Genomic DNA, 103695 nt, shown 5'->3' on the forward strand with positions numbered 1-103695 from the left:
AGGGAGAAAAATCGAGTCTTGCCTAGGACTTTCTATGTGGAACCTTGGTCTAAGAGCGGTCTGCTTTTTTGTGAAAGTCTTTTTCTTCTCCTGTGGTTTATTCTGCCAGTGTGGGTAGGATTCACATCTTTTCTCATCTCACTACGGCTCTGTGGGACATGCTGGTCCAGTGAAACAAAACAAAACCAAAACCCTAACCCTACCCTGGCATTCATGTTACACACATCTGAAATTGAATAACCAAAAATACCTTATCCTGAAAATAATTTGCTCTGCAAACTGTATTCCTGCTGGGGTTTGCAGTCCTCTGGGAAGGCCTGTCTTTCTGAGGGTGAGGGGGAAAATCAGGGTTCCTTCCTTCAAGCCAACAGCCTTGCTCACAACAGACCTAGTCCAACACTGTTTCTTTGCACTTGAAGCTGCTTGTTACTAAAACCCTGGGCAGATGACTGTGCATAAAACTGGCATCTAAGGTTCAGGGACATCATCTGGACTCTTTTATAATTTATCGCAAATGTATTTATCAGGAAAATTCGATTTTGATAACAATCTCCAATCTGCTCTCAAGGACTTTCTTGTCTCTAACTCAGTTCTGATTAGAGATTTGGCTTCTCCTTTTCTCTGGAAGGAGGAGGCCTTCACAGCCACAGGCAGCGCAGGTCCCAGAGAACACGCCCTCCCCGCTGTGTCGGAGCTGTGCGTGAGGGTGCAGGGTGGAAGGCTGGACAGCGGTGTCCTGTTAGGGAGAGAAAAGAAAGAAGGAAGGAAGGAAAAAGTACTCAGTCTTGCCTTTTTTTGCCCCTAACTGACTCAGTGACCCTGGGCAGGTATCCAGGCCACCTCTGCCCGTCTGTGCAGAGAAGGGTCGGTGGCACTTGAGATGGTGCCTGCAGTCTGGCCCGCTTCCCTTCCGAGTCCGGGTTCTTCGCCTTCTGGCTCATTATGTCTGCGGTAGAGCCAGTTCCGGCTAAAGAGGAAATCCCTCAAAACGCCCTAAGTCAGCAGGCACAGAGCGCTGGTGAGGAAGAGTGCTTGGCCCCCTACCAGAAGTTTTAAGACTGTTACATCAGGTTGGAAGTCAACTTCCCACCCCGTTTCCTCCTTTAAATGCAGTTTGAAGAATTCTTTTTCAAGATTCTCTGGTGGACCTTTTGGTATCATGTGCTGTTTAGAAATAATCCCACAAAGTTGCTTTTGAGACCTGCATCCTAAAACCAAAATAGCTCGTGATACAGCCTCTAAGTCATCATTTATTGATTTACAGAGCACCCACCACATGGCGCAGGGGCTTTACAATACAGCAAACATCACAACAGAACTCACATAGTTAAATACAATCAACGAGTTACAGAACTAAAAACAGCTGGAATGAAGCAACATTGTGTCAAATTTCAAAGATGCTGAGCGGTGGCAGGTACAAAGAAGGTAGTTCCACCAACTGGAGACCAGACAGGCAAAGATAGATACACAGGCACCACAGCCCAAAATGTGCAGATCTGTAGGGGTGAGTGAGCACACAGAATAAAATTTCACACCCGAGAATGAAGGCCATTGAAGATACCAGGACACCCAAGTGATGAGAGAACTCGTGGCATCACCTCACAAAGAGACTGCCTTGTGATGACAAGGAAACCAATCTCGCGTGGATTTTAAACTCACAGAAGAGAGGCCAGAAAGCCACTGAGATCATCCGTCCCATTATGAGCACAGACTGAGATCTATAAGCCTTTACAAGAACTTGGAATCAATTTAGGAAACAGCCAACAGTTCTAAAACCCATAAGACTGTGTGGATGTTGTTGATAGTTGGCACAGAGTTGGGGAGAAAAATCCTTTCCTAAAGCAGAGAGGACTCACCTCACACTAGTGATGAGACACTGGTGGGACAAAAGCCACCCAGATCAGTGCCACCTGAGAGTGGTTGAGTATCAAACACGGAGGTGTCAAGTTCACTGTCAGATGAACACGGGGAAAGGCACAGGAGACGCCCCTGGCAGAGAACAGGCCACACCACCTCCTGAGGCCCGTGTGTCCACATGCAGCACGCCAGGGCGCCAGGTGGAAAGGAGCGCGAAGGGGGGGGGGACACTGGTTCCTGGCTCGCCCTTCCACTCCCCTAGATCTAGCCCCAAAACACACACGGTCACACTGATGTACCTGCGTGAAAGTGGCACTTAGGGTTCAGTGAGAGTTGTCCCTGAGTGAGTAGGTCACTGGCTGCTCCCTGAGGAGTCAAACCCCAGGTTCGAACCCAACAGACCACGACGAGCAGGATCACAGCCAAGAGGAGAGCAAAATTCAGACTCCGTTCTACCACCTGCAACCATGTGAAGTTTCTGATTTGAGAGTAGAAGGGACTGCATTCCAATCCCAGGAGGCTGTGCCGCACCAGCACTTTGGGGCAACAAGTTTTACAGCCTCTGAATAAGAAAAGTCACAAAATGAAGTTCTTGAAGAAAATCAGCTCCAAGGGATCACACACGTTCCACATCCAGTCATTACACATTGATGGGTCTCTATGCTGCTTCAGAGTGCAGGACAGACGGGACTCAGAAAATCACTCTCTGCTGTGTCTACAACCTCAACCATTTTACTTCCGCTGAAAGGACATGCAGAGTCCGCAGGGATGGGCGACTCGTAGGGACCCTTCACGCTCTGCCATAGCGTCTCTCCGAGCCCCACAGGCCAGAGATGCACCGGTCCTCACAGAACCGTGTCCCATCGGGCACTGCTTTCGTTTCTGTCCCTCGCCCGCCAACTACTACACTTCCCAGCCCCAACCTCACACCCGACAGGGGAACCTGGGCCTGCCATTCACACCACACACGGTCACTTCATCACTTCCTGAAGCTGCTTTAGAAGACATGATATGAAGTACACTTATGCCCAAACGTTAATAAAACCCAAGTGCACGGTGTCAGTGACAGAATCAATGTATCAGGGAGCAAAGCACTCACACCCTGCAATGCTCTGAGACCCACATAAGAACCTAGATAGAGCCCAGCACGTACACTGCCATGGCCATGGGATTTTCAAGTATTAAGTCTGTTTGCATAAGGAATCAACCTGAGATTTTTCTAAACTGCACTTCTCTGGCATTCAGTATTATAACCTTCATTCAATACAATAAAAGTCAACGACTTGACGATTATTGGGAAAAAATTATATTTTGGAAGAACTCACTACATAAGGTGACAGAATTCCAAAATCAAATTACATGAAAATATACATCGCCATTTCTTTGTACAATAAGTGAGAAAAATCTGCAATATAGAAGAATAGAGGCAAAGAAATGCGGAGGACCGTGGAGAAGGGGGCGGGAGGTCCACAGCATCTGTAAGAGCAAACTCACGAGTGAAGCAGAAAGCCTGCAGCCGTGCACACTAATCCATCCGACCTGAACGCCCAGGGACCAACGGGAAGGCAAAAGCCAAACCAAAGCAGAATTTGTTCTGTCTGGGGCAAATTTCAGTTAAGTTGAATTCTGAACCAACTCTCTGTAGTTCTCAGGGATGACGGAGTTCAAGAGCTCTCAACAGCCAAAATGTGGTATTGTTACACCCGATCCAAGAGACGGTGCAACCAGAGCACAAAACGACAAGCACCTAGTGATGACCACTGCTCTGAAGTCATCATTAAAATCAAGTAGTTGCTTAGTAAGTATTTCAGTATTGGAACTAAATGACTTGAAAACTTTCCGGCAGAGAGAAGAGAGAAAAGCAAAGGGGAGTGTGTCAAAACAAAGAAGATACAAAAGTTTAGTAAGTGAAAAGAGTTTAATGAAGCCTCAATGGTTTAAAGGAAATTAAATGGAAACTTTTAATCCTAATTGTTTTTCATCTGACATGCTTTAAGGAGTCTTTTAAAACTGATAAGAAACAATGAATAGGGAAAGAAAACCTGCTAAAATCTTTGAGAATTTACACGATTCGTGTCCTACTACAAGAGAGCATTACTTGGTACAAGGTGTACTGGTGGATGTACATGAATGGTGTATATATTATCCGGATCATGTTGTGCTATGTACAGGTCTTTACAAGTCTTCCTGAAGGCTAAAACAGTTCATGAGAATTCAAACTGCGCAATCCCCTGTAAGTTGGCACTTGTTAGGCTCTCGTCAGCACGGGTACTGGCTTGTTCTACTGCAGCCCAGCTCCAGCCAGTGTCCGCCAACTTGTTACAACAGAAGTCCAGCAATAGGTGGGTAGAGTGCAGGAAAACAGTGCCATGTTTCTCAATTGGAGACCTGCAACGAAACAACAGCATTACATCATGAATTTACAAATCACAAAAGAATCAACCGGTCAGCCATTTTTATTTCTGTTCTAGTTCTTCGGAAACAAGCTCTTAATTTCATGTTAAGCTCATTTTTGTGTTCATCCAACATGGCAGCCATATAGGGCCATTTTATTTCAGTTTTAAATTATATAAATGAAATTTACAATTTAGTTCAAGTGCTCAATATGGCTGGTGACTACCACGCTGGACGGTACAGAGGTACAGTATTTCTACCTATCAGCGTAGATAGCTCTATTGCACTTCCCTACTTTACATTGTTTTCAATATCCCAAATGTCTTTCAACTTATATTGGATCTAGGGTCAAACACAGAACTACTTACAAGTCGTGTGATTGGGAAATTTATTAAGTATTTAAGGATATTCAGAGACACAATGTAAGATTGCCACATTTCGGGGCACCTGGGTGGCTCAGTAGGTTAAAGCCTCTGCCTTCAGCTGAGGTCATGATCCCAGCGTCCTCATATTGAGCCCCGCATCAGGTCTCTGCTTGGCAGGGAACCTGCTTCCTCCTCTCTCTCTGCCTACCTACTTGTGATCTCTGTCAAATAAATAAATATTAAATACTAAAAATACTAAAAAAACAAACAAACAAACAAAAAAAACTGCCATATTTCCCAACTTCTTGAATTTTATCCAACCCCATAGGTTCAGTCCAAACCCATTTTCTATGTGATGCCGCCCGCGACGGACCATCTACTCCAAGTACAGGTACTCCCACTACACTGTGTCTGGCCAGTCTTATGCCCTCAGCCAGCCCAGACGTCAAGAACCCCATCTACCTAAAAACAAACTTCTCTGGTGCAGTGTTCAGAGGCACCACATGAAGGAACTTCCCCTATTTCACAGGGAAACGAGACGAGGTGACGCTGCTAATAAGGGCAGGGTTTCCTGCTCAAAAACTGAGAAAAACTAGGTCCAAGTTAAGACAAAAAGTCTAAGTTAATGATTGGACTTCCATTCAGAGCTGCTCCTGTACTACTGTGTGCTCTGAGCACACAGGGCAGCAAGGGAGGGGAGCAGGGAGGAGAGTGTCAGTCTTCTTCTCTCGGGTCCAGGTGTTCCAGAAACTCACACACCTGTTGTCTGCCAAGCACGCTGCTGGGCACCAAGAACCTGAAGAGAAGGTGGCTGCAGACTCCAAGGACATAATAAGTTCCTAACAAAGAAGTGAGGTGTACTCAGAGTTAGGACAAAAATTTAAGTCACACCAGAGTGTGTCTTCCAATGTCCTGAACTAATTTATCAACACCCAAGTTCAACCATATCACAGCTCTGTTGTGGGCAGAAACCAAGCAGTGGGCCTGTCCATGCATGGCCCTGCATATGCCCATTTCCCTGACTTGGGCACAAAAATAGCGCCTGCAAGGCAGAACGACTGCTCAATTTCCTTCCAAAGGGGCTGTGCCAGCTGACATGTTCAGCCCTGGCAAAGCTGGCAGCGCACGAGAAACGCGCGTATCACCGTCCCCAGAAGCGGGATCTTCCAGTGGCACAAAGACACACAAAGTGTGCACAGATGTTCTGTTGGAAGATGGAAAGACGTTACTGAAATGAAGAAACACCATCACAGAACAGGCGTCATGTAGTTTTCAGGTGATGTTACTTGACTGTTTTCCCAAGGACTCGATCAACCACACCCGAACTACTCCCTGGCCGTGTAACCTCTCAGGGCTGAAGGAGAGCTGGGGACAGAGACTCTAATCATTCCCCGAGGACACGAACACAAAATTTCAGGGCTCTGAAACAGTCATTTAAAACTGTGTCTGTGTAAGTTTTTAAAAAGAAAATACTCCAGAGGGGACTGACTGCTCAAAGTCATTAAACACCTAAAATCAAGCAACCCAGCTTTAAATAGCATTAACTTTTTCAGCAGGAACAGAAAAATCCATTTTCCCCTCATGCAAAGAAGGCTCAGCACAGAAAAAGCAAGTCTGTTGGCTTTTCTCTAAAAAGATAAATGTGAGACTCGCTCTCCTGGCCACAGCCTGTCTGTTTAAACAGATGCTGCTGACCTCCGACGTCACTGACGTTGTGCGTTGTCCTATCTCCAACCGCATCGGCCTGTTACTAAAATCACACACATTTTATATTAATTTAAATTACATCAACTGTATGTCTTTATGAAATAACTTTATTTTTTTTTTTATCTCAAAACTTCATATTAGTCCCTGTTTTTAACCTGCAAATCTGAAGATGGTTCACCTCTATAGGACATCAGTACCTTGGTCTATTTATTTTTAAAACTAGAATCAAATAAATTTCCTATGCAGCTACACAACTTAATTTTTAAGTCTAAAAAAATACAAATCAGGCGAGCATGCTTCCAAATAAAAAACACTTTTGATGTTAAGGATAATAATACAAGGAATTCCACGCTCAGGAATAAATGTCCCAGTAATCTCAACCATTCTTCACCGAGAGCAGTCCCTGTGTGGGGGGAGCTTCCCACTACCTTCCACACAGAGGACCCCGGCGCCCCTCTGCTTCCTGCTGGGGCCCTCGTGACCACCCAAAGCCACTTCCTTTCTGAGGCCCAAAGTACCTCACACAGTCGGGCTCCCCTCCTGTGACCAGCCAGGCCACGGGTTTCTTTTTCTTCCTTCTGCCCCGACACGTGGCCCTTCTACATGAACATTTTGTCTGCTCTAGGGCCCTCCCATCTCAGCAGGACCGTCCCGTGGCAGCCGTGCGCCATATATGCCCTGCTCTCCCAAGACAACAACACCTGTGCAAATGGAAGGAACCAATATTTGTTCACAAGAACGGACGTGTGCTCAGGGCCGGCTGTTCTTGGTGTGAGCTCCCATTTCAAAATACAAACCTTCATCCTTAACGATACGACATTGTTAAAAAGCAGACCTATGTTCTCACACTGATACACATAAATCATACCGAACTAGCGAATATCAGAAAACCATGTTACATTTTTAAAACGTACTCTACGTCTCTGCCCATGTTATTATACACCCGACATGGACGAGTCGTTATCACATGCCTGACGCGGACGTGACGTTATCACACACCCGACGCGGACCAGTCGTTATCACACGCCCGACACAGACGAGACGTTATTACACGCCCTACGCGGACAAGTCGTTATCACACGCCCGACGCAGAGGTGATGTTATCACACGCCAGAAGCGGACGAGATGTTATCACACACCCAACGCTGACGAGACGTTATCACACGCCCGACATGGACGAGACGTTATCACACGCCCGACACCGACGTGACGTTATCACATGCCCGACACGGACGTGACGTTATTACACGCCCGACACCGATGAGACGTTATTACATGCCCGACACTGACGAGACGTTATTACACGCCCGACGCATACGTGAGTGTCGGGAGGAGTCACATCTCTGAAGATGAAGCTACCGTGTGTCACGGGTCCCATCTGGGAACAGAACTGGGGCCATGACGGGACTTACTTTTCCTCACACGGACAAGCTTCCATCTCCAGAGTGTTGTCGTCCGGCTTTGTCCCTGCAGCTGGGGACAGGAGTGAGGACAAAAGAGGGGCAGGATGAAGAGGCAGGCAGGGAGCAGTCGAGAAGGCCGAGAAGGCACCGGGGCAGAGCCCTAGCTTGCATGCGTGAGGACGGAAGACACTTCCAGAGGGACTATCAACAGTGTCAAGTCAAACAGATTAAGAACCAACACTACGTGAAGCCACTGGGGCCAACACGCTGTCCCCAATGTCCCGGTCAGTTTAGTCTCCTGAGGGGAGGACAGAAGACGAGTCAAATGTTAAGGGGACAAGGCAAAGCCCCCTGATCCCAGTGCATTCCTCCTCCCAAAATTAAGTGCCACTGCGAACTTTGCGACTTTTGTGTTTCCTCAAGTCCCTGCTTTAAGAGAGCTCTTTATCAGAGCAAGTACGTCGTACTTTTAACTTACACGAACAGCACCTTACTCAACGCCGTTTTTTTCTTTTTTGCAAATTATTTTCCTACTCAAGACTGTTTCCTGAGATGGAACCACCCAGTGACCTATAGCTAAGTGTGTACCACGCACACGGCCAGCTGCTGGTAGTGCTCCGCTGCATCAGTCCCAGCTGCACACGCTGATGACCGGCCTCGTGACGACGACACACAGCACGGCCCGCAGTGCACGTGTATGTCCGCACACATGGGCCAGCCCGTCTCCGACCACACCCGACCTCGCGGGGTGGGTGCACAGTTCACACAGACCACGCATCGCCGACCTGCTCTCCAACACTGATGCGCCTATGCTCTCGCCCGACCTCAAGGACACCGCTTCCCCAGATCCTCACCAGCCCTTGGGTTTCTCAGACATTCTGATTTCTGACAATCTGGTCCACATGATGTTACCTCCCTGCACCCTCCGAGTTCTGATGACAAATGCAGTTATTTTTCACGTGCGTAACAATTAGCTTTCTTTAGTACCAAGGCAGGTGGTTTTCCTTTGTACCGCTTGTTTCTCACTGATTTGCCCGAGCTGGTGTAGATTCCAGGTACAAATCCAGAACATCAGATGGACGGTGATCTTTTCCCAGTCTATTGTTTTTAAAAAAGTTTATTGTCGTCATAATATTTAAGTTTTCAGTTTTGCCACAGATCTGTTTTTTCTCTTTTTCAGGTGTTTTCTGTGCCTAACAAGTCCTTCTCTACCTTGCTATTCTCCCTTATTTTGTTCTACAATAGCTATGTTTTTCATACTTGATCTGCTGCCTCACCGGAGACGACTAACAAGGTAAGGCTACCTGCTGGTAAGGGGGGCCGTGCTCCAAAAGCCCTGCAGCAGACTAGGCCAAGTGTTTCCTCCACAGTCTTTTGGCCATACAGGAAGTCAGAAAGACGCAACACGGCAGGAGCCGTGATGGCTGGAAGCCTGGGTGAGACGCCGTGTGAAACCCACCAAGGACGCAGTCGGCTTGGGACCATCTCTTACTCCACACGTGGTCTCGACTAACCAGTGGAGAGAATATACACCCCCCTGACTTGTGCTTTTCACTTTCTCTCAAATAAAATCTTTTTTAGAAGATACTGTTTTAAGCCAGAGGATTTTAGGTAATTTGGAACACAGCACTAGAGACTACAACAATCCCTCTGGCCTTAAGGCAGAGCAGTGGACAGAGTCTTGCCATCTGGTGGCCCAGATGTGGTCCTGCTGCTCGTCCGAGGGATGGGAGGGTTCCCTCCTCCCCCGTGTCCGCTCTTCCTCCCATCCTGTACCTGAGGCCGTTGAGGTCTTTACGGAGGACAAGGTACAAATACCAAGAAAAAGCGCAATAAGGAGACACATACGACAGGACCCCAGTTCTAGGAGACATCCAAGGAACCAAACTCCTAGACGGGGCCTGATGGAGGGACTGGAGAGCGAGAAAAGCGCTTCTGTCAGGAGGAGGGTCTGTTGTGCACCAGGGCCAGTAAGAAGTGGGAAGAGGGCAAACCCACGTTTTTTAAAAAGTGGAATAACATCCGTATCAAGTTCTTGAATGGCGATACTTCTATCTGTAGAAAGCACACGTAGCGGGTCTGGACGTAGATTTTTTAGAACAATTTTAAATCTATGTTTGATTCACCGCCGGAGTTATATTTCACATCTACAGTCTATGGCGGGACGGAAGCTGCCAAGGACACGCAGAAACTGCACGGTGACGAGCCACCAAGAGAACCAGGACTTTATGAAGAGCCTGAGGGGCAAGCCCACCCGCCATGCCTGCGGCCAGGCCTCAGGTTCCTGAGACGTAGCCTCCCACAGGACCGTGACATGAGGACAAGGGCACATGAGGGTCACGCAGGCACCTGAGTCCGACAGCAGCATACCACGCTCCATGCATTGGGGGCAGGGGTAGGGAGCACCACACAGACCTGCTTTTAGAAGGCCTGAGTTGGGGCACCTGGGAGGTTCAGTGGATTAAGTCTCTGCCTTCGGCTCAGGTCATGATCTCAGGGTCCTGGGATCGAGCCCCACATCAGGCTCTCTGCTCAGCAGGGAGTCTGCCCCTCCACCGCCACCTGCCTCTCTGCCTATTTGTGATTTGGTTTGTCAAATAAATAAATAATCTTTAGACTGCCTGAGTTAAGTCATGGATTTTGATGCAAATTTTTTAAAGTCCAACTTTCAAATGGTTTCACTCTCAGTTAATCCAGAGATGACTGGGCTCAGGTGCTTACTGTAGGAACGTGGTAACAAGAGGAGTGAGAAAACACTCGTCTGTGACTGCGAGTTAGGGCCCTGAGCGCTGTCAGGCTTGGGGTGGGGGGAGCATCTGTTGGAAGAGCAACTGCTTCATGAGAGGAGGGGGCCGAGACGGGCCTTGTCCCAGCACATGGCAGAACGAGGAGACGTGTGCCAGGGCCCGGGTGTGGAAACTAGCTCTCTCCCAGCCGCCACTCAAACACTCCCCAAGTGACAGGGAGATGCATCCCAGCGAGAGGAGAGCTACAGGAACAAAAGGGGAACAACTAGGAATGTCTGACACACAACAGGGTTGGGGACTTGCATGCTCGTCGGGCAGGTCTGCATTAATATGTGTTGATCAGTGTTTCCCAAGGAATGTCTGTAGCTGCCCAGGGGTGAGCCAAACGGTCCTCCCGGTGAGCTCTGAACTGACAAGATATTAACTCCTTCATTCAGTTCTTACCAACGTAAGACACACATACTTCAAGCATGATCCTTTTTACACAAAAGCCTGAGCTTAAATAGTAACTACAGTGATCATTCACACAACTGGTGTATTAACTTTCTTTGAAATTCTGCTCTATTGAGGACTCCGGCTGCCAGGCCCTCTGCGGTGACACAGAGCCGTCACAATGCACCTGGCAGACAGGCAACACCCGGGGGGTGTTCTGCTACTGGCCCACGTCGGTCACTGCTTCCTTCTTCTCTCACGGAGGCTCTCGGTCCAGTGCCCTCATCCCCAGTGTATCATATTTTCACTTAACCTGTTCTAGACCATCAGGTATTTTGAATCAACATTATTGCCTGCCTCCATCTTTCTGATGAGTGGGCTTCACTCTTGATAATTATGAACACGTGTGTGGTTTTTTTTTTTTTTTTAAAGGTTTATTTATTTGACAGAGAGATCACAAGTAGGCAGAGAAGCAGGCAGAGAGAGAGGCCGAAGCAGGCTTCCTGCTGAGCAGAGAGCCCGATGCGGGGCTCAGTCCCAGGATCCTGGGATCATGACCTGAGCCAAAGGCAGAGGCTTAACCCACTGAGCCACCCAGGCACCCAAACACATGTGTGTTATGAGTGGATATAAACTAACGGTAATCCCGCTAGCAAAGTATAAAATTCCTTACAAAATTTGTCTGTGGCCCCTCATTAGTATGTATGTATGTATTTAATTTGAAATATACTATCAAGGTAAATATAGTAAAGTTCTTGGTTATTTCTTAAATCTACTAAGTAGTTTATGAGATGGAATCGCATGTGTACTTGGGCTTCAGTATCTACAGTTCTGTCACCGTCCAGCCGGTCTCTGACTGGGAGACCGTGTGGGAAGAGACCCCTAGGATGCGGCCACACGCACGCAAGCACCAACGCAAGGAGCAGGGAGGACGACTGGCATGGTGGGGCGTCCAGGACAAGCACTTGGACAAAGGACCGGCAGGAACTCCCACAGTCCCTGCAGACTGGGATGCAGTCCAGGAAGGACGGCAGGAAGCAGCGACCACGGAGTAGATGGGAGGGAAGGGTAGATAAGGACACGAGGACAGGATTACTAACAAAGCGTAAGCAGCCTGGACAAGGACAAGCTGCTGGAAAGCCACGGGTCACTGCTATCCTCAGTCACAACAGAAAGGAGGGCTGACGGTCAGTGTTTCCGGTTATTATGAGGAGACCAGAAACCAGGGATCTCAAACACGGAAACAGGACAAGTGGTAGGCAGACTCGGTCTTTCTTCTGATGTGCACCTTTGCATTTGATACAGTCATCATAGAAATAATAAAAATTAAAACAACGTGAAGCTAGTTTAGGGATGACAGGCCAACTCACAGAACACATTCAGCTCAGAAACAGATGAACACACACCTGGACATGGAATTTCCTAGGACAACTGACCCTGAGGTCAGGGGATACAGAACCTGCCAACAATAGACGTGGCCCGCGGTTTCCGCGGGGTGGCCCGCGGGGTGCGGACACAGCCGCACACTGCATGCCCAGCAATTCCAGAGCTTAAACACAGATACCAACGGGAAAACCATAGAACCTTCACCAGACAAGATGCAACGCGAGTCTTCTGGTGTCAGAGAAGCTAGAACACAAAACCTAGCTCCATGCAGGAGAGGTCTAATGCTGCTGCATTAAGATTAAGAATCTCTGTTCATCGGGGCGTCTGGGTGGCTCAGTTGAGCGCGCTTCTAGACATCGGCTCAGGTCATGAGCTCGGGGTCATGATGAGCCTTGAATTGGGCTCCGTGCCCAGTGCCGTCTGCTTGAGACTCTGTCCCCCTCTCCCTCTGCCCCTCCGCTGGCTTCCATGCACACACACACTCTCTCTCAAAAAATCTGTTCATCCAGAGAGTCCACAAAGGGAACTGACCAGGGGACAAGTCCAGAGCTAACAGAACAGCCCAAAGAACAGGAATTTCACAAACAGCCAAACACATGAAATGACCGTCAGCAGCGCTGGCCACACCCATCAGAGCAAGGGCTCGCCCACCCGCTTCCAGATGGAAAACTTCAGAGAATGCAGGGGCGGCTCCCGAGTAAATGGAAACCTTATCCTTGTGAAGAGGAGTGAAAATAGATGCAGAACTCTGGTGACAACTTGGCGTTATCCACTCGAAGTGACGTGCACAGACCCCAACTCAGTAACTCCACTCCCATGCACACAGCCGGAGAGCTCTCCTCACGAATGTGCACCAAGAAACAAGCTGGCCACGCCCGCTCTGGCAGGGACACAAAGCGGACACACGGCTGAGACCTCTCCCCACACCAGAAGACAACTGCAGTCAGCAGCGAGGGCAAGACGGTGACTCAGCGACTGAGGTCTCATGTGGCAGTGACAACAGATGGTACAACCAGACTCAACACAGGCCAGTGACAGGACGAGTCCCGGAGCAGCGCGCACGGCAGCTCCACGCACGGCGTTCAGAGGCCAAGGGCGCGCTCTTTAGGACGGACCAACCTGATGAAGGGATAGCAGAAAACCATGGTAAGCCCAGAACTGGGCGTGGGAGAGGAGGCTGGGGCAGAGGGGAGTGCGGGGTAAAACAGGCGGCAAGTCCAGGATGACTCCTGATCCTTTACAAGTCCTAAATAATTTTATCACCCCAACATTTAAAAAAAAAAGAAAAAAAGGAAGAAAAGAAACCAAATAACTAAAATGTCACACATTTGGTCAGCGGTCCCCACCGCGTCCCCATCTATCCTGGACTCCCTACTAGGCGCAATAAAAGCCTCCGGACACAGTGTACAACCCGAGAGAGTGTAAGACACAAGAGAGAACTGTCCTACTGGCCCTAGTAGTAATTAACAGGGAGATAAAGACCAACGAAAACACGGAAAGTAGCAGCGTCTGGGTGGCTCAGTCAGTTAAGCATCTGCCTTTGGCTTAGGTCATGATCCCACTGTCCTGGGATCGAGTCCCCCATCGGGCTCCCTGCTCAACAGGGAGTCTGCTTCTCCCTCTGCCTCTGTGCTCGCTTGCTCTCTCTCTCTCTCTCTGCCTGTCTCTCAAATAAATGAATAAAAGCTTAAAAAGAAATTAAGAAAACATGGAAGATAGATGTTTAATGGTCTTGCCAGTTCAATACAAAATACGATCTTCCTTTAAAAAAAAATTAGGAAATGAAAATTCATATCATCCTTAAAAACAACAGACCACTGGACACTCCCACTAAAAAATGAAGCTAGTGAAATCAGGCAATTCAAATATCCAAATCACATAATTCCCAAAAAATGCATATGCCATTTATCACAAGGCAAAGAGTAGGACTTTAAAATGAACTCACCCTGAAATAATGAAGTTATAGCTGTTGAACAAATGTCACTCGAAAGCAGTCTCTTGGCTTTTTCTTACACAGCGGGCAACTTTCCTTTTGAATTCTCCATTTCTGTCTTCCCTCCACTCTTTCTGTAGATACAAAAATAACATGAAGTGACTTTATCCAAGCTCTTCTTAAAATCTCAAATACTAGTTTTAATTTTGAATGTATCACTTTGGCAACATGCACATTTTTAAAACGCTGAAAAGCTGGTAAGTCAGAAAAAGCAGTCAAATACTTTTGCCAGACTCTCCTGCGATGTAAGAGCAGAAATCACTCACGCAAGTCACCTGTGCAGGCGCAATTCTCCTAAAGAAAGAACTCCATGAAGAACACAGACCGTTCTCACGACTGGAAAAGGCGGTCGCGCCTTACACGTTAGCTCTTCAGGCCCCGGGAAGGGCTACGGGCTCCCTCCGGAGGCTCCAGAAATTAGAGCCGACACGAAAGGCGAAATTTCTTCCGGAAGACCAAAAGCAGACGGCAGAGGCATGAAGCATGCAGCAGAGGACAGAGGTCTCTGTGGAACCAGAGCAAGGAGAGGCAGGGCCGACCGAGCAGCAGGCAGAGTTTAGACCATCACTGAGATGCAGGACTGGACACAGGACCCAGCTCAACAGTTTGGCGTTCTCCTCCCGCCTACATCCAAAAGCCTAACGCTCTCCTGAAACCGTGACGACCGTTACGATGCACAGACGCACACATATATGAAGAGCTCTCGGCACAGGGCCACTAGTGGGGAGCAGAGGACGGAACTCCCTCTCAGCCTGGGACTCAGGCGGGATCGGGCCCTCACACCTGAGCCGAGCAGGCGCTCTGCGTGTGCACACGCTCTCCTGGACCTGTGTGTCCGGTCGTCTGGGGTCACGCGCACGGCACTGTGCGGAAAGCCCGCGAGTTCTGGTGCAGTCTTCAAAATACAAAAGAAACACAAAAGAAAACACTGGCCTCAGAGAATGACCAGAATTTAACTTTGAAAATTTTAATCAGAACTCTCACGAGATAGACCTATTAACTTTGTCAAATAGCGACAAGATTCAATGAAAAAGATACTCAATGCAGAAAAGAACAAGCTACTTCAAATGAAGAGTAACAGCGCCAAAATGAGCATCCACCAGGGACTAGAGTCACCAGCCACGGAGGTGAACCCGAACACAAGGGTCCGTGCAGGCAGCAGCTGCACACCAGAGAAGCAGCGAGAACTTACTCCAGTAAGAACTTGATGAAAAACAAGAGGAGAGAACGCTGCACGCAAGCTGAAGCCCTGCAAGTACACGCTGACCCCAGGAGGCCCCCCACCACCCAGCCGCAGCTATGCCCCCTGTGGGCTCAGCTGTCTCCTGGCCAACCCCAGGCTGTCCAGGAGCAGAGAGTCCCCCATCGGATGTAACAGCAGGTCAACAGCAGCCTCAGACCGCATTGCCGCCTGAGTCGCTCGCCCCGCGGGCACGTGACCCCGTCACACCCTCACAGGTAGAGCGCACGCAGGACACCAAGGTACTGAGAGCCCCACGGTCCCACGACTTTCATCACAGTGCACCATCCTAACTGCCCTATTTCATTATCAGTTACGGCTGTAAACCTCTCACTGAGCCCAACTCATAAACTAGACTTCATCATGTGTATGTACCTATAGGAGAAATCCTAATGCAGATAGGGTTTGGTACCCATCACTGCTTTCAGGCATCCGCCAAGGGTCTCGGAACACAACCCTCACAGAGAAGGGGGGATACCGTACAGGAATGAAAAAATCTTAAACTCTACACAACAACACAAAATTCCGAAGACCAAGAATCAGAAAAGAATCTGAAGGGAATAGGGAAAACAGAGGAAGAAAGGAAAGGTCACCCATAAATGCAGAAGAGTCAGCACGCATCCACTTCCTCGTCAGCAACAATAAATGTGAAAAGATGAATTCTGTAGAAATCTGCGTTCCTCCTCCAGAATTCTACAAACTGTCACTTAAGGGTAAGGGCAGGATAAACCCTTCCAGACAGGTAAGGACTCAGGTCTTCATTCCCACCCAGCCTTCCTGAAGCACGACTCTCAGAGGAGGTACAAAAACAGGAAGAAGTCAACCCAGAAAAAGGAACTGGGATCCAGGAAACAGAAGAGCAGGAAGGGCAAGTCCAAGGAAGGCAGCTGCGCAGCAGCTGAGCCAACCTAACTCGGAGCCCACGGATGGAGGGGGTCCAGGAGAGGGAGCGCCAAGAAAAATGCAGGTTTCCTGGAGTAGCTTTCGCTGACTGAGAGGTCAGAAAAGCAAACAGAAAACCTATGAAAATATGGCAAGGTGTACAATGCAAGCATGAAAGGTAAATGAAACCGTGGCTTAATTAGGAGACGACTGACTGGTTATGCCAGCAAGGGCGGCGATGGCTTTCTAGCAACAACCGGCCCGGTGCTGCACGGCCCATGGGGTGCAGATCTGAGTCCTGTCTGCACGGCTCAGTTTCACACTGCATCAGGCCAGGACGGCCCTTCCAGGACCCAAATGCTTGGTAGACGGAGTGACTTCTCCAGTAATTCCTCAGATACTTGCTCTGAATTTATCCTTAACTTTAACCTTCATGAAGATTAAGATACAGTTTGTCAGTTCTGATCTTACTGCAAAGAGTTATAGCTGAGCACGAATCAAAGTGAACAAAAATCAGTTCTCACTCAAAATGATTCCCCAGGATTCCTCCTTCCTCACACGTCTCTGACAGTGATCAGACGGACATTCCACTAAATAAGAGGCTAGGATGGCTTTCTGTCAATTTTTCACTTCAATTTGATCACTAAATTAAAAAATCAAAGGCATACATTTAAAAAGAGTTTATCAAACTAGTGTTTTCCCACATAGACTAAATACGACCTCACCCCAGGGTTAGTCACCCACATAACAGTTAGGCAAGCAGCAAAATGAATTTCATCTCCTGGCTTTGATACATACTAACAAAAGTTCTAAGAATGAGAATTAGAATGAAAGGCTTTTCAAAGAAGAGAAGGCTGAGGCACTGGACTATTCAGAGTAAAGAAGACTAATAAAACATGAACACAAGGGGCGCCTGGGTGGCTCAGTGGGTTAAACCTCTGCCTTCGGGTCAGGTCGGGATCTCAGGGTCCTGAGATCCAGCCCCGAGTCGGGCTCTCTGCTCAGTGGGGAGCCTGCTTCCTCCTCTCTCTCTGCCTGCCTCTCTGCCCACTTGTGATCTCTCTGTCAAATAAATAAAATCTTTAAAAAAAAAAAAACCTACATGAACACAAACTAAAATGAAATGTGGGTTTCCCAGATTCTGGATTTAAAAAAAAAAAAGAAAAAAAACCAGGTATGAGGAACAATACTGGAGCACACACCCATGCATGGGACAGTATTATTGAAGGCAGACTTGTGCTGAGGTTACAAGGAAGGATGCCCGTGCTCTCAGGAGAGGCCACGGAAGTACGTACACGTGGAGAGCTAGGGCATCGACAGACTCGTCAAACAGGTTAGGGGAAAACAACATCTCCACAACTGGTGAATCTCAGGGGAAGAGTGTTTATAGCTATGAAAGACAGGTTCCTCACTCCTAGAAGATGAGGTTCAAGTATTTAGCGGTAAAGCTCAGTTACATCTATAACTATTTTTGTGCAGATTGAGGAGAAACTTAACTGTATATAAATCGACCTGCAGATAGACACACACACACACACACACACACACACACACACACACACACACACAGAGTCATCATCAAGTGTAGGGGAAGGGGAGGGGAGATTCGGGCATGACCACCTTACCGCAGCATCAACGTTAGCAGGTGAGTCTCCGTTAGGGTCTGCCAGCATTGAAATGACACTAATCATGATGGTTTCCACAGTGTGAATAGGGAGCCAGCGTTCCTCTGGCTTTTCATAACCGTATTTATCTTCCCCGGGCTCATGAAGAATGGAAATGCATACATCACCATTTTTATCAACTGCAAAATTAGAGAGTAAGAGTCCTGTTTAAAGTATTTAAAATAACAAAACAAAAAAAAGTATTTAAAATAACATGGTTACACATAAAGTACCTATTACAAACATGGCCCTGGCTCCCCCCGTCCTTTATAAAACACTGAATATATACAGAAGACGATTTCTGAAATGGAACCTGTTCACCTTTCAGGAAGACCGCAGGTTTTACCAAACAGGACGCACGGGTCGGAGCCAACAGACACAGACGTGGTCTTCCCCACTTGTGCAGGACTCCGAGATAGCCGGCCCAACGACGGAATCTAGCATTTACATGCAGTGAAGACAACGAACCTGCTCTTTGTACATAAAGTGCACCAACCAAACACCAGAACCAAGTCTCTGTGTAACGACGGCCTAGACTCCCCACTAACTCACGGACCTAAATGGGTGAGAGTCAAACATCCAGAGACTCTCCTAAGAAAACAATGACAAGTAACCTCATAATGTACTTTTCAAATCACAGGAAGGCAACCTTACAATTTCAGGGAAAGAAGTGCACTCAAATTTATAAAAGGAACATATCATATTGCCAGTGAAAATACATCAACATAAATGAAATTCATGAGGAATTTTTTCCATAAAACTAGGATTTAAAATCCAAGTCACAAATTAATTGTTGGTCAAAACAAAGGTGAGCTTCAACTCCATCAGCTCACTTTCACCACACAAACACTCCTTATTGCTCAAACTACCAGAATCAGCACAAATCTCTTATGGTGAAGTTTGCTCCACTGCAAAATACAAAATAATAGTAAAATAAAGTATGCTTACTTAGAAAATGTAAGAGAAGACAAAAAAGTAAAACTTTGGTGTAAAAAGTCAATCAAATGTCCAAATCCCATAAATAATCAATGGCAATATGTATGTCGTTTTTATTCCTAACTTCCTACCTAAAGGCTAACAGATTTTTTAAAAACATTTTATGTAATTATTTGGCAGAGAGAGAGCAAATGAGAGAGCGCACACAAGCAGGGGGAGAGGCAGGCAGAGGGAGAGGGAGAAGCAGGCTCCCTGCGGAGCTCCATCCCAGGATGCTGGGAGCATGACCGGAGCTGAAAGCAGACCCCAGCCGGCTGAGCCCCCAGGTGCCCCAGATCTGTGATCGGTATCATTCTCAAGGTTATTTTTCATCTCCTGACTTGGGCACTTTCCTGGCTGTTAAAAAATCTGGGGAAGCCGAGCCGGGGTCTGCACACACTGCTGCTCCCCGTCAAAACCCTTCCGGAGTGTGTACTGGGCACTCGGGCATGCAAGCATAGACGGTGACAGCCCCATGTACTGCGGGCTCCTCTGGGCTCGTCTGGGCTCCTCTTCCCAGCACGGCCCCCCCCCCCAGTAAAATCTGCTGCGTGCAGTCACTAGATCGAGAGGCAAGAAAACTGTGAGCACACTGCGAAGTCCAACACGAAATGCTGTTATCATCTTCTTTAGATAACCTCCTCATGCTTTACGTAAAGAGGATTTTTTCCAAGTCATTTTCTTTGAAAACACGGTATTAAATGTTTCTATGAAACTATCAGAGAGAGAGAGAATCAATGTAAGATCTACTTTCTTTCACTGGAAATTACTGTCATAATCTAGCATCTTTAAATGTTTAACCTTGAGTCCTTTCATTTGAAAGGTAACTTTTTTTAAATGAAAGGGTTCCTAGGCTTCAGACCTATTACCAAATTACAGTTTAAAATGTGAAGGATGGGAGGGGCATCTGGGTGGCTCAGTGGATTAAGCATCCGACTCTTGGTTTCAGCTCAGGTTATGAGCTGAGTAGTGAGATGGAGCCTCATGTTGGGCTTTGGGCTCAGTGGGCATTCTGCTGGAGATTCTCTCCCTCTCCAACTAAAATAAATAAATGAGTCTTTAAATAAAAAGGTGAAAAATAATCTGGTTTTTCTAAATGCTTTTGGGGGTGAAATTTCTCTAAGTATGGAAAATACACTTATTTCCTCTGGTGCAATGTCGGTTCTTATTCTTCACTCATTTATAGACTCAAATGTCTCGCTATTTTTCTTAGCAAACTGCTTCCTTAATTTTCCGCACGGAACTTCCGCCGCTACTTTAAGGCCCCAACAGCGGTCTTCTCCCCGCCCTCGGTGGCACGAGGCTCACTTGCCAGCCCTACTCTGCATTCAGTTGCAACATTTATCTTTACTCTTCAGGCCGGGGTGCCTGTGAAATTTTCTAATTTTCTCATTCTTGCCCCTAACACCCAGCAAATAGCTAATACTGTTTTTTTTAAGCCGCTCACAAGTGTCGACTCCACTCACGGAGTCGGGAGTTTCCATCCCGTCTTCTAAACCCCGCCCCCGCACGCAGCTGGCCACTAGCCTCGCCTCCACCAGCAAACCTCGTGTACCTCCCAGGGACACCCCGAAGCTGTGCGTTGGAAATGACAGAAACCAGCGGACCCCAGCGCCTCCAGACACCCATCGCACGGTGTCCTCTCTCCCTCTCTCTCGTGGCCTCGCCGGAAACTGGCTTCCCCCCTACCAGGAGCCACCACTGCTCAGGAAACTGTCTGCACAACCCTCTCCGCGGTGCTCGCCGCGTCTCCCTTCCTGGGTCACAACGACGGACCCCAGCAGGGACGGCACCCTCAGTGGCCTCCACGACCACTTCTTGGCGGGCTGCGGCCGACCTCACGCGCCGTCCTTATTCCGGCCTCCGGGACGCTCCCGCTGGGCAGCACTCTCCGGCTCTCTTGTGGGAGAGAACTCGTTCTCCCGTCACAGTGCTCCCCCGCCCCTCTGCTGGGCTGTCCTGACGGGACCACGCGGTGGTGAGGGTGCCCCGCACGGTGACCTAAGACACGCCCCCGTCACCCTGACGCAGGTCACTGCCAAGGCCCTACCCTCACGTTCACCCAAAGAAGCATACAGGCCAGGACGCCTCGAGGGAACTCCGGCGGTGCCGGGGGCTCCGTGAGTGAAGCCTCCGCCTTCCGCTCAGGTCATGATCTCACGGTCCTGGGATCGAGCCCCGCATCGGGCCCTCTGCTCCGCGGGGAGCCTGCTTCCTCCTCTCTCTCTGCCTGCCTCTCTGCCTGCTTGTGATCTCTCTGCCAAATAAATAAATAAAATCTTAAAAAAAAAAAAAAGAAAGAAAAGAAAACCGAGCACACGGAAGCCACACACGGCTAGTCGCACCTCAGAACCCAGTTCCCAGAGGCGCACGACCCGGCGTCTCACGCGCTCACAGAGCAGCGAACCGTCGCCGCGATCCGCCCCAACGGCGTCAGCGGGAGAGAAGGCGCGTTCGCGTTAGCGCTCTCTACCCGGACCCCGCGCCCTTCCTCGAGCCGCGGCTGCACGACCTGACCTCCTCGCTCCAGGCCTGCCCGGGCATCGCGCCCCGCTGGGCTCCTGGGACCGGCTCCGCGAGCGACGGCTTCGCCCTCACGAACTTGCGGCTGAGGGGAGTGGGTTCCCCTCGTGCGACGACACGCCCCGCTGTCCGCGCCGTGGGCTGTCGGGAATGCGGCTGCCGGGACCGCTCCAGGCAGGTGCTCTGCGGGCGCGTGTCCAACGCTGTGGCTTCTCCGCTCGACCCCAGCAGCTGCGCTCCACGCCAGGGGCACAGGAGCCCGCCGGCGAGCGTCCCCGCCAACACCCGCGCGTCCCGCCCACACCTGCTTCCGGGCGCGTGTCTGCAGCACTGCGCGGGCCGCGTCACCTGGTAGGTCGCGCTCGGTTGTGCAGGGCCGCAGCGGGAGGGCTGTCGGCGCCACGCTCCGCCCTCATGGCCAACCCACGCCTGCCGGCGCCGAGCCGGAGAACTAGCCTCCCTTCCCGCCACGCCTCTGCGCTCGGGCATCCACGGCCACTCACCGCAGCGCGCAGAAACCCGCTGCAGGCCTGCCACCGCCCAGCCCGGCCTTCCCGCCCGGCGCTCCCCGGCAGCGGGTCCCCGCAGGAGACCGTGGCAGAGCCTTCACGCCCGCCCTCTTTGGACGCAGACAGGAGCTCCTCTCCTGGCGATGGGGTTCGGCCGCGACATGCAGACCGCAGCACCGCGCCAAGTCAGAGGCCACAGCTCTCCTCACCGAACACTGACCGCCAGCACACTCGGCGAGGAAATGCGCAGGCTCCAGCACACAAAACAAGGCTGAAGTCTGGGGAGAATGCGCATCAACACATTGACCCAGCCTAACCTCTGGCTCGTAAAGTGGGTTTTAAATGGGGACACGTCGTCTTTGGGCAAAAATATTCAGCGCCACCACATCTCAGGCACGGCAGGACTGGGCGCTTTCCAGAGCTTCCAACACACAGTGCGCATCTCATCTGACCCTGCCGGTCACTGACGAGGTGGGCAGGACGTTCCCTGCTTAGTAGCTGGACTAGGAAAAAAGGAGCTGCCCTTGGTCTAAGAGTGAAGATGAGAATTATAAATTTTAAAACCAGGTGTGGTTACTCCTGTGCTAATACCAATGAGTCACCTAAGACCTCGGAAATTATCTCAGTTACAAGAGCTGTACTCGCGTCAAGTATCACCCAGTAACTTGCCTCTAGTTTGGAATATCAGGATTCTCAAAAGGAGTTGAAAATGAAGTAATAAGTATTTTTATATGATCTCTATTCCTCCTGCTGTTCTAAACAAACTAATACAAGGCCATGTGCGTCATGAACACAGTGAACGTCACCGAGAATTACATCTTTCTTACTGACCTTGGAAACCTCAGTGACAGGCCACCACATTAGCAAACGTAAAAGTAAAACTTGATAAACTTACCGTTTGGGTGCCAGATCTCTGTAATGAATTTCATTTTAGGAGGCCGGAGGGGATAATCTTTTGGGAAAGTGAGATGAGCCTTAAAAACACCACCTTCACTGGAAGAAAAACAAAAACAAGTTCTTGCCTGTAAGTTCCTGCGTATCAAAGGACAATTATCAGACAAACATGAAGCCAGGTGCAAGTGCTGACACTAGAGATGAACTGAATTAATAATCTGGATTTCAAACAGATCGCCAACTCACACACTCACACCTGCTACCTTACCCGACTCCCACCCAGCCAGGAAAGTGAAAGAAACAGTTGGCTGGAAACCGTCGTCCGTATCAGGTCACATGACTGCTGTGCTAACAACCTTTATCACGTCCCATGGCACTTACATCAAAGTCCAGACGCTTAACGTTGCCCATCAGCTCTCCCTGCTGACCTCCAACCACCACTATTCCCCCCATTCCAGCCCGTCATCTCTGTTCTTCAAGCACAATAAGCTCTTTTTCACTCAGAACTTACACACATTTTGTTTGTTCCCTGTGTGGAAAGAGATGCTGACCTTCCACTCATCCATTCATCTATTCATCTCATCATTTAACAAATATTTCTTCAGCCTCTACACGTCAGACACTAGCAGTGATCGAGGTATAAAGTCTCTCAAGGAGTTTGTATTCCAGTGAACCTCTCAAAGCAGTGCCGTGAAACGCAGCTTTCTGCGTACTGAAGACGTCCCGAGTCATACTGTCCAAGGTGGTAGCCACAAGGCCCTTGAAACAGGGCTGGTGCAACTGAGGAACTCAATTTTTAATTTTTTAGAAAGATGTATTTATTTATTTGAGACCAAGAGAGAGAGACAATGCTTATATAGGGAAGGGGAAGAGGGAGAGACAGAATCTCAAGCAGACTCCCCACTGAGCACAGAACCCAGAGTGGGGCTTGATCTCATGACTCTGAGATCATGACCTGAGCCAAAAGCAAGAGACAGTCACTCAACCAAATGTACCACCCAGGTGCCCTTGAATGTTTAATTTTATGTAATGTAACAGCACATATGGCCAGTAACTGCTATATTCGTGCAGTCTTAGGTGAGTGCCACTTAGGAACTATACTTGAAGAACTGTCAAAGCAGTCCAAGTCATACTGTGTCAACAACAAACACCAATGAAATCAAGTCAGCCTCATGGGGCATATGACTGAGTTCCTGCGTTATGTCAGTACTAACCATTTCCTAAGCCTGAAATACCCTTCTCCCCTTGTCCTCATTTACAACTCGGCTTTGGGGCACCTGAATGGCTCCCCAGAGTTGGTTAAGCACCGGCCTTTGGCTCAGATCATGATTCCGGGGTCCTGGGATCAAGCCCCACGTCAGGCTCCCTGCTTGGCAGGGAGTCTGCTTCTCCCTCTCCCGCTGCTCCTCCCCTGCTCTGTTCGCTCACTGGCTCATAGGAGTAAGATCTTAGAGAGACTCAGCTTCAACGTTACCTTTTGAGACTTCACTGGATTACCCAGTCTGAACTCTCTGTGGTGCCCCCGCCACAATGACCCCCTCCATTTCTTTACTCCAGCACCTATTTACACTCCCGGTTCCCGTACTGTTCCGTGTGCACTCCTTCAGAGCGGGGCCATGCAAGGGTGTTTATTTCCGATCAGTGAGAAAGACAATTCTGGCTCCTCGAATGGCTTTCATTCACTGAACAAAGAACACTGATTATCTACCTGTGTGAGGAACTCTTTTATGTAAAATAATAAAGCAGAGAAGACATTAGACAACCCTGGTTTCGAGCACTTACAATTTTGGTAGCAGAAGAAAGTATCAAGCAAAATACCACTGACAGCCACTGGAATGGTCTGGGTGATCTAGTACTAAAATAAATGTTTAAACAGCCACGTGTCTATAGGGTAAGCCCATTTGTCCTTACGAAGGGAAAATGGGGGAGTGCGCCTACACAACACAGAGAGAAAAACCGCCTGCAGACACAACCCCAGCACACAGCAGTGGTTTTCTTCTGGCACGCAGGATTATGGGCATCTTTTCCTTTCTGCTTTGTACATTTCCACACAGAATTCTAACCACAAGCAAGTATTAAATTTTATTGCCTTTTTCTGAGCATAAAGGATTTGGGGGGAGGAGGACTTAAAAACAGAGAGGCTGATCATTAATACCAAATACCTCTCAATACCTAGGGAAAGCCAATGGGCTCCCAGCACGCAGGGTAATCGTGGTAACACAATCGTGGTAAAAGCAACAGGAGGCCGCAGAGGGACAAGCATGACGAGCAAGACAATCTGAAAAGTCTGACAGTTTAAGGAACAGGGTAACTAGATGGGGAAAGAGCACAAGTGGAAGGCTTTAAAAAGGAGGGGAAAAACCCTAATCTGTTTACAAGGAGATGGGAAGGTGCTGGCAGAAAGACTAGAGACATTAGAAAAAGCAGAACTAAGCCATCAGAAGAGGAAAGAAAGTAAAGGGAGCAAGGGGCCTCACCAAGAAAAAGAACATCTTTTCCTTTTGCACTGGAAAAAGGAAAGACCGAATGTGGTACAGATATCCAGGGGTAAAACGGAAGAAAAAGGACAAACTTTATGCCTGCCATATGGCCTTCATTTCGTAACTTACACAGTGACTTACTGGAGAGGCTCTGAGAGGCACACACCACACCACCCGTCACCCCTGCTACCCCAACTACGCAGGTTAATGCCTGACAGGCCCGGGGACTGTTAACTGTGTGGACTCCATTTTCAAACTGGGGGTGAATCACTAACCAGTCTTTTTTACAAATAAAAATCCCATAGAGGGGCGCCTGGGGGCTCAGTGGGTTAAAGCCTCTGCCTTTGGCTCAGGTCATGATCTCAGGTCCTGAGATAGAGCCTCGCATCAGGCTCTCTGCTCAGTGGGGAGCCTGCTTCCCCCTCTCTCTCTCTGCCTGCCTCTCTGCCTACTTGTGATCTTTGTCAAATTTGAAATTTAAAAAAAAAAAATCCAGCAGAAAACAAGGCGCTATCACAGGTAGTCAGTCTGGCTTACGACATCTGCATGCATGTTTCTACTCACTACGACATACACCCGTGGTCTCCATCAAGTCACGATGTGGAATGCTTATGATTACGGGCTGTGGCGGAAAAAAGCCACGAACACAGAAAACAGCCAAGAATCTGTGTCAAAGGACCTCAAGAGAGCCGCCCACAGGCCCTCGCACTTCATCCGCTGAGAAGGCTACTCCTCGCAGGAAATCGCCTTCCTTGGTCCCCTCGTCTTGGCCCGCCAGACCCACTTTGTAGTAGCCGAATGGAATGTCATGAAAAACCGCCTCCGTCTCTTAAATTATCTTCAATCTTTAAAGCATCAAATTTTCTTAACAGATGCATCTCAAAAGGTGTAAAAGCACATGGTTTTCCCTCTGTCCGCAGTACCCTCCCCACTCTGGACCTAGCACATTATTCCTTACAGTTTTTCTCCTACGGGTGGGCTCCTTCTCTCTCAGCTGGGCCATCCTGCCTGTTCTGGGGTCCCGGCCTGCGGGAGCAAACTGCCCGTGAAGAGCCAAATCAGCAAAGAGGGGAGCGAACCCCCAGGACGGGGACTCCGTCACCCAAACGTTAACATGTCACACAGTCGCTACGTTTCAAACATGCAAAGACGGCACTGCGATGAGTCAAATGACAACCTATGACAAAGCATCTGGGAACTGAAAATACGCCCGTTACACACATTGTCTCCTCATCACACGTATGAATCGCACACCTACAGGCAGGATGGTAAAAAGCAATGAAACCAAAAATGGGTCACATTTGAAGAGACCGGGAAAGCTAAGCCTGGTTCAACTTTCTTCCACGAGCCTCGCTATTTTTATATTAAACTGCGAAAATCTAACCCAGACCAGATCCTGTCATTCCATTCTGCCAGAGCCCATCCTTCCGCCGCATTTACTCGACTTCAATGCCACGCCGTATGCTGCCGTCTGAACTTCTGCTCCATACTGTTCTCGTGGAAACGTTCCTGGTGATCCCTGTCTCTTGTCCGCTTCATCTGGCGCGTTTCTCCATGTACCACCACACTCGTGAGGCGTCTGATGGCTTCCAGTCGTTCTGCTACTACTTGCAGGACACCGAACACCCCTAACCCTTCCTGGCACAGGGTTTCTGCCCTAAACGCAAAACTGCTAAGACCCAGCCAAAGCCATCGTTCAAAGTCCCACAGCTAAGACAGGTGGTGGGGTCGGGGAGCTGCGCAGAGCCCCCAGCCCGCGTTCTGAAGCCCGAACGGGAAGGGCCGTGGTGTCAACGCCGTGGCCTGTGTGCGCAGCAGCGCCCGCCAGACAGCAAGGGGCCGTGCGCCCACGTCGGAAGCACGACTGTAAAGGGACTCTGGACTGTAATAGCATTCCCACAGTCTGGGGAAGCGACTCTACATTTTCTACATGCAATCAAGGAAGGGCAATACAACGAAATGCACACAATCTTCATATTCTCCGGTTTCCCACACCCTGGCTAGCGGTGAGGGATGAAGGAAACCACACTTCCCGAAGAGACTGGCCGTTGAGATGAGAGAAGAAAAAGCAATAGAAGACGGCGCGCATTCACCATTCACGAAGATTTTATGAAATTTATATTGAGGTGGTGGTATCCAAGTGTCCTGAACTTCCTTGGAAAACGTGCTGCTGCTCTTGCCCGAAATGTCTGGTCCGTGGAAACTGCCCGGTCATCGCAGGCTGGACGCAGCGGGCACGCACACCAGTTTTGGCTTCCGCAGGCAGACAGCCGAGGGAGTCCGTTCTCCGCGGATGGCTGGGCAGAGCAGTCACGAACCTCAACGCCATGTAGCAACAGACGGACCGGCTGCACTCACACTCGTGGCCAGGCTCTGTGTCCCAGGAATGCTGGAATACCCAGGTTCTTGATCACCTGAACGGAAGAGGGCACAGTGCCCTCTAGTGACTACATGAAGGCTAACAACACCCCAGAAAGGACACAACAGCTTTCCAAGAAGGTTTGCACATGAGTAATTCTTGCTACCACTACAGAAATGGCCTACTAAGTGGTGACTTCATCAGCTGGGTCTGGGTTCCATCTAAGCCCACACTTGCTTTAACTGATTTACACCTGGGGTCTACACCTGGGGTTACACCTGCCCATGCCCAGAAGACCCCCCCCAACAACTGCAACACGGCCTCGCCCTCTCCGCGCCGCTAGAGTACCAGAACACCAGTAACTTCCTCCCTGTTAAACCAATGCACACCATGGATTACTGGATTCCTGGCACCTTCAGGGAGCTTACTTCCAAACACACTTTCCTCTCCTTATCCACCCCCCTCGGGAGTCCCCCTCTTAGCACACACTCTCCTCCTCTCCCCACAGGCACCCCCAGCTCCCAGCCCATCTTTCTCACTAGAGACAAACTTTGAGGATAACAGTGTTAAGAGCAGATTTTTGTTGCAGAAATAAAATGCAAGTAAGGTGAAGGAAAATGAAATCCATAATCCCAAAGTTAGGGTACTTGGGTTGTATGCTAGAACCCTAACTGGTGACTCCTGTTCTCAACGGTTGTGCTCTGTCCTTAGGACCAAAGACTGACCCAAACTCTTCAGCAGTGTTTATGAACTTCGAGTAGCCCTCCACTCCTTGCCCAAACTCATTTCCTGACGTTCTGTGTGCTCGTCTCACTCCTTGGCCACACCACGACCCAGAACTCCCCCTGGGAAATGCTGCAGCTCAGTCACTGCCCCCACGTCTCCCCACCTCTGCCAGAACACCTGTCCGGTTCACTCTGACCTCGCTGCTACCAGTTCCAAATCCTTTCCACTGCAGAACTCGTCTCTCCCAACTGCGGCCATTTCATTCATCTCACCAGTTACTGGGTGGCAGTGAGCAAGACTGCCACACAGGAGGCAAGATCCAGTCAGCCGCAGAGCTTCCGCTGCACACGATACACACCACACTAGGAAGAAGTGTTGCTTGCAGCCAAAAGCCTCCTAACTCTTTAGTTCCCACTTCAGATGGACCCTCCTCTGGCACAGGGCTGATTCATCCCAAACCTGCCACACCTCCAGTTAGCGCCCCTCTCCACCATGGCCATCAGCAGTCAAGTGACCGCGCAGTGACGAAAGTGTCTGCTCTCTGCAGGCAGGGACAACAACACCAAGCTGATCCCAGGTCGCGCTCCCAGCGTCCAACGAAAGATCGCTAGAAAACGTCCGAGCAAGATGAATGAGCAGTGTAAGTGCCAGTGTGATGCTCTATTTTTCAACCATTCTAAGTAGAAAATTGCCCAAGGGATGGCCTAGACTCAGTAATATTAAACAATAAATCTTAAACCTCTTGTTTTGAGAGCTTTAAAAAAACAATCCCAGGGCGCCTGGGTGGCTCAGTGGGTTAAGCCTCTGCCTTCAGCTCAGGTCATGATCTCATGATCTCAGGGTCCTGGGATGGAGCCCTGCATCCGGCTCTCTCCTTAGCAGGGAGCCTGCTTCCTCCTCTCTCTCTACCTGCCTCTCTGTCTACTTGCGATCTCTGTCCAATAAATAAAATCTTTAAAAAACAACAATAACAAAAAAAACCAATCCCGTAACTTCCATCACACTTGGATTTCATAGATCTTAACAAGAAGGAATCATGTCTAGGTTATTCCGGACGACGGTTACAACGTCTGTCAATTGCCATAAGGCCTCATTACTCACAGGGCATTCACCGTGTATGTGGCACGGAGTTCAGCTCCCGCCCAGCAGTCCCATCGGAAGGACTGTGCAAGTGGCTGCCCATCTCCTTGGGAAGCCCACACTCCAGAGGGCCCGCCACAAAGGCTTCTGCCACCCACATCTCACACCGGCAGCTGGCACTTTGTAAAGATAAACTGAAGGCCAGAAATAAGTTTTTAGTTGGCAGAAAGAATGGACTATCCGTCAGTACAGTGAGTGCTGAAATGTCGTTCTCTTTGGTGACGGTGAAGGTACACATTAAACACAGGGGAGATGTGCCACCACGGCACAAGAAAGTGTGAGAATTCTGGGAGGCCCTTAGAGACGGAGCGCGGCCTGGAAGCCCAACTAACCCTCCAGACAGTCACCAGTTCAGAAGAATTCCTCCCGTTATCCCGTCAACAGCAGCGGTAACAAGATTCTGTCACTGGACTGTCACTGTGTCTCCCAAATAAACCTTCACGCAATGTGTTTAGCTTGAACACCTGAACTTCACCAGGCTTATAAACCAGGTTATTTGTACAGTTTTATGTGCAAAATTTGGTGAGAAATTTGCTTTCAAATAATTACATTAAGGCTGTGGGGGGATACCTCAAAGACGGTTCTCAATGGCTACGGTTATGTACCCAAACTAACACCACGGAATGACCAAATTGAGTTATTTTAGTTTTCAACAATCAGCAATACAAAACATGGCACTGAGAAATACATCAGAAAAAAATTCTGATTGGAAACAATCATGACAAAACATGAATCACCTTCCAGATGACAGAAAACCCAAAGTCCACACCACAGCTCGCCCTGTATGTCCCGTGGCAGCCTGCCCTGGTACCAAGTAGCCGGAATTTTCTTTTCCATCAGGTAAGTTTGATTGGGAGCAGGGGGGTGGCGGGCAGGGTTCCCCATCTCGGAACACCTAAGATGAAACTACCGTAACCGAATCCTTGCCTGCTTAGCGCCAAGGAGGACCAGAGCGGAGTGAGCAAGTATAGTCCCCGAGAAACTCCGCTACACATCGGCCCCTCCACTGTGGGCCCAGTGGCGAGTGAGAAGGTCACTGCATTCTGTGCCATGCCGCCACTTCCAGAAACAATATGGAGTTTACACTAGTCACTAACACAGGTGGGCACAACCCATCTTCTAGAACACTGACTATTCCTAACTTTCAGTCAGTCTGCAAAACTCCAGAGCAGGAAGTAAGGCTGTGGCCTTTGAATCTAAACCATGGGACAGGACGCTGAAGACACTGCGCCTCTCCCTCTGGTTCTTGGACTCCACTGCACCCTGCTGGCTCACTTTGCATCGGTAATGAGGGGGAATTCAAAGAGATTAGCTGTGACCATCACGCTTACGCTTGAACTGGGAGAAGGTAAACATCAGTTCTCATCAGTGCTCTGTGGGGACCTGATTCAAGCAGCACCCCCAAGTGATGACCTTGAGAGTCTCGGCCTGCAGACATGCCGCCCAGACATGCCGCCGTGCAAAACCATTCGAGTCTCCCAGGTGTAACACTGTGCTTTAATTAGACTGACAACGAGCTGGCGGTGGTAAAGACGCCTCTTTGAAATGACAACGTTCCCTTTGCAGGGGAGAAACATTTCATTAAAGACTTTCCTTCTAACCCCATCCTGCCAAAATTCACCCAATACCCAAGAAACAAGCAAAAAATACATTATTTATATATACGTTCACCTTAAAAAATAGCTTTTCTCTAATAAATTTATTCTAGGTATTAGGAATATCTGAATTTTTGAAACTGTCATGTATTTAAGAAAGCAACAGGTTTTAGACACTAGAATTTCAAGCAGAACACAAAACCCTAGACATGATCATTTACCACAAACGATTTCACCTAAACACAGCCATTTTGCCTGCTTTAAAAAATAATTTCACTTCAGTTTGCCAAAGCAGTTTCCATCAATTAAGAGAGCTACTTTAGTGTCTGTTCCGTGGTACTTACTAAAGTGTGTCAGGGGGACCAATGATAAGGACTTCCCACCGGTAAAGATCATTGTCATCTATTAAACCTGCTGAAAAGCCTTCCACTGGATTTTTGTTGAGTTCTGTGGAAAAAAAAAATTTTTTGATCAAAACTTTTAGGCATATAATTTTCACTCAACAGATAAATTACAGAACCTAAATATACATGTTATAAAGTGCCAACCGTTCAGCAAATATACCTGGGTCTAGAAGCAAAATGCTACCTGATGCCAGAACATTCCCATTTCTGCACCAGAGGGCCCCAGCGGGGCAGCAAACCATGCAGATCACGTTGGGACCCCTCTCCCCTGCACGGCGTTTCCAGCTGGGCCCTTGGCACCCCAGGGAGCCCTGCGGTGGCGACGGAGCTTGTTCAGACCCCGATACTCAGGCACACCCCTTGCAGACTGTGCCTGTGACTAACCCCAACCAGCACCCCAGTCATTCTTCCACTGTGGTCTTCAGGGCACACTCTCAGAAGCACCAGCCGAGGCCCTAATACCCTTCTGTGGGAATTCACCAAGCTTAGCCAACCTTCCTTTATGCCAGCGCGCATCCGTGAGACAAGCCCTCTGTCACCTCTGGGACACACAGCTACAGCTGGTGTTCAGGTGGGGCTCAACAGACTCCACACGGAGAGCAGAATCCCCAGGACTCGCCCGTGTGTGCTGACCCCGATGCCAGCCAAGTTCCCAGCACACAGGACCGGCTTAACAGTAACAACCAGAGATGCGCCCAGCTGGCTCCATCTTGATCTCAGGGGCCTGGGTTCGAGCCCCACATGGGGTGTACAGAATACTTAATAAATAAATGGGTTTTGAAGAAGAAGATGGAGGAGTAGGAAGAGGAGGGGGAGGCGGGGAGGGGGAGAAGGAAGAGGAAGATAACAACAGCTAGAGCCTATAGGAATGGCAGTGGTATCATGACTGTTTTCTCTTCCAGAGAGAGGGTGCTCTGGTGCAGATGGAAAATGATGGAAGCAGAGGGCCAGTGAGGTGGTGGCAGCATGGGGGGAGGGACGGTAAGCAGAGGGCGGGGACCCAGGCCAACAAGGGAGCTTAATGGATCAGGTCAGGAGTGCCATCTGACGGTTCCTAAACAGACAGCGCTTAATAACGACCTAATGATGGTGGGTATTATGAACAGATTTTTTTCTAAGCAGCTGTTTAATGAGGCATAATTGACACTCAGTGAATTGTACATATTTAAATTAGAAAATCTGATACATATTAATCCACATACACTCCTACGAAGTAGTAACACTAACACCGCAGTAACCAAGCACACACACTGTACACAGAATCAGCAACAGGGAGGTCAGAGGGGAGCAGCGGGGACCAAACACTGGAGAGAGTGGCCAGGGAGGAGTGTGCCGGAGGCCTCGGTGGTGTGTGATTCTCACGCCCACCCTGCCATCAGCCTCAAACGTCTGATGATGACCGTAAGCGTGATGCAGCCCAGAGTGCTTTGACAGAGGAGTGAACGGAGAAGATCTTAATTCTCTGAGGGATAAGGAGGTGTTGTGATTTCAACAACTAGGAGTTAACATCCCAACATGCCAGTGAAACACAGAGCTTAAAGGCACTTTGCCTTTAAATTTGCCTTTAAATACAAATGGCTTTTCTCAAAAGTTGAAAGATTTTTTAGAAGTCTGAATTTTTGCCTAAAAGGCAACACAGACCTAACGTTTTAAATCAGTACACTATTTCAAAATGCAAGAAATGTATTTTTACTTTTACCTTTAAATAGCTTAGTCTAAGACATTTTTAAAAAGATACTGAAAATGGAAAGACATGAAGATAGGAACTGCATTTCGTTTCTGCGTGTAAACACTCCCTGAGCAGCGGTGGCCGCTGTGGGCTCGCATGTAGGGAGGTGCCCCGAGCCCAGTCCCCAGGGCAGGATGCAGCACACACCACTGCAGGGATGGGCAGCCATATTCTTTTTCTAGAGGAAAAATCATATTTCATTTTATCACATTTCTCAGACCGTTTTCTTCAACACTGTATTCAAGTCTTGTGGAAGATTCTAGAACTTATCCAGAAAATCAGTCTTGCTGCATTTTCTATCAGAATTCCAGTGGGGTTCTATAAATGAAGGTGGGTAAGTTCTGAAATTAGCATATATGGTCAAAATTACCATTGAGAATTCCCTTATATGTCCCATAAAGTACATCACTGCTTCTCCCCTTTGTCAATACATCATAATTTATAAAACTCTCCCACACATGCCCTCCTTGCTCTTCTACAGGAGCATCACACCCACGCTGAAGATGTCTGCTACCTCGCCTCTGGTGCGGCTTCTGCCCCTAGCAGGGGTCCCCCAGAGCCTGCACCCTGTCAGGTATCTGACATCCTGATGCCACACCTGCACAAATGCTTCCCTTTCCCATGGGGTCATCCCTAAATAATTGACCAAATAATGGTCTTTTGCCTTCTGTTAAGTTCCCAGTAATTTACACTTCTAGCCCACACTCCACCCCTGACACTCAAATCCTGCGGAGTCTCACCCCGATTCCCAGGGAAGTAAACAGGCGAGCACCATGAGCGGTAAATGGGTCAAAGGCAGCACAGAAATCTACAGGGGAACGAAGAAGGGCACCTCATAACCAGGAAGAGACAGAAAAGGGCTTCCAGAAAGACAGAAGACATCGGAAATAAGAGGATCTGGGTGGCCGCTGCGAGGGTCACACAGAGGGTTAGTACATAAGAACTTGAAGCGCAGACATCAGGAACTGCCTCGAACAAAGGCAACATGCAGCCGAGAGCGGCAGGAGGTCAGAAGCCGGGCAGCAAAGGGCCTTTATAAGCCCTGTATCCAGAGGGCAATGACAAGCCTTTGAAGGGTTTGTGTCTTGTCTTGTCTTTAAAACAACGAGGTGACCATGAGATTCACATTTTCAAAAACAAACCTTGCAGAGCATAGAAGATGACAAAGAATTAGGTAGGCCCTAGTGACAACCAAGAAACCAAAAAGGAAGCCATCAAGGTAACTCTGGAAAGCGTACCTTTAGTAGGATGCCCCTGGGAATCATGACGGAAAACAGGGACATTTAGGAGAAAGAATCAATCAACCAAACTTGGTGATGTGAGGGTTAAAATGACACAGATGTCCTCAAAAAGTTAAACATAAAGTTACCACCTACCCCAGTAACTCACTCCTGGGTGTATCCCCCGGAGAAATGGAGACATGTCCACATAAAAGCTCCACGAAAATGTGTCTGTACCAGCATTACCTGCAACGGCAACGGTCCGAGATGCAAACGACCCAAACGTCCATGCCAACAAACGACAGGGCGTGTGCACCAGCGACCGCAACTCAGCCACAAAGAGCAACGAGCAGCCGCTGCACAGTACGACCCAGATGGCCCCCAATGCCAGGCGAAGTGAAAGCAGCAGACCTCTAAGGTCACGCACCGTAGGGCCCCATCGACAGGACACCCCCAGCGACGGTGAGTGCAGAGACAGAAAGAAGAACAGCTGCCAGGAGGGGGGAAGACGGGACATGGCCGTGGTGGGTGTCTCTGCGGTGATGAAAAAGGTCTAGAAACTGAAGAGACAGCAGTTCACCCAACACTGTGAAAACACTCCGTCCACTGTACACTTTAAAACACCTGCTTCTCTGTCATTTCAATTTCATACTAAGTTTTAACTCACGGGCTTCTCTGCAGAGCAGCTGGGTAGACGGCTGCTCCTTCTCCGAAACGGGACACACAGGAGGAGGACAGGGAAACCGAGCAGCCCCGGCCACCTGCTTGTGGCTCCCCACTCCGGCCTCTATTCTTGCCTGGACCTGCCCCCCACCGCACACAGGCCTCAGAGCGCAGACAGCGTGTGTCCTCCTTGTAAGGGACAGGAGCTAGGGATTTCTCTAGGACACATAACACCTAAGAGACGACCAGGTGAAAATGAGCGGAGGAAGCATCATACGCGTACTCCAGACCACTGGCACTAAGCAGCTGGACACCAGGGCCCCTGGCTCCAAGGAGTAACACCCTTGTCTTTTTTCTAACCTGTTCCTGGACTCACAATCCTCAATAAAAACCCTAGGCCCAAAGACAGGGCTCTCCTTTCCTGTCTGAGTCTCCGGGACACTCGCTCCGGGTGCACCGGCACACCTCTCCATATCCCTTCGACACACCCTTCCCCATGCCGCCGGCTCACGCTGGATTTCCGACACAGCAGCCTGCCAGCATCAGGAAGCTGTGCCGATGTGAGTGGTGAGGGAAAGGAAGGATAGGGTTAGTGTTCAGGAGAGAAAGAGCATGAGCTGAGAGTAGGGTGGGGCAGGGTGACGGGACGACAGAGGCAGAGAGAAGCTAAAGCAAGTCCCACACTCAACGTGGAGCCCAACGTGGGGCTCAGTCTTACGACCCTGAGATCATGACCTGAGCTGAAACCAAGAGTCAGATATTTAACCGACTGAGCCACCCAGATGCCCCTGATGACAGGTTTAGTTTTAAAAACCTATGGGCATAAATACACTGTTCTTTGTTTTTAACTCTCAGCTAAAGAGAGGGACTTGGAGGGTTATCAGAACACTGCTGATAACTCCAGTCGTAAGACTGAAGGCGTCACCCAAGGACAAGCACTGAGTGTGAAGCCTTTACAGAAGATCCAGCTGAAGTCTAGAGAATACCGGTATTGGGGGTATTAAAAAAAAAAGCCACAGAAGTGACAAAGAACAAAGACAGTCAAGTAGGAAGTAACCCAAAGAAAAAAATCATATTGAAGAAGCCAAAGGAGAAAGTGGCCGACAGTAATAAACAGACAGTCCTCGGGAAAAGGAGGTCTGAACCCAGTCCGCGGGGTGCGGCAGGAAGCAGCCCAGGGATGCCCCAGGCACGACGAGTCTCAGGGTGATGGGAAGTCATGGGCCACCCAGGCAACACTGAGCTGACAAAAAGGTGAGGGGAAAAAACATAAGGCGAACCCTTTTCTACAAGTCTGTGGACAGAGAAGTGTAGCAGCCATACGAAGACGAAATGCCAGGCTTTTTCATGGAAAAGGCCAAAGAAAAATGTTCAAGCATCCTACTGACACCTAAATGTTGACAAGGGTACTTCACGCTACGTTCAAACCTGGATGCACTGCAAGACGTAATTAACCAATAAAACTTAATGAAAAGAAAATAGAGAATTTTTTTTCATAACGGGTTGGAGGTGGCCTTCCTACGCCACCTCCAACAGCCAAAATGCAACACTCAGATGATATTGCACAAAACATTTTAAATCCAGAATAAAGCTTTAACACAAAGCAGAGACCAGGAGAGACTATCTGCAACGTAGCGGGTGAAAGCTCGCGGCCCGAATACAGAAGAGAGGGGAGGCGCACACGGCCCAAGTGCAAGGTGGAGTGGACGCCGCGAACAGAGTCTGGGCCTACTGAAGACACGTGCGCACAGCCGTGCCCCGGCCTCCGCCTATACTCCATAAGGACCACAAAGATGCTTTCCGTGGGACAAACACGGACATTCAGCTTCCGAACATACCTGGATACAACTTCAGGTGGAAAGAGCTCTCTTTTCCACAAATCATGACTGCTAAAGCAAAATTTTAAAGTTCTAAAACAGGCAAAACTAATAATGACTAGTATTTTTTTTTTAAGATTTACTTATTTGACAGAGATCAGAAGAAGGCAGAGAGACAGGCAGAGGGAGAGGGGGAAGCAGGTTCCCCGCTAAGCAGAGAGCCCGATGTGGTACTTGATCCCAGAACCCTGGGATCATGACCTGAGCAGAAGGCAGAGGCTTTAACCCACTGAGCCACCGAGGCGCCCTAATAATGACTAGTATTTGAAATCAGGACAAGACTGTCTTTTTTCTTTTTCTTTCAGAAAGGGAATGAGTAGTATCTGGAAGGAGGCATAAAAAGGGGCTTCAGGAGTACTCGTAATGGCAGCTGCACAAAATATTTACGCACTTTTGTTTATGTTCTACTTCGATTTTTTTAATATGAAACCTTTGTCTTTTTCTTTTTTTAAAAAAAGAGATTTTATTTATTTATTTGACAGAGAGAGAGATCACAAGTAGGCAGAGAGGCAGGCAGATAGAGAGGGGGAAGCAGGCTCCCCGCTGAGCAGAGAGCCCAATGTGGGGCTCGATCCCAGGACCCTGAGTCCATGACTGGAGCCGAAGGCAGAGGCTTTACCCACTGAGCCACCCAGGCGCCCCACTACTTCATTTTTTTTAAAAAAGATGTTATTTATTTGCGAGACAGAGTGAGTAAGAGAAAGCATGAGAGGGTAGAAGGTCAGAGGGAGCAGCAGATTGCCACAGAGCTGGGAACCCAGTGCAGGACTTGATCCCGGGACTCTGGGACCATGACCCGAGCTGAAAGCAGACACTCAGCCAACTGAGCCAGTCAGGCACCCACTACTTCAATTTTTAAAATTCAGTAAATCCTGGAGTGTCAAATCATTGTTAGATGAGCATTATGCACATCTGCAGTCCATCTGGAAATTGCTGCGGGCCAAAGTGGTCTACAGAAGATGTCCTTGAGAAGAATCATCTGCAGAGGGGTAAGGAGTGGACAATAATGTATGAACGCACTCCTGCGAGAGTTGTTACTCGGGGTGAGATCAGAAGAGAATGGGAATGGGGAGAGCATATGAAAACTAAGAACTCTATAGTTTTGAACGTGAATCACAAGTTTCAGTAAGAATCCATGATATAGCTTTAAAAAATTCTGAGCTCTGTCCACTGAAAAGGTGGAGGAAAAAGGACCAGCCCTGTAGAATGAGCATCCCTAGTGCCCAGAATATGACTCCCGACAGGATTTCCTACGTACAGGGCCCAGGATCTTCAGAGGAGCCGCTGAGCGCAGGTCTGGGGCAGGACGGGTTCTAGGCTCATCTCATACAGACCAATTAAAAAGGCAGCTGTCAAATAAGACCACGGTCTTCTTAAAAGGACTCATCCAACTTAGGCCACTGGCCACATATGGGACAATGGGTATCAGTGAAGCCAGTTAATGATGAACAGTCTAGAATAAACAGTGGTATCAAAAGCAACCCACCGACTGGTTCCACCATTTCCGGATGCTAATTATCTGTTTTTGTTTGTTGTAAAACCCATTTTTTAAAAGATTTTATTTATTTATTTGTCAGAAACAGAGCACAAGCAGGAGGAGCAGCAGGTAGAGGGGGAAGCAGACTCCCCACCAAGCAGAGTGCTGATGCGGGACTCGGCCCCAGAACCCGAGATCATGACCTGAGCCGAAGGCAGACACTTGACTGAGCCAGCCAGTCCTGTAAAACCAATTTAAAACAGCAAAAGATTCAAGATTTATTCTTCCTTTTCTATACAAAATTGTACTACCAAGTAATCAAACAGTAATTAAAATTTGATCAAATAAGGTATCTCTCTATAGAAACAGCCCAGTTAAAACATGAAAAATGGATGCATTGCCATGCTGTCACTTCAGTGCAGGCACTTTAAGAAGGAAGACAAGCAGGTGCTATGAATGTCCTGAGGACCAAACCCCCATTCGGGAAGTGACCTTGCCTCACTACGCTGAGCCTGTCCACGCCCCGGACACAATGACCAATTTCAGGAACACACAGAGAAATGTGGTTACAGACGGCCCGGGCAATCCTAAAGGGCATGGCCTGGAGCCCTCAATTAAGGACATCACATGGGAACAAGAGGGGACTGAGCTCAGACTTCAGAAAGAATGTGCGACGTAAGTGAGAATGAGAAGGCTGACCAGGTATTAGCAGTAAGATGTTAGTGCAACCTTAATAACATGAAACAATCGTTGATTCTTTAGAATGCGGTAAGGCCGCCTACTGGTGTTCCCACCCCAGTTGTTAGAGATGCAGACAAATGGTCAGTGACATATGATACTTGTGATGAGCCTCAAAACCCTACAGGACGGGGGAAACGGCTGCTCCTGACAGACAGCTGGGGTTAGGGGAGCCCACGGAGACTCCTTACGCCCATCAGGCTACTCTGCTGTTACTGTATGTCTGACATTTGTCGAAGCCAGAAGAATACTAAAAAGGTCTGATTAACGGGCTCTACTGTTTTTTATCGATCACACGGAAACAAACCATCACTGAGTCTCAGCAGATATGGCAGGCCTGGGACAAACAAGTTCAAAGACCCAACTACGTACCACTTTACACTTGACTCTTAGGGAAATAAGCTGCTTTAACTGTAAGCGTGCCCTGCCGAGAGGACGGCACCTGCTACAAAACCAACACACACTGGTATTCCTAGCCCAGCACGGATTTGCATGGCATCTAGGCAGCCGTGGTCTCCTGCCCCAGGCCATGGGCGTCCCTGCGGAGCTTATTTATGTAGCTCACAGCCAGGCTGTGGGTGCACATCTGTAAAGTGACTATTCTTACACTGGCTTCTTTTTGAACTTCTGAAATTACAAAAAGAACCTTTTATCCAGACACTAATTATTCCTCCTAAGTATCGAGATGGTTTATTAAAATGATGTTGACCTTATTATAAGAAATTACCATTATAATCTAAAACATTAAAATCGCCACAAATCAACTCAGCAAAATTAACAGAGAAAACATTCGTTTCCTCCAAGCTTCTCATTAGTTCATCAATATCATGCAGTGTTTATGTCAGTCGGACCTGCATGGGAATGTCAGCGGTCTCCCTAGCCTTGTCATGACGCACCGTTCCTCGCCCGCCCCCCTCACTCACTCACTCTTCCGGAGTGGAGCTCGCCCTCCCATCAGTGAAGCGGGGTGCAACCCGGACAGCCCCGCCAGCCGGAGGAGCTCCTGGGTCAGCCACAGACTGCCCGCCTTAGAGCACAGGCTTAGTTGCCTGCTCACTAGGCTGCAGGCCACCCCAAGAGTAACCCGTGTCTGCCAGAGTGCTTAAGTCCAAGGAGACACTATGCACCCGCAATGAACCACCACAGCCCACCAGGCGTCTCTAGCAGGAGCCGTCCCGCATGGCCTCCACACCCAGGGCCCTGATACCAGGGAACGAACGCAGACGCAAGCCAGGAGAATAAGATCTTCTGGGAGATTTTTCAGACTGCAATTAAAGAAAGGGAGTCCCAATCCGGACAGCTGTAAAAACCCACAGTTCCAATCTCAAGGAGAAAGGCGGTATGAGAAAGCAAAGCCAAAATGGAGATAAGCAAGCAGAAGTAAGCAACAGGAAGAGGTCCTACCAGCACTCCCATTCAAGACACCTGGTGTCACTCCCGCCCTCCCACCAATTTGAGATTTGAGGCAAATCTCCTTCTTTATCTATACTTCATTCTAGTCCAACTCCTGTCCCTTCCAACTAAGGGCACCTATTTCTCCTCTGAAAGAGTGGTACTTTTTGAGCTTACATCCCCGGTGGACTCTGTCCCTTTCCGCCCTCCCGTCCCAAATACGGCATGGCAATGGTCTGCGTGGTCTTCCACCCTCAAGCACCCCACTCAAGGACGGGGGGCAGGGCGGGGGATACAGGCTGTTCCCAGCAGGGATGGCAGCGCCGGACCTCCACCCACCTGGCTCAGGGCAGGTGAGTGGGGAGAGTCTGCTCCTACTGCCGCCAACACGGGTGAGTCCTTAATCGCTTTACATCAGCTTGATTTTCTTAAGGATTGCTCAGACTAAATTCTGGGTATAAAATTTTCAAAACCAGGTTCAGTTTTATTTAATATCTAACAGGTCTTATCTCCTTATCTACTTGTTTTTGCACAATGAAACGAAGTTAAGTTACTCTATTTCTCATTATCAATACATCTGTTTTCTTTTGTATTCGCCTGCCCCTGGTCTCGGCAACCTCAAAGTGAAGTCCACCTCTCCTCACCATGCCTTATTACCACCAACTGCATCAAGAGACTCACAATAAAAAAAAAGAAAAATCTCCCAGCACAAGAATGAGGGGTTCAAATCGCTATCCCAAGTTCACTTTGACCACCTAATAACACATATAAAAATTCAGGAAAACGGGGCGCCTGGGTAGCTCAGTGGGTTAAGCCTTCACCTTCGGCTCAGGTCATGATCCCAGGGTCGTGGGATGGAGCCCCGCATCTGGATCTCTGCTCAGCAGGGAGCCTGCTTCCCCTGAACCCCGCCCCCGCCTGCCTCTCTGCCTACTTGTCATCTCTGTCAAATAAATAAATAAAATCTTTAAAAAAAAAATTCAGAAAAAGAATCTCAAAGAAATTACTATGAAATGATCTCTTTTTTAAAAACGACCTGAAAGAAGACATTAATTATAAAGCAACAGAGACATCCAAGGCAAGCAGGAATAATGTAAAGAAATAAAAGGAGAAAAAACAAAGACACGGATTACTGTCACATTGGAAAGGACAAAAATTTCTTAGAAATTGGGGTGCCTGGGTTGGCTCAGTCGGTAAAGCGGCTGCCTTCGGCTCCGGTCATGGTCTCAGGGTCCTGGGATCGAGCCCTGCACCAGGCTCCCTGCTTAGCGGGGAGCCTGCTTCTCCCTCTCTCTCTGCCTACTTGTGATCTCTATCTCTGTCAAATAAATAAAATCTTAAAAAAAAAAAAAAAACTTCTTAGAAACTATAATAAAACAAATCATGGCCCTAACTTTAAGAAGGTGAACGACTGATTACACGCTTGAATGGACTGAAGACAATAAAGGGAGATTTGGTATTCCTGAAGGGATTAGAATTCAAAAATGTCACCAACATGCACATAAAAACTCTCCTGTAACGAGGAACGAAACGCACAGACGGACCACACACTGCACAGGCAAGCACGAGCCCGGCCTGGGGTGCGCAGCACGGAGCGCAGGGAGACGAACCGAGCAGCGGGCAGCAGTGTCATGGGCGCCGGGCCGGGGGCAGATGGTAGGTCGCGCCCAGCACAGGATGAGCGGCAAGTGTGAGGGCAAGTGGGCCACGAAAAGCACGAAACTGGAGGCGGCCAGGGTCTGATGGCAGGTGAGTGTCCCCAAGCCCTGTGAACGCAGGACTTGCAAGGGAAGGGGCCTTCCTCACGTAACTGCTGGAAAACGAACGGAAACAGAGAAGGCTGCAGGGGGAAAGCCGACTGAACGGCCAGCACACTCCCTGACCTCGTGCCAACGCAGAAGTAAAACGGAGCCACTGTGACTGGCGACAAGCTGTAAGAAGTACATTCTAACTGCTGCTCATGTAAAAACAGGGCTAACCTAAAAAACGAGATGAAACAGAAGGCAGGAGACGGGGGAGAGGAGGAAGACGCGACCGAGCCTGCTCCGGCGCGCAGGCCACCATCAAGGGTTCTCGCATGACTCCAAGAGTGATCACCGTCCCTCCGCCTGCAGGCTCGCAGGAGCCACCCCGCAGTGAAGTGAAGCCTCCCGCTTCAGAGCTGCCTCCAGTAAGACCTTCCAGCTGCTTCTGTTTCGTTCAGGCAAACGCAACCGACGAGACGACTTTTAACTGGCACCTACTCCAGCTCCGCACGCCCCCCCCACACGCACTGTGTTGGTCTGGAGCGGACCCCGCCGAACGCGGACGATGCTTACTGTACAGTGGTGGGTTCTCTCAACTTCCTTTATACTTCGATTCTCTTAATTATATTAAAAAAGCCATTTATTCTAAAATAGCACAGGGAAATAAAATAAGCAATCCTCACTCTCCCTGCTCATCCTTCCAACAAACACCGCTAACAATTTGCTAGACACACTCTTTCCAGTTTTGAATATACCCTTATGCTCAGAAAACGGACTCACTTTACACCTTGTGGGTCACCCAGGTACAGCACAAATGTCAGTTACTTGGTTCCCCCCATTTTTGTCAAGTATAAAAAACTGCCCTAAAACATCTTTGTACTGTCCTTGTGCGTCTGAGGAGTAAAACCAGAATCTGGACTCCCGTAAGTTGAATTGTGGGTCAAAGGAACATGCACGTTATCCATGAAGTCTGCCGTAGCTCGTATCTGTGAGAACGCGGTGGGCACCCGCTTCCCTGCAGCACTGCTAACACTGACCACGGACCACTGACAATCTGTATCTCTTAATGTAGTGCCTACTTGTGTTTTTTGCCTTTTTAAGAACATTAAGCCATCCGCTTCTCACTGATTTGGGTGAGCCTTTTAAACACTATGACCCTGGATAACTGCCATTTTATTTTAAAATATTCTTGATTTGTTTTAGCTTTGTAAATTTTCATTTTTTTGCTAAGCAGAAGTTCAAGGAATGCACATATTAAAAAAAAAAAAAAACAAACAAGCTTCATGATTCCGTAGTTTGTCAGGCATAGAAAACCCCCCTCTGTCCACCTGGACTAAAATATTCTGGACTGCTTTCTTCTAACAGTCTTATCTTTTGTTTTATTTCAACTACTGGCTAATGGTCTGGGCACAGTCAGGTTCCAAATCTGCCAAACGAGGACAGCAGTGTCCACTTCATGTCTGAGGAATCAACTCACACACGTCCAGCTTCTAAGCTCATATTCAGCCCGTGAGAAACACTCGGTAACTATCATGATCCTTTTAGAGTTCAGGCAAACATAAAGCTATGGACCTGGCTCCCATCTACCAATCGCAAACGGGACCAGTCAGTTGTTCCAGCGTTTCATTAAGTAAACGGGAGCAGTCAACTGTTCCGGCAGTTTATGAAGTCAGCCATCCTTTCCCCGGGATCTGGGCCCACCTACTGCTGGACCCGGACAGAAGGTGGCTGGCCCTCACTCACCACTCAGCTTCGCACCCGTCTGAAACAGCACTTCCCTCCCCTTGCGCATCTACCAAGAAACTGGAAAACCCCACCTCAAAGTCCCATTCCATCATTTGTTGTGTTGTACACACACACACACACACACACACACACACACACACACACACCTAAGTTGGCTACAGGGCACCTAGAAAGGGTTCCAAATAAACTACTAAAAATTAAACCCCTACATTTTCTGTAATACTTGCTTTTATGACTGGAAAAAGTATATTTCAGGCAAAGGGGAGGAAGGAAGAACTTGATGGTAGGGAATCTTTTTAAATATAGTCGAGAGTGGGCGGCGGCTCAGTGGGTTAAGCCTCTGCCTTCGGCTCAGGTCATGACCTCAGGGTCCTGGGATCAAGCCCCGCATCATGCCCCGCATCGGGCTCTCTGCTCCACAGGGAGCCTGCTTCTCCCCCTCTCTCTGCCTGCCTCTCTGCCTACTTGTGATCTCTGTCTGTCAAATAAATAAATAAAATCTTAAAAAAAAAAAAAAAGTCAGGAGATAAAAACTGATGGGGTGAGTGCACACTCGTGCTTTAAGTCTCCACTGGCTTTTCAGTGTGTCTGTAATGACCTAACACACGTGTTCTGCAAAGCCCAGATACAATGTGTGACAGACAGACATGTGGACTATTTCCAGCTAGGGGGAACAGCAGATCCCTAAGAGAAGAAATGGAAATACACTATCATATAAAAAACAAAACAGAAATAAAGTAAGTTAAAAGAAAAGGGAAAAAAGGGACAGGTACTGAGCTCGAGGCAGCTGGCCGCTGACCACCTCCACAGAAAGCCGGCAGCTCTCCAGGCGCTGGAACCCACGCCCGCGGCAGCTCTCTGCCCTCTGCCGACCAGTGCTCTGGCTTCACTGCATTCACGGCTTTAAAAGGACATAAGGAAACAACCACAAAGAGATGAGATGCAGCCGCCTATAGGCCGCCGGAGCAAGGTTAGGACACACCGGCTGACGTGCTAGCCATCCCCTCCACCCCACCCAACTTCCCGGATGAAGTCTACACTCAGACGCCACAGAAGGTGCAGGATATAGGGCCAAGGGCACGTGGTGCTCACAGCAAACCACCTTGGTTCCCTGAAGCTGGAAGCCAACGCCTGCGAACAACCTGAGACGCCGACACGTGAGGCGAGTCCAGCTCTTTTGCTGGGTCTCTAACGCTTCCTGTGGAGGGAGAAACAGCCAGGCTGCGTGTAAGACATAGTCGATCAGAGTGACCAGCCTGGTCAGACGGGGCTCCCGACCGTCGGCGCAGCTCTGCACCAGGCCTGGCCAGAGCTCAAGCAGGAAGTTCTCTCGGGGCCTTGGAGGCCGTGAAGAATGTGGAAGCGTGCATTTGTTTAAGCCAACGGTCCCCACAGATGGAGAATGCAACCCAGGGTTTGAGATGTGTTCCTGCAGATGTGCTGAATTCCGTCTAGTAAAGTCCCTACCTACAACTGCTCAGACGTACTACAGTCCCACACAATATTCTGGATTCTGATCTCGTAAACAAAAACCAACCCACTGTTCAATTAGGGTTAATTTACCTAAGTGAGGTGAATTTTATACACAAATTACAAATAAACAACATGCTGTTCCTGTCACCTTCTTTACGCTTTTCATCTCTCTTAACTCATTTATTAAATAAAATCATCAATTTTTAAACACGCATTCAGATACCCATCTTAGCCCTCCTTTCTAACTTTCAGTTGATTTTCCTGGAGTTTTAAAGATCTGCCTTTGGTAACACATCATTTGATTCATTTCCATTATTCATGTCTTGCTTTTTGTCTTATTTTGCTGTATTGGCTAGAACATTAATAAAAATATGAACAACAATGGCAATATATACCTTTTTACTATTCCTGACTTCTGATTACACCTATAATTAGTGCTGATTTTCAACAACTATTATTTACACATTAAAGCATTTCATTCTTTTCCTACGTCTCTAAATTGCTTTTTGTTGTTGTTGCTGTCTGGTCTCTAAAATGTAAAAGCTGAAAGCTGGATCTTTCCAAATGCCTTCTGACACGCACGCGTATGGTCACTGCCCCACACAGCCCACAGGACCACAGCCCCTCCGATGCAACCACGTTACGGCTCCAGGCGTCACAGGAAGACACCACTTGCACGCTCCTCAGGAGAACCCCACTGGCCATTTACTGACCTGCAGGTTTCAATTTGCTAAGATCTTACTGAGGATGCTGGCATCTGTACTGGGATTGGTCCAGAATGTTTTGAGTCCAGCTGACACACAATGTTACCTTAGCTTCAGGTGTACAACGCGGTGATTCGACAACGGTCACCACACGTGTGGCTGCGACACGACACTGTCACAGTACCACGGACCCTATTCCCTATGCCGTGCCTTTCACTCCCGGGGCTCACTCCGTCCGCACCTGGAAGCCTGGTCTTCCCACTGCCCTTCACTCTCTCTGCCCACCCCTCTGGCCCAGGGTGTTTCCATGCTGTCTCAGGGTTATAATTTTGGTCTCAGGGTTATAATGGGCTCAAATGAAATAGGAAACTTCATAATTTTTATGATGGAGTAATTGAAGTGAGATGAATAATAGAATAATCAGGTCAATACAACATAACAGCTCTTTGGGAATTTATAAAATTGTCCACTGGGGAATAGAGGAGCAAGTCCAAAACTTTTATCACATTATACATTTACACATAATATAAACTTTACCAAAATAATTTAAGTTTTGATTTTTTTTTAATTCTCTAGCTGGACTAAGCAAGATACGAAACTCAGCTTTGTCTGCACAGAAATGAATGATAAAGAAAAAATTACTAGGGGGACCTGGCTGCCTCAGCTGGTAGACATGACTCTTGATCTCAGGTTTGTGAGTTCAAGCCCCACGCTGGGCCTAGAGCTTACTTTAAAAAAGAAAGAAGGAAGGAAAGAAAAAGAAAGAAAAAGAAAAAGAAAAAGAAAAAGAAAAAGAAAAGAAAAAGTTCAGGTGCCTCGGGGGCTCAGTTGGTTGGGCGGCTGCCTTGGTCTCAGGTCATGATCCTGGAGTCCCAGGATCGAGTCCCACACTAAATCTTGCATCGGGCTCCCTGCTCAGCAGGGCATCTGCCTCGCTCTCTGACCTTCTCCCCTCTCATGCTCTTTCTCACTCTCTCTCTCAAATAAATAAATAAAAATCTTTTTAAAAAACTACTAACACACGACCAAGTTTTAATGCACTTTTGGTGCCTGTGTAAGAGGACTCCTATAACAAATACCAGAAAAGGTAACGCACAAAGTAAAAACTAGGGTGGGTGATATGCAGTAAATCACAAATGTGTCTCAAACGCAATACTGACTCTTGGTTCTCTGAAGCAGGCCCAATCCCCTGGCCCTTGCCATGGAGAGACCACCTAAGCAGCAGCCCGGCCAAGACTTCTTCCGAAGAGGAGAGTTACCAGGTGTGACTGGGTGGAGAAGGCAGGGTGTACTGCCACGCTGACTTATGCCATGTGTGTGTGCGCGTGCTTATATATACATATACGTTACATGTATACATGTATATATGTACTAATTCCTATTTTATTCATTAATTCATTCATGAATACATACTATACGCATCAATTCATGTTTTGGTGCCCCTCCCCCATCACACCTTGAACTCCTCTTCAAACCTTTTCCTAAGGTAGCACCGACAGCTGACGTTCTTCTAATTCTAGTCACCTTTATTTGTGTGTGCTTTTTTATTATTGTAGTCACACTGGCGAAGGGAGAGGAGACTGCTGCACAGCCAGCGATGCAGTGAGTGTGACACGCCCTGACCTGCCAGGCCCCCCGTGCGTTCCAGTGATCTGCACATGAGGCAAACACGGCTGCTAAGAAACCGGGACGTCCTGGGAAGATGCAGGTGAGCACCAGCAAGAGGCCCAGAGGAGCACAGCCCTTCCAACAAAACCAACGACAACAGCTTGACTGTGACCGCACCTCCCTGTAACACACGTAAGACTTTCTGTGCAGAAGTAACGACGGAGGAGACGCAGCCGGCCAGCATGGCACGGTGCTGCTCTGAGGAACAGGGAGACCCCTGCACAATGCATTTCCAACCAGAGTCGGCACGGCCACCACCGAGCACCATGCGGGCACAGCAATGGGCGTTTGGAGTCTTCAAAGGTGTGAAGACGGCAAAGAGTGAGACCAGGACACAGCAGGACAGTCACGCTGCAGAGCAGGTCCTGGATGGTCTCAGAGGCTCGGGGCGGGCGCAAGACCACGTGCATTCAGTGTCACTGGTCACACAGCCTTTGCGGAGAGAGAGGCACAACACAGTCCCTAGTGACCACAACAACTAGTAACAGACACAGTCACAGCCGAAAGCAAACCACTCATCTCTACAACAGGCCCTTTTTGGAAATGAAAGCCATCTTACGTTTTTGTTCCGCAAGGCTAACAAGGCTCACACACAAAAAACCTGACAGAGAGGCCAACCGAGGCCCCTGGCAGTGTCACTCTGACAACACAATGCTGGACGGCAGCCTGGGTGGCTCCGTGGGATAAGCACCTAACTCTTGATTTCGGCTCAGGCCGTGGTCTCCCCGTCCTGGGATCGGCCCTACGACGAGCTCCACGCTCAGTGCGGAGTCTGCTTGTCCTTCTCCCTCTGCCCCTCCCAGCTGTGTCAAATAAATAAAATCTTCTGAAAAAAATAAAATACTTGAGAAGATGTTGCAAAATGTTTTTTCGGATATATAGCTTTTTAGTATTTTTTAAAATTATTTTTATTTATTTATTTTTCAGAGAGCAAGCAAGCGAGCACAAGCAGTGGGAGGGAAGAGGGGAAGCAGGCCCCCAGAGGAGCAGGGAGCCTGACTTGGGACTCCATCCCAGGACCTGACATCATGACCCGAGTCGGAGTCAGACACGTAAGCAACTCAGCCACCCAGGCATCCCGCTTTTTAGTATTTTTGAAAGAAAATGGGAGGGGCACTTTTTAAAAAGAATTATGAATATTTTTATAATCTAAAAATAAAGCAATTTTCACGGCAGGAGGGGTACTGAGTCTATTTTCATCCTACACATTCTCTCCCTTCTCACCACCACCCATGCAGGGTCAGGATTTACTCCCTGATTGCCCCCCTTCCATTTATGACCAGTCCCCTCACTGTAAATAAAGACCCCCTAGAGGCACCTCAGTGGCTCAGTGGGCTAAGTGTCTGCATTCAGCTCAGGTCATGATCCCAGGGTCCTGGGACTGAGTCCTGCATGGGGGTTCCCTGCTCAGTGAGGAGCCTGCTTCTCCCTCTCCCTCTGCCTCTGTGTGTGCTCTCTCGCTTGCATGCTCTCTCAGATAAATAAATAAAATATTTTTTTAAAAAGACCCTCTGGTCATCCACTCTTGATGTTCCTTCCTTCCAAAATGTCTCTAGCATCTTTCTCCTTCCATCATTGCTACTGTTAACATCATTAGTCCAGGTTTAATCCTAAAACATGATAAAACTATCCCAACTGTTTTCCACCCATACTGAAAGCTGTCTTCTGTATTTACTGGAAGGATGTTTTTTGAGAGTGTTATTTATTATATCCAAATAGTACCTTCCTTACAAGGGAAGGCATTCAAGAGAAACAATTTTCTGACCTCAGCAATGTGTAGGCTTCTTTGGAGCAAATGGCTTATTTTTTTATCTTATCTATTCCATGAACTGTGTAACTTACCAAACCGGCCTCTGAATTTTGGCTGTGAGAATACTGAACAGCCAGTTTATACCGGCAATAAGTACACAGAATTGCTTGGTATGTATTTTTATTAAAAGCTAATTCTAGTGAATACTCTGCCTGTAAACACTTTCCCCCTTTGCTCTCCCTTTTAACAGCTGATGTCAACTTGCCTAAACTAACTCATCTATTCAGAAACGTCCCTGAGGATGTGCTAGGCACTGAGACACAGCAACGAGCAGGAAGCAACTCTTCTCTCTCTGCCCGTGAGAGAAGAGTCCCGCGGCCTGTCCATCTGGCCGGAAACACACACAGGCGAGTACGACGTACAGCAAGTGGAGATGCGTCCTGGGAAGGAAAGCGCAGTCGCATCAGAGAACGGAGCAGGGGCGGGTCCGGCGTGTGCTGGAGACACATGCACACATTTAGGCATTTCAAGAATCCCCATAAGCCACTGTCTGAGTAAGAGAGAGGAAGAGCCAATAGTCCAGCAACTCATCAAGCCAGCACACATTCAAACAGCCCTTTACGTCACAAGCTTCCCTCCTCGAACACCTTTCTGGGGACGGCGACGGCTGCACAACCCCATGAACAGACGTCGTACCACAAAACTGTATCCTTCCAGATGCGTAACCCCTCTCTCCCTGGGAGAGCACCAGCTTCCTTAGACAGAGCCCCATCCTGCTCGCCTCATGCCCTGGGCTTCCCCAACCACGGAGCTGGGCACACCGCCTGGGTTTAGGGATCACGCTCCCTCAGCACCTCCCTTCCCCTCCAGCCTTCCCTGCCTCGGGCTTCAATGACTGTCCTCCTTCATTCCACCCCTGCTTTCCCTCCATCTGCCCTCCAACAAGATCCCATCGTCTGCCCTTGTCCTCCGGCCGTATGCACACAAGGAAGGCTTCAAGTTCCACCTTGTGTAGGCGATTACTTCCAAGTCTACCTTTCACAAGGTTTGGACAGTCCTACCAGAGCTCAACCTGAACTCACAGCCCCTCCAAAACCTTCTTCCACTTGACCTGACGTCACTCCCTCTCCTCTCCTCAGTCGCCCAGCCTTGGAGCCGGCTCCTGGTGGCCAAACTCTCTCCGACCAGCCTGCGCGGCCTTTCCCAGCAACCCCACCAGCAAACTGCCACCCGATTCTTCTTTCTCAGACATGATTCTGATCCTCTGTGATCCAACTTCAAAATGTGAAGTTTTCCATTTACCTCTTATTATATGCCCGCTGCACCCCTGAGCACACCCACAGGGGTGCTCGTGCTGACAACTGCTGAACTCCTCCCAAACACTATCTGACGCCCTGTCCGCATGCCAGACCAGGACTGTAAGTTAACGCTCTCATCTGTGCTCCCCGGCACTTTGCGTTACTGAGTTTGCCACGACCTGGCTCTACAGATTAATTTGGGATTATTGTTAGAACCCAATTCTACTGTACGTGCTCAAGGAGAGCGCGAATCTAGGGCAGAGGGAATCCAGAGCACACGCAAACGCTTCGGCAGAAACCCTACACTTGAAGTAAGAACCATGCAAACACACATCCCAGACGGCGCCTGTTGATCCGGAGAACATCTGTATTAAGTACCTACCATCGCCGTTTGCCAAGATCACATTTCAACGCAGGCAGTTCCAACGGACGCCCGGGCCCGCCTGACGAATGCGCAGAGCGCGGGCTCGGAGGGCCATCACCGGCGCCGGCAGCTCGCGAACGCACCTCGCACCAGCTCTCCTTTACGGCGCTGCCGCAGGCCCTGCTTCCCAGCGCCTCTGCTCCCCGCCCCAGCCCACAGATGACGACTTCACATGGGCACCTAGGGTCCAGGCAGCGCTCTTGGATGGAGATCCAGGCTCCAGGCGGTGCCGTCCTCCTGCGACCCCAGCCTCCCAGGAGGACGTCCGCCTCCTACAGTGTTCCTCCTGGCGCATCCTGAGAAACCGGCTCTGTTTCCGGACCTCAGCTGACTACCCAGACTCTGCTTCTGCGGTTCTGACGTGTCACACAACCATGTCGCCACCTGAGAGGCAGCGACGTGCTGCCTTACCTATGGCTCTCTAAACCACGTGTCACATGCACGCTCTCTGCATGTGAACACACAGACTAAGAGTAAGGACAAACACTTGGAAAGAGACTGAAAAAATATTTTTTTAAAACGAGACCCTTAAACAACCAAATTTTTTCTTCAAATATGCAAAAAGTCCACCCAAAGAGATGTACAGATTCAATAAAATCCTTATCAGAATCTCAAAAGACATTTTTTGCAAAGAAAACCTAATATTCATACAGAATCTCAAGGGACCAAAGTGGCCAAAACAATCTTGAAAAAGAACAAAGATAAAAGATTCCTATTTTCTGATTTCAAAGCTTCCTACGAAGCTACAATAATCGAAACAGTGTAGCAGTGACAAGAAAGGACACACAAGTCAATGGATTAGAATAAAAGCCCCACAATAAACCCTCACATACACAGTCACATGATTCTCGTCACTGAGACCAACAGCACTCCGCGGGGAAAGACCGTGTCTTCAATCAGTGGTGCCGACCCCTACGGCATCCAAATTCAGAAATGGCGCTGAATCAAAGACCTGCACAGAACGACGAAAGCTATGAAACTGTCTGAAGAAAACACAAGATATCAGATTTGGCAAGGATTTTTTTTTTTTATGACACCAAAAGGAGAAAGGGTAAATGAGTCTTCATCAAAACGAAAACCCTGTGCGTCATAGGCTCCCCACGGGACGGGCGAGATGTGCCCGTCCCGACACAGGACTGACCCCCAGGGCAGCAAGCTCATTCGCGCTCACACACACGAACAACCCAGTTCAAAAGAAGACAGAGGGTCTGCACGGGCACTTCTCCCAAGCAGACCACAGACAGCCAGTGAGCCCTGGACAAGACGCCCAACATCACTCAGCACCCGGGAAAACCAAACCAGCTCCCAAAGATGCCCCTTCACACCGATCAGGATGCCCATTATTTAAAGAAAAATAGACCAAGTAGACAAGAACAAAACAAGACACCACAGGATGGAGGACAACGCACAGCCCTGCACACTGCCGGCGGAAATGCCGAGCGAGCAGCCGCTCACAGTACTCCGAGGAGAGTCGCCATGCGGCCCAGCAACGACACCACAGGCAATCTGCCCCGCAGATGAGAAGCAGGCGCCCCGACACACAGCAGTGCCAGCGTCCACGCGGCGTCACTCACAACAGCCCAACCGTACGTGGAATATTACGCGGCCTTTGAAAGGGAATCGACACACACTACAATATGCACAAGCCTTGAGAACACGCCGCATCCGACACAGGACACATACTGTGATACAAAAGGCAGTACCCAGAGCACTCCAACGGAGACAGAAAACAGAATGGGGGCTACACGGGGCTCGGCAGGGGGACCACAGGTACAGACTCTCAGCATAAGATGACGGAGACAGCCGTGTGCTCACGGCCAGTGAACGACATACTCGGGGTGACAGGAGAAGTTCTGTTTTGTGTATTTCATCGCAACAATAAAAGCCCTAAGTCCAAGTCGGATCAGTGGGAAGCCTGCCAAACAGAAGGCCAGCGCCGTCCTGCCGCCTCATGTGGCAGATGCTGAGGCACTGACCGCGGGCGCCCCTGCTCGTGCTCCCTCGCCAGCCCGGGAGTGGGCCCGCCCGCACATCAGTCACCAGTCCCAGGACTCCAGACCGCTCAATGCCACCTGCTGAGCAGCCACTCCAGCCGCACACACGCACGAGACCGACATGCCTCTGAAACACACCTGCCCTTCTCCTCCCGCATCCAAAGGGGCAGTGTTCCCCTCGGTTCTCCGCAGATAACATGTCCACCAGCGTCCCGGAGGTACCAGGAAGCCAGGACCCTCACCATCGCCGTGAAAGGCTCAGAAGGCAGAAGCAACCTGCATGGACCCCAGACTGCTGGTGTTTTGAGGACACATCAGATCCCACCAGGCTGAGGGCCATCACTTCTACAGAACGGGAAGTCCCAGCCTAGACTAGAAAATCAACGGCTAGTCTGGGTCTCCCGGATGCAGACCAGAACAAGAAGATGAGCCAGTGTTGGTTTAAAAAAAACAAACAAAACTAGATATACTTTCCATAAACTAACATTTTTAAGTACGTGTACAAGCTGCTAGTATTTTACACTCCCCAATGAAGTGACACACCGAATTATTTTTGCAGAAGCACTTCGGCGCCTCATGCGTACCAAACTCTCGCTTCTCCCAGGGGGTAAATGGGCATCATGAATTTCAAACAGACGAACATCTCAGTAAGGCCTAAGGTTTGGCCTGAATTGCCGGCTTTGTGTGCTGATGACCAGAGGGACGGAAGGCAGAGTGCCGAGAACCCAGGACACAACTCTGAAATCCTTTCAGAGTTACTGAAATGCACACGGAAACCTAAGCCCCTACACGAAAAACTGGAATTAAAACATTTACAAAAAAGTCTAAATGAGAAATGATGTGATGGGCTCTTGTGCTGCATCCTCATTCACACTGAAGACAACAGCACACCCGCACGGGCAACACGCGATCACAACACATGCAAACAAAATCAACACGAACAGTGAAGACAGTGGCACAGCTGCACAGGCACTCTTCAGTAAGGAGGGCAACACATACGATTATGAAATATCCAAACAAATGCATATTAAAAAGGCGGGAGAGGGGTGCCTGAGTGGCTTAGTGGGTTAAGTCTCTGCCTTCAGCTCAGGTCATGATCTCAGGGTCCTGGGATCGAGCCCCGCATTGGGCTCTCTGCTCAGCGGGGAGCCTCTTCCCCCTCTATTTCTGCCTGCCTCTCTGCCTACTTATGACCTCTCTGTGTCAAATAAATAAATAAAATCTTTGAGGGAAAAAAAAGGCAGGAGAAAAAAATACACCAAAAGTGTAAGTAATTGTGTTCAATTACACAGATTTTTCTCTTTACAATCAACATAGGAACTTTCTCAGACATAGGAATCTTAAAGATTTTAATACCTTGAAATTTCAGGACATTCTTCTGATAGTTAAGGATTCCAACGACCTCAAACGACAGATCACCTCAACATAATACTGATCTCTCTTCTGTAGCCAGTTTGAAAACCAATTTCTCACTTCCCAGTATTAGCTTGCTGTGCTACATGGCCCACTACGTGTAGACTTCTTAAAAGGTAATTTTTAAACATTTTTATAACATGTTGCTACATATAAATACCTTAAAATATCAGTAAAAGGCCTATTAGCCTAAAATTAAATATGTTAATTTCCCCCCAAAAGGACTAAACTATCACCAGAAGTTCCTAATGGAATTATGCCAGATAGTGACAAACCCCCTGGTGACACTCCATGACTCATCAGAGAAAAAGCTCACGTACCACGCCCTCTGAGTGGAAGACTAAACTAGACTAAACCAGAGGACCCAGAGCTCCAAGCTACTAGCACTAATAACTCCTCAAACATCTAAAAAGCTTTACAGGTTATAAAGTACTTTCACGGAAGCCTCAACTAATTTAGCACCTCTCTAGTACAAAGCAAGACAGCTACAAACCAAAATTAAACGACCAGGATGGATTTTTCTCAACACAAGCCAAAGGCCAGCTGTGTTTAAAGAAACTGCTGTCAAGTTTCTCCCCCAACTTCCCGTTTCCAAACGACCTTCAGATTTTCCATAGTCTTATCTGATCTTAGAAATAGGAAACTTTTTTTTTAAAGATTTTATTTATTTATTTGACAGACAGAGATCACAAGTGGGCAGAGAGGCAGGCAGAGAGAGAGGAAGCGGGAAGCAGGCTCCCCGCCGAGCAGAGAGCCCGGTGCGAGGCTTGATCCCAGGACCGCAAGATCATGACCTGAGCCGAAGGCAGAGGCTTAACCCACTGAGCCATCTAGGCGCCCCAGGAGGAAACATTCTAAGTGTTAAAGAAAAAGAAAAAAACACAGGAAAGCCCAAGAAACTGGACAAAAAAAAAAAAAAAAAAACTCCCTGTCACGGCAGCCACAACCAACTGAGAGACGAGCAAGTGCTCTCACAAACCTCTAAAACACACACACACACACACACACACACACACACACACGAAACTCAGAACCGTCAAGAACGGTTCCAGCTTTCCAGCAATTATTAAAACAGTCTTTTTACCAGCGAAATCAGACATTTTGAGAAGCCCCGGACGTGAGTGAGAACACAGGAAGACGTGAACTTGAAGGCAATGACAGTGAGAATATAAATTAGCACAACCTTCCCAGAAGGCAACTGGGATACTCACGAAGAACCTCAAAACAGGCAAAGTTTCGGTTAGGAGATAAGGTCTAACGTCACGGCCACAGTGCACAGTGCGCCATCCCGCAGAGCTACGGGGGCAGTGACCCCTGAAAGTTCTCATCAGAGGGGGAGAGGAACAACTTTCTGCTCTGTGACTATGCAGTGACGAAGGCTCACGATACTCGTGTGTGGTGCTGCCGCACACCTCACCTGCACACCACGCTGTGTGCCAGCCGCAGCTCAGAACCGAAAGAAAAGGGACCCTCAGGAACTGTTCCTCTCTGACGCAATGGCCACCACGCCTAGATACTTATCCCAAGAGAAAGTAACCCAAGAGAACATGTGAATACTGTTCGTAAGGAATCTCCACAGAAGCATGAGCTATAATTTAAATAATCTGTAATTATGTATAAATCAAAACAACCTCCAAGTCAAAGTTTGGGGAATATTCTGGTAATAGAATATGGAAAATTGCTACGCATCTATTTAAAGTACATCGAAAGAGCATTTAATGACACGGAAATGTTTAAAATCTGTTTTAAAAAGACCAAATACTATAAATATTATCTCCGACTGCTAACAAACACACACGGCACGTATCAGAACACAGACAAAAAGCTGTGGCCCACTTCCAGCCTCTACCCCGTTCGCAGGGCCAGTGTGAGCCCACGTGTTCACTTCCTCCCCTTCCCAATAGTGAAATTCCTCTGAACAAATGTTAAAACCACCATGTGGGTGAAACCGCTCTGTTTAAAACAAGGAGACTGTGTACAGCTCCTGACGGCGGGAGCGGGCAGGAGGAGGTAAGCGGATCAGGCCAAGTGCAGGGCACAGCACGGGCATCCCCAGTGCGGCGGCTGCCAGCGGCGGGTGGGGGGGTGTGGTTCACCTTCCCGGCGGAGCCCCAGAGCCGCCCGCGCCCACTCCGCGAGCGCCCAGCGACGGTGAGGAAGGTCAGCAGTGAGAAGTGGGACTGAAAACATTTGTCACAGCAAGAAGTCAACAAAGTCTAAAGTTGGCAAACAAAAATAAACACTATAAGCCTATTATTTACAAACGAGGAGCCCCACGAAATCTGTACCAAAAAAGGGTTTCAGAAGTGGCTGCCTGCCTCTGGGAGTGGGGCTCCTCATGAGCAAACCTCTGGACACCCCACACTTAACTGCAGTTTAAGCGAAGCGTGGACGTCATGGTGACTTGAAGTTCTTATTCTTTTTTGTCACACCCCACCCCCTCTCTCCTTACAGCCCCACAGCTTCCCTCCCACAGCGGCAGAGGCCACCCGGCACTCTGCAGGTGTTTCCCAACCTCGAGTCATGAAGTCACAAATAGATCTGCGGGGCGGGGAGCACCAGCAACACCTTCTTCCTAATACAAAGAAACAGTGAAACAGAGATACTGTTGGTGAAGCTTTCATTTCCGTCTGGAATGTTCACTCACGTGTGTGTGGGAGTGACACTGTGACTGAGTGTGTCCTCCACCCGGCAGCCAGCAGGACCTCGTGGCACGGGTGAGTCTAGATCAGGCCATCCCAGGATGGCCTAGGCCCTGGCCTTTCAGAACCTTCCAGCATGTCCTGTCAACCTCTTACCCCCTTCCTTGGGCTTTGGCTAACTGCTCTGTCCTTCAGCATCGGCCGAGTTTGAAGCAAGCCCCCCATCCCCGCACACGCTCCCGTTGTCATCCCCTCTCCCTGTTTCATATCTCCCAGCCCTCCACAGCATTCGCCCAACTCTGTGCGCCTCCCCCACCCCCACAGAGCATGGCTCTGAAAGGGCACGGGTGTCTGCTTACTGACGGGGCCCCAGCAGTCTGACCGGGCCGGGCTCCAGGCCTGGCAGCATGCGCACCCTTAACCCTCCGGCCATTAATGGGGGAGTTAAACACCTATAGATCTCAGGAAGACGCCGCGTTAAAGGCAAACAAGCTCTCAACTTAAGTGTGTGTTTAAGTCTGGAACCCTTAAGACATGGATCATTTTAATTACAAAGATAAGCTATAACTGAGACTCTAGAGTAGTAAATTCAGGCTTTCCACAATACTGAGTATGTTGCTGGGCCACACCGAAGGTGTGTCTACACCACTTACACACACAGTGACATCAAGAACGCTGGTGCGCTGGCCACGGGTAACGACAAACTGACAAACAGAACCTTGGGGAGAACCCAGTTGCTGAACAGCTAAGATACTCTGAAGCACACACGTCTTGTGTAGAAGCCACAGTCTCATTCTGAGGAACCACAATCTCCACACACTTAGTTTCGCTGTGCCCTTCAACTCGGAAGGAAGGTCAAGGGCATCGTACTTATCACCTCCCTTTCTTCAGAATAAAACCAGAGCATGTCGGCAGAAGGACAAACCCGCATGGATGGCAGCCCTGTGAGGCCTGATTTCTATGAGGTTTCTCCTAGTTTACAGCTGAGTGGAAAAAGAAAAAAAAAATCAATAGATTTAATGATTAATAGGAAAGAACAGAAAAAAAGTCTTGAACTCATCCACAAAAGCACACATGGCAGAAAGAGATTTCTACCGTGTACAAAGGAAGCTTATCCGATTGCAAAAAGAAGCACCTTTAAGTCCACACGTGAATAATGGCTTTTCCCTAATTCATGCCATTAATAAAAGCCATCTAAGAGCATGACCTGATAAGACAATCTATTAAAACACTTGTTCATGCCCTTGGAGAATAAATTTTGATATTAGCTGCTTTGTAACTGGTTTTACCCATCTTCTCAAAAACAATTTGGTTTTACCACAAGAAGTAATAAGGGCGTTTTCCGAAGGGGGAGAGAAATGAGAAACACTGAAGGGGCTGCTCGCAGACGCTCACACACGCACCCGCCAGTCTGCTGAAGCCTCGGGCTGCATGAGAACTGCCACCGGGAAGCAGCAGACCCCACGCTGGCGAGAACAGCGCTGTGGAAGGAGAGACCATCTCACGCGGGACACAGAACACAACAGAAAAGGCCACAGGGAGCACTTCGACAAACAACAAAATGAGGGGCAGAACAGGGAGATAAATGAGCACAGAAGTGCTGTTTCCTGAGGAAAGAAGAGTCGGAAGGAGAGCGCAGCAGCCGGTGTGCAAGGAGGCGGTCTGACCAGACTGACACCGCTCACGAGGAACAGGAAACCCTGCCAGGGAATCCCAACCAGACGGACGTCCCAAAGAAGCTACTGCACTTCCAGGACAGAGAAAGAACCCTCCCAACCGGGCAGAAGCAGGCACCTACAAAGGGGGAAAAGTCAGGCTGGCCCTCCCTTTCTCTGGACTAATAACCCCAGATGCCAGAAGACAACGGAATAATGTTTACCGGGCACTAAGGGAAGGTAATGTAACTCAAAAATTCTATAATCGGCCAAAATATCAGGTCAGTTGTGAAAGCCACTGACAGACACTTCTAAACAAACAAGCATTCCTCAAACAGACACCTACTGGAGAAACATAAAAGACAGTACATTAAAGCTACAACTTTATAAATAACCGCAGAAACGATCTCCAAACCGCCTGATCATTTTCACCTGTGGCACATCTGAACGCAACACATGGGTTCCAGTCACCAACACATCCCGGTTTCTTAGGCAGCACCTACCTAACTGGTGTAGCGGCTATCAGAGTAACGAGGCCCCTTACCATCAAGGGTACCTCAGACATCATGAAATAGGAAATAGGGTATCTAACTTACAAAATGAGATGGGGACAGCAAGTAAGAAAATAAACAATGTACCCCAAGGAGGAAAAAGAGGGGCACCCAGGTGGCTCAGTCTTGGTAAGTGTCTGCCTTTGGCTCAAGTCGTGACCTCGGGGTCCTGGGACAGGTCCTGGGACGGAGTCCCCGCTCTGTGCACAGCAGGTAGTCTGCTTGCAAATCTCTCCCTCCCCCTGCCTCTACCCTGCTCACGCCTGCACACGCACTCTCTTTTAAAAAGTAAATAAATTAAATGCTTTCACTTGAAAACAAGAGAGAATAAAAACAAACAAGCAGAAATGAAGAAAAGCGTATTATAGAAGCAAAACCAAACACACGACCTTAATGTAAATGAACACGAGGCCTCCCACACAGGCCCACAAAGCCAACAGGACATTCAGCCAAGAGGAGGGGGTTTCCACGGACAAACATAAAAACCAGACTCTGGGAGGTTAGAAATGAAGGGAGGACACAAGTATACCAGGCCAGTATCAACAAGCTCCTAAAACCAGTTCAATTCCAAGTAAACATGAAAGGTGGCAGAAAAGGGTTGCTTTTTATACTGATCCAGATCAGTCTATAAGGAAGACACGTTTATAAAACAATATATAACAAAACCTTCAAAGTAAATATATTCGGGGCCAAAACTTCAAGGAAACTGGGTAAACATAGAGGTGATCACCATTTCAGTCCTAAAAGACCAAAAGACAAAAATAATAAAATGGCTGACCACACGGCAGGAGGAGAGCAGATCACGGATTTAGGCTACAACACCTCAAAATTTAGCCATCGAACTACTCCACTTGGTGAAGGAGACTCGACCACTTATGAGCTACTTCGCCCTCAGTTACTCCATTCAGAGATGGAATCCAGGGGCACCTGGCTGGCCCAGTCAGGAGAGCGTGCAACTCTTGGTCTCACAGAGTGCTGAGTTAAAGCCCCAACCTGGGCACAGAGCTTACCTATTTAAAAAAAAAAAAAAAAAAAAAAAAAGATGGAGGGGCGCCTGGGGGACTCAGTGTTTTGGAAAAACCTCTGCCTTCGGCTCAGGTTATGGTCTCAGGGTCCTGGGATCAAGCCCCGCATTGGGTTCTCTGCTCAGCAGGGAGCCTGCTTCCCCCTCTGCCTGCCTCTCTGCCTACTTGTGATCTCTGTCAAATAAAATCTTAAAAAAAAAAAAGATGTTAATCAAAATGAAAACAGATTACTTAATAATTATAAAAACCACCTAGATAAAAGCCTTTGGTACACGAATAAAGCTATCCCCAGAAGAAGATCCAAGACTAAATACTATCAACCTAGTCAAAAATTAAAATTAAATATATTAAGCTCTCAACTCAAGGATAGAAAATAAACACAACTAAATAAAAATGAGAATAAAGGCATTAAAGATACACAAAGTTAATCAGAAAACAGAAGCTAACAGATTTAATTCTAAAACCTAGAAGCTACATTTTGAAAATAACAAAAATAAACAGATAAACCGAATAGCAGGACTAAAAAAACAATCATGCAAAAGCAGGGCTGATAAAGGAGGAGTTAGATGAAACTGAGGAAGCAAAAGTAAGTATGAGTAAGTAATGTTTCCAGGAGGGCCTCCTGGGTGGCTCAGTGGGTTGGGTGTCTGCCTCTGGCTTGGGTCATAGTCTCAGGGTCCTGGGATTGAGCCCCACATCGGGCTCTCTGCTCAGCAGGGAGCCTGCTTCCGCCTCCCTGCAGCTCCCCCTGCTGCTCCGGCCGCTTGCCCATGCACACTTTCCCTCTCCCTCTCTGTCAAATAAATTAATTAAATCCTAAAAAGAAGAAGAAGAAGAAGTCTCCAGCAAATGTGAAGCTTCTGAATGTTGTGACGCAGACGAAGTAGATGGTTTTCAGGGAAAACCTGGAGTGTTCTCTAGTTCCACTTGATCCTACTGGACAGACGCTGCGGTGACCTGCACAAGGGTGAGTGCGAAGTCCGTCCCCTCCCCAGCTACTGCGGACAGCCGCCCCACACGTTTTCACAGTGAATTCGACTCTACTGCGTGAAGTTACTGACCTTTATTAGACCACATCCAGAACACAAAGTCTCCGATCCCATGACGCCGATTGGTGCACGCGCAGCGGAGAGAATACTATCAACAAAATCCCAACAGTAAGAGCAAACACTCCCGCATAGTATTTGCTGTGCTCCGGATGCCCATCAGAGGAGCAGGGTAAGTAACACACTCACTGTCCCCAAACGACCCGGCAAGCTGCAGGGCCAAATCATTTAGCCGCAGGCAGAGAAGACGCGCACAGCCTGTCCGATGGGAGGAAGCCAGAGCTCGGCTCTGTGGGAGCACAGCCCTGAAGGCCCTCTTTTTTGGGCCATGCATGACTCCTTGACTGGCCAGACCACAAGGAAGAAGGGGGCAAGCACATCCCAACACCAGTGCTCGCTCTGATGGGCTGACGAGCGCTCCCCAGCTCAAGCTGCCGCTGACTGCTCCACTTCACCGTGAGGAGGCCGACCTAAGAGACCTAAGAGAGCTTCGGTAACGGTGAGGCTGGGGTTGAACCCACACAATGAGGCCTCAGAGACTAGGCACTTAACCTCTCTCTAAAATAAAATATTAGTTATAACCCAACAATAAATTTCAAAAGCGTCAATCTTCCACAGATTCAAGAAAGGCTCCATCTTCCAGCAGACATCACATCAAGGCCCAAGGAGAAAAGGCATTCACTCTCACTGCTGTTGAAAATCCTCCGTAAAATGCAGTATACGTGATCTATTTCAGGACACTAAATGGAAGAGAACCCCAATAAAACAGAGACAGATATAGTACCAGTACAGTGTCACTGAGAAAGACACACCACCTAATATACATGAAGCTGCAAATATGTGCGCATTCACTAAGGATTTCGTATACACACATAGAGCATCATGCCACTAAGGAGGAAATCACAAGTTTTCGCATTAAAGTCAGACAGCAAGACAGAAAGAAACAAGGTCACCTGCCATGACAACTACCTCAGAAAGCACGAAGAGAAGATGAATAATAAAACGGATGTTCCTTGAGAAAAGAAAAAATAAAGACAAAAGTTAATGCACTGTTAATAAAAAATAATATAAATACACTGTTTAGAACAACTGGGCAATGGACACGGGTTAAAAAAATAATTAAAGAGATCTGCATATGATTACTGTACAGTTAGGAAAACTGAGCAAACCAAATAAAGACTATTAACAAAGTGGCTATTCAAAAATTAAGCAAATTAACAGGTTTCCTAAACGTAACTACTAACTAATCAAAATACACTAAAAATGAGCCTGTCCCCAGCAGGAACTGAAGTCTAAAGAGAACGCAGGGGGCATTTTGAAATAAATGAATAAGCAAACAAATAAAATGCCCACTAAAGACACGATATGTAGGAAGTCAGATTTTGTCCTTGGAAACATAATTCAGTATGGAAAGATGTCAAATCTCCCTTAATTAACCTCTAAATCCAATGCCACTCACTGCATCCAGACTGCGTGTGGGGGAAAGGAAGGACGTGGCTGTGAAGGAATTTGACAGCGTGACTCCAGGGTGTGTGACCCTGGAGCAAAGAGATGCCAGCATTCCTTCCATAACATCTGAAGACCAGTATTAACATCTGCATTTTAAATAGTGTTCAGTATTTTTAACAGTTTTTAAATTTGTAAAAATAATCTCAATGCAAAAAAGGGTTTAAATATAAAAATATTTAAACTTATTAAAATCATGTTAAACATACAGTCCAGTATTAACTGCTCACATAAACTATTCAAGAACAAAACACTGGGGGCGCCTGGGTGGCTCAGTGGGTTAAAGCCTCTGCCTTCGGCTCAGGTCATGATCCCGGGGTCCTGGGATGGAGCCCCACATCGGGCTCTCTGCTCAGCAGGGAGCCTGCTTCTCCCTCTCTCTCTGCCTGCCTCTCTGCCTACTTGTGATCCCTGTCAAATAAATAAATAAAAATCTTTTTTAAAAAGTACTAAAAAAAAAAAGAACAAAACACTGCACTAAAAATTTACTTACTTAAAACACACACACAAAAATATTTTAAGTCTGATCTAAAAAAATGTACAACTATTGTACCATTTGAATTTTTAAGCATTTGGGGGCAAGCTTTTCTAGCTGTGGGAAAAGTGCGTTCTAACTACTATTCCAAGTACGTCTTCAGTAAGGCTGAGAGGTGAGTCTTTGTGTCAGAATGACACTATTCCAGTAGGAGTCAGATGGCAGCTGGCCGACGGAATGACACCCTCCATGGCTCTCTACCCAAGTGCCAGCCCTGGTCCATACCAGGGCCCACAAGGCACAAGAGAACCGGACACACGCCTTCTTCTTCAGCTGTCTGACCTCATCTCCCACTCCTCTCCTGCTTAACCTCCCCTCACTGTCCAATCAAGGTAACCTTATTAACAGAAGTTCCAGAAAGAGGTAACACAAGAAACAGAAAAAGGGTTACACACACAATTTCGTGAGAACTGAAAAACCTAAGTTTATAGCAGGGCCTTCAAAGCGCCCAAGACATTTAATGCAAAAGCTCACACTAAGAAGACACACACACACACACACACACACACACACATTTCAGAACACCAAATCCTAAAAGCTTATAGACAGAAAAAGTTGACTTTTCTTTTCAATCAAAATTTCAAAATTGAACTTCCCCAGTGATAAGGGACAAAAGCACTGGTTTGAAATTTTGGTATATAAGGAATGACAGCATTTCAAATCAGGAGAGGGAAAAATGGGTTAGTCAAAACTGATGTGTTAGGACAGCTGGTTCATCCGAGAAAAAAGCCCATCTCTACCTAAATCTTAAAACAAAAAAAGTCCAAATACAAAAAATGTAAACATACAAACCAAAACCATAAAAGTACAAACGAACATATATGGGAGGATGGAGTGGGAACATTTCTATGATCCTGGTTTAGGAAGAGCCTTAAATCTTAAAAAGAAAACCTTGAAGCAACAAATGATAAGAATGAATCTTGATGACACAAAAACTCTGAATTTCTAGAAGGTTTAAAAAGGGGGAGAAGGAACCCAAAAGACAAACTGAGGAGGAAACACGCACGACAAGGTTAAGGCCTAAACAGGTAAGGAATACTGACAAATCAATGAGAAATTAAACTGAACATCCGCACAGAGCAGTCAGTACCCATGTCCGATAGATACATGTTAACCTGTCTCTTAAAAATACAAGGAAATCACTTATATCTTAAGATTGGGACGCGATCAACGTGGACGGGACTGGAGGAGGTTATGCTGAGTGAAGTAAGTCAAGCAGAGTCAGTCAATTATCATACGGTTTCAGTTCTTTGTGGCACAAAGGGAACAGCATGGAGGACATTAGGAGAAGGAGGGGGAAAATGAAGGGTGGAAATCAGCGGGGGAGACGAACCATGAGAAACTGTGGACTCTGGGAAAAAAACTGGGGCTTTCAGAGGGGAGGGGGTGGGGGGATGGGTGAGCCTGGTGATGGGTATCGAGGGGGGCACGGGCTGTTCCACACAAACAGTGAATCACAGAACACGACATCAAAAACCGAAGACGAGGGGCGCCTGGGTGGCTCAGTGGTTTAAAGCCTCTGCCTTCGGCTCAGGTCATGATCTCAGGGTCCTGGGATCGAGCCCCGCATCCGGCTCTCTGCTCAGCAGGGAGCCTGCTTCCTCCTGCCTGCCTCTCTGCCTACTTGTGATCTCTGTCTGTCAAATGAATAAATAAAATCTTTAAAAAAAAAAAAAAACGATGACGAACTATATGGTGACTAACATGACACTAAAAAAAAAAAAAAAGAAAGAAACAGGTTGGGAAGAGATTCTCCATTTTAACCACAATTGGCAAAGACACGGGCCAACAAGCAACAGACGGAAGCACCAACTGATACATTTTTATATACAGCAAGTTGGCATTATTGGACTTTATTTTTTACCCTTTTGTTTACACTCAATTTTTAGGTTATTTTAGAGAAACACTGACACAACTGAGAAAAATGCCACTTGACTTCTCCTAATGCACCACACCTTCAAAGTTTTTAAAAAGTTTCTCATCCATTATACTTAGATCATATTCACAAATACTTTTACTCACTCTTCCTAAAAACTCTGTGCTCCTTTTCTTACAGTTGCCTATCTGTTGCACTCTCTGCTAGATTTCTTCCGTTTTATCTTCTAAGAGTTTCTTTCCTTTTTCATGGAGTTCTGTTCCTGTTGACAAACCGAATATTCAAGAGCGTCTTGACTTTTTTTAATGTTTTCTTCTCCTAGTCTGAGTTGCACTTCCTCCTAATTGTTTTCCATTTGTCAATTTCTTTTGCAAAGGGACGCTCTTCCTCATGGGATATGATGTGATGGTCGGAAGAGTGGGGGACTAGCGGTGGGGGGGGCGGTACCGGACCCACCAGCGAGGCCTGAGGAGAGGCAGGCTCCTTGCCACTAAATGGTACGGTTCCTGATGGGGGCAAAGAGAGAATCTCGCGTAGCTTGAACACCGCCTCCGTGAGTGAGTGAAGTCCCCGCACTTTCAAAATTCTTCAAAGCCTTGTGTGATCTTCCATAATAGACTTCCTGTCTTTGTTTTTTGAGTGGGCCCTTGTGCTTATTTATTTGTAAGAAATTTATTTCAAGAAATTTTATTTTTAAGTTGGGGCATCTGGGTGGCTCAGTGGGTTAAAGCCTCTGCCTTTAGCTCAGGTCATGATCTCAGGATCCTGGGATCGAGACCCACATGGGGCTCTCTGCTTGGCAGGGAGCCTGCTTCCCTCTCTCTCTCTGCCTGCCTCTCTGCCTACTTGGGATTTCTGTCAAATAAATAAATAAAATCTTAAAAAAAAAAAAAAACAAGAAAATTAGACTTGCCTGTGTTATTGCAATTTTTAATAAAATTCACTTTAATTTTAAAAACTAAGAACACAGTAAATTGTTTTCCTGTGCTTATAGCTTTTTCCATTTCTATGCTCCTATGCTTTCCGAGCATATTCCCTTTCATGATGACAGAGCAATTTCTTTATGCAGCTGATAACTACCGGCGTTTACTTGTCTCACTCCTCACCCTCTGCTCTTTCCCACCCTCCAACCCACAAGCTTCTAAAGCATTCGCTCGGGGGGAAGCCAGTGCTTGGGGGGAGGAAGGCATGTTCTGAGAAGTTCATTAGGATTTCATTTTCACCTGAACAATGTTTACCACGTCCAGACTCTTTCCTACCAATAACGGAATGGTCACGGAGACGTCCTCTCCAACACCTCCACCGTCTAGTTCTAGCAGCCGTCCCACAGCGTCGCCTCCTCCAGGAAGCCTTCTCACTAAAGGCGGTCCCCTCCTCTGACAGAAGCCCACAGCATCCCAACTCTTACCTTCCTTTTGGAATGTTACCTCCCCTGGCTGGTAAACAGACTATAGGATCCATGTCTAAACACATATTTTGTATTTTAGAACACTGTTTTCAAATGAAAACTCAGTGGAGGGGTGCCAGAAAACATAATTATATGAAAATAACTTACATCCGAAGGCATTCCACACAGCAAACTTTAAATTCTTCTCAATCACCAATGTCTGATTCCAATCGAGTCCTCTTTAACCGTCCGTCCCCCTCCAGTTTCCAGGGCTCCCAGATCACTGAAAAGCCTCCTCAAGGTTTCTGGTAGTCCTAGGGCTTGCCCTGTCTTACCACTTCTTACCAATAACCCAGTCAGAACCTGGGATCGAAGACCTTTTCTCCGTCAGAGCAACACCATCTCTCATGGAAGTTCTGGATGTCTCCGACCCCATGTGGGTTATCTCCCTTTTCACCCTCACATCCTCCATGTCACCCTAAAATCACACTCATGAACTTATAGATTTTAAGTATTCTCATTTTCAAAATATGAATGTTACCTAAAGCCAGTGAGAGTCCAAACAGAATTCCCAAGTCTCCCCAGGTCCCACTCTCCCAGCTTCACAGCTGGTCCTGAAGATGCCAATACAATTCCCATGCTTACAGGGAGATTCCCCCCTACCCCCCCCCCCCCCCCCCCCGCGCCGCCACTTCTATCCTAACCCAAGTAGAAAAAGAATTGTTTTCTACTACACAATGTTACAGTTGGGTTAAAGGAACTTTCATTCACTTATTTAAAAAGCAACCTTCAAAACCACCCACATAAGCTACAATGTTTCTGATTCAAGGGATGGAAACCCTGTTTTTCTAGGTTCATCTGCTCTGAGTAGCTGCACCTCCGGGGGCTCCTCTGCAGGAAACCAGGGCATAACCAGAAATCACTGCCCGATCCCCTGGCTGGAGTGAAAGGGCAGTATTCCCAGAGGGTCAGGCAGAGATTTAAGGAAATAACTGTAACTTTGTAGACAAACTGACCCCCTCCACAGCCTCATACACAAACGGCTTACAGCTCCTGGAGTCCGTAGGGAGCACGGACTCGGTTCACTCCTGATCCCTGGGGAAGGACTAACCTGGTCAGTCCTCACAGAAATCCCAGAGGGTAAGTACTGAAACGGACTACACTCCCCCCCGAATCTCTGCCCATACCCCCACCTATCACCCCACCACCTTCTCTGTGTTCTGGGTGGACTCACCCGCCCGTGCTCCTCACTCAGGCTTCCCACCCGGCTGTGATGAGACCCTACCTCATCTCCCCCGCTCAGACACACGGCTCCGCTCCAGAAATTCCCACCTTCCCCTCGTCATCAACACTCCCTTCTCTACTGAATTCAGTCCCATCATCAACACGCTATCATTTCTCCAGCCTTTACAAAAAACAGGAAGCCCAAGCACGTTTCAGTTACTGTCCCATTTCTCCGCTCCCGCTTTACAGCCCAGCTTTGGAGGTGGGTGCTTTTAGGAGGGCTCCTTTGTACCCAGGCTCCCCATCCCTCCCTCCCATTCCCTCGAGCTCCCATTGATGTGACATCTGCCCCAGCCACACCCCCGAAAGCATCCTTCTCACAGCCAGCATTCACCTCCAGTGATCCTCTACCAGTCCTTACGGTACCTGACCTCTTGTTAGACGGAGGTCACCTCCCTGTCTCCTTGAAACTTTCTTTGGTTGGCTTACAGGCTACCACATTCTGCTTTTCCACTTACCTCCCTGACCAGTCCTCCTCATACCCCCCCCTTCACTACTTTCTGTTCATTTCTCTGACCACTAAACACTGGTGTGCCCCCAACTTCCTCCTTAACACTCTTATCTCTGACACCATCCAGTCTCTCGGTTTACATACAATCACATAACAACTTCCCAGTTACGTCTCTGAGCCGAACCTCTTCACTGAACTTTTTTTGTTTTAATGATTTACTTATTTGACAGAGAGTGACAGAGGGAACACAAGCAGGGGGAGTGGGAGAGGGAGAAGCAGGCTTTCTGTGGAGCAGGGAGCCCAACCACACGGGGCTCAATCCCAGGCCCTTGGGACCACAACCATGAGCCAAAGGTAAGACGCCCAGCGACTGACCCATCCCAGCACCCCAGAACTCTTGGTCCTATCTGATAAGCTGCCTACATGAATCCTCTGCATCAGCATCTAACGGGTCATTCAAAACTGAGCGACCATTCATGTCCTGGTCGCACAGTCTTCCCACCTCACTGCCACATCCATCCTTTCAGCGGCTCAGACCAACAACCCTCAGGTGCCCTGACGCATTCTCACATGTGCACCACTCCGAAGGACATCCCATCCACCAGTACACCCTGAAGCTCTGTTCAGAAAACAAAGAATTCAACCACTTATCATCCCCACTGCCACCATCCTGGTCCCAGACAACGCAGCACCGTGACCGACCTACTGCAGAAACTTCACGCCCGTCCTCCCGCAGCCCACATTCTCACACCACACGTCAAGGCGGAGCCTGTTCAAACAGGAGTCAGACCACGTCCCCCAAGCCCAGCCTTTTTTTTTTTTTTTTAAGATTTATTTGCGAGTGAGCGAGCAGGCATGCCCCAGAGCAGCAGAGGGAGAGGGGATCTCAAGCAGACTCCCCACTGCGCACAGAGCCCCGCCCAACGGGGGGCTCAGATCCCAGGACCCTGACATGAGGATCCCAGCAGAAACCAGAGCTGGACGCTGCACCGACAGCGCCATCCAGGCACCCCATGCTGAAGAACTTCTAATGGCTTGTCTTACCTCTGAGTGAGAGCCAAAGCCGCCACTTCCCCCGCCCCAGCACCCTGCCAGGCTGCCTTCCCGCCTCAGAGGGCCAGTGGTCCACAGGCCTGAGAGAGCGCCAGACACCGCCACGCCCCCCCACCTGTTCATTCCCTCTCCGCCTTCTTTCCTTGCTGGGGCACTTATCACAATCTAACACACCACATTTTTCACTTAATTATCTAGTTTATTATCTTCTCCCCACACTAAGTGTAAATGCTGCACCAGCAAGACTTCTACGTGCCGTTATCGTATTACTCGGGAGAGAAAAAGGTACCCAAATATTTGTTAAATGGCTACAGAATTAAACTTATGGTATGTCAGCATTTTATTTTTTTTAAAGATTTTATTTATTTATTTGACAGAGATCACAAGTAGGCAGAGAGGCAGAGAGAGAGAAGGGGAAGCAGGCTCCCTGCTGAGCAGAGATCCCGAATTTGGGGCTCGATCCCAGGACCCTGAGATCATCACCTGAGCCAAAGGCAGAGGCTTTAATCCACTGAGCCACCCAGGTGCCCCGGTATGTCAGCATTTTAAATATTATATAATTTCTACATGATCCTATGGCTTAAAAGCTATGAAATTTTCAAACAACATCAAGCCCTTTCCCTGTATAAGGGTACGAGATTTTACTATACTCTTCTTCAAACCATTTTTCCAGAAAGAGGAAAAAAATAACTACCCATAAATTTCTCTTCGGTTGCAGCAGATACAAACTCTGGGGACCAAAGCCCCAGGGACATCTCTGGAAAAAAGCGGCAAAGACTTTTAGCCAAAAGAAAAAGCCTGAGGCAGACGAATGCGCTGGTGCCCCAGCAGGTTTCTGAAAGAGCACTAAGCCCTCTGCAGACTGAAGGCAGAGTCAAGGTTATCCTCACCGTTACAGCAAGTGACTGTGAGGAGTTCAACAGTGTGACAAGAAAACAAACAGTGAAGAACAGCTTGTCACTGCTACTGACACTGAGCACACGACCTGACAGTCTGTCCCTCAAAGAATGTACAACTGGGAAGCCCAGTCGAAAATACAAAAAAAGGTTCTTAACACGACTTGCTCCAGTCATCAAGCAAATGTCTGAGTAAAGGGGCCTCAGAAGTAATTTTAATCCTAATATTTAAAAAAAAAAAAAAATATCCTCTGCCCAACCAGGAGACCCATGAATAAACGAGGAAGATGACAAAATAAAAAACTCTAACTACAGGGGTGCCTAGGGTGGCTCAGTGGGTTACGCCTCTGCCTTCGGCTCAGGTCATGATCCCAGGGTCCTGGGATCGAGCCCCACATCGGGCTCTCTGCTCAGCAGGGAGCCTGCTTCCTCCTCTCTCTCTGCCTGCCTCTCTGCCTACTTGTGATCTCTGTCAAATAAATATATAAAATCCTTAAAAAAAAAAAAAAACTCTAACTACAGAGAATACAAATAACCTTATAGTGTTAATAACCTAAATTTCTTTCAAATCTCTTTTTTATCTTAAATGTTAGGGGAAGGTTTCATTTTAACTGTGTAATACATCCATGCTTAATTCAATACTCACAGTTTTTCCTGAATCTTCTGATAACCCTACAGTTCAGGAACATTTACACCATATTTTTTTCCTGTAGTTTTGGGAATACCCTAGCAAAATGTATACCATCAGACAAGCAGGAATTGATGACAAACTAGAGTAACCCTACATTTGAAAAAATAAGGCATGAATATAAGTTTCACAGATAACTCAAATTATAAATACCATCACCAGAAAGTTCAACTGGTCTTAGTCTGACTACATCGTTCAAGAAAAAAACATTTAACAGTTGAGATCACAAATTTTCCTCACACATACGTGAATCTGATGCAATTCAGATAGGATCAAGCATCAACATATAGGACTTTTAAAACTTGGCAGCTTTTCAGTAGACAAGTAGAATAATAAAGTGGCACAGCGTGTACCGACCGCGCAGAGGTCACCGCCACGCGGCCCACCTCGTTTCCCTGTACCCTAACCCTAACCGTCAACCCAGACTTCAGAGGAAATTCCAGCTGTCCTACTTCACTGGGGGCCGGGGGGTTACTGAGTAACCGACCTGATGGATGGCTAAAGGAGCTCTACTTCTCAGTCCCTCCTCGCACGAAGTCTCACTGGTCTCCTCCCTCTTGGCCTGCAGCAGCTCTCCGGAGGGCCCATGAGTATCCTTGGTCTTACACCCGTGGGCCCCAGCCCGCTCAGCCCGGGGTTCTTGCCGGCCTTGTCTGCCTTCAGCTTGGGGGTGCGTCCCCTGAGAATTTGCTCGTTCTAACACACATTACGCTTCTCTCAGGTACGGGCCGTGACCCACGCGGTGGCCGACCTTCTCAGATTCGCGGGCGCCAAGCTGTCCTCCTCCTCGGCCAGGCCCCCTTCTCGGGCATCCGAGTACTCCAGGCCCATTCCACTGACCAACACCCAAAGCGATTCCAGCAGAGAGTCGGGAAGGGACAGTCACAGCCTTCTGGGTGACCAGCTCATTGCCCATCAGTTTCCGGGTCTACTGGCACCAGCTGGCACTGGTGGTCTCACCGGTATCACGGGGTCCACCCCACCTTCTGTTTGCCACAGAGCAGGGCCTGGAGGCCAGCCTCTTCTGAAGCCGGGACTCGTGGATGCAGCCACAGCGCAAAAGGCGCACCAGACGTCCCAGCTCCATCCACCAATATTTCAGTGCAAGTTCTAAAACACGACCCAGTATTATCATACCCCAAGACAGAGTTCCAACCTTAGCACCACCTATGTGCGCTCAAATTTCCCCTTTTGCTCCTTAAGGCTAATTTAAAATTAGTTGGTTAGAACCAGGATCCATCCAAACAAGATTCCCATGTAAATATGCCTCTTTAATTTATAGGTTCCCTGAGCTGTCTTTTCTTGTCACTTACTTGTTGAAACCAAGACCCCTGTCCTATCGAGTTTACTTCTGGATTTTATAAGTGCATCCTCCCACGGGGTCTTCATGTTCCTCTGTACCTTGTATCTCCTATAAATTGGCAAATCTAAAAGCCTGATTAGGTTCAGAATCAGGTTTTTTACAAGAAAATTGCACAGGGTGCCACTGCATCACATCAGGACACACATGTCTTGGCTGGTCCCTCTTTCTATGATCTGTGGGTGCAGGAGACCTACCGGCTTCCGCATTTGTCAGCGATCACTGCCTTCGTCAATTCCATTAGGCTGCGACACGGAGATATCCTGATTCTTTCACTTCTTCATGAGCTGGGTTACTATTACAAACAAAAACTTCTCTTCATCAAACTACTGGGTTACCCGGGACAGTCCTGGAAGATGAATACTTGATTCTTTACTCTTACCCTGGAGTACACCGGTGCCACATCTTCCAAGGTGACCGTTAAGGTGTTTTGCTGTTACAGCTGTTGTTGCTGTCACTGGCGTTAGGATTAAGAAGTCAGGGACTGTAACACACTATGTTTAATCCATGATTAGTACTCATTTTATCCACCCAAACTGTCCCGTGGACCAATCTGTCCAATGGGAACCCTGCCCAGCGATAAAGTTGTCTGCCCATCGACCTCTGATAGCTTTCTTGCTTTCCCGTACATAGGACAGGATAGGATGTTCTGAACATTTCCAATCCCAGACAAATTACCCATTTCTCTATGGTTTTATGTAATGAGAACCAGTAATAAGTATGTTCTCACACCCAGTAGGCCTTTCTCCTGAAATCTCCTGTCCTCCTTCTCCACACCGCTCCAGTGTTGACACGAGCACCACTGCCTATCCAACAAACAAAGCTCCATGTGGCTATCTGCCCACATCCAGTACCTCTATCTCACACAGATTAAGGAAAAAAGGGGAGAAGGGAGCACGCAAAACTCGGGGAAAAAAATGATATAACTTAAAAAAAAAAAACAACTAAACGACTGAGCACACCAATGTCAAAGAGCAAATTGAATATACAGACAAACCAGAATTTAAGAAGTGGTAAGAGTTCAAGCGTGGGAAAATGCTGAATTAAGTGTTCTAACTGCCTTTAGAAATTTCCTCCGATTCAAACAAGTTTTGTTTACTATATGCATTCATGTGTTTAAGAAATAAAAGATCAAACTTTATCTTGAAAACAAAATTATCTGAAAATTTTACATCAGCTTTGCAAAGTAAATGGACTCCTAATTAAAGTCTGATACGCTGTCCTCTTAGGCCAGACACCCAGAAGGAACCAGTGGAATGATAACATCAGACAGCCAGAAATGCAAGCCCCAATCCCCTAAACAAGCAACTTAATATGCATCACTTTGAGGGGGAAAAGGGCGTCATTAGGTCTTCTCTGCAATGTTAGCAAAGGGAATCTAAGTAATTAAATAATTCAACCCAGCCCCAAGCAGGTTCTAATGCCCTGGAAAGAATAAAAGTTGCTGCATTTGAATTTTAAACAGTACTGTTTCACTTTCATTTCATAATGAAGATGTGGTTTGGTCTACAAGACATTTTTTAATTCAACAGTCCTGGCTTCCAGTAATTTGTAAATATTTCATATATATTTTACTTTCAGTGGTCCCTTAAAGAGCTAAAAAATTAAACATAGAGAATATAAAGCTTCAAAAATACTCCTAAAAAAAAAAACCCACTTCTAGCAACCACTCACAGAAAAAAACAACTATTGCATTTATTCTGGAATTATCTTTAGTCACAGTACCACGAGACATTTGGTAAAAAAAAAAAAAATTGCTGTTACTGAAAACACCTGATTCAATGAATGTTTACCAACTTACTAAGAACTGTTTACCCTAACAGTCACCTATTACCCAATTCTCCCCTTACAAGAGATCTCTCGTTGATCTGGAGAGCATGAAATCAGAGACCTCCTAAGTATGCAGGCCCACGAGTAAAAATAGAACAGACTCCAGAGACTCACACGGAGAAGGGGGAGGAAAAACACAGCAAACCGTGTCTAAGAAAACAACCTCAGGTAAGACGTCAAAATCAAAAAGGGGATGGTATTTCACGTAACCTGAACACAAAACATTAAGGAAGTCATGACAGCACAGCAGGACCGCTAACGGGATAGTAACATCCGCTCTTGATGTGTCAACAAATAGTACGCAGAGCTGCGATGCCACTTACAATCTCTCCTCTTTATAAGAACGACTACAATTTCCTTAAGATACGGATATCATCTCCTGCCATTAATGTCAAGACCAATGTAAGGCTCATCGGAAGGTGTACTTCACACCTACTGAGAGAAGGCTGCAGGCGCCCGCCCTCTTCACCCTGGCCCAGGAGCATCGGGTGTCGGGGTAGTCAGGGGTGAGTATCAACACTGCATCCAGACCGAAGCCAAAGTAACCCTCAAGACAGCGACTGGACACTCAGACAGCTTCCACCGCCCGCAAAGCAGGTAAGACACAGCTCACACTTTCAAAAGAAGGCACGAGAGGAGGGGTCACCAGAGGAAAGGGACAAAGATGTCTGAGAAGAAGGTACTGATGAGGAAGCAGACACAGCGGCAGAAGTTCAAGAATAAAGACCGCCTGGGGGCACCTGGGGCTCCTCGGGCTGAGCGTCTGACTCCTGGTTGCGGCTCAAGTCGTGGTCTCGGGGTCGCCAGACAGAGCCCCGGCGGAGCTGAGCCGAGCCGGATGAGCAGTGTGCTGAAGAGTCTCTCTTTCCGGGGCGCCTGGGGAGCTCCCTGGTTGAGCGTCTGTCTGCCTCCGGCTCAGGGCATGGTATGAGGGTCCTGGGATCAAGCCCCGCATCGGGCTGCCTGCTCAGCTTGGGGCCTGCTTCACCTCTACCCGCTGCTGCCCCCTCTCCCCCTGCCCCCACCAACCGAACAGAGCCTGTCTCTGGCCGCGACTGTGATGCTCACCGCACCGTACGAGAAACCCAGAGAGCAGAGACCTCTGCCGACCTGAGCCCACGAGAAATCAACCCCTGTGTTTTAAGCCACTGGGACTTAGCCCATTCTAACATAAAAAGCGATCACGTATGGATCATGTCGGATCCTACTGATCACGTCTCTCCTCCTCACAAGCGGCCTACTGCTAAGCTAGGTCTCCCTGACCTCATACTGCCAATTTTTTTTAAAGACAAATAACTACTACTATTTAAGCAAACTTCCTGCCCAACTGTAGAAAACTGTCTAAATCCTGATTTTATCAACAAACCTAATGGTTATTCAATTTCTGTGATTTGTACAAATTTTGTATATACAGTAAAGTCTTCAAGAGATTATTTTTTGGAATTTGATCGATCAAGTTCAGGAACCCTGAGACAAGCTGGCAGAATGTCCATCAGGACTAATACGAGCCAATCACCCGCCACCACGGTTATAACTGTTCAGCTGTACACATGTCCCATCTTCCACTGGCTGCCAGGAACCATTCTGCCACGTGTCTTTTTTTTTTTTTTTAAGATTTTTATTTATTTATTTATTTGACAGGCAGAGATCACAAGTAGGCAGAGAGGCAGGCAGAGAGAGAGGAGGAAGCAGGCTCCCTGTTGAACAGAGAGCCAGATGCGGGGCTCGATCCCAGGACCCTGAGATCATGACCTGAGCCGAAGGCAGAGGCTTTAACCTACTGAGCCACCCAGGCGCCCCTCTGCCACGTGTCTTAACAGAATCACTATGAAGACTATACAGGACTGAGGAAGGAGAGGGCAGGAATTACAAAATAGGATACTAATAATGGACTGACCAGTTAATACCACACAAAGGGGCAAGGGCAAACAGCCCCATAAAAACAAGTACAAAATGAGATATGCCTTAAGGATAAAGAAAATACTTGAGCAGAGAGGGTAAAAGTTCACTAAAAATAGGTCGGGCCCTAATCTAGACATGTTCTCAATACCAACGGCCTTGAAAAACTATTTCACAAGGGCCAGGGTGTTGGAGAAGACGTCCAAGCAGCAAAAACATTTACACTACTCGTCCCTTACCATAAAGGGTGAGTTTGTTTTACTAACCGGAGATGGGAAAAAGAACAGAACAGTCTTAAGTATGTGTTACACAGGGAAAGGAATATGTAACAAAAGAGGAAACCTCTGAACACAGAGGGGTTTTTCCTTTTTTAAGTATCCTATCCCGCCCCCCAAGTAGAATATGCTTTATACAGATACATAAAATACAAAATAAGTTAGAAACAGAGGAGAAAGAGAAACCACGAAGGACATTTAATGGAATCAGAAATACTGACGTTATAAAAATGCATAGGATAGGGCACCTGGGTGGCTCAGTCGGTTAAGCGTCTGCCTTCGGCTCAGGTCATGATCCCCGGGTCCTCGGATGGAGCCCCGCATTGGGCTCCCTGCTCAGCAGGAAGCCTGCTTCTCCGTCTCCCTACACCCCTCCCCTCCTTCATGTTCTCTCTCTCAAATAAACATTTTTTAAAAAATGCGTATGATTCTCCCTCTTCCTTCCTTCCGTCCTTCTCTTTCTCTCTCTCTCAAGTAAATAAATACAATATTTTTAAAAGAGGGGAGGCCCCAGGTGGCTCAGTCTGTTAAGGGTCTGCCTTTGACTCAGGTCGAGCCCCACATCAGGCTCCCTGCTGTGCGGGGAGCCTGCTTCTCCCTCTCCCTCTGCCTGCTCCTGTGTGCATGTGCTTTCTCTGTCAAATAAATAAATAAAATCTTTATTTAAAAAAGTTATATAATATTGAAACAGTTATTTGCATTGCTAGCAAAAAAAAAAAAAAAGGAATCCTGAAGGTCGCCCTAGAAAGGACACTGTAATGCACCGCCTTCATGATACCCACACGCGGGCTAGGGGGCTGCCGAAAGCACAGCTCCCTGGGTGGCAGATGGCAGTGACAGCATCCAAAGTACCGATCAGTCAAGATCCCTCTCTACGGGGCAGGTGTGTAGCTCTCCACAGCCTGACGAGGCCCTTAAGGGGACCCCAGCAGGAGTCGGGGGGTGGGGACAGTTAGGGGTCAGCTGGGAGGTAGTCTCAAGACCCTGTGAGAATCTAATTAAAGGGACAGGTCCTCCCTTCCCTTCACCCAAGGCACAATTCTGACTATAATTTCAAGGCATTGCAGGCTGCAATGTCCATCCAAGACCTCCAGAAGAAGGGGAGGCCTGCAGAGCCTTTAGTCAATCCTCCAAGACAGTCTAGGTCAGGCCGCACAGAATACGGCATCGGCGGATTGCGACTGCACACACTGCTGGAGACCTCGAGTGCAGTCATGCAGAGCCCACGTGGACAACAGAGAGTGACCCAGGGGAGAGCGGATGTCCTCTCGGTGGTCACTTACAATGGCTCAACACTGCTCCCAGACTGCCACCATCACCCCCAACCACTCCGGACCTCTTATGGTTTAACATGGAACTAAAATTCTATTCTGGGCAACAAGCTATCGCCAAGCTCGTTAGGCTTTTGGCCTGTTCTGACCCTTTTCAAGGTCTGGCGAGTTCCTACTAACCTTTAGTCTTAGCTTGGCTGTCTTCTCCACAGCGATGCTCTCCCCTACTCCTCCATAAAACACAACCCCCACATTTTACGGCCAATTACAAACATGACCGTCTTCCCTGCTCAAAAGACAAGCTTCCTGCAAGAGCAGTTTCTCCAGGGTCCCCAGCCTGACAGCACAGCCGACTCTCCAACAACACAGGTTTGAGCCGCACAGGTCCACTTACGCACAGATTTTTTTTCCAATAAATGTATTTGCAAAGTTTTTTGGAGACGGTGAGAAATACAGTTCTGTAAATGTGTTTTCTCTTATGGTTTGCTCAGTAACATTTTCTTTAGCTCACTTTGCTGTCAGGATATAGAACATAATACACACAACACACAAAATGTGTTAATCGAGTCTTTGTGTTATCGGTAAGGCTTCCAGTTAACAACAGGCTATTACTAGGTAAGGTTTGGGGGAGTCCAAAGTCACACAGAGATTTCCAACTGTGCAGGGAGTGGGCACCGCGAACGCTAACATTGCTCAAGGGTCGACTGTATCTAAAGTCAGTGCTCAAACATTTGCCTGGAGAAGACGACCACCTCTGGTGAAAAGGCAGCTCGCCTACAAGTGTTATGGTCTCCCTTCTGACACACAAATGAGCAAACTTCTGTCTCACAAAATATGGCTCAGGCACCTAGCTGAGAATATGGTCGAGGCAGTCATATCCAAATGCCACCCTGAACACTTCAAAATAAATAATAAAGCATTCAGAGAATGTCTGGCTTTGAGCAGTTACCTTTTCCTGTCCTCTCCAAATTAAACTATTTGTAGAAGAGGCACCCAGGGACTGAAAGAAGCAACTTATAATTAAGTGGCAGGGCCACTGTTATTTATCTAAACCACTCTTAGATAATCTATCTCCATCCTAAGACTGCCTTCCCATTCTCTCTACAGAAAAAGCTTCCATGTAATTCACTCAAAAGCGGTATCAGATCATGAAGGAGCCATTAAAAAGGACACTGGCTAGAACACAATCACGTCTGCTACTCCAGTGTTCATCACTACTTGACCCATACAGAAACAGTCTCCCAAGGACCCTAACAATGATCCATATGGTAAAGTGAAGAGTACCAGTCAAAGTTAGGGCAGAAAACAGGAAACAGACTAGGTGTTTTAAGGAGAAGGAATTCAATGAGGAACTGGGTGCTTACAAAATTACTAGAAGGGCTAACAGAAGGAGTTAGAAAGACCACCAGAGAAATACAGAAATGACCCACCCCAAGCCTAGAGCTGAGAGTTCAAGAACAGAGTATAGCAACTGCTAGCCAGATTCAGAAAGATGAAATCAAGGAGAAATGACATTACTTGTACTTGCAACACTGTGCTGCAGATCACAGCCAAGGTAATAAGAAAAAGAGGGGCGCCTGGGTGACCCAGTCAGTCAAGCCTCCGCCTTCAGCTCAGGTCATGATCCCGGGGTCCTGAGATCGAGCCCCGCATCGGGCTCCCTGCTCAGCGGGAGTCTGCTTCTTCCTCTCCTCCTAACTCATGCTCTCTCTCTCAAGTAAGTTTAAAAAACAAGAAGAAGAAGAAAAAGAAATAAAAGGCACACAAATCAAAGAAGTAAAACCGTGTTGATTTGCAGACCATCACATATGCGGAAACCCCTACAAAATATGTAAAAAAGCTAACTCAATTTAGCAAGGCTGCACAACACATGGTTAAAATTCAAACACCTTTTTTTTTTTGAGAGAGCGATAGCCTGGGGGTGGGTGGGGGCCGCAAGGGTGAACACCGTGCTGAAGAGGGAGAGAAACTCAACTTGGTGCCGCACCCAGCACAGAGCCTAACGTGGGGCTTAATCTCAGAACCCCGTGAGATCATGACCTGAGCCTAAATCAAGAGTCAGACACTTAACCAACTGAGCCACCCAGGTGCCCCTGTTTTATTTCTACATATAAGCAATGAATAATTGGAAAATAAAATTTTAGATAATTTAACTAATGGCAACATTAAAAAGATGAAATTTGGATGGATACGTTCAATGAAGCAGGTATAAGATCTACACACAGAAAACAACAAACTTTGCTAAAATTTAAGAAGACCTAAATAAATGGACAGGTAAGCCACGTTCACAGGACGGAAGACTCAAACTGTTAACTCTGCAAATTCATCTAGCTGCTCACTCGACTCCCCTCAAAATCACGGCAAGGCTCTTCTGTAGAAATCATCAAACTGACCTGAAAAGACTTCAACATGCCAAAACAATCCCCACAAAGGAAAACAACGTCGGAAGGCTTCCACCACACGACTTCAAGATTTAATACACAACGATATTCAAGAAATTACGACAGTGGCTGAAGGACAGGCACACAAACCAACGTCACAGAATACAGGCCCCAGAGAGATCTACACAACAGGTCAGTCAACAGATTTTCAACAAAAGTTTGAAGATAATTCAGAGCAGGATAGTGCTTTCAACACTGCTGCTCGAACAACAGCTGTAATACCCACAGCACGATCAACCGTAAAAATAATATGCCAAGGGAAAGAAGCCATACACAGAAGAACACATAACGTATTATCTCCATTTACACGGAATGTCCAGAAAAGGCAAGTTCACAGGGACAAAAAGTAAATCCGTCATTGACTGGGGCTGGGAAGGTGACCACTCACAGGCACAAGGTTTCCTTCTGTGGTGGTAGAAACATTCTAAAATTACACTGTGACGACGGTTCCAACTCTAAATGTACCAGAAGCACAGGATTCTACATCTACACCAAGAAGATTTTACGGCACGCAAATTAAACCTCAATAAACCTGTTTAAAGAATAAACTTCTGGAGGGGGAAAAGGAGAGAAGTTGTTCTTGGGTATTAGAAATACAACTGCCAAATGAAAAAATTTAGTGACCAAACTAGATGACAAAATCAAGTCACTAACATGGGGGGAAAAGTAGAGAAAATCTCCAAAATATACTAATAAAAGATAAAATGAACAACATGAAAGTAAAGAGGCAAAGAAACAAGATGAAGGAGCTCCAACACCTGACTAGTAGAAGTTCCAAAGAATGGGTTCTGCTGGAGAATGCAAAGATGACAATGGCGCAAAAGAAGGACATTCGGAGCTGAACACAGACCTAAGCCACAACCCAGAAGAGCCCCCTGAGAGTCTGAAACAGTGAATACTTACGAGACACACATGGGTAAAACTGCACAAGTCAACGCAGAAAGGAATCTCTTTGGAACTTGACAACAGTACCCCACAGGAAGAAACAGGAGACTGGCCGTGTGCTCCCGAGGAGCTCTGGGCACCACAGACAACAGAGCAAGGACGGCCCCGCTCTGTGGGGAAAAGAGGCAGAAGCCCGAACTCTCAGAAAACCCGTCGGTCGCACAGCAGGACGAAACAAAGGCATTTTCCAACGTGCACGGACTCACAATTTGCGACCCACACACACTTTATAAAACTAAGAACTACCACGGGACGCCTGGGAGGCTCAGTCAGTAGGGCGTCCGACTGCCCTCGCCGGCTCAGGTCAGGGTCTCAGGGTTGTGGATCGAGCCCCGCGTCGGGCACCGAGCCAGGCGCGTAGCCAGCTGAAGAGTCTCTCTCTGTGACCACCCCCTCCCCCCGGGCACCTCTTTCTCCTGCTCTAAAAAAAAAAATAAATGAAGAAATACTAAAGCGAGGACAATGTGAGCTAGAGGAGGAGCGGCACAACCCAGAGCACAGGGAAGGAGACCTGGGGTGCGGAGTGACGTAAATCATACCGGTAACCACGCACATCAACTCTGAAGTCCCTTCTAGAGAACGGAGGAGGGAGGAGATCAGACTTTTCCATCTATTCTCTTTTGTAGAACTTGTATTTCTTGCCAGGAATATGCAAGACTTTCATAGTTTAAAGAACTGTTTTAATGAAAAGTGCATTATGTTTTAGCCATACAGCAGAACACTGTGCAGGTTTCCAAGAACAAACTAAGTTCTCTATGCGCAAGTCCATAAAGAAAGCTCCACTAGGGGCACCTGGGCGGCTCAGCCGGTTAAGTGTCTGACTTTTTTTTTTTTTTAAAGATTTTATTTATTTATTTGACAGAGATCACAAGTAGGCAGAGGCAGGCAGAGAGAGAGAAGAGGAAGCAGGCTTCCTGCAGAGCAGAGAGCCCGATGCGGGGCTCGATCCCAGGACCCTGGGATCATGACCTGAGCTGAAGGCAGAGGCTTTAACCCACTGAGCCACCCAGGCGCCCCAAGTGTCTGACTCTTGATTTCGGCTCCAGTCATGATCTCAGGGTCGTGGGTTCAAGCCCTGGGTCCAGCTCTGCACTGGTCAGAGTTCACCTGGGAGTCTCTCCCTCCGCCCTCTCCCTCCCCCACTGCTCTCTAAAATAAATCAATCTCTAAAAAAAACTAAAAAAATTCTCTCCCCCACCCAAAAAAAGATGGCTACACTATATTAGGTGAAAAAATCAAGATTAAGAACAAAGCATCAAGATGGTACGTATTTAGGGGTCCTGGGTGGCTCAGTCGTTAAGCATCTGCCTTTGGTTCAGGTCATGATCTCGAGGTCCTGGGATCATGTCCCACATCGGGCTCCCTGCTCAGCCAGGACAGCCTGCTTCTTCCTCTTCCATTCCCCTGCTTGTGCTCTCTCTCAAATAAATAAATAAAATCTTACAATTAAAAAGAAAGGGGGGTAGTACATATTTAAAATAAAATGTGGGGTACAGCGACTTTAGAAGACAATTTGGCAGTTTCTTATCAAGTTAAACATAGTTTCACCATACAATCATTAACCATACTCTTCGGAATTTATGCAAATGAGCGGAAAACCTATGTGCACACAAAAACGTGTACACAAATGTTGGCAGCAGCTTCATTCATAGTCCCTAAAAATTGGAAACACCACGAGAGCCTTCAGCATGGAAATAGACAGGCAAACTGGTCCAAAGAAATACACAAGCAGGAGGGTATACAAGGGAATGACACTCACTGATAAAAAGGAACGGGCTACTAATTCACGCACCCACGTGGACGAATTTAAAATGTACACCGCTAAGTCAAAGAAGCCAAACCCTAAAAGCTGCATATGATATTCTGGAAAAGGCAAACTACAGGGACAGAAAACAGATCAGTGTTTGCTAGGACAGGTGGAGCGGGGAGTGACTGCAATGGGGACATCTGGGGGAATTTTAGGTTTTATACAACTAGTCTCGGGGTCCTGCAGTGGTGGACAGGAGACTCGACGCACTTGTCACACCCACGGAAATGTTGATCTCAAAGAATAAACTGTGATGTATGCAAAATCAATTCGAAAAATCAACACGGACAGAATGAAGACTGTGATAAATGACTCTAACTGTATCACCAACGCGTGACAAATTTGACCTCACTGAAGGGGTGGCAGGGAAAGGAGAAGACCTAAGTAACACTGGATATCAAGGTTCTGACTCTATAAACTGGAAACAGAAGGACAAGAACTGTGCATTAGGGCTAAGTTCTAGTGGGGAATCTGTTTCCCACAAGGGTATTTAGCAATTCTGGAACTGCTTTCACAGAAGTGGTAGGGGCTGGTTTCTCAGCGTCAGAGAGGGGAGCTAAAGAAAACCCAGAAGGGAAGGCCAGAAGGGACACCCGGCATGCTGGCACTTTCTTGGAGTCAGAACCATCAGGAGGAGGCTAGGTGTGGCCTGACCAAGACACAGACGGACTACAGAAACACTGCAGATGCACACACACCCAGGTGAGTGTAGGCACAGAGGGCCCACCTCCCCCTACGAAGGAACGACCCTCCAGGAGCAACAAGCGCCCCCAACGCCCAGACCTGGGTTTCTAGATACGTTTCACATTCTTGGAACAAACAGCTGATTCTTAGGCTGGGCTACAGAAAATACAAGACAGGTCTGATGCATTCTAGAGTCATCAGGAAAGAAGGGTGCTCAAAAATTTAAAAAATGAGTGCACGTCAGAGGAACACCAGACAATCTGAAAGAACTCTCAATGACCAACGCCGGAAAAATGTGAGAACAAAATAAATGACATAAGAAACAAAACACGTGCCAGTTCATTTTATGTGACAACTTGACCAGGCCACAGATATTTGATCAAACATTACTGCAGATGTTTCTGTGAAGGTAGTTTTCAGGCAAGATCACAATTTAAATCAGTAAATTTTTTATTTTTTAAAGATTTTACTCATTTATCTGACAGAGCACAAGGAGGGGAAGCAGCAGTGGGAAAGGGAGAAGCAGGCTCCCCGCTGAACAGGGAGCCCAAGGCAGGGCTCGATCCCAGGACCCTGAGATCACGATCTGAGCCGAAGGCAGAGGCTCCACCGACTGAGCCACCCAGAAGCCTCTAAATCAGTGAACTTTGAGTAAAGATGATCCCCCTCCATAAGGTGAGTGGGCCTCATCCAGACCACTGAAGGCCTTAATGTTTTCGAAGGCTGACGTCCCCCGTGAGGGCGTTCTGCCCGCCTGCCGCCTTCGGAGCCAACTGCAGCACCACGTCTTCCCTAGAGCTCCTGGCTACCCTGCGGATCTGGGACTAGCCAACCTCTACGACTGGACACCACGACACACGGATACACAGTACAGACACACATATACATCTCCATCCCATCGGCGCTGTTTCTCCGGAGAACGCTACTAATACAGATTTTAACCCAAAGTAGAAAGTAAAATACACAAGTCTGTGGGGGGCCTGGCTGGCTCAGTCAGTAGAACCTGTGACTCTTTATCTCAGGGTCAGGAGTTTGAGCCCTACACTGGGTGTGGCACCAACTTAAAATTTCAACACGCACACAGACACAGGTCTATACACAATACGTAACTGAATTATCAAAAAAAAATGGGGGAGAAGGGACAAGTCTTCCTGAGAGAAGACTTCCAATAACATGAAGTAAATATTCTCCCTGACATGAGGTGGGGGGTCTAGTCCCTCCTTCCCCCATGAGTATGGGCTGGACTTAGCAGCTTACAAACAAAAGGGTAGGAAAGGTAGAGAACTAACTTTACAGTGAGGAACCTGACCAACACTGCCCTACCCAAGTGACCAAGGTTCACACAACCAGTGCTGTCGTGTGGTCACCGTGGGCCACCGGGCTGATGTGGCAGGAAGCGCACTGCATCTCCGCAGCTTTCTTTCCTAAAACCCACAACCCCAGTCTAATCATGAGAAAAACATTAGAAAAAAACAATTTGAGGGACATTCTACAATATACCTAACCTGTATTCCTCAAAACTGTAAAAGCCACAAGAAACAACACTCTGAGAACAGAAAACTCCCAGCACAGAGCTGCATCGTAGAAGACCAGGAAGAACACCAGCTAGATGTGAGGCGGCGTCCCGGACAGGCTCCTGGAGCAGAGAAATGGACGGCAGCAAAACCCAGGAGAAACTGACGGGCGGACTCTAGGGAGTGACATCGAGTAAGCGCTGGTCAGCTCGCTGCATCGGATGTACCACACTCACATGAGACGTCAGCAGCGGGCGCCCGGCCACAGAGCGCACAGCCACTCTCTGTACTGTTGCCGCAAGTTTTCTATAAATCTGAAACTGTTCTAGCGAAATAAGTCAATCGGCGAAAGACAACTATCATATAATCTCCCTGATATGAGGAAGTGGAGATGCAACATGGAGGGTTAAGGGGGTAGGAGAAGAATGAATGAAACAAGATGGGATTGGGAGGGAGACAAACCATAAGTGACTCTTAATCTCACAAAACAAACTGAGGGTTGCTGGGGGGAAGGGGTTTGGGAGAGGGGGGTGGGGTTATGGACATTGGGGAGGGTATGTGCTCTGGTGAGTGCTGTGAAGTGTGTAAACCTGGCAATTCACAGACCTGTACCCCTGGGGATAAAAATACATTATATGTTTATAAAAAATAAATAAGTAAATAAATAATAATAAAAAATAAAAATTAAAAAAAGTAAAATGGAAATTAAAATGATAAATTACTTTATGCAGGACGAGCCGAACAGCTATCTGACCTCATCATAAATCATATAAGTTAAATAATAATTGGCACAGAAATAAACAAATAGATCAACAAAAAAAAATCTGAAACTGTTCTAAAATTAAAAGTTTAGAGAAAGAAGAAAAAAGCCTATCACAGTGGTGCTCCCTCCCTGCCAGCCACGAACCACATGCCTCGGACCCCAAAGAGAACCACAGGAACATGGGACTCACCCAGACCACCACTGCACCTGCAAGAGTTAAACAGAAACCAAACTGGACGACAGTTTTGTTCTGTTTCCACCAAGCAAATGCTAAAGGTAGAAGCAGCAGCAAGGGTATAATCCTAAGGGACAGATGTAGAAACAACCAGAGAAGACACTGAAAAATATAGTACCTCCCCGGGGGAACCACTGCACCATCAACGTTCACAGCAGTTTGAAAAAAGACGTCAGTACGTCCCAAAGTCCTGACGTCTAATGACAACATAAACTACACCGTGCACCACTGAGTAAATACATGAAATCCTCTATTTACCTAGAGTAAAAGAGGGTAAGGAAAGTCTCAGGGTAACATTCCTCTCTACATAAGCCTGAAATAGACATTTTAGTGTTAGAATCCTCCAACACAAAAGATGAGGAACAAACCCAAAATATCAGGTGAGGCCATGAGCAATAGTAATTTGCCTCCCGAAAGTCACCATGATTTCAGAATTTAACACACAATGTGCTATTACATTAAAAAGCACTAGTCTTAGTAATAAGGCAACCTGGGTTTGAAACCTATTGCTGCCACTTACTTGCTAAATGAATTTGGAAAAACAACTTCTTGATCTTGGGCTAGGTTTCTTAATGGTAATCCAGCATATAAAAGGAACATCAATGAACTCAACTCCAAAGAATATGATTTCCGCTAAAATTCTTAACAATAAAGATCCTTCCTTCCAGAATTTCATTTTACTATAAAGGCAAAATATAACAAAAAGAAAAATAATCAAATGTTAACAGAAGCTTTAAAGGGATGGCTGATATTTCTATCACATACTTTTTTTTTTTTTTTTTCCAAAATCTACAATAATTGAGACGCCTGGGTGGCTCAGTTGGTTAAGCGGCTGCCTTCGGCTCAGGTTGTGGTCCCAGGGTCCTGGGATCAAGTCCCACATCGGGCTCCTTGCTCAGCAGGGAGCCTGCTTCTCGCTCTGCCTCTGCCTGCCACTCTATCTGCCTGTGCTCACTCTCATGCTCTCTCTCTCTCTCTCTGACAAAAAAATAAATAAAATCTTTAAAAAAAAAAAAAAAGACTACAAAATCTACAATAATCATGTTCATTTGTAAGTAGCAAAGTTCTTTTGAAACATACATATGACATTTTCCTCTAGACTATCTTGATTCAGGTTACCTAAGATTTATTCAAATGCATCTGACTCACCCTGAGAAAAGTAAAAAACCAAAGGGACATATGACTGCAGAGACACCCTAGGACTTAAGTAGAAAGGGATAACTGAATCAACTCACTTTTATATTCTCTATGTAGATCTAATTTAAATACTGTTAAAGATAGGCTCAGAGATTAATGGAATCTAGTTGTCTTGGTTTTGCTACTTTAAGTAAGTCAAACCTAGTTAGTTTCCTCTTCTGGAAAATGTGGTCAGCCACCTGGGTAGAAAGCCTAAGGGTAGCTAAGGTAGAACACCAGAAAAAAATCTTTGAAAACATTAAAAAAAAAAAAAAAAAAAAAATAAAAAAAAAACCAAAGGGTTGGGGGGGGGGGTATAACCTTTAATTTTTCTGGCAATTCATAAATTATTAAGAGTTGTGAAAACTAGGGATGCCTGGGGGGCTCAGTGGGTTAAGCCGCTACCTTCAGCTCAGATCATGGTCTCAGGGTCCTGGGATCTGGGATCGAGCCCCACATCGGCTCTCTGCTCAGTGGGGACCCTGCTTCTCCCTCCGCCTCTGCCTGCCTCTCTGCCTGCTTGTGCTCACACACGCTCTCGCTCTCTCTGACAAATAAATAAATAAATAAAATCTTAAAAAAAAAAAAAAAAGTTGTGAAAACTATGGCCATAGTAGATAGAACTGCCCATTAAAGAAATCGCTTTGAGAGAAAAAAATTTGAACCCTGCTGAGACACAGAAGATCCAAGAGTCCTTTGGTCAAAGCTGCACTTGTAGAAAGGGCACCAATGTCTACACAAAGGTGCTGGAAGAACAACTTCTAATTATTAACAATGTTTGTCTATAAAACTTTGCCTTCCCTAGAAAGGGGAGCCAGGGATCGGATAGTGTATCCCTACAGCCACACACAGAGAAGGAATTAAACGTTTACTCAATGGAAGGATCTTGCTTTAGTTTTAGTTCACATGTCCTTGAGTCCTCAGGGAAACAAAATCGAGTTTTCTAGCTCTCATTCAATACCTACTATTGGTTGCCTGCTATGTTTCGGTGACCCTTCTAGGCATCTATGTGGGCAGCTACCAGACAAAAGCGAGCATCTCTGTGTCCGGTGCGGGCCGAGGGAAATACACACCGGGGATAAGGGCCCGGCTCTCCTGACGCGCGCTGCGAAACGTACAGGGCTGCCAAACGCTGCAGACCTGACACCAACGCAACACAGCCGTCGCTCACACCGGACTGAAAACCTCCGACCGCGTGGACAGAATGCAGTCCCAGCGCCACCCCGCACGCTGTCCACAGCCACAGCACTCAAAGCCCGCACCGTTCACAACGGGCCGATTCCTGGTCTGTGACGCGGGAAGCTAGAGGAAGGATCCAGAAGCTCATACAAGCAATCGGAAAGGCACTTCACACAAACCTAGTATTACTAAGGCTGGGCTCAAATTTATGTCTTTTTAATTTCTCTAAAAACTCATCTTTATTGTTTTTCTAAGTACCACTACAAATAAATGAGAATTTTCCTTAGAGTTGGTCTTCCATCACAGATCATTTGAGCAGCACTGGTCCAACTCACTTTGACCACATCACTTCTCCCCTCCTCAAACAGAATAAAACTTTCAACATTTTAAAAATTTTCCACAAATACCAGCCTTTCCAGATACTGTTTTCCCACTAGATGAGTTTATCATATGCTCCAACCACACTGAATTGTTTTCAGTACAAACCTTCTGTCTTGCTTGCTCTTTTCCCTCAATGTTAAATACTTTCTCATTTATGTGTCATCAAATTTTACATATGCTTTTAAAGTCAAATGCCACCAACTCCTCAAAGCCTTCTACCAACCGGACAGGCAGCAGTAAGCATTCCCTGACATTCTCCGATAACTCAAAGCAGCTCTCACAGGACTTTCTACAGAATACAAGTCTGGAACCTAAGAACAATACTGCATTCATCTGGCAATCCTACAGCACACAAAACGGGTCACCCAACTTGCTGAATGATGTTAAGACACAGCATTCTATACACGTATGCCTACATATATACAGAGCATATGTACAAATGAACTTCACTCAAGAGATCAGAATACTCTGAAATTATACCAAAACTGTGTGTCCACTTTTCTTAAATTGTCCAGAGTCTTAAGAAACTACTACTCCGGGAAGAGCTTAAGTTTCATCAGCAGACAGACCTGTTTCTGCTGCCCAGGTCCATCAGAACTAGCTTGGGGAAATTACCAGATACACTATAAACCTCAATTTCCTTATCTCAAAAAGGCGGTAACATTTACTTCAAACATTTGCTGTGAGACCTGAACGTGCCCACCAATGGGAAGTCCTGGGATCAGGAAGAGTATGTGACAAGCACTCAATGATTTGCTTCCTTCCTGCCCTCCTCTCTCTCTTAAATAAGTTTCTATAGCAGTGAAGTGAGCAGGCTTAGGTCCTTTAAAGCTGTTTTAAATTACAAATTGCTGCCATCCCTTGAAAGCTGTGTTCAGACTCTTTTCTTGGAAATTGTCAACAGGGTTAGCGGTCTCTCAGAAACACCTATTTGTTTTAAATCTGTAAACTTTAAATTTCAGCCCATCAATCAATTCTAATTACTATTTTCTTTACATAATAAACAAAAGATTTTCTTAAAAGTATATAACCCAACACTCTTAAGAGAAGGGACATCCTGATTTTAATGCATCCAAATATAGCCCTTTTCCTAGGAAGCCTTCCCTGACCTCACTGTACACCTCCCCCCCATTAATCTCTCTTCCTTCCACATCTTTGGGTTTACACATCCATCAACCTCTAGGTAACACCGCACCTCAAGGGAGGGTTAGTTAGCACTTCGTCTTCGCATCCCCCAGCATTTCTGAGCACAAATGCACAAAGGAGCTCCATAAATCAACCCAGACACCTTTCCTCCATTTTCCAAATGGCAGCACAAGATGTTTAAGTAAGGGTTATTTAAAATTAAGATGGAATTTCTATCTCAAACTGTAGATTTCTCTTTCAACTTCCCGTTCTCTCAAAGTGTTAATGCAGCAATTATACTGTTGCTTGCAACTATGAATAGTAAGTTTAAAATGGGAGTTCTCATGAAAAAACATTGATAAAAATGCTTTGGCGACAAGTGACATTTTAAAAACTTTTTATTTTGAAGTACAGATCTATAGGACAACAGAAAACACGGTACAGAAAGGCCTCCTCTACCCTTTACCCAGTTTCTCCCCAGTGCCGAAATCCTACATCACTTAGTGGATCAAATGGAAGAAAATGGCATGGATACAACCCACACACTGTATGTAGATTTCACACTCAGTGTTTCTACAGCTCTATGCAATTTTATCACATTTGCAGATCTGTGTAACCACTACAAGATACCACCAAGATCCCTCAGACTCCCACCACCCTACAGCCACATACCACTATCGTCCCTAATCCCTGACCACCACCAGCAATCCATTCTCTAGCTCCATAACTGCATCATTTCAAGAATTCTATACAGGTATCAAGACCACTCAGTGTGGGAAAGCTCCGTCTCTTCAAAGAATGGTGATGAGAAACCTGGATCAAAGCAGAAGATCAAAGCGAACCCTCATCTTACACCGGGTACGAGATGGACAGACGATCTCACGTTAAAACCTGAAACTACAGAACCACTGGGAGAGCACACAGGAGAAACGCCTGATGGCACTGGGCGTGGCGACGGTCTCCTGGCTACAGCACCGAAGGCACAGACAATACAAGCAGAAACAGACAAATGGAGCACCCAACTCCAAGACTTTCGTATGCCAAAGGACACAGTCCAGAGTGAAAGACAACCTACGGAATGGGAGAATACTCGCAAATCATATTTATTACCTAAAAAGGGCTAATATCCTGAGTACATAAAGAATTCATACAACTTGACAAAAAATCAAATAACCTGGTTAAAAATGGGTAAAGACTTGAATAGACCTTTCTCCAAAGATGATTATTCGAAGGACCGAGCACATGAAAAGTTGCTCAACACCACAAGCCGTCAGAAAAATGCAAATCGAAACTCTAAGAGACCATCTAATGCCGTCAAGATGGCCACCGTTCAAAACAGACAGACAGACGGGGTAATGACAAGTGTTAGTGAGGATGTGGAGAATCTGGAACCCTTGTGCACTATGGCGGGAACGTAAAACAGTGTTACCACGAGGGAAAATATGGAGGTTCCTCAAAAACATTAAAAACGGAACCGCTCAATGTAGGTTCAACAACTGTGACATAGGCGCCCCTCACTGGGCGCGCACTGATCACTAGGGGAGGGGCACGGCGCATGTGGGGGGCAGAGAGTGTACGAGAAATCTCTGTAGTGTTTGCTCAATTTTGCTGTGAACCTGAACTATTCTAAAAATAAAGTCTATTTAAAAAAAAACAAAACAACAACAACAACAACAACAAAAACACCCAGAACTACCATATGATCCAGCAATCCCCCTTCTGGACTTATACCCAAAAAACTGAAAGCAGGATCTTAAAGAGGTATTTACACACCCATGTTCACAGCAGCAATAACCACAAGAGGCTAGAGGTGGAGGTGAGCCAGTGGCACGCCTACGCATGAATGGAGAAACACCATGAGGCAGATGCTTGAGATGGAACACGACGTAGTTTTAAAACGGAAGGACCCCGTGTCTGAGGCTACAGCTCGGATGACCCTCTAGGGCATCACAGTAAGTGAACGAGCCAGCCAGAAAACTCCAATACTGTAAGATTCCACTGACAGGAGGTAAAGTTATTAAATTCCCAGAAACAGAAAGTAAAATGGTTACAAGCGAGGGGCAAGAGGGAAGGGGAAAGGGACAGTTATTCAATGGGTGAACAGCTTCGGTTTTTCAAGATAAAAAAGTTCTGAAGATCTAGTTCCACAAGAGTGTGAACGTACTTAACACTACTGAAGTGGACACTTGAAAATAGTTAAGATGGCCAATTTTGTGTTTTTTTACCACAATAAAAAGCATTTAATGTAAATGGAATCATTCGGTATTGTAACCTGGTGAGATGAGTTCTTCTTCACCTGGTGGAACTCCCCCGAGAGCATCCCTCGTGTTTTGTCACCAGTCATGTTTCTCTGCCCGCTGGGACGCGGGCTCCACAGGACGGATGCACCGCGCTCTGTTCACCCCCGGAAGGCTATCTGGGTCATCTGCAGTTTCAGCTCCACTAAAGCCACTATGACCGTTCACAGGTTTTTACAAGGACATAAGTTTCATTTCTCTAAATGCCCAAACGTGCACCTGATGGCGCTCAGTTGTACAAGAAGCTGCAAACGGTCTTCCCCAGCGGCCGCCCCGTTTCACATCCCCCGGCCCCCGACACACGTAGACCAAGTTCACCTGCACCCACTGGACAGCATTCGGTATTTCTTTACTTTTTTTTAAATTTTAGGTATTCTAGTAGGTATGTAGTGACAACTTAGTGTGGTTTAAACGTGCACTTCCCTAATGTCTAATAATGTGAACCACCTTCTCATCTGCCCATGTGCCACCTGAAATGCCTGTTCACACCTCTTGATCATTTTCTAAAAGGACTGTTCTTTGTTGCTGACTTTGGAGAGTTCTTTACATACTCTACAGCAACCCTTGCCAGATACTTAATGTGCAAATACAGTCCTCCCGTCTGTAGCTCACCTTCTCATTTGTCTCTCACAAACCTAAGTTTTTTCATGTTGGTGATGCTCAGATGACCAATATTCCTCTTTAAAAAAAAAAAAAATTATTTGTCGGTGGGGGCGGGGCAAGACAGGGGGAGCGGCAGGCAGAGGGAGAAGCAGACTCCCCACTGAGCAGGGCTCCATCCCAGGACCTCAGGATCATAACCTGAGCCAAAGGCAGACCCTTAACCAATCGAGCCACCCAGACAATCCACCAACAGTCTTCTTAAAGATCGTGCTTTCAATGCTGTGCATGGAAACTCTCCACCTAGCACCCCACTGTCTTGAAACCGAAACTCTAATATGTACACTAGACGTAAGAATAAGAAAATGACGTACGCACCGTTAAAATGTGAGCACACTCAAAAGCAAATCCACACGTGCCTCCTAACATAACGGACATTTAGGAAAAAGTCCTAAATGTGATTTATTGTTCTTTAAAAGCAATGCTTACTTTACAAGATTAAACCAAAAACAGCTTTAAAAAGTTTTATTGCCAGGTAAAAATTTAAATGGGTTCTTTGTTTAACTTTTTTTAACAGACTCTAACCAATGGGAATATGGACAAGAAAGCTGGAGAGAAGTCGAGAAGGAGCAAATGCAGCTTTTCTAAATTATTAGATGCTCACAGAAAGCATAAATAAAAGGAAAATTTCCTTACCAAGCTTAACTTTTCACGTATCTTCTAGAACTGCACATCATAAAAATAGGTATACATCTCTACAGCAACAACAGAAAGATACTGTATCTTCCCCAGCCCTCTCTGAGTGCCAGAATCAGACACGGGAACAGCACTGATAAAAATCTCTGACTTACCTCAAAAAGGCTAATACTACCACCGTGCATTAGGGGGAACAATTTATAACGCTGTATTTTAACATGCATGTATCTTATTTCCTAAAGAGGCGTTTTATTCTTATACTCTCATCTGTTCATTACCATAATTTTCAAAATGTTTGCTTTTTCCTGTCTGTACTTTACTATACCTGGACAATGCCATCAACCAGATATACCACACCATGTTCACCTTGTCAGACTGTTTCCATACGCATATTCTGTGCCTTTTCTCTGAGAAGTTATTTCCTACAAACATGGTATTAAACAGAACCTTGGAGTCATTATTTCACGTTTCACATTCTAGCAAAAATATTTCTCAATAATTAAGAAAGGCAAAATTTTTCATCCTGAACGAAACTGGGTCCGTTAAAACAAAAGAACACTTGGCATCCACTTGCTTGAAGCAAGAACACATTCACACCACAGGTAACCATAAAATTAGAGTGCCTCCCTCCAAAGAAAACAGAAGAGGAAGAAGAACTTGCACTGAAGGACCCAGAACCAAATAATCCAAGGCCTGAAACTCGCGCTGATAATGTAAACGAAAACTCCACCTGAGGAAAGGAAATCAAAAAGCAGCAACACAGTGACCGTCAACCGATTTCCAGGTTTCCCCACACCGGACCCTGCTCTACTAAGGCTCAACGCATCTTTGCTTCAGGATCACGTGCACAAGCATCGCCAAACACAAGGTGTATTTACACAGAGACTCCGGCGGTGTGTTAGAGCAAATGCAGGGGACTATTATACTAACATCTACAGGTCGCAGAGTTTGCTTCAACTTTTAATATGCTCAGCAACATTTCAGGAAGTGAGATCATCCATTACAAAAGACTAATGGAGCATGTTTCATTCTGAGGTAGTTTATGGAAAATTAAACTACTATTGTTTATAAAAAAAACTAAATTTCATTGCATTATCAAAAATAGTCACTGAATGACAGAAATTATTACTTAAAAATCACTGACTCCCTAATGTTCAGAAAATTCACTTACTCACTGAAATATTAAGACTTTCCCCCATCAGGGTGTCTGGGTGGCTCAGTCGGTTTAAGCATCTGCCTTTGGCTCAGGTCATGATCCTGCAGTCCTGGGATGGAGCAGCGAGTGGGCTTTGCCCTCTCCCTCCTCTGCCTGCACTCTCTCTCATTCACTCTCTCTTTCCCTCTCGAATAAATAAAATCTTTAAAAAAAAAATTAAGGCAGACTTTCCCCCAGTTTCACTGAGATGCGATGGACATCTAACACTGTACTTTTAAGGCATACAGCATAATGGCTCAATATGCGTGCATACAGCAAAATGAGGCTGAGAGTCTGGGCCACCACACGTCACACACGCAATACCTGCACTACAGGGGATGTGGTAAATGATACAACACCCCTCCCTCAATCACACTGTTTCACTTAACGCTTTTTTTCTGACAGCATAAAAGATGTAGCAGCTCCACTATTTCCGTAATACAGGAATTCACTTCTGCATATAAAAATTCCCAGACTGTTAAACATTTAGGAGTATGATGCAATATAAATTTACTTTCAGACTTCCCCTCCATTTCTATATTTTTAAACATTTTCTTCCATATGAGTTAAACAACTATTAAGAATATTAATAATTAGGAGGCACCTTAATGGATTCAGTTGGTAGAGCTTCCTAATCTCAGGACTGTCAGTCTGAACCCCATGTTGGGTGTAGAGATTCCCTAAACAATTTTTTTTATCTTAAATATATATATATATATAAACAGCATCTATTAAAGGGTGGGGGGCGTTGCTGAGCAGCTCAGTTGGTTAAGTAACTAAGTCCTCCTCCTGGCTCAGATCAAGATCTCCTGGGTCCTGGGATTGACCATGTCAAACTCCGCCCCTAGTAGGGAGTCTGCTTCTCTCCCCCACCACCGCACCCCCATCTCGTCCCTCCCCCTTTGCTGTGCACAGTCTCAAGTGTGCACATGCACTCTCTCTAAAATAAATAACATCTTTTAAAAAAATCCATTGAGGGGCACCTGGGGTGTCTCCGCTGGTAGAGCATCCAAGTCTGGAATCAGCTCTTGTCTTGATCTTGGGGTTTCAAGTTCAAATCCTGTCCTGGGCTCCACACTGGACATGGAGCCGACTTAAAAATATGTCTGTGTGTGTGTCTCTGTGTGTGTACGTGTGTATAAAACATCGTGTTCATCACCCAGAATCTTCCACCACTAGAGTATTCCTGTCAATTTCTGCTTGTTTTAAATCGTTAATGAAATTGTATGTCAGAGCGCCAATATATTCTAGAAAGGCCAAGAAATATTAAATCTTTCAAATGCCTCCTTTTAAGTGTATTCTTTGAATAGCCTACCAAGCCCAGGGCTGCTAATGAAACAGCACAGCACAAAACCAGGAACAGCAGGGAGCGCGGCAGGGGAAAGAGCTCAGGGGACCCACCACAGTATGGCTCTGAACCCCCTGCTTCACAGCCACCTACAGAACTCCTTTCAAAAGTGGATCATCCTGGGCATCAAGATATGTAGACTCTTTGGGCATGAGACCAGGAATCTGTGTTTCCCCAAGTGATTCCACTGCACATCAAGCCTAAGAAACACACTTAACAAACTCAGCCCAACAACCTACTTTATAAGGGTAGTCAAGCAGATGAAGATTTGGGAGTCTTCCAGATTACTTTAAAATACACAATCAAAATTTCTACAGTAAAAGATGTATAATTATTTCATTGTTACTGTATAAAAAAATTGTTCCTAGTTCTGGAATGACAGGTGCCTACAAGACCCTAACTCTTAAAAATCTATTCCCCCAATGTTTAAAAAAAAAAACAAACCTCAAGTGATCTTAAAAAAGGGGGAGGGAGAGGAGGCAAAAACTTCCTCGTATTCCTTATAAATGCTTGCCATATCATAAAATTGAGTACAGTAAGAGTAGAGAGCAAGTCCAACCAGTCCAAAGGGCGCCTGGGTGGCTCAGCTGGTTAAGCAATGGCTCTCGATCTCAGGGTCATGAGTTCAAGCCTCACAACTGGCTCCACGCTGCTGGGTGTGGAGCCTACTTTAAAAAAATAAATAAATAAATAATGTTTCTAAGTCCAACTAGTCCAAAATTTTTCTCATAGCTAACCACCAACACCAAAAGCTCAGCCCTACTTTCAGCTTATGACTTTAACTCCCTGATTCTGTAGACTGTTGGCCTTAAGCACACAACAGCTACAATGTTTTCTCATCATTACTTTAGGAAGGAAGACCCCTTAGATTTTAATGTGTAGTGTTTTGTACAACACATTTGATTAAGATAGGAACATTTCCACAATCATTCTGGTAGTTACTGGATAAATTAACTCTGAATATTAAAATTTATAAAATACTATTTCATGTTTGTGGTAATTACTATTCCCTGGGAGGCCATACAGCCAATTAAAAACAACAAAGACAAAAATAAAACAAATAAATAGTAAGTAAACAAATGCAAATAACAAAGTCTGCAAAATAAGAAGGCCCGCAATTTGAACGCAACCGGACCACGCAGTTACTTCCTACCCCTTGACCCTGAGCACGTGAGTCAACCTCTGGAAGCCACCATTTCCTTATCAGAAGGATTAAATGAGATAATCGAGGTGAAGCAGGCCACAGAGTGCCCAGTACCGGCTAGTCCTCAGGAAAGGTATGTACACAGAAAAGAGATACAAGAATGTCTCTGAAAAGGCACCCAGGAATACCACTGACGGCTGTGTCGGAGCACAGAACCTGGGGCCCTCCAGGGAGTGGAAAGACTACACCATTTTCTGCTCTGTATTTTTAACCAGTGCACGTAATACCTTCTCGAGAAATAAAACAATTCTGAAGTACCTGTGACGGGTCAGATTTCTCAGCATCGAGGAGCAGGCACGGCTGCGGAACCCGCGAAGAAGCCAGAGTCTAAGAATACCCACAAAGAAACACACGTCCTATCTGATTTCCAGCGCCTGTCAGGTGATCTCACTTGTTTCACAACAGCCACCATGATCTTAACAAAACAACCCTAAACCAGGGATTTTTCAACCTGGGTTGGTTTTAATCCCTCAGGGGACACTGGCAACAGAGACAGGTCTGGCTGTCACAACCGAAGGGGTGTACTACCACTGGCACCTGGTGGGTAGAGGCCAAGAACGCTGCTAAGCATTCTGTAAGGCACAGTATCTGCCCCAAATGTCAGCAGTCCTGAGTCGGAAAAGGTCTGCAACCAAAGGAACCAGGCTCCTCACCCCAGTTCCCAACCAAACAGACACACAGAGTAAACTGTCCCCTCAAGTGACGCGTGATGAAGTCCAACCCTGACAGGTCAGCCTCATACAGTTGACCAGCACTGCCCCTGCTGTTTAAGCCTCAGAGATCCCAGCAGCTAGAACGGCTTCCAGGTTCCTCTTCCAAACCCACTCAACTCGTTTCAAGACTTTAAAGCATTTATCACTAAGCCTGTCAAAATTCAGGCTCAATGACTTTAGAAGATAACCGTTCTTTCCCGTTTCCAAATGACATCTGAGGAGCCACGAGCTCTAACGACGCCCTGCTGACAACACACAACAGGGCCTTGGCGCTAGCGAGTCGTTCTCACATCCTTCCAGAGAACGCCATATGCTGACGTTTCACTTAATACACTACCTTGGCATATTGTTCTGTCCATGTTAATTAAAATCCTCCAAATGTTGAAGAAATTAGGAAGTGTCCGTTGTTTCTGATCAAGAAGACAAGAAAAATTAACCAGCAGTTCAGCAACTTTATAAGGAGGCTTGGAAAACGACACACCATACACTCTCCCCTCTTTAACCAGCCTTATCACAAAGTCCACCAGCGGGGCGCGGCTGGCTCTGTCCACAGAGCGTGCGGTAGTCCTGATCTCCGGGTTTGGGTCCCATGCGAGGCCTAGGGATTACTTAACAATAAAATCTTAAAGAAGAATCAACCACGAATGAAGAACTTTGGAAAATATTTTATCATTTGGGATTCGTCTTGCCAAAAAATGCAAAACTGAACCGAGAGGGCACCGACCTCTAGCGCTGAGCAGGAACGTCCCTCTGTGGACACTGTTGGTCACACTTTACTGTCCTGGTAACTGACTGGCTTCTCGCACCCCTTTTAAAGTGCATGTGCTCCCCACCGGGCGGGAGCCGGACCCTGTCTTAACACACCCAGTGTGCCCGCACTAAGAGACCCTCAGGAAGGACCCCCCGCAAGACAGAAGCACACCCGATCCTCCCTCCGAGATCAGACACATCTACAACACATCTACAAAAACTCGAGGTGCGGCAGGGCGCTTGCTCCACCGCGTCCCCGCAGAGCTGCCCTGTCCCCCCGGAGTCCCTCCCCGTGCGCACCCACAACTTTGTCCCGGTCCAAACCTGCTGGCTCATGGTCTAATAATATCCCTAACCCTGACACGGTCTGTACCAGCCCCTGACGACCTTCTTCTAGAGGCCATCAGGTGACTGAGACAGCGGCGGCGGTCCCGGGGCGCCGTGGGGGGGGGGGGGGGGGGGGGGGGGACTCGGGGGGCTCCGGGCGCGCCCCCTCCGCCCGGCCGGCCGGCGCTCGACCGCTCCCCACGCCGGCAGCACGTGGGGCGGCATTGTGAGCCCGCGCACCCCCAGCGCACCCCGCGCACGCCCGGCCCAGTGCGCATGCCCCGCTCGCACCGTCCTGGCGGAGTCGGAGCCAACCCCCTAAAAAGTCCACCTGGAAGCCGCAAACGGCCGAGGCCGGGACGATGGGGGGAGGGGGTCGCAGGCCCCGCCGGGAGGCCGCCCCGGCCGCCCCCCGGCCCGAGCGCCGCGGCTGCCGAAGCTCAGCAGGTCGGCGCGGAGGGCCCCGACGCTCGCAGCACAAAGCCCGGGGCCGGCCCGCTCCCACCCTCCCCGGCAGGCGGGCAGGCGGGCAGGCGGGCGAGGCGGGCGGGCGAGGCGGGCGGCGGGAGCCGTGCCAGGCGGAGGCAGGCCCGGCGGCCCCGCGCACCCGCCCGCCCGCCGAGCCCCGCGCGCCACGGCCGCCCAGGCCGGCGCTTTTGTTGTCCGCCCCAACTCCGCGGCGCCGCGCGGCCGCCAGAAGTTTTGCGCGCCTCCCCTCCGCGGCCCGGCCACCTCCCCTCGCCCGCCCGGGCCCCGCCCGCCGCGGCCCGGCCCCCCGCGACCCGCGGGGCCCGACGCCCCCCCCCCGATCCCCCGGGCGACCCCTCCCCACGCCGGCCGCACCTGAGCCCCGGGGCCCGCCCCTCCGGGCACCCTCAGCCCCTCCCCCGCAACGTCCCACCGGGCGGTGGGGGAGGGGGAGGGCGCCCGGCCCGGTGCCCGCGGCGGGGCTGAGTCCCCGCCCCCGACCCCCCTCCCGACGCCGGCCCAACGCCGGGCCCGGCCGGACGGGCGCGCCGGGCTCGCCCGCGACCCGCCCGCCCCGGAGGAGGGAGCACTCGGCGGCTGCGGCTCCCCGCGGCCCGGCCCGGCCGGAGCCCCGCCGCCAGACCGCGCTCACCTGCCAGCTGTCTCCGCAGCAGCAGCGCCGACTGCAGCTCCGTCATCCTCCCGCCGAGGGCCCGGGCCGGCGCCGGGGCTTCCGGGGGGCCGAGGGCGGGCTGCGGCGGCGCCGGGAGCCGGGGGTGCTGAGGAGCGCGGGCCCCCGCGACGGGAGCGCCGGAGCCGGGGCAGGCCGGGCCGGGGCGGCGGGAGCAGCGCCTCGCTGCCGGCACGGGTCCGCTCGGCTCGGTTCCGCACGGCGCCTCACGCCCGGAAGGGGAGGGCGCCCGGGCGGCCGCGGCGCGCACTGGGACTCCGCTCGCCCGCTTCCCTCCTCAGCCCGCCCGTCGGCCCCACCGGTGCCTTCCCCCCCGCCACTGCCTCACTGCACGCAGGGCCGCTCCGCGCAGGCGCGCTGGGGCTGCCCACCTCGGCTCTGCCCGCCCGCAAGCCCGACCCCTCGGCGGCCCGGCCCCGCCCCCAGCGACGGAACCCCACCCCCGCCCCGCGCGCCGCCGCCTGGACGCAGCCATCTTGAAGAGGTCCGGCGCGGCCGACGCCCAGCGGATGCCATGACGGGGAGGTCTCGGAGCGCCCGGACGTGATCCCCGGGCTGGCGGCAGGTGGGCTGGATCGCCGGGGCCGACAGGAGCTGCGGCCGGTCGGTCGGTCGAGCCGAGCTTGGCCCCGGTGTGCCCCGCTTTAAGTGGACCCCAAACGGGCTGCCCGTGCGCTGCCAGTTCACGTTAGAGAAGGCGCGGAGACTCCGGGGGCGCAGGGCCGCGCGCCGATCAGACACACGCAGCGAACCCCGGGCAGGGGCAGAGTGGCGGGGCCGACTACGGCCCGTGCGGTTCAAAACGCGGTGCAGGGGGCGCCTGCGGGGCGGACATGCGGGGAGCCCCCTCTCCCCGCGGCGCTGCCCGGGCCGGAAACCGCGAGGGCGCCAGCGCGCACCCGTTCCCTCCGGGACGCCGGTCCAAGCCGCCCGACGCCACCGCGGGCGCGGGAAGGACGCGGGGAGTGCGGCCCCCGCCCACCCGGAGCGCCTGCGGCCCACGAGCCCCCAGAGAGCCCGCGCCCACCCCCGCGCTGGGAACGCAAGGCGACCCCGAAGACCCCGGCGCGTGAGGCCCGACGCGCCCGCGGCTGCCCCGGGGCAGGGACGGTCCCCAGAGCGCTCGAGGGTGTCTGCGTGGAGGCGGCGAGCCGCCCGGGACGGCCCCGGTTTGGGATCGCTCGGGCGGCGCTCCGGAGGGCGGCCGCCCGGGCTGGAAGAAACCAGGCTTCTGGGGGCCCTGCAGCTGCCCCCGCTCCCGCTGAACAAACAGCCCCGCTTTCTGCACGGGACGCCTCCCTTTTAAAACAAACTTTGGTTTTATGGAAGCAGCCAGAGCGCAGAGTTCGTCATCACTGCGTTCCGGCTCTTGGAGATGCCCTCCCCGCCCCGAAATCCCACTGCCCCTGCCGACCCCCGTCCCCGTCCAGCTCAAAGCCCCTTCTTCTGGGAGCTACGTCCATTTACTCCGTATAAGCCACGTTAATGCTGTTCCTGACTTGGCCGTTGTAGACCCTCTGTCCTCCTGTTGCATCAGATGACGGTTTAGCTTTATGTTACCTTCCAGCAGTCATTCTCCTAATATCATTAAATCGTCACATTATATTAATCGGTAGTTTTTATGTTAATAGTTGTTAGGTCAAGAGAAATTTGTACACTGTTGTGGCTTTGTAAATGTTGAATGTAATGGGTTATAATTGCATTTGTTCCTTAACACAGACTTTTTTTTTTTTTTTTTTTTTTTGGCCTAGAGTTTCTGATGATACCTTGTTTTCTTTGCAGTGTCTGGAGTATAATCAATATCCTTACCTTCCCGGTCCCACCCCACCCCCCTGTTATTGTATTCTATCAAGCCCTTTTTCTTAGAAATCTTCTTCCATGAAGCCTGTACACACCCCTCTTATCAGGCCTGGTTGTCTTGAGCCATTCCTGCCATCAGGACGTCTTCTAAGGTTCCCCCGGACCACTCTCCTGGGCTCCGTCTACATCATCCCATATCTCAAGCATAATTCTTTGTGTATTCTTTCCTTTTGCTGGAGCATATTATCAGATCATTCTGAGACATATGTATGGGGCAAATTTTCTAAGTCCTTCTATGTCCAAAAATGTCAAAGTTTTAAACATCTAAAACTTAATGCCAGCTTAGCTGGGTATAGAATTTTATGTTTAAAATCATTTTTTTTCTTCAGAAATATGAAATTATTGATCCATTGTCTTTTGGCATTCGGCGATGCTGTCAATTCTTATTCCGTTGTAGATGACCTATTTTTTTTTCTTGGATATTTGTGGCATTCTCTTATTACATCTAGTATTTTAAGGTATGGTGATAGCACACCTTGGTATGTCTATAGGGTGCTCTCTTTTTGTAATTGTGCTCACTGAATTTTGCGGTGGGACAATGGTTTTTTTTTTTTTTTAAGATTTTTATTTATTTATTTGACAGAGAGAGAGATCACAAGTAGGCAGAGAGGCAATCAGAGAGAGAGGAGGAAGCAGGCTCCCTGCTGAGTGGAGAGCCCCATGCGGGCCTCCATCCCAGGACCCTGGGACCATGACCTGAGCCAAAGGCAGAGGCTTTAACCCACTGAGTCACCCAGGTGCCGTGGTTCTTTCATTTACATGTAGAGATGAACATAGGATAATGAGATAGTCTGCATTTACCTGCAGTATAAAAAATTATTTAAAAGCAATTGATAGGTGCCTGGGTGGCTCAGTCAGTTAAGCTTCTGCCTTTGGCCCAGGTCATAATCCTGGGGTCCTGGGATTGAACCTTGCTTTGGGCTCCCTGCTCATTGGGGAGCCTGCTTCTCCCTCTCTCTGTGCCCCTCCTCGCTGCTCATGCTCTCTCTCTCTCTCTCTCTTTCTTGCTCTCTTGCTCTCTCTTCCTCAAAGAAACAAATAAAATCATTTTTTTAAAAAAGCAATTGAGGGGCACCTGAG

At 47.9% G+C, this 103695-nt stretch overlaps 1 protein-coding gene across 1 annotated transcript; it reads right to left on the bottom strand.

Moving 5' to 3' along the window:
- Window positions 1-1230: 1230 nt before the first annotated feature.
- On the bottom strand, window positions 1231-101032 carry UBE2G1 (ubiquitin conjugating enzyme E2 G1). Its single transcript, XM_032840015.1, has 6 exons — window positions 100717-101032; window positions 31616-31718; window positions 22973-23070; window positions 18032-18210; window positions 14237-14358; window positions 1231-4245 (listed from the first exon to the last, which is right to left on the bottom strand). The coding sequence occupies exons 1-5, from the start codon at window positions 100760-100762 to the stop codon at window positions 14272-14274; spliced, it is 513 nt and encodes a 170-aa protein (XP_032695906.1). The 5' UTR covers window positions 100763-101032; the 3' UTR covers window positions 1231-4245; window positions 14237-14271.
- Window positions 101033-103695: the final 2663 nt, after the last annotated feature.

This window comes from Lontra canadensis, unplaced genomic scaffold (genome assembly GCF_010015895.1).
Source record: "Lontra canadensis isolate GAN:19392208 unplaced genomic scaffold, GSC_riverotter_1.0 scaffold110, whole genome shotgun sequence".
Taxonomy (NCBI): Eukaryota; Metazoa; Chordata; class Mammalia; order Carnivora; family Mustelidae; genus Lontra; species Lontra canadensis.

Bases quoted from the DNA above. Each gene is read 5' to 3' on its own strand.
- UBE2G1 (XM_032840015.1), bottom strand. From the start codon at position 100,762: ATGACGGAGCTGCAGTCGGCGCTGCTGCTGCGGAGACAGCTGGCAG. The intron at 23,071-31,615 runs GTAAGTACCACG...TTTTTCTTCCAG, and splicing joins GGTCCCCCTGACACACTTTA to TGAAGGTGGTGTTTTTAAGG. The intron at 18,211-22,972 runs GTAAGTTTATCA...CTAATTTTGCAG, and splicing joins AGAGATCTGGCACCCAAACG to TTGATAAAAATGGTGATGTA.